This window comes from Tachypleus tridentatus, chromosome 7 (genome assembly GCF_004210375.1).
Source record: "Tachypleus tridentatus isolate NWPU-2018 chromosome 7, ASM421037v1, whole genome shotgun sequence".
Classification (NCBI taxonomy): Eukaryota; Metazoa; Arthropoda; class Merostomata; order Xiphosura; family Limulidae; genus Tachypleus; species Tachypleus tridentatus.
Window position 1 is genome coordinate 48932353 of NC_134831.1, and position 102956 is coordinate 49035308.

The 102956-nt window shown below is 32.5% G+C and overlaps 3 protein-coding genes across 4 annotated transcripts in view; 2 read left to right on the top strand and 1 right to left on the bottom strand.

The window, feature by feature from the left end:
• The window catches only part of LOC143255611 (homeobox protein HMX3-B-like), a 13984-nt gene extending 13221 nt beyond the window's left edge, over positions 1-763 (top strand). The window contains exon 2 of the mRNA XM_076511512.1: positions 1-763. This exon is cut by the window's left edge and continues 1102 nt beyond it. The gene's annotated coding sequence lies outside the window, so the exon portion shown is untranslated.
• Positions 764-38370: 37607 nt separating this feature from the next.
• On the bottom strand, positions 38371-102704 carry LOC143255613 (sodium/glucose cotransporter 4-like). 2 transcript variants are annotated; one of them, XM_076511513.1, is made up of 16 exons: positions 102589-102704; positions 83385-83542; positions 65448-65519; positions 65142-65246; positions 63596-63655; positions 63268-63372; positions 59772-59877; positions 57872-57952; positions 56916-57136; positions 55696-55831; positions 53828-53935; positions 47492-47642; positions 41436-41604; positions 40946-41167; positions 40238-40445; positions 38371-39170 (listed from the first exon to the last, which is right to left on the bottom strand). In XM_076511513.1, exons 2-16 carry the CDS (start codon positions 83448-83450, stop codon positions 38956-38958), a joined length of 2025 nt encoding a protein of 674 aa, XP_076367628.1. In that variant the 5' UTR covers positions 83451-83542; positions 102589-102704; the 3' UTR covers positions 38371-38955. The 2 variants fall into 2 exon arrangements, with proteins under 2 accessions (XP_076367628.1, XP_076367629.1); XM_076511514.1 differs by lacking the exon at positions 53828-53935.
• LOC143255614 (uncharacterized) lies at positions 41520-46520 on the top strand. The gene is made up of 2 exons (XM_076511515.1): positions 41520-41656; positions 43348-46520. Exons 1-2 carry the CDS (start codon positions 41638-41640, stop codon positions 43731-43733), a joined length of 405 nt encoding a protein of 134 aa, XP_076367630.1. The 5' UTR covers positions 41520-41637; the 3' UTR covers positions 43734-46520.
• Positions 102705-102956: the final 252 nt, after the last annotated feature.

Consider the following 102956-nt stretch of genomic DNA (forward strand, 5'->3'; position numbering starts at 1 on the left):
TAACTTATGGTACTCAGTGGATCAAAGTATGATTATATAAATTTATTCTCAAACAAATGTTTTAATCTAGTCATTTCTCTCTGCTTATTATATGGAACGTATTTCACTAACCAGTTCTTCAGATAGTAGCCTATGAAAACATTGACTTTTAAAAATAAGTAGATTTATTTATCACAAACAAAGAATAAAAATGGTATACTTCATTTGGTTACTCTTCTCGCTGGGCGTAATTTATTACTACAGATTAATTTTCTTAGAGAATTATAGCAAACGTGTGTTTTAGAAGATAATATAAGTATTTTATTGAAATAAGTATATAGAATAATATACTGTTTCAAACTGTGAATAAAACAAAACAACAAGTATTTGTTAACTAAATGCATAATATAAGTATGTTGTCAAAGTAAGTTTGGTTAAGCAAATTATGTTAGCAAAGTAAAATTACTTGAACAAATTACGTTATTAATCCAGTTAAACATATTATTTAACTACACAATAATTTGTTTATTATTGGTAGTCAGGTAATTCAAACAAATTGAGTTATCAAAACCAGGACGATTAAACGCGTGAAGTTATCCAAATCAGATCTGCTAATCATTTTAAGTAATCAAAATCAAGCTTAATAAATATATTAAATTAACAAAGCTGTTTAGATATTTTAAATTCTGAAAACCAGGCCGTAACATGTAGTAAGTTATCAAGTTTAGCATATCAGTGTAAGTTATTTTCTTATTTATAACATTCTGCTACTGTTTGCGATAGTTTAAGAATTTTGAAACGTTTGGAATTTATGCATTGGTTGAATAAATAAACATTGCATTTATTAAGTAGCAGCTCAATGACTGGTGTTCACTGTGTTTCAATCACGATCAGTGTAAATAAAATTAACAGTTCGCTTAGGTGAAATGCTAAATTTCCGGCTTTAACACGAATAGTATGACAACCAAAATATTGAGCTTTGGTGCTATGAATAGAGCACGACGTTATTTTATTACAAAGTGGACCATTTAATTAACTAACTTAAGGAGTACGTCAATCTGAATTTTTCTTTTTTTTTCTGCATCATTCAAAAGAACATAAACAGAAAAATATTTTTATTTTATATTTGGGATCCTGAACTAGACTTTCTTGGCTCCCTGACTAGTCTCCCGCTGGTACAGCGGTAAGTCTACGAATTTACAACGCTAAAATCACGGGTTTGATTCCTCTTGGTGAACTCAGCATATAGCCCCCTGTGGCTTTGCTATGAGAAAACACACACACTCCCTGACTAGACTGTACGCTAGTTAATTGGTTCTCCAACCAGACTGTACACTAATAAATCAACAGTAGAGCAAAAATTATAATTTTTAAAGTTAAGTATTTCTTCGTGAAGTGAGCGTCATATTTTATTTTTAGATAGTATTTATGCTTTAATTAATTTAAACACATTAAAATCATTTTAGCTTATTATGATGAAAACAATCAATACTTGAAATCATTATCTCCTTATTAGTGAATCGATGTTATATCACAGATCAGTGGTTAATCAATGATAATTTTACTTAAATTTGACCAAACATGCTAATAGTTTATCCTTGTTCGTTTAAGTTAAGAGGTACATTTTTTATCCACTTCGAAAATTTAGAAAAACCTTGTGTTATAATAGCATTGTTTTATTAACTGATTTTCAAAGATGCTATAAAACAAATATTTCAACTAGAAATGCGAGTCACACGTGAATTTAAAATTGCTCGCAGACATACTATAGAAACAATAAAGTACACTTCATGAAAAAGAAAATCACATTCATACTGCACATGCATTTTAATTTTTTGCGTAGAAATTGGTGTAATTCTATAGCACTTCACAATTTTTATCCTGGATGTTGACCACTAATTTACAATAAACAAGATAATAGCAAATAAGGCGAACAAAGCTGCTTAATACGTGGTCACAAGAAACAAAATACATTTCTTTGTTATTTGTAATAGGTAAAAACTAAAGCCTATTGTTTATTATCATCACTTTAATATTTGTTTCCTTCACAACGTTGTCAGTTTTGAGAAGTAAACGAAATTAATATTTTTAACAACAGGAGAACAATATTTAAAGGTCAGTTTGAAAACTTGCTGCAAATTATAATTAGGGAATATTTGGTTAGATCGTTAAATTTACCGTAATGTAAAAGATAATTAAATGGTTCAGCTCCAGCCAAACAGCTATCTTTGAGACCTATTATATAAATTTTGTGCACTGATTATACGGCACAGAAATATTTTACAGAAAAACTATTTCATGTTAAAGTCATAACAGGGGAGGAGCTAGAACACATTTCGGCCTCTTTATAAATATTTTATTCGCAAGTTTAGTATTTTCTTCACAGGAATTGCGTTTTTGATCCAATATAATAACTTAGTATGTAGAGATGAATAATCTAAAATTAATTTGATAGAAAACGATTCGAAAAGATGAGATAAATAGATTAAAGTAAATAATAAGTCGGTTATTGAAATCCTTATTTTCATATTAACTTCGCTTGTGTACTTTTGTCACGGTTTCCATCGTATCTAGATCAGGATAGACTACAAATTCCATTTTACTTCAACAAGAAGCGCTTCTAGTAAGTTTTGGTTCAATTTCAACCTTCAACTCCTCACACACATATTTTGCTTCTCTCTCCTACTGCTTGTGTCCTTAAAGGATAGTTTTGAAACTAGCTTACAAGTGAACCATAATTTATATCAAATGTTTTAATATTTTAATCTAAAAGAATTTACTCGTGTGACCTCAAACATCCATAGATATCTTGTTACTTAAGATGTCTCAACATTACGACTAAAACATTCCGCTCTTTTTCAAATTTGTATACTTTTATTTGTTATTTATTTTCTCTCTTCTATAAAATTATCATGGAAAAATCTTTCCTTAATGTGCACATATTAAATTTTTTGACCATTTTATTTTCTACAGAAATCTTTCTTTCCGTCAGGGAACACAAAAATATTTTTCCAACTTTAGACTTTCAAGTGATATTTTGCAACTAATCACACGGGAAATAAGTATAAAATTCTAAGAGCAATAAACGTACTTGGAAAAGAAAACTTTCTTTGATTTGGTTTTACGGATATAAAATAAGACCTTATCTGAAGTTGAATTTTCTTGTATTCTGTGTGATATTAACCTACGTTCTGCACACGAATATAAACTATAAATATACCATTTCTCTTTCCTTGTTAGATTTTACTTTTAACTTTGTACAATTTTTGATGCTTTAAAATTTTGCAGTGGGTTCTTTGAGCTTTTCAAACCTACTAATATTTCATCTAATACAATCTATGTTTTCGTATACAGTGTATGCAATGTAGCGAGTATTCTTTTTAAAATTAAAATGTTAGCAGGCGTCAGCTGTTTAGGAATACATGTTTCACTCCGATGATACATTTTAGATAAAATATAGTTTTAATGGACTCAGTGTTCGTCTATAGAGTTTTGTGCATAGCTTTCGAGGAATATTTGCTCTATCCGTCCGTAACTTAGAAGTGATTGACTAGAGGAAAGACAAACTCTGCTATGCTAAGCTTATTCTAACCACGGTGATCATGCCAGTCTCAAACTGTAATGAAAGAGAAAGGTTGATGTCACCCGAGTGTAAAGATTCTCGGCTGCTACAAAATGTGAATATTCGACTGGTTGGAGATCAGCACGACGTTAGAAACTTCCTTGTAAACGACGCGCAACAACATTTCTTGGTAACTGCGAGAAATGAAGTCTCTGATTCTACGGCGGTGAAGAAGCAAGTGGAAAAAAACATAAAAGGTAGTGTAAAAGCAGACTTGCAACTTGGAATACCAATGACTTGAAAATTAATAATTATAAGACACTATATGGGCTATTTCTGTTATATGTAGCGGATACACGAACATTAAGGAGGAAAGAAGAAAGTTTGCAAGAAAGAATTGAAATGATAATGTTGCGTTGGATTATGGGATATTCTTATGGGATAACATTGTGAGTTGTAATATTAGAAAGTGGATTGATGTGTGTAAGGTAATAGAGATAGTACGAGAAGCTAGACTGGAGTGGTATAGGCACTTGGAACGATCTTGGAAAATATTTGGAACGTCAGTTGAAGGTAGTTGGAGAAGAGAACGTTACAATTGGATAAAGAAAGATAGGATAAATAAAGGCATGAGAAATGAGGGTTTAATACAGAAGGACGTAGAGGATAGAAATTACTGGAGAAGGACTGACTACCCGAGCGACTGACCCCAAAACTAGATAGTATTAAGGTCGAATGAAGAAAAAAGACTAGAGGAAAGACAGTTAGACAATATCGCACATTACAAGCTCTTGGGGTACTTCAAATGAACAGTGGGATTAACCGTCATATTATAACAGCCACGTGGTTCAATGAGGCAGCATATTCGTTGATGGGATTCGGACCCGCGGCCCGCAGATTGAGAGTCGATCATCCTAACCACCACACTAGCTATGAAATACAAAGTTCACTCTTGCTATACTTTCATTTTTTAATCAAATATTCCGCCAATTTTATTGGGTAACAAACGCATTTAATCAAGTTCGACATATAAAACATACTCCTTACTAGTTGGAGTTGTCATAATCTGGTGATAAACATTTCACAAAACCTTGTTCTAAAATCAGGCAAAATTAACAATAAATGAAACAACTAATATGTCGACGTTGTCTTATTTCCCCGTAGAGGGCCATACAGTGTGTGATTTCTTATAGCAAAGCAACATCGGGCTATTTGCTGAGCCCACCGAGGTGAATCGAACCGCTGATTTTAGCGTTATAAATCCGTAGACATACCGCTGTACTAGATGTAGGAAACCAAAGTATTCACTTTATTTTATTAAAGTTGTATATAAATATGGTGCTTATTTCGTGTTCCGAATGTTCGTAAAACTAAAACATACATTTAGAAAATCCTCTTTTAATAACATGTAAATCTATTATATTGTATAATTTTAAGATCGATTCACCTTTGCTATGTACTTGTTGAAACTAATTACCGTATGTATTTTATTTCATTTCCATTAAATTAATATTTTATATATGAAAAAGGCAACATTATCATTACATTAAAAAGACCTAGTATTATCACTATTTGAAGTGAAAGGTAAAATTTCAATGAAAGCATTAAATATATCACTTTTCTAATTTGAAAATTGTTTTCAAAAGAGGGTATGATAGTTTCAGTATGATTAATTGATTGCTAAACTACAGCTGGTTTTAAATTATTTTGGATTCATGTTTTCCACATTGACCGTTCAAGTTTCAGATCATAATACACGTTGTCTTTCTTGCCCAGATATTTGAATTCAGTTGTTTAGTTCACTAATATAGTCTTTTGACTGCAATGAAACAAATTAGCCACAATGAATCAGTTTATTAAAGCAAAAAGGCACAAGCTAATTTCACAATTTATGTATACAGTAGGTCCCATCATGTCACAAGTGACGTAGAAAAGAATTTATTTTTTCAAACCAAACAAATATTGTATCCTAAGTAGGAAAATTTAGTATATCTTTATCCTTATATTGTCTTCAATTTTTCTTCTATAACAGTTACTCTGTTTTTATGGTTGTTCAACACTATCCGGATATTACGAATTTGTGTAGAAGTATTCACGTATAAAACGTTTTTCTCTTAAATAATTTATTTTTCTTAAATATATCGCAGAACCCAATCATTTCCAATCAAACTAATCAAAATCACTAAGTCAGAATTTTTAAAATTAATTATAACCTTTTCTTTTTTTTATGTGGACGTGCAGTCGTTTATTAGTCTTTATTAATCCTAAATTGTTAAAATATTTACAATCACAACATTGATACAAATAATTGAGGGTAATACTCTGACTAAAATAATAATGTCAAGCGTAAAATTATGAAATAACATTTTTTATCATTACTGACTTATACAACTCTGTGTTCGTAACTAGCAGTCTTGTGGCATTCGCCTACAAGGGCCGACCTCCCGTCGGTGACACATCAGTCAAGTAAGGCCCTTGGTTAAGCCTTCTTCAGCGATTCAACTACGTGTTTATTGCGTACTGTTTGTGGCCCGGCATGGCCAAGCGTATTAGGGCGTGCGACTCGTAATCTGAGGGTCGCGGGTTCGCATCCCCGTCGCGCCAAACATGCTCGCCCTCCCAGCCGTGGTGGCATTATAATGTACAGTCTATCCCACTATTCGTTGGTAAAAGAGTAGCCTAAGAGTTGGCGGTGGGTGGTGATGACTAGCTGCCTTTCCTCTAGTCTTACACTGCTAAATTAGGGACGGCTAGCACAGATATCCCTCGAGTAGCTTTGTGCGAAATTCAACAAACAAACAAACAAAGCATACTGTTTCTACAATGTCAGGCGCTTGCCATGAGCATGAAGCATGCACAGACTTCATGAAACTAACGTTAAGTGGGTTCCCGACGTCTTCATTCGCTCAGGAAATTAACGGTTTACAACATTAAAACTTGAAGTTCTAACTGACGATAAATTGGAGAGATCGATATAAGAAAATACCTTTATCAAATAGGGTTCACTAGGATACATAAAACGCATAAAAATACACGAAAGTTAATAAATTAGATACTCTTGCTAAACATTTGAATTTCAAAATACAGAGTACTATAGTACGTATAGTAAAGCGATCTTTTATGGATAATCGAGAGAATTTAAGGTTAAATAAAAATTCACTGTGTAAAATAGACAGGGATAATCATTTAGAGTGTATGCTTTTCCTGGTTTTCCACTAATTAAGTGTGATAAAGCATGTTTGGTTAGTGGCATCACAATATAGATAGCATAACTACTTTATATGAAGATTAACGATTTCAAATATTTTTTTTCTTTTAACCAAAGCTATTTTGAACACTATGGTGCTAATAACAGAAATCAATGTTTCTGTTGTTTTTAATAAAGTGTTTTCATGAAATAACAATAAACTTAACAGAAGTGATAAGACAAATAGTAATACTGATATTAACAATATCATTCTAAAAAATTGAATAATTTCTATTATAATATGAAATAATGGAAATAGTGTCATGAAAATGTTAGTCATCAGTATTTGCTTGTCATTTTCAGATATAAAAAATACATTCTAATATTGCCTTAAACAATTTGTCATTGAGGCCATGAAGTATAGAGAAAGTCAACATAACATCTACTCAAAATCTTTCACTCAGTAATGATGTTGATAACCATTTGTTCACATGGTCGAACAATAAAATTTAATTATATAATAAAATTGTAGTCTGTATTGTTTTCATTCTTTATTTTCCCTTTGAAAAAAAAAATCTTTCTGGGCGCTGTGTGACCCCGACTTTCAGAGAAAACAATTCCTGATTAGCAGTTAACCTCAGTCTGTAAGAATAGAACAAGCACACTTGAGACTTACGTAAAGGGATGAAATTCTGTTAGATGTATAACATTAGCACCAAATATCGCTTAAATCTGTCATCTCTCTTGTTGGAATACATTCCTCATTCTCAAGCGCTTCCTTAAAATGTAGCTCATTTTAGAATCCAATTTACACTTAAACCTGCTCAAGTGAGGACGCTACCTAGGGTATAGAAGCCTGTTTGCATTGCGTATAGAAACAATTCAGTTATTTATACAGGCCTTCTTTTACTAATAACTTTATTCTAGACTCATTTGACATGTTAATAATACTTATGAATAGAAAAAGAGAGAAAATATTGTAACTTATACATATTTATTGAATGGAAGTGTTTAATTTGATACAATAATGTAATTTTTATTTTACGAATTTTGAGATAGTGTTTCTGACCCACAATGAATGCTGTGAGTACATACGTTCAAATTAATTTTTCACATTTAGAAATATTCAGTTTCTTTGTATGTTTTTTTTTTTGGAAGGGCTTAATATACAGTTTAATACTCATATATGCAAAACTGTACTTTGTTTTGCATTTAAAGAGAACCATTTCTTAAATGAAAGGGTCTGTACATTTGCTTCAATCGCTTCATTTTAAATAAAAAACATTATGAATACAATGTTTTAATTTTTTTTTACTGTTTGGTCAATTTCATTAAGAAAGACATATATATAAAATATATAGTTATTATAAATAACTAATCATCGGAGAACGTATGGGATTTTTAACTTGTCAGGTAATTATTTTCAAAGAGCGTAATACATATATACCGAGACGAGTAGGAAATTATTATACATTGTGGAATATTTTTTAGCTATTCCAGCAACTAATTATAAGAAAATGTAAAACATATCAAGCTAGTCATGAAAATAATTATCATACAATGTTGAATATGTTTTAGTTATTCCATTGTACAATTATCAAAGAGTGTGATGCATCTTTAGACAGTCAGTTGACTATTCATGTTACTTTGTAAAATATATTTAGCCTCTTTGTTTTTCTATGATATGTATTTTGGTTTACATTCTCCATCTCACTTTTTAAAGTCAAGAAATAACCAGGATGTCAGAAAGTTTTTATTTTTCATTTTGCTCACGAACTTATTCAGTTGGTCAATTGAATGATATTAAAACTCTGGCTTATTAGAAATTTTAGAATGCTTAATAAAACAAAAACAAAAACTGCCGACGCGTGGGTGTGTCCGAGCGAAGCTAATTTCCGTCTTTGAATCTCTGATGGCAATGGATTCTGTCTCGAATATGTTTCACTAGCCAAATAAATAATATCAGACAGTGTGTATCATCTTTATTTAATTTATAAACTAATTATAAAAAAGTCTATAACTTTTTAGATACTTATTAGGCATTGTTTAACAAATTTCGCTAGACAAGAAAGTGATCAAACTATGTAACAAAATTTTTACTTTTTCTTGTTCCTGGACAGAAAATGTTATTTCCCAATTAATTATGTCTAAAGTAAATAGAAAACACTTATTCTTCTCTTCAAACATTGCTTTTGTGACCTGGGAGCGTATAACAAAAACATGATGGGAGACTATATTTGGGGGCTGATACGTGAAAGTGATTTACATTACAGTCGCAAATCTCAAAACTACTCACTTCTAAACATTTTTGTATAACTTTAGTATAGATATATGTAAATCTTGATTCATATGTTGTTTTATTGAGACCTTATGTAAATGAAAATGTGCAAATTTGCCCGTTTTTACATAGAAAATAGGTTAATTTCTAAATTTCATTATCCAGGTCACAAAAGCAAGGTTTGAAGTGAATAATGGCTATTTTCTGTACTTTTACAACATAAGCAATTAAGAAATAACACACACTATCCAGGAACAAAATTTGTGTTGCATAGTGTTATCAGAGAAAGTGGAACACATTTAGCTTGTCAAGTAACTGATCATAAGAAAATAAAGTTGTTGTTTTTTTTCTAGGCATGTTAATAGTCACATGATACCGTGGAAAATCTATAGCAGACCAAGTGATTAAATATCAAACTAAGTGAATAAGTTTTATGCAGTAAATAAAAACGTGAAGTATTTTTAGCTATACAGACAATCAACAAATAATTTGCTGTAGCGTAAAAAAGTCTGTAGGTAGTCAAATAACTATTTATCAGAGAGCGTGTAACGTCTTTCGCTAGGGTAGAAACTAATCTTCGAACAGCATGTAACAACTTTAGATCGTCTAGCAACAAACCATCTAACAGCATAGTTAACCAATCAACTAATACCAAACTACTTGAAATACCTCTAGTTAGAGAAGCAATTTATAATCATAGATCGTAGAATACTTTTAGCTTTTCAAGCACTTAACCACCAGAAAGTATAGAACATTTTAAGATAGTCTAATGACTAAGAAACAGATGATGTGTGACATTCCTATGTGGAGTAACTTTACATAGTTAATTAATTAATTATGAAACAACATGAATAATCATTTGGTAGGGAATCAGTTATTCATCTTACAGCACGGAACATCTTTTCTTACTGAAGCAAATATTCAGCAGATAACGTAGAATTTCTTTTGCCATTGAAGTGACTAGCCATAAGACAATGTATAACAGTTTTAGGTAATTAAGCAACTAATAATCAGTATTATTTAACATTTTTACCAGTTTACCTATAAATCACTGGAGAGCATAAAAATCCTTAGGTAGTTAAGCAAGTGACATCATATAGTGTGCATCATCTTTAGCTTGTCAAACAACTAATCATAAGGTAGTGTAAAATATATTTAGTAAGACAACCAATTAACCAAGAAACACCGTACAGCATTTTTAGCTTGTTGTATGACTAATCATCAGACGCTGTAAAACATATTCAGATAGAGAAGTAGCTAATTATGCAAACATGTAAAACAAATCAATTAAAAATCTCACGACGAAGAATAGAATAGGTAGCTAAGCACCTAATCACCAGACAGCTTTGATATTTTTTAACTAATCAAGCAATTAATCATAAGATAACGTAAAATATATTTATCTACTCAAGAAACTAATTATTAAACTGCGTGACACAGTGTAGAACATCATTACTTTTTCATGTAATAATCGTAAGATAGTATGAAACATCTTTGACCAGTCAATCGACTAATTTCAATCAATGTGAAGCATCATTAGCTAGTCAAGTAATCAATCATCAAACAGTATAAAACAGTTATAGATAGTTAAGTAACTAATTATTATAAAATGTGCAGCAGCTTCCATACAATCAAGTAATTATCAAACAGTGTGGAGGAAACCTTTATCATGTTAACAGCTAATCATCAGATAGTGTAGAACGCTCTTAACTACAGAAGCAACTAATCAGATAGTGTGGATCTGCTATAACTTGAAAAGCAACTCCGTTGGCGAAGTTGCCTTCTTTCGTCAGCCCATGCACTATGTTCTTCCTTTCTTCACTTGGTATTCGCTGTCTTCTTTCAAATAAAAAAAATCCAGTTTATGTAAGTTACTGCAGACCTTATACAGTATCCAGGTGAATTGAAATGGGCATGCTTCGTTTGATTATTTGTTCCTAGTCCTGTTTGTTAGACTGACTGAACTTGAATACAAACACTGGCAACCATAGGTTGCTTATTTCTAGGCCAGACCTCTGTTTATTGAATATTTTATTTTGTTGATATAGACAGGCTCCTTTATTTTTCTTATTTTCCAAAATTTGGCTGAATCAAAAATTCTAGTTTTACCCCAGACTATTTTGTGTCCAGCTGACAATGTATGTTCGGCATTGGCTACATTATGTGGTTTTATTAGTCTTATGCTGTCTTTATGTTCTATGTTTCTTGTCCCGAAATGTTCTCCCATTCCTCCAATGAACATGAATTTCGTAGATTACATTTTTTGTGTTTTTAGTTGAAGAGTTCCTGTTTAGTTTTGACCAGAATAGATTTTATTGTTTTGTAAGTTTCCAAAAGATGTCTGTGTTGAACTTATTGGCTAAATGTTTGAGTTTGTTTTTTTAATGTTACAAGTAGGAAATTAATTAGTAGTAGCAGTGTTCTATTTATAATTTCTTTTTATTTTAGTCTTTTTTAAGGAATTGTTGAGAAAAACTAGAGTTTTAGTTGTTCTGTATAATACACTTTATAGTTGTTGGTGTTATGTTTTGATGGCCAAACTTTAGGTACACTTGTTACTAATCGCAAAATATTGTGAAACAGTTTAAACAAAATCAGCACATTATTACAAGGCAATACTTTAGCTATTGAAATAGCTGATTATCATACATTGTAGCGTTTCAATGGCTAATCAATCAACTAATCCTAACATCGTAGAAAATCTTTAGTTAGTTGACTAACTAATCATTAGATAGTGTAGGACAGCTTCAGTTAATCAACGAATCAATAATCATATAACTGTTGAACATATTTAGCTAGACAACCAATTAGTCATCAAATAGTTTGGAAGAGTTTCACCTAGCCTACTAACTAATCATCAAATAGCGTGGAAGTTTTAGCTTTTCGCCTAGTTAATAGCAAGATAGCATGGAGGGTTTTTATCTAGTCAAAATATTTACCATGAGATATTGTAGAACATCTTTAGTTGATCAAAAACTAATTATCATAGACTATAGAACAACTTTAGCTAGTCAAGTAACTAGTAATCAGATAATACTGACCAGCATTTGCTAGACAAGCAACTAATTATCAGACACCGTGGAGCTTCTTAAATTGTTCAAAGATTTTAGTCATCAAAGAATATCATAATATATAACAGCTTTATACTTAAGTAATTAATTAAGAAACGAATGAAGAATATCTCTAGTTAATGAAGCAACTAATTAGTAGTCACTATAGAATATTTTAATTAGTTTCAAATATTTCATCTTCATGCAAAGAAGAACGTATTGCGCTAGTCAGTTAACTAAATTTGGGACAAGATAGAACACCAATATAACTGGTGGAGAAGCCAATTATGCACAGTTGTATTATCCTGTTATTTTACGAACTGCATTTTAATTTCCATGAGAGAGAAAACAATGACTAAAACAAATATTTAATTTTAATAATCAGTTTTTAATGTGTCAAGAAATTATCATTTGCAAAACGAATACAAGTGGAAATTAAAATATGATGTTTATGTTCCATTTCTCAAGTTTCTTTTATTCACTTTCAAATTCTCTCATATAACGTTTATATAACATTTTCCACGCCTACAAATACGTTCATATTTTTATGTATTTTTCTGGCATGCAAAAATATGCACATTTGTGTGCCTTAATTCGTTTGATGTTCATATTATTAACACTATTACAGGGTGTTCCTAAAATTACTCCTACTTCCCACTTAAGTATTTGAGCATTGTTAGTGTATGAAGTGTAACACCACAGCCCGTATGTCGTTTGTCGTTCATTATTATATAAACTTCACGTACACTCGAACAAAATCATGAAACAGGAGAAAATTAAAAAGAAATTTGTATACCGTTTGTTTGTTTTTTGAATTTCGCACAAAGCTGCTCGAGGGCTATATGTGCCTATTTGTATACATCTCTCGGTCAAATGTAATACTGAAAAACCACAATGAACTAATTAAGATTGAGCTGTTTTGTTCTGAAAAGGATCATGTTTTCTATATTACATATTATATAATTTATACATTTGTCTAACTACTATTATACTTTGGATTGACTATTTATTGCTATGAATGAATATTTGAATGATAAAAAAAAAACACTTTTTTTTCTTTATTAGGCAAACAAGAGACATTATAAATTGTTCCTTACTTGTGACAAGTTTATTTTTAATAAACCAAACATTATTAACTTTCTTGAGAAGTATTTTAAATATAATGATGGCATTACGTTCTCAGCTTGAAATATTGCTAAGTTTAAAGTAAATAAAGTCGATTTGTTCGTTGAATTTTTCGCGAAACATACTCGAGGACTATTTGCGATAATTGTCACTAATTTGGAACTGACAGACGAGATAGAGACAAGTCAACACCTACATAGAACCGTAGGATTGACTGTCACATTATAATGGTATGGCTGCCAGAGCGCTCGACTAGCAATCTTCTAGATGCGAGCTCGAATCTCGTTATAAAATATGCTGGCCTTTTCAGTCGTAAATTCGTTATAATATCACGATCAATCCAATTTTCGTTGGCAAAATAGTAGTCCAAAAGTTGGACGTGATTGGTATTGACTTGTTGCCTTAGTCTATAATTTCAACATTAGGGATTGATAGTGCAGATAGCCCTTGAATAGGTTTGAGCGGAATTCGAAAACAGATAAATAAAATATAACGCACCCACTGAAAAGACGAGCATTTTTGTTGGTGCAATTTAAATCCCCGATCTATATATAACGATTTTGTTACTTTGCTTTTGAATTTCGCGCAAAGCTACACGAGGACTACCTGCGCTAGCAGTCTCTAATTTATCAGTATAAGACTAGAAGGAAGGCAGCTACATCACCACCCATTTACAACTCTTGGGCTACACTTTTACCAACAAATAGTGGGATTGATCGCACATTATAATGCACCCACGGCTAAAAGGGCAAGCATGTTTGGTGCAACGTGGATTCGAACCCCTGACCTTCAGATGAGTCGAGCGCCTTAACCACTTGGCCTTGCCAGGCCTATATAACGATTTGAGCGTGTTGAGCACCAGGTTAGCTTCACGAGTAGGGCGAAGAAAAGGTGTCTTTTGAGCGCCCTCGATTGCTTTGCACGAAATGCTAAGTGTTAAATCGGAATACCTGCCACGGTTTTTATTATTTTTAAGCACCAGGTCATTTTTATTTCAAGATAATTTCCTAAAACTCTAAAAAACGAGTCTCAAGGACTTAATAAAACTCTAACTTTGGTTACAGTTTATTAATTTGCTTGTGAAGCCTAGATAATACGGTTATAAACTCCATGAAAATCATGGGTGAAAAAATCTTAAATAAAATGACTTTGACAAGAAAATGTTAAAAGGTGAATTTTCGGTGAGTTAGGTTGACACTCATAAGCTCCCTTTCTTCATGATGAAAAGGTTTAAATTTTTTCAAAAGTTTTTTTCGAATTACTCCTATCTGCGCTACCGCCAACTCTTAAGATTAGAAGGAAGGCAGCTTACTCTTGGGTTACTCTTTTACCAACGAATAGTGGGATTAACCGTCACATTATAACGCCCCCACGGCTGAAAGGGCGAGCATGTTTGGCGCGAAGGGGATGCGAACCCGCAACGCTCAGATTACGAGTCACACGCCTTAACACGTTTAGCTATGCCGGGCCTCTAGTGGTAAAATTCATACATTAATGTTCTGTTGTCGAGTACAGAAAATATCTAAAAAGTCTAGAAAATACTCATTAATTAATATTATTTTCTTGTTTTGAAAAAGAGAAAATTTTAAGTCAGTATTTAACAGAATTTAAACATTATTTGCTCACTTGAACTGTAAAAATGAAAAAAAACTCCAAATTGTACGATTAAGCCATAAGATTCAAAAACTTCAAACTTGCCATAAGATAAAAGGCCCCTATGTTATGAAGAAGTAGTTTTAATAACTCATTTAGACATTTCTAGAACTATAAAAGAGTGTGTGACAACTGGTGTACTGAAGTCTATCTCCTGGGTTCTTCTCTTTCCACCTTGTTACTTATAAATGATTAGTGAGAAACGTCACTTTCTGATTGGTCGAGGCATTAAAAACCTTTCACAAACGCTTTCCTTTTGCTGTGTCAGGATCGCCTGTCATCCCATAGGAATTATGATTCATATTCCTTTCCAAGATTTTAAATCAAATTCTAAGCTTCGATTGTATCTATTAGAAAAAAATTTTGCTTGGAAGAGTTCTATCTTCCATGTTACCGATGCTGTTAAAAATTAATATCATCAGCGTATTCTTGTTTAATGCACTAAAATGTTCTTTTAAAATTTTCAAAAGTAGATTAACTATAAAAACGAACTGAATGTCGTCTGCCTCATACACTAGAAGACTGTTAGAGTCAAAATCGCCATTCTTTTCAATGGTTTGGTTGTTGTTATGCACAAAGCAACACACAGGACTATCTGTGCCCTGCCCACCATGGATATTGAGACCCGGCTCCAAGTAGTATATGTCCGTAGACATACCACTGTGCCACTAGGGGCTTTTTACGATGTTATTGTAAGGCAGTTTGTAGGTAAAAGGTTCTTTTCATTCCTCTTTGAAAATGAAAATGAACTACCTACACTTAATTGGTAGGTGATCCCTCAAGTCTTCCACAAGCGTAATAATAATAATAACAAGGTTCAAAAAGTGTAAATTAGCATTTCAGTATTTAGCTACTTTTTATCATAGAGTATTTTAAAACATAAAATATAAACGCCAGTATTCTCTCCTTGTTTGTTTTAAACACATTGCTACACAATGGTCTATAAATGCTTTGTCCACAGCAAGTATCAAAACCCGATTTGTAACGTTACACGCCCCCAGACCTAACGCTAACGGTAAGAGCGTTAAGTACGCAACATGAAATGAAATAATTATTCGTAAATATCGTAAAACATGTAAAATCAACTATTAAACACGAAGCATTTGTGCAACAATAGTCTAATATGTTAAAACACATTTTTCATCATTAAATTTGAAGAAAATTTAAGTCCTTTGGCTTGATTCAATATGTTAGTGGAAACATATTTTGCAGTTGCGATTAAACAGAATTCATTTTAGTTTGCTCAATAATAACTCAGCGTATCAAAAGTATACAATAATGAATAACTTCCGACCACATTCACTATAAACATTCCAACAGAAAGGAAACTATCCTCCATTAATTAAGGTGTGTTTGAAAGTCTAGTTTATATTAACTATGAACCTATACTCATTTTCAATATGAAGCGTCTTTGACTTGTAACAGCTAATGCTGAGCTATTTGTCTTAATTCATCGGTTGGATATTGAAGTCAGCTCACGATCCAACTACCATCATCATGATTTAATCCACGTTTCTCTTTTCAGTTTAGAAATGTGTGTACTGTAAACAGTTTATTTATATACATATAATTTAAAACTTTTGTGGTGACTAGATACAAAAGAAAAATATACGTTCAGTTGTCTATAATGATAATAGTTCAGAGACTTCAAGTTATTAACGTAAAGACTGGAGTTGTTATATGTCAAAAACTGTGACTAATTTTAAGTTTTCTACAATCTAATTAATTAGTCATCAGCGTATATATATCAATAACAAGCAAATTAATTGATAGATACCGTCATGTATACTTGCACACTAGAAAGTTTAATAGTCTAATGGCCAAGAAACAAACAGTACTTAAGAAAATATTTGATGGCTTTTAAGCTTAGCTAGATTCAAAAACTTTATTACTTTACAGAATCAAAATGTGTTCATTCTCTACAAATAAAGTATTTTGTAAATGTCCAAACTGTATTTAAATTATCACTGAATAACTAAAATATCAAGGCATATACAGTGCGGAAAATTAAGCTTTCCTGTCAAAATACTAGCAACTTAGTGGAAGAAAGAGAATTGTAATTACATCACATTAAACCAACAAACGGTATGAAACGGGTTTTTCACATATCATATTACAATAATTTAAGAAGGAATAATAATTACTTTAAAAACATTTAATCTCATCCTGATTTACCTTAGAGTTTAAAAAGCTTATTATTTGTTTAAAAGTAAGGAAACGTGTTCTTTTGTTACAGATACAAATTTATATTAACACCCTAATAACTCCCTTCAAACGTGGTTTAAAAATGTGAAATATATATATACGAGTTACCTCTGAGTAAATACAGTTTTATGGAATATACGGTTGAGAAAAATATGGTTCCTATTCAAACTCTGACAAATTTCTTGAAGAAAGAAGATTGTGAAGTTATTTTTGATAGAGAGATCTACTTTCCTTATTCAGTATGCTATTTACTTTTATTGTTTGGATGTGAATGTGTGTGTTTAAGTGAAAACTACATAATGAACTATCTATGCTGTGTTTACGGTGAGTATCGAATCCCGATATTCATTTTTATAAGTCATAAAGCTTACTGTTGGCCTACTGAGGAGATGGATGGAATTGGAGTGACCACTTATTAAATATAATTCTTTATTGCTATTGTTTGAAATGGATTGAAGTGACGAATAGTTTAACTTACCTTTGTTTATTTCTATTGTTCCGAAGCGGATAAGATGACTTTACAGTTTATATAATGTTTTTCAAACTTCATTATATTAATAGTTATCTTTGTTAAGGTTCTAATGTTACGGTTAATCCCACTATTCGTTGGTAAAAAAGTAACCCAAGAGTTGGCGGTGGGTGGTGATGACTATCTGCCTTCCTTCTAGCCTTACACTGTTAAATTAGGGACGGCTAGCGTAGATAGCCCTCTAATAGCTTTGTGCGAAATTCAAAACAAACCAAACAAATTGACATTCTGAGAAACAGTTATATTTGCAATTTTAACTCAGTTCATTTATTTATTGTAGTATTATTAATATTAAATACGTGTGACAAAAACTGAAAACAAAAATGTAATTAACACGTCTAACTTGTTTTCGCTGCAAACATTATTTTTTTTTGTTTTAAATTGATATTTTTTATCTTTTAGAACGACTGTTGTTAAAATGTAATCTAGGTACATTTGAAAGATTAATGTCTTTCTTCGTTTCTGAAACTTGAGCAATGGACATATACGTTGTGTTTAGCCTATCTGTTTAGCCGTTAACAGCTTTACAATCATCGTCATATCTATAGTTCTGACTACACAAGAGAGATCTTTTCATTCTATACAATTTTCATTATATTACAGAGAGGTGTCCTTGGATAGTGGTTGTCCAGTCCCTTGAGAAACAAACTGCAAATTGATAGTAATGGTTGAATAAAGCTTACTCGGGTACTCTATTAGCTGAACGAATACTTAACGTCCTCGTAGGTCACGTGGCAGCGAGTTACACACCAGCACACTTATTTATAGCAAAGTTAATTGGACTTCAGAGGCTCAAAGGCATCGCATTTGTACTTCTGATTAATGGCCAAAATAACCCAAAAATCTCAGCCTCTCCGGCCTTTGGAAACATGATAGCGCCCTAAGGTATATTATGAGTATGGGTGAGTTTCAGCAAACGAGCTTTCTCCAGCTTTTACTACAGATCGGGAACAATTAGCGTTGTCATGCGAGTCGATTAATGTGATAGCTAGATCCCGGTTTCCGCTTTATTCATTTTTCTTCATACGGCTTAATAAGGAAATATGAGAGACAAGTAAAAAAAACTATATACTTTATATCAGCCACATCGATGTTCTTGTTTTTCTTTTTGTTTGTATGCTGTGCTCAGAATGCTTGTAATATTATAAATGGTGGCCTATGGATAAAGTAATATATATACGAAGTCGTTCCGCAACACCGAAAGTGTATAAATGATCTCTTTATTTCATAGAATATGTTTTAATAACGCAAACAAAAGAACTCATGGGCTGATCGTGTTTATGAAAATGAATGGTTATCGTAAAAAGAAGAAGGAAAAAAAAGGAGAAAGTTAATATTACACTTTTTATATGTTAACATGCAAAATATTTTATCAATTTTCGTCGACTTCTTGACTAAATAAAAAGTCAGTAAACATCTGGGCAGCGTGAAGACAGAGAACATTGTTGTGTTGCTTTGCAAAGTTGTTTAGTTGCATAATTTTTCTACATTTAGTATCACTATATCATTAAAAATACAATTAGAAAATGTGGTTATCATGATATTTATCTATGTAGTTTTGATATTTTATATTCGAAACTCTGTGAAGAGGATATAAAGCAAAACTTGTTTGAAACTGTCTCCAATAAAAAGGTTGAAGTTATTTTTCTTTTGAACAAACCAACGACGAAAATATGTTTATAATATTAAAAGTAACTTACAAGATGAATTGATCTTAACCCTCAGTCTATGATTAAACAGACTCTTTTTTTAAGCGAAGGCTTTGTTCGTTATTTGTCTTTTTTGAGATTTTAAAATGATTTGAATGTACCACTACACTACGTTCCTCCTAAGCCATGTTGAAGTACACTCGACTTGGTTGGCCATCATAAACTGAGATGTTCTTTCATATAGTTTAACAACATACTCTTGCCAACAGCATTAATAAGTAAATTTATAAACTACATTTTGATGGCTTTAAGTTTAATTTGAGAATACGGTCCTTAAATTATAAATAAATACTGGCGACAATTAAGTTTAAAAAAACATTACACTTGTACTAGAGAGTAAATGCTACAAACTACGTTCGTTAGCTGATTATTGAGTAATATAAGAATATTTGTACATATATGCCAAGGTAATATAAGAGGGATATTTCGAAACTTCGTATGCTTATTCAACTGGTTATGAAATACTCCATCAATAGCACAAATAGAGTAGTTGTTTTGAATAAGAACCATTATTTGTTCCTATATTATTGCTAGATATTGTATATGCAAGATGGAAAAATAAATCAAGTTTACTTTAAAAACAGTTGGTATAAAATTTGCGAAATTAAACTTGCAAGAGTGCACAAACTATGTGATGTATAGTCGGTAGGGGCGCACAGGACTATAAAATATATCTGAAAGTACAAATTCAAACATAGAAAAGTTTTAAAAGCTGCCGTACAACTACCAGTAGTATTAAATAATACAGTAGCAACACTTAACATGAGAAAATGGCAGGTTACAATTGCTGTAGAAGAAACAAGTAGAGGTTATTTCTAATATAAAAGATAAATAGAGAGACTAACTACATAGCAGAAACTCTGTGTAGTTCATTGTCTTCTTATTTTTCAGTGTGGTTGTTTCAGGTTTTGGATATTAGTATACATTAATTAATATGTTGTACAAATGGATGAGTGCGTGTTACATATGGACAACAAAAACAACACGAATTCATGTTTCTTTGAATAACCACTCAGTAGTAAAAATAAGCAAAATAATTATTAAACGATGATGGAGCAATCACAAGCTCGCTGTCTGTTTCTACCGCTTCTGTCGATAAACTAAACACTAATTCTAAAACTATAGGAAGATTATTTATATTGTGGTTAATGAAGCAAAATAAACTTATAATGCTTGTTTGTTTTTTTTAATTTCGCGCGAAGTTACATGAGGTCTCTTTGCGTTAGCCGTCCCTAATTTAGCAGTGTGAGAGAAAGCACCTAGTCATCATCACCACCCACCGCCAACTCTTGGGCTACTCTTTTACCAATGAATAGTGAGATTGACCGTAACATTATAAATGCCCCACGACTGAAAGGGCTAGTATGTTTGGTGCAACGGGTATTCGAACCCGCGCCCCTCAGATTATGAGTCAAACGTCTTAACCCACCTAGCCATGCTGGGCTCCCTTACAAGGCATTTGAAATGAAAGGGCAAGCTACTTGCTCTAAAACGGGCCATTGTTCTCAAAGCTAGATTGTAAAAACCACGAAGCTATATTCACAATATAGGGAAGATAGTATGGTGAGGCCTTTAAATATATCTCTTTACCACGTGACACTGTCACGAGTTGTGACACAAGGGGTTGTTTAATAATTCAATTGATAATACGCATCCAGAATTAATTAAACTTTCTTAACAGGTTACATACACATATGTCCCGTTACGTTTTTGAATAAGCGTAGTTGTATCAAACCATTTATATGTGATGTTCTAAAACATGTATGGATAAATATTTTTGATTATAACGAAACAAGGGAGGTGTGTTTTAAAACCATATTATCGCCTGTAATTTATATTTTCCTTTCTTTCTAGACCCCCAGGAAATACAAAGTTTCGATACCTGTTATAGACAGAGCACATATAGCCTACTATGTAGCTTTGTGATTAACTTCAATGAAACAAACTTTCTTTTCAACTTTAAGGACCGTATTCCTGCATTAAAGTCACCAAATATTAGTTATAATTTTTTTTGTTAATGCTGTTAGCAAGGCTATAAGGGGAAGTCTAAAAATTGTTAACCCATGTGAAGACACAAGTAAATATACGATACACGACTAAGTCGAGTATACTTAAGAGAATGTGGCATATTAACACATTCAAAGTATTTTAAGATCTTAGCAAAGGCCAATAATGAACTAAGCTTTTGCTTAAAGGTAAGATTGCAATTGCTTGATTCAGACTGAGACTTCAAATAAATTAAGAAGGCCTAGCTTATAAATTACTTTTTAATGCTATCTCTTTCTTTTTAGCTACAGCGTGTGGGAAAGATTGATATTCCCAAATATTTCTGCCACTGATACTGGAGTTTGCTTAATTATTCTTACAGTGATTCAACTTATTTCCTGTTTCTGTAATGATATTGTTATTTCTATAATGATATTGTTATTTCTTTAATGATATTGTTATTTCTATAATGATATTGTTATTTCTATAATGATATTGTTATTTCTGTAATGATATTGTTATTTCTATAATGATATTGTTATTTCTATAATGATATTGTTATTTCTGTAATGATATTGTTATTTCTATAATGATATTGTTATTTCTATAATGATATTGTTATTTCTATAATGATATTGTTATTTTTATAATGATATTATTATTTCTGTAATGATATTGTTATTTCTATAATGATATTGTTATTTCTATAATGATATTATTATTTCTATAATGATATTGTTATTTCTGTAATGATATTGTTATTTCTATAATGATATTGTTATTTCTATAATGATATTATTATTTCTATAATGATATTGTTATTTCTGTAACGATATTGTTATTTCTATAATGATATTATTATTTCTATAATGATATTATTATTTCTATAATGATATTGTTATTTCTATAATGATATTGTTATTTCGATATGAAAATTTTGAAAACTTTTTTTTCTCGAAAACTTAGAAACCTTTAGCTACGGATAACAATAATATAAATATCTGGAATGTTTATAAATACACATCGAAATGTTATTGACTCATGTCCCTAACACAACATTATACACATATTCCTGCATTCATGTAATGTAGCAGCCTGATTGAACATTAGGCCTACATATGAAGTTGCTTTAAGTTTTAATTTTTGGAATATCAGACTGAACACAGCGTTGTTTACATTTTTTGTTTCACTTTAGGAGTGACAGTTTATTTCAGAGTCTGTGAATTAAACATGGATAGAAGCGAAAAACATTGGTACGGAGGTATTTTATATAAAATCTTTATATATTTTATAATCATCTAGTACAGTGGTTCACGAACATTTTCGTTCATTGACCATAGAAAAATGAACCATCGGTAAAAAAACACAATGTCATTCTCAAATTATGTTGCCATTTTCTTTCCCTTTAACACTCGAAGAGAGTCCCCACACCACATGCTTAGATCCGCAAAACTTTAGGAGTACCTCATATTCCAGAAAAACAATTACACTGCACAACAAAGTATTTGCTTCTTGAACATTGTTAGGCGTTCCTTATAGATTTTTGGCTGCTGATCATGAAAATCACATCCAAATTTGCCCATCACGTACCGTTTCATCGAAATCTTCAGTTTCACCAGGACATTGCTACAATGGAAAAACGATATCAGGGCAACTGGAATCCGTCAATGTTTGCTGACTACTGTTGGACACTGCAATGTGATGCACCAGACATTGAATACAAACGAAAATCAGGAGCAAAACACTTTTAATTATGTTGAACTTAATAGCGTATTAGAAACATAAACGTAATTAAATACGTTATTGCCGGTAAACAGTTCATTGTCTATTCCTCAGAGTTCCTACGTGATGAAACAAAACCAAAACTATATTTGTGCATACCCACCAGACACCTGTCACAATCAGCAAAAACTTTTCAGGAATCAAAACTTTACAAAAAAATTGTTGTGCAGTGTTATTATCTAGTGTTAATTATGACTTACTCCGTTCTTGCTATGATGGCTGACCGTAGATTTGTAATACACTGTAAAATTTTGCCTAAACGAGCAACTTGAAGAAAAGCCAGCAATGAAAAACAATGAAGACAAATCTATTTTAAACCTTCTCTTCTGTACTGTGGGATGCCACATCGTGAAAACGACTCACAACAATTCTTGTAAGACTCGTTCGTAATTCTTCATCGATATACAAGCTTCTGCCTCTACACGATACATCCACTTTCGTGTGAGTGCAGTTACGATAAGTTAAATACACCATGGCGTTACTTTATGTTATATAAATAACAAAACTATGGTGTTGAATTGTTTGACTTGTTTGTATTTAGGCACCGCTTAGCAACAGCTAATGTACATTTTTGGCACTGGCAATGACTTGTAAAACCTGTTTTAAATAGAATATCCTTAGCATAGATAACAGAAAACATTTTCCTGTTATTGAATTTATAATTGGAGTACTTAATTGCCTTTTAATAACCTACATACATATAGTATCAGTAAGTTACTGTTCTCGTATTCTTTTGATAAACAAAATACTATTTTGATAATATTTTAAATTAATCAGCAAAAAAACTATTATTTCCTTTAACTTTGGGGTATATTTTTTCTGATGTAGAATATTCTGAACATCTCTTTCTAAATAAATAAAGCTTGGCTGAAAATGTTAATTTCTTTTGTACTTTGAGTCGTAGAATCAGACAAATCTTTCACGGCAATATATTTTAATATACACACAACAATACAATTTATAATAACGGTTATTACAAATAATGATTTATATACAGAAGTCTTACAAACAATACTGAGTCTTCTATCTAGTCTGGAACTGAATGTTTTATTAACGGTTCACGATAAAGAATTAATCCTGAGTTGGTAATGTTACATTTCGTTTTATAGGTAGCCTTACGCCGTTTAAAAACTACAATGTAACTTTTCTCCTGCGAAGATATGTCCTCGTAGAATGTTTTGTTTGTTTTTTTGAAATTCGCACAAAGCTACTCGAGGGCTATCTGTGCTAGCCGTTCCTAATTTAGCAGTGTAAGACTAGAGGGAAGGCAGCTAGTCATCACCACCCACCGCTAATGCTTGGGCTACTCTTTTACCAACGAATAGTGGGATTGATAGTAACATTATAATGCCCCCACGGCTGAAAGGGCGAGCATGTTCGGTGCGAGGGAGATGCGAACCCGCGACCCTCAGATCACGAGTCACACGCCTTAACGCGCTTGGCCATGTCGGGCCTATCCTCGTAGAAATACTAAAGTCCGCATTCAATTCTCTGAAGTTGAACGATTTGTAATGTTCGAAATCTATAAACGTTCCTGGTCAGCTATCTTTTATCCGATTAATAAGCGTTAATCACAGTTATAGCTTTTATAGGTTTGTAGTATACTAACTGTGGCAAACCAACTGTCTTTTTCCTCGTCGATTTATAAATTTAAAGGGAAGGTTCTCGAAAATTCGGTTGACAATAATACTGACAATCACTAATATTTTACACACACATCATACATTATTGATGGCCCTAGCATGGCCAGATGATTAGGGCGCTCGAATCGCAATTTGAAATTCACGGGTTCGGATCCCCGTCATACCAAACATGCTCGCCCTTTCAGCCGTGGGGGCGTCATAATGTGACGGTCAATCCCATTATTCGTTTGTAAAAGAGTAGCCCAAGAGTTGGCGGTGGGTGGTGATGACTAGCTATTTTTCTTCTAGTCATATGCTGCTAAATTATGGTCGGCTTTGCGCGAAATACAAAAACAAACAAACAAACAAAATACTGATAATTCCTTCGCTAAAGAATTACAAATTTAGATAATAGACGGAACTTTCGCAATACACATTTAAAAATATAAGTTACACATATTTTGGAATATACATCTGACTAAAACAAGCATAGATATTAAAATAAATATATAATAGTAAATTCGTTACGCACGTGTATTTAGAAACATAAAGAAAACATAATATATATGTACGTTTTATAATCCCAATAGTGAAAAGAAACTAACAACAAAACACTATTATCATATCAGATAAATAAATATATTTGAGCAATATTTACACATGCTTTGTTTCGTAAAACACTCAACAATTAACTTTGCTTGATACCAGTAAAGGAACACATCGTATCTATAACGCTAGTTAATATCACAAATACATATATAAGTACCAGTGTCAGAAGAGTAGTAAAATAACTTTGAACTTGATATTCTGAACAACAAGAATTTTCTCTTTAAAATCGTTGTTTAACTGAAAAATGTACTGTTACGCATTATAATTTCTTGCGGACGAAACTTTAAGTTATAATGTTGACCTTACTGGAACAGCGGTAAGTCCTCGGATTTACAATGCTACAATCATCGGTTCAGTTCCCCTCGGTGGATACAGCAGATAGCCCGATGTGACTTTGTTAAAAGAAACACACATAGTTACTACATTACGTTGTTAAGATTTCAAATAGCCGGAAATTTTAATTCAAAAGTTAACTGAATGTCACTGTGTATCAAATTTATATTTGTTAACAACATTAATACACACAATTTTCTTTTTCAGCACAAATATATTTTAATATACAAACTACAAAAAAAAAAAAAACGACAACAATTTACAATAATGGTTATTACAAACAGTTAATACAGATATATGTTTCTATACAAAAATTTTACAAACACAATTCAGTCTTCTATCTGGTCTGGAACTAAATATTTTATCGACGGTCCAGGTCGACAAAGCAAAAATTACTTTCATGTTCATACACAAATACTCTTCATTTGACGGGAATGCTAGCTAGTTCTGCGTAAACGCAGTTTACAAGCTCACTATTTAGCAAGGAAGATAGGTATCTAATGTCTTCGTAAAAATATTAAAGACCGCAGTTAATTCTCTGAAGTTGAACGATTTGTAATGTTCGAAATCTATAAACGTTCCTGGTTAAATTCTGTAGTTTTTCGATTAATAAGCATTAATGTCAATTACAGCTTCAGAGTCTTATACTATACTGACTATAGCTGACAAACTTTATATAAATATTTCTCTTGGTGCTTTGTGATGACTTGTTTTTACATACCAGTCGTGCGACATTCTCGAAAACAGGCTAGTATTTTCGTGAACCACATATTGTTGATTCTTGGTCTCGAGAATTTCCTGAATCAAATGTAGGCATTAAGATAAATGTGTAATAGTAAATGTGTTACAGTACTAATCAATTCTATTTTAAAACTTTTGTACTACTTTTCCGCTTCTCTCCAATGTGCCTATACTTTTATAGTGCTAAATCGTTTCAAGTAATTTCTTCTAAACTCAGATTCACGATTATTACAAAATTTAAAAATATAAGTGTTTAAACAATAAATACTACCAGGGTTGTTTTTACATATTCAGTATCAACTGAATAAAGCCAACAGAGAGTTTGTTTGTTTTGGATTTTGTGCAAAGCTACGCGAGGGCTATCTGCGCTAGCTATCCCTAATTTAGCAGTGGAAGACTAGAGGGAAGGTAGCTAGTCATCACCACCCACCGCCAACTTTTGAGATACACTTTACCAACGAATAGTTGAAAGGGTGAGCATTTTTGGTGTGACAGGAATTCTATCCCGCGGTTCTTAGATTGCGAGTCGAGCGCCCTAACCACCACTTGGCCATGCCGAGCCGACGAAAGACAGATGCATACAATTGTTTGAACTGTATCGATACGTCTAAATACCAGTAAATGTCAGCAGGCAAAAACATAAAAAAATTATAAGTACATAATTTACATAATTACTACTTTACACGACAGAAGAAAGTAAATATCAATTAAACAGAGATATTTCAAAGTTTATGTAAAATTGAGATCCACATAGTTGTTCAAATTTAACATGAGATCCACATAGTTGTTCAAGTTTAACATGAGATCCACCTAGTTGTTCAAGTTTAACATGAGATCCTCCTAGTTGTTCAAGTTTAACATGAGATCCACATAGTTGTTCAAGTTTAACATGAGATCCACCTAGTTGTTCAAGTTTAACATGAGATCCACATAGTTGTTCAAGTTTAACATGAGATTTACTTAGTTGTTCAAGTTTAACATAAACTTTTATTTTAATGTATAACATAAGCAGCGAATTGCTGTGGACATTTCAATAGCAAAAATGATTTCACATAAGCTTACTTGCGAATCATTAAAGTACTAAACTTTGATATTGCAGTGGTTTAATGGCGTGGTTCGTGACAATGTTTTTTTTTTCCCTATCAATACAATGAGGAGTGCTAACGCAACTCAGGACTTTAATCCTCACTAGGATGCTACCTTTTTGTATTTTTAATATTAGCTAATATATCACAAAACCAAGAGGAAATAAAAGCTAATGGCTAAATCCAACTGGAAAACATGGAGATTTTAAACATTCTAATATTCCTAAAGAACATATAAAGTTGGTTGCATGAACATAAGCTGAAATAGATTATGGATAATTCACGTATTTAGAAATGTTAAACAGATATAAGATAAAATAAATGTTTTGGAAACTACTTAAAAGTCGTACAACTCTGGGCTCACGACTTCTATCTCAAAGGAAATGAAATAATGTTGCTCAATAAACAGATTAATACCACTTAGAAGTTACTGTTAAAAGAACTAAATCATATCTTATTATATTTTTGTCTGAAAGATAATATTTAGTTTTAACTCTTAGGTTGTTGTTTTTTTTCGGTTACCTCTACTGCACTTTACTGGCATAATGCAGTAACGAAGAAAATACAAATACAACTACAATCTTGTAGATCTCGAAACACAGAATCTTAGAGGTCTATAGACAGGTGGGAAGTGATGTAAGTTGCTGTCTGAAAACTACTCAATAACACTAATAATCAGAGACAATTGAGTTTGCTTGGAGTCGGATACTATTAACTTTTAGAAACTTTCTAGCCATCGAAACATTTAATTGAGACGATACCCTAACTCGAGCTGCTCTGGTATAGCACGCAATTCCTTATCTATTTTTCTCTCTTCCACTGTGCTTGTTTGCTCGTGCTCGTGATACAAACGTCATGGCGTATTTCACGCGTGACATTTCGTTGAGCATCGCCATCGTAAATCTGAAACCCAACCAACATGAATAGAGCCCGCCCCCTGAGAGTGCGGCTTTAGGTCATCGTATGCCAAGCAGAGCCGCTGTGTGATGCAGCGGAAAATTGAGTGATCTTCAGCGTGATCCAGACGCTGATGAGATCGGCAGGTTCAGGGCTTACAACACGAATAGCTTTAATAAAACGAACCAACACCTCCATGTAAAGACCATAGATCTCGAAGACAAAGTTGCCAACTATTTTGTAGCAGCGAAGCGTAAAGTGAAGATTTCATAGCCTTATTGAGTTCTGCGTTCGCTTGTATTTTTTGTTCATGACCTACATGACAATATTATAAACTCGTATTCCGGTTATCGCTGTGTATAATCAAAGTTCCTTTTCCCCTTCTCGGCTTGTAGATTCGACACCATTCTGCTGTCCCTAAGGCATAAGACAGTGTGCTATATATTCAGCTTAATCATTTCACCGTTACATTACATGTTTGTATAAATATTATCAAACCATCGCAATCGTTGAAAGCATCATAGCGTGAATTATTTAGAGAAGAAGCTACAGAGAATCAAACTATTTTGTAAACCATGAATATTAACATTTCTGGTATTTCTATGTACATTTCTTTGAGATTTGTATGATTTTGTAATTAGCGGTGGATGAACTATTCCTTGGAGGAAATTTGATCATACTTACCATCAGAATGGAATTCATGATACCAATCAAAGATTTCCATTTATTTTAAATCATTTAAACTAAGTAGTGTTTGAAAACTTTAATATATTAATCTTCAGTCTGAGCTTCCGGTTTTCCTTTCATTTGTCGTCCTTTATCGAATGCGAAAACGAAGTTCTTAGAAAATCACGCATCCTGAAAACAAATTAAAACAATTAAAGAGGATATTTATGACTGCTCTAAGAACACGCACTTGTGATCTAGGTATACGTAAAAGTCGTGTTGTTTGAAATTAAGCACAAAGCTATACAAAGGGCTATCTGTGCTCTGCCTCGTTTTAGTGTTGTTAGTCTGAAGACATATCACCGGGCGAGTGAGAGGCCGTAAAAGTAGGAAATAATTTTTAACAAATCCAAATATTTCCATAAAATACTTACGAATTTGGGAATTTATTTTACAGCTTTTCTTACAGAAGGAAGTAAAAATAGAAAGGATTTTTTAAAGAAAAAGTAGATTTGAGGTATTTCATAACATTTCTTATTTGGGGTACACTAAATATTTAATAGAAAGTGAATTTGTTCAAAGATATTAAAATATAAAACAAAAGAATTCTTGTTGGACAAAACCAGATTGAAGATATTATTAAATTAATACAATATCATGAATATTCTTCAATTCTGTTCAGGATCGAATTGTCATGGATTTACAGTTATATATTTAGTTTAATACCTATTTGTGTTTCAGTTTGATGCATGTGACGTATGCTATTGGATATTTATTGCGCAAGTCCCGCTTGTTCTCTAAATTTGTAGAAAATTATTGAAAGTAAGAATCAACAATATTTGTTTTACGAAAACGCTAGCGTGTTTTCGAACATTCTCAAAATTTCGAGAATCTCGCCTCAAGCCATATAGACCAAAGCGCCGAGAGACAGTTATTATTATTGTTTGTCAGTTATAGTCAGTATGCTATAATTATGCCTTGGAAACTGTAACTGTTTGCTTGTTTTTGAATTTCGCACAAAGCTACTCGAGGGCTATCTGAACTAGCGCCCCCACGGCTGAAAGGGCGAGCATGTTTGGCGCGATGGGGATACGAACCCGCGACCCTTAGATTACGAGTCGCACGCCTTAACACGCTTGGCCATTCCGGGCCTAATTCCAATTGTAATTGTGATTAACGCTGATTAACCAGAAAACTACAGAATTTAACGAGTGACGTTTATAGATTTTGAACATAAAGTACTGTTCAACTAAATTGAATTACTGGAGACATTAAATATCTTCATCGGAAAAAGTCAGCTTTTAACATTTTTTTATACCAGCCAAGAAAAGACAGCGCTAGTTTAGGCGAGATGTAACATTATCAACTCAGAATTAATTTGGACATGGACCGTTAATAAAATATTCAGTTCTTGTAAACTTATAAAACTCTTGTACATAAACCAATATTTTTATTAACTATTTACAATAATCATTGATATAAATTTATTATAATTTGCATATTGAAATATTTTTATGTTCAGAAAAAAACTTGTTTGTATCAATCTTGTTGGCATAATCATAATTTGATTCACATCGACATTCGATTAACTTCTAATTTAAAACTGAGATCTCCGGCTGTTTCATATCTTAATAAGTAACGTACGTTACATAATAAATCAGAGACTCGTCCGAGATAAATTTATAATACATAACATAATGTGCTTATAAAAGAAATTTTAAACTATTCTAAAAGCCCTATTTCTATAGCTATGACAAAATAAAATAAATAAATAAAACAGTTTATAAAATCAGACTCACTACAGGCGATAACAAAAACGTATAAAAGTTGGCATTTTAGCCCCTATAATATTAAATTACTTATTTTATTAGTAAAAGGCAACTTCAGGTCTCTAAAAGAATAAATCAATAACATATTTTTTGTTCTAACATGTAGAGATTTAATCCCATTGTAGAAGAATATTTTAAAAATATGACATTTGGAATAACTTCTTCCGCTATCTATCGCGTTCAGTGTGATGATCATTATTACAGGCTATCACGAGTTCTCGCAATTTTACGAACCACATCTCCAGGTCATCTTTGAATACACTGGGTTACAAGTTTAGCCATGCAAATGAATATGTCGCTCTGGGTATGGATTATATACAAAGCGTTTTATTGATCTTTTGGGGAATTTAGAGAAAACATTCAGTTTTATCATTTTCATTAATAGGATTGACTTTTTGAACTAGACATCTTGGGTTTTAGTATGCTATATGTATCTCAATGATTACGATCTCTGCAGTACCACGCAAAGAAAATAGTTCTCTCGATAATCCTCATGATTCATTTTCAATTATTTGTTTTATTTATTTTATTGTGTTTCATTTGGAGCAACTACCTTGACACAACTGAGTGTTTTCGAAGTGTGATGTCTCATGTTTAAGTTCCCATACTTTTTTACTAATATATTTTATTCGTTTTTATTTACATTCATAAGCGATGCATTTCTGTCTTTTAATGTGTTTAACTTCTATAAATGCTTTTCTAAATAAAGTACAATTCCTTTCCCTTTACGTACATGTTCGTGTTGTAGTTTTATTTCAGCTCCTTTTATGCAATTTTTTGGTTATGAAAAGTTCTTTGAAGTGTCATCCAAAGTAAATAGATGTTCCTATTACGCACTTTTGCTTTATATGTTTTCATTAGCATATTACTAGTTTGTTATGTTTATGATCATGTTTCTGTTTGATTAACTCTCATAAGGTGTTGAATTATCATTTTTATTTTTTCACTGTTAACATCTTATATTTTTAGACGTTTTTTACAAGCTATTTAACTTTATAATGAACACGAGCTATTAAGTGAAATAAATTTGTCTTGTGCCATCTATAATATACATTAGCTCTCTAGCTGTGCATTAATTTTCTTGTTAAGAATTATACAACTTAGTCACTAATAAACCCAACAATCATCTTCCTGGTTCTTCGATTCAACACTAGACAATATACACTACATGGCCAAAAGTATGTGGACACCCGACCATTATATCCATATACGCTTGTTGAACATCTCATTCCAAAACCATGGTCATTAATATGGAGTTGGTCTTTGTTGCTATAACAGCTTCCGCTCTTCTGGGAAAGCCTTTCACTAGATTTTGGAACATGGCTTCGGGGATTCGCTGCAATTCAGCCACAAGAGCATTAGTGAGATCGGGCACTGATTCCAAATTAATTAGCTGAAAAATATAATTAGTATAACTAAAGCGTTTGCAACTATCATCTAAGTATTTTACATCTTCATGTTACTATGCAATTCCAAAAACTGTTGGGCGTAGATTCGCTCCATAGTAAAGCTCTGGACTTGGTTTGTGGAAGCTGGGTTTGAATAAAAATAATATTACAAAATATTACCCCCATTTTAACCTTCAGGTGAATTATAAAAACAGTAAATACACCTTTAGCATAGATAGTGGTAGTGGAATGTTGCTCACTGGCTGCCTTTCTTTTCTTTAGTAATTCAAAATTAGGAATGGTAGTAGAAAGCCTCAGTAGCTTTGCCGTAAATAGAAATACCACAATGTGTGAAAAATCAATTTAGGTTTAATAATAATACTGTAAAATACATAAACATTCCATTAAACAAAATTTCTAATTTATCTATAACTACATTATATATGTTGAAAATAATATCGAAAAAATATATTTGTTATTTTAAAAAATGAAACATTTTTACATAAACTATTAACCTTAAAGCAGAAAATAATGTTTCAATACACAGGTTTGAGTCTATAAATCTATATATGTTTGAACGACTTGTTTGAAATTGTCAATATATTGGCCAATTTATTTATTAATAAATATACCACTTAGACTGTCTAATCCTAAAAATTCTTTGTAGTAAAACATAAACCAAATATTTTATTACCTTCTTTATTTATAATACAAAGTTTTTATCCACATGAGTTCTAACGATTCCTCTAAAGTTTCTACAAATATTAGTAGCTATATTGATGACAAAAGCGACGTCAATCTCCGAGAGCATAAGAAGGCGGAACACTTAATTAATCACAACATAAGAGGGCTGTTCAAAAAATACGCGGACTGACGTCATAAAACAAAATGTACTTTATTTAGAAGTTACAGGTCTGGGACCCCATCAAAGTACTCTCCTCCACAACGCACACACTTATCCCAACGGTGTTTCCACTTGTTGAAACAGTCCTGGTACGCTTTTTTTGTAATGTCTTCCAGCTCCTTCGTCGCATTTGCCTTAATCTCGGGAATCGTCTCAAATCTTCTTCCTTTCAAGGGTCTTTTGAGTTTGGGGAACAAGAAAAAATTGCAAGAAGCAAGGTCAGGTGAGTAGGGGGGGTGGGGAAGAACAGTGATCGAGTGTTTGGCCAAAAACTCACGAGTTCTGAAGCACAAATTTCGCAGCAACGCGGTGCATCTTCAATTTTTCGGTCAAATTCTCGTAACAAGATCCAACTGATATCCCACACTCTTCAGCAAGCTCCCTGACAGTCAGACGTCGATTTTCCCGCACCAAGGTGTTGATTTTGTCGACGTGTGGGTCGCCAGTTGACGTGGAAGGACATCCAGGACGATCATCATCTTCAATGGACTGTCGACCATTCTTAAAACGTTCATGCCACTTGAAACATGCCGTACGCTTTATAGCAACATCACCGTAAGCCGTGTTAAGCATTGCAAAAGTTTCAGTCGCAGATTTTCCAAGCTTAACACAAAATTTCACAGCAAGTCGTTGCTCCTTCAGGTCATTCATTCTGAAATCCGCCAAACGAAAAAAATCGCACTTCACTTAAAACCGCGTAGCTAATACACAAATGAAGATATCTGCAATCGGGAAATGGCGTCGTAATTAGCTGATCTGTGCAAACCTAGCGACACTAAGTGGATTTCCCTGGAACCAACTGGAGCCGCGCAATTCAAACAGTCCGCGTATTTTTTGAACAGACCTCGTACAGTTATAGTATAATTATAGTTTAAAATAATAACAAATAATTATAGATCAGAACAGCAATTATTGGCAAAATTGGATATAAATACAGTTTGAAAAAACGTGTTCATAAAATATAATTATAAAGTAAATAAATAACAGTTGTGTATGTAATAACAAAAATGAAAAATAACTAACTACAAAGAGTACAAGTAGAACATGACGTCGTTAACCTCCTGTTTGAAATGTATACAAAGACTTGTATTCTCTCTACAATTAATTCAATAGAGTTAACTTCCTATATCTTGTGCATTATAGAAAACACAAAGATAAAATCAGTCTTTGTTAATAAATATTCTGCTCCTATTACTGTTATTTCTGTTGTTTTATGCGTATTTAATTGACCTTGTCAATAAATAAACATATTAGTTATGGCTAAAACATGTTTCAATCTCACTACTGTTTTCTTTCACAGGCATCTAGTAAACCTCTCCACTCAGACATGAACATGAGTCATCACATATTTTCGGAAGAGCCGAAAAATCAGAATATTCTCACTTGTATCTACTTGGAAATAACCAGTATATTACAATTGTTCAATTTAGAGATTACGTAAATGGCCTATTGAATACCAAGAAGTTAAATAACTGATACCATCGGTGACCATCTGAAATCCATTGAGGACTTTGGTCTGGAATTATTGGGCCCTGGTTAACCCAGAAAACTAAACTGCACTAATTTAAACTGTTTTTATATAAAAGCACACTGCAAATATTTTACCTCCGTAAGATTTAAATAAAAATTGTTATGTATTAAACCTCACATTTAAAACTGTAGCTATTATTATGAAATTCTGTTATGAGTGAATGATCTAGTAGAAATATTCATAAGCCACTAATAGACGGCAGCACTAAACAGATTACTTCAATAATATAGACACCGAATTAAATCAGAAATAATAATTTTGGAAATTAATCATATATTGCCATCTGTTAATAGTTTGGCTACCTCAGGTATCTTATGTGTCAGTCTTTAATACAATCATTTTCTCCATTTTTAAAGTTGAGATCAACAAAACTAGAAGTTTTGTGCTTTACTCAAATATACGTAATTAGACGACTTTTCTTGGCTTGTGTGTTAAAACTCAGTAGTATTTCTATACACATCTTATAGGCACAGAGATCATGAGAGGAAGGCATGAGTTTGACATTCAGATGTACATCAACTTGAGAAAATAGAGAATGAAAAAACAGACTTATCCTTGTCTTTTTTTTTTAACATATATCTCTCCCATCATATTTGACTATCTTTTCCTTCACATGCAAATGTGTCGGTACTAAATAGGTGTGCCTGATAAAATGGCTACTAAGTGTATAATTGTGCTAGATATATGTATTTATCTCTTATATAAAATCTGATTGGTTTACTTTCAGTCAGCTATGACAGAAGATAGCATTCTATCCACTGACCATCCTTAATGACTGCTTGTATAGAAAATAAAGAGAATAAGGCTAATTATGACTTCGTACACTGACTAGACATTTCACGTGACAAGGAAACAATTACTTGACAAACACATCAAGACTTAGTGTTCTCTAGCTGTCACTAATTTAGCAGCGTAAGACTAGAGAGAAGGCAGCTAGTCATCACCACCCACCGCCAACTCTTGGGCTACTCTTTTACCAACGAATACTGAGATTGACCAGCACATTATAACGCCCCCACGGCTGAAAGGACGAACATGTTTGGTGTGACAGGGATTCGAACCCTTGATCCTCAGATTACGAGCCGAATGCCTCAATCACCAGGCCATGCTGGGTCCGAGACTGAAGGGATTGCATAATCCTTTTACTAACCAGTTGTATTCCACTGTAACTATCAATACGATTATAATTCATTGTTACTAGAAAGTAAATTATCTATTTTTAAATAATTAAATTATTCAAAGAATTATTTATAATAAAAAAATGAGGTGAAATAAGTTTGTTGTACATAAAACTGACGGTAAATTGTGATGATTGTAAATGAAAAATACTTTCTTAAGCACTTGTGAATAAAGTATGGTATAATTTATTTTTTTTTTTTGGAATCTCGCACAAAGCTACTCGAGGGCTATCTGGGCTAGCCGTCCCTAATTTAGCAGCGTAAGACTAGAGGGAAGGCAGCTAGTCATCACCACCCACCGCCAACTCTTGGGCTACTCTTTTACCAACGAAAAGTGGGATTGACCGTCACTTTACAACGCCCCCACGGCTGGGAGGGCGAGTATGCTTGGCGCGACGCGGGCGCGAACCCGCGACCCTCGGATTACGAGTCGCGCGCCTTACGCGTTTGGCCATGCCGGGCCAATAGTAAAAATAAATGATATATTTTATGTTTAAAGTCTATTATAAGATTTTGAATATTTGTATTTTGAAAGGTTATTAGATCAATAATTAAATATTTTACATTAATATTATTAAAAGTAAAATTTAACACCTACTTTCAAAAACAATCTAAATTTTGTATTTTTTTTATTTCAAATAACTATTTAGTTATGAATTATATTATCAGATTTATCAAAAGTAGTAATAGACTTTTTACAAAACTTTTCAAAATCAATCCATTTACTGTTGCTTTTACCTTTAGCCCTACACGTTCATTGAGTTTAAAAATTAAAATTTGAAATAACGTTTTTACTTAATGTTTCCATTTTTATTTTGACAAGCCTTTTTTAGTTCATAAGAATATAGGGTTTTATTTTTAAAATATACTCTCCAAAACAAGAAACGCAAAAGGGATATTTTTGTTATTTTAAAGAGAAATATATGTAATAACGTTACAAGCTCAGAGCATGTGATGTTACACGTGCTAAGGCACTGATTGTCAGACCAAAATGACAATAAAAGTTGTGCATTTTGAAAACGGAGGAAAACATCGGATTTTTCGCCAAAACGCATTCGTGTCCAATAAATTTGTTTGAGAGATCTGCATGTTCTGCAAGTGCAACATTCCTATAAAAGTGACAGGTTCCCGGTTTCCATAGTTCAGTTCCAATACAGTTACGCCAAGACTGATGAAAGCACAACGCAACAACGCCATTGGTCACTTGAAAGCAGGCGAATCTCGATCAGATGTTGCCAGAGCTGTGAATGTCCACCCAAGCACCATCACAAGGCTATGGAATCGTCACCAACAACATGGATCAGCTTGTGACTGTCCACGATCTGGCAGACCTCTTATTACCACGCCCGCACAAGATCGCTACATCCGGTTACGTCACCTTCGGGATAGGACCACCACTGCGACGTCTACTGCCTCAACCATACCAGGGCTGCGTAGGATTTCCAATCAGACCGTACGCAACCGTCGACGAGATTCTTGGGCCCCCATGTGCAACCCATCATGATGAGCGTCAACGACGTTTTTCAACATGACAACGCCCGTCCTCACACAGCCCGACTCATCAATGTCTCCTTGAGACACCACAACATCAACGTTCTTCCATGGCCCTCCAGATCACCAGATTTAAACCCCATCAAACACCTTTGGGACGAGTTGGACCGACGTCTGCGACGGCGACAACCTCAACCGCAGACTCTACCTCAGCTTGCAGCAGCTTTGCAGGCTGAGTGGACAGCCATTCCACAGGATGTGATTCGTCATTTCATCGCTTCCATGGGCAGGAGATGCCAAGCAGTTATTGATGCTCACGGGGGGCATACTCGTTATTGACGTTGAGTGACGTTAAACGTCAACTAGTAAGCGTGGACTTCGCCTTTGCAGACTTTGGATGTTCAGCAGTGAATGTGCAAAGTTTCACACATGTCATACAGAACTACCCGGAATAAACTTGTTAACAATATGTCTCAAATTTTGCCTTTTGCGTTTCTTTTTTTGAAGAGTATATATTATTATTCTCTCTCTCATAATAACGATATGAAATGCCTTCTCAAAGATGGTTATTCTAACATTACTGAAAGAGTGTTTATTAAAATAATCTGTTTTTATTGTATGAGGAATACCATTTTTACTTTGTGATCTGTGTAGGTTAACCCTTCAATGTAAAGGATTAGAAGCTTGTCCTACATAGTTAAACCCACACATATACAAGTCAAAAGATAAATAACATCATCCATATCTACAAAGTGATATATCTTGTGCATTTTCAAAATCTTGTGGTTCTTTTACAATTTAAATAACTAAGAATAACTGCCTTCCCACATCAGGATGCAGACAGAAAAAGGTAGTAAAAGGTAAGACATTTTGGGCTTAAGCATTCACCTCCATACCTTTGTTTCTGATTTTCCATTATAGTCAACGTGTCTAATGTAGGGATATCAAGCAAAATCCAAAATGTCAAACACTTTTTGAATGCTATTACAAGCTTCAATCCATTATGACTATAAATGGGAGGAATATATATGTAATAAACATCCAAAACATGTAAAATTAGTTAAACTTTTATTCATGCCATTTGCGAGTAATAGTTTTCCTTTAAAAGGTAATTACTTGAATATCAGTGCTCATAAATGTTTGAAATAGTTGAATAATATATATGTATTGCTATGCTTATAAAGATTACTTTTCTCTGCTCGTTTTGTATATATGGATTTACAACTAAGCTATATATCCCAAATTGGTTAAAACTCAGAGGGCGTTATTGTGGCATTGATAAATCCACGATAGAATTTTGTTTTTTGAACAATAATTTAGGTGAGTAGGAACTCAGATCTGTAAAATGAATAATACACAAGTGACTTAATTTTAGTTCTGATCAATAATGTTAGCATACTTTTGACCAGGAACTACTGATGGCTATATTATATTATCATCATCATAGGTACAGCAACAAGAACATTTCCTTACAAAGCTACTTTGATTAACATTAGTGGAAATTTAGGAACAGCGTACAATGTAAAAGAGAGAACGTTTTATAAAACAAACGATAGCCAAAAACATTTAATAATAGTTGGTATTATATTTACTTTCAACATAAAATCTAATTTAACTTCATTTCACTCTTCAAAAATCAAGCAAAAAATGTATATAGAAATACACCCACACAAAAAAGTACAATTCCGTTAACATTACAAACTTTCTTCCATAGAGGGCGTTCCGATAAGAATTTTTCAGCTTCTACGATTTGCTCTTGAGAAGATAAATGCCAAGATTTTGTTTGAGCAGATTTATGGTTTAGATTGATGCCACAAATGAATACAACACCCCTCTTCCACCAAGGTAAACCTATTAAAACAATACAATATGGATCATGCGTAATACGGTATTATTAGTGCTTTTCTTTTATACAACTGCTGTCAAGTGGTTGGTTTCATTAGAATATTTGTAAGGATGCTACAAGTAAATCATACATAAAATACACTTTAAGTAAAAATTAAGTAACTGTTCTTGTAGTAAAAGTTTAAAGGATACCATAATTCATCAATGAAATATGTAAGGCACTTTAAATTACGCACACAGTACTATAAGAATTATTTGTTTGTTTAAAAAGGTATCTTAACCTTTAATAAAAACAAAGTCATCATTTCTTACTTTTTCAAATTTATTTAAAAAATATATATAAAATATCTATTTGGTACTAATTGTTATTCATTTTCATAACTAATAATCCATATAAAAAAAAGAATACAAATGCACTGAATAAAGTCAAAGAACAGCTTCTGATACTACAAAACAGTTTACTGTAAATGCTTTTGGAAGATGCCCAAAACTTCTAACAAAATAGTGAATCATTCTGTCACTGTGCTAAGTAACATTCGTGAATATAAAATATTTACACGAGTTTTCACCATTTCTCTGTAAAATAAACTCATTTGAAGAAATATCCAAAAATTTAGCCTTGCAATTTGCAATTTAATTTTTAGCAAACATTTAACATAAATATATATTTCTCTACAAATGTTCTGAAAACCAAAACATCATTACTTTTTCTACAAATGAAATTGTGAAGCAACAAGTTAATTTTCGGCAATAAAAATATATAAAAAAAACTTGTACACTTTATTAGGTTGACCCATCTACAGCAAAAGAGTGTGAATTATATCATGGTAAATGTAGTATTTTCAAATAGCCATTATGAACTATCATATTTATGATATAAAAAGTTTTTCTATAGTGAAGTAATTCTTACCTCCACAGAATTAAGCACACAATATAATGGACTTACAATCAGAAAAGTAGAATACATATGTTTAGTGTTAAAACACGTTTCAATTTATATGTTAGTAATGTGGCGTTTTTTTCCTGTTATGTAATTGCATTAATATTGGAGGTATATTTTATGTGCAACTTACGAAATTTTGAAGTTCCTCCTGGCTCACTTCGAGATTTCTTGTGGCTTAAGGATTTCATTTCTGTAGTTTTCAGGCTTGTAGAAGTGTCTTGCTTTTCTTCAGTGATATGGGGACCTTGTAAGACAGACTGAGACAATGTAATGATTGGCAGGTCGATTTCAGCTCGAACTTGAGTGCTATGTCGAGTACTAAATGTCAAACGATACAACTACAAAAAAAGAAAAAAGGTACAACTAAAATCAGTAAGGCCTCCAAAAGTTTTGTGATAATTTAACACTAGTACAACATTCAAAATAAATTTTGAATGATGCAAGTTTTATTGTTAAAATATATTTCACATTCATCCTTGTGTTATTTGTCTGCATTTCAAAAAAAATCAGGCAAATTTAATCTTTTTACTACCTAAAAGTTAATTAATTTATTGATGATAGAGGAAATAGCACCAACTATATGCAGTCAAAATAAATTATTGAAAACCATTAACATTGTCATAGTACTGGCCTTGATTAGATCACTGGCCCCATCATTCAGTCTTCTTATCTATCACAAAATATTTACAAATAACTGAATTTTCATACTATTTCTTCATTACAACTATATGCAATGCATAGTTCATAACTTTACAAAACCTTCTACAAATACATGAATGAATAAACAAGATTGAATGAATACTAGTTGGTAACTAAACACAGTTTCAATACTACTTACATGCTTTTTGTTGATGGGTTTTGTTAAAAGGCTAACAACAGTAGCAGTAATGGCTGTGACTACAAACAAAATGATGGCAAAATGTAGATAATGAATTTTTGAGACAAAGAATGGGCGTAAATCTGGCTTGCCGTCACCACAAGGTGGAGGAATAAAGAAGAAATCCATGATAAAACGAATCATGCCCAAGATAAATCCAGCCATTAACCCAAAGAAAGCTCCCTAAAAATTAAAAACATTATTGGGAATACTTTTATATAATCAAATCAAATTCAATATTTAAATCATAGGTGTTTTTTATTTTCATTATTTAATTCACAGATTTAAGAGCTCTCTGTCATTAACATTATTCAACAGTTTGAAATTTCCTTTGCTTTATCAATGTAATTATAAATATTTATTGATTTATATATATATGTTAGCTACCATATCCAAAAACATAATAAATCAATGTTAATCTATGTGGAAAAGTTATGGAAAAGAAACTTACAATTTCGTTTATCCTTTCCCACAACAAAGCAAGAATGAATATAGCACAGACTGGTGGGGACAAGTAGCTGGAGACACTTTGTGTATAGTGGAATAGCTGACTGCTATGAGCTTGTTTAACTATTGGAATCCAAGCAATGCTGATTGCCATGTGGACAACGATGAAGACTCTCGGAAAATAAAAACATAATACAGAGATAAACATGAGTTGGTTCACATCAGGTAACAAAATGTAAAATAACCGTATACCTAATTTTACTACTATCTACTTAGCACCCAATGAAATGAAACTCACAAAAAATGGCACAAGTAAATGTTCAAGTGACATTTGCACTGACATTTATATATGTGACTATTCACAATGTGAGCATAATATAAAATTGTTTAATGATAGGTTTTCATCTAAAAACTATACAATTACATATTTCTATCCATTAAGCATCATAAGAATGCAACATGCAGCTTACTTTAAAATACAAGATATTACCTAAAGTTATTGTATTTTGTATGCAAGGTAATTTATCAAAAAATGTAGCCACAAAACTTGATTTCCTAAAGTAAAAAATAGATATATACAAAAGTTTGAAATTACTTTCTACACAATGATTGTGGTTTTATTTAATCTTTTCTTTCAATGATCAGTATTTTAAATTTAATTAATTTAATATTTTACTTCTTTATGATGCCAAAATTAGTGGCCATATTTATAAGTTTATACGGTTGAGACATTCAAGGGCTATGCAGTCGTTATGGTGAATTTCTTATAGTATAGTTGGGGATCTTAATATTTATCCCCCAGTTTTCATTTACAATTTTCTCTCCACCTCCCTTTCTGCAATCCTTTTAGTATATGGAAAAAGTATTGAAAGATTTTGATTATGGAAAAGAAGCAAAACCTATTCAAAACATACTAAAAATGTTTCGTATAAATATACAGATTTATACAGATTTTGAAACTGATTCAGTTAATCATCACCTCTATTCATATGTGCTATTAGCATCCATCCAAAACAATTAAAACCTTTCTAACCTTGAAATAGTTTCTCTTATTTAACATGTTAGAGGGAGTTTCTTTTGCAGTACTCAAGAACACTTGTAGGAGTTTTTCTTCACATTATATAACACTAAGTAACAAAATTTTTTTCTTTTTTCTTGTTCCTGGGCAGAAAGTGTTATTTCCTAATTGCTTATGCCTAAAGTAAATGGAAAACACCTATTTTTCTCTTCAAACTTTGCTTTTGTGACCTGGGTATTGACATTTTCATATTTACCCATTTTCCAGAAAATTCAAGGTAGATTCAGTGCTGAGTAGCTGATAGAGAATTTTCTCAAACTTACAAGAATTTTCTAGAATGTTGCACAACTTACAAGAATTTTCAAGAACCTTTTAGAATTTTCAAGAGCTTTCCATAGTAATATATATAGGGGCTCACCACTCATCACTTCAATTTAGTTCTAGCTGCCTAAGTGAACATATAGACCTATCTGATTTCATCAGAGATGGCATCAAGAAGCTGCAAGCATTCTCCAGATGCATTCTGCTATGTATGTGGCCAATTTATCAAGGTAAGAGCAAAAAAGTACTCAGTAGCAGCATCTGCTAAAATGTGTGAAGCCCACAAGGCATATTTTGACATGCCTGTCAGGGATCAAGACAAACCCTGGGCACCTCATTTTACTTCTGAGCACTGCAAAAAAACTCTAAAAGGTAAGATGGACAATTTTTGCTTGCTTGAATAGTATGATTTTATATTATAAAAATTTTAGACCTTTTAAAATTTAAATCTTTTTTTTTTTAATTTCCAATAGTATAGAAAAAATATCAAAATATTTTGCATGAACCTCTTATACATTAGTTGTAGATGAAATAAATTTATTTTTAACAACAACAATTTTATTTTGCTATTTTCCAGGATGTTACAAAGGGGAAAGGACAGCCAAGAAGTTCGCTATTCCAACAATTTGGCATGAACCAACTGACCACTTCAGCAATTGCTACTTCTGCATGGTGGACCCTTTGAAATGTCAGGCTAGCAAGAATGCATCTGCTATCATGTGTCCGTACCTTTCATCATCCATTGCTCCAGTGCCACACTGCCCTGAACTCCCTGTACTCACTCTGCCAGAGAGAAAGCAGTCATCCTCAGAAGAGGAGATAGACATTGAAGATCCAGATTACAATTTCAGATGTGCAGCTGGTGAAAGAAACCCATACTACCCCAACCAAAGAGACCTCAATGACTTGGTCAGAGATATTGGTCAAACAAAGTCAAATGCCAAGACTATATTTGGGGGCTGATATGTGAAAATAATTTACACTACAGTCACAAATCTTGAGAAACTACTTACTTCTAAACATTTTTGTATAACTTTGGTACAAATACATGTAAATCTTGATTCATATGTTGTTTTATTCAGGCCTTATGTAAATGAAAATGTGCAAATTTGCTAATTTTTACATAGAAAATAGGTTAGTTTCTAAATTTCATTATTCAGGTAACAAAAGCAAAGTTTGAAGGGAATAATGGCCATTTTCTGTACTTTTACAACAACATAAGCAACTAAGAAATAACACATACTATCCAGGAACAAAATTTGTGTTACATAGTGTAATTAGGTTATATAATTTGATACTGCATGGGTCCCAACAATAGTTTCTGTCTATATAATTATAAGCTCAGTAAAACTAATCCTGTTAACCCATCATTCAAGAATTACCAAACTCGATGGTAAACAGTCTTTTCCAATACAGCACCATAATATCATTCTCTAGAGCATGGCAGATTAGCTCTAAGTTTAGAAAGCATTTATCATTTATCTTTTCTGGGTGTATATTTTGAATAATTTCAAATGAACATTTGCCTGGTTTTGGGTTGGTAAAGTTTTGTTTGCAACAAGTTCATTATTTTGGGGGAATCCTCTATTTGTAGGATGTTACTTGCAATATATATTTATTCATCTGTTGTACATGATAGTTTAAGATTCATAAACACAAAGCTGGACTTCATTTAAGACACTTATTTTCTAAAGAAGGGGGATAACATTACATTAATAAGAGGTAGTACATTATGGAAAATTGAGCAAGAATTGAACAATTTCATACAGGAATGATTTGAATTTATTTTTTCTTTTAGATGTAGATTTCCAGAGATAGATTTATGTTATCGAATTTTATTATTCAGAATAGTTTTTATAAATGGGTACAGTCACTATTCTGTGATGTTGATGATTAAGTGTATTTGACATAATATTCAGAATTTCAACAAAATACATCAACTACTTCAATTACAGTTACACTTTCAGCACGTTATGATCATCTTGGTTATAATTTATAATGTATTAGATATTCATTTATTATTTATGTATTATATATAAAGACAATAACATCACAAAAATATTATTTAACAGATCATTACAAAGGGGCTTATGCACAAATCATTACAGGTAATGGTTGTCAAACTACCTAGGCATATTTTAAGTGATAAAAAATTGCATAGGAATATGACTTATGCATTTGCTTAATAATTAATTCCATCAAAACCACTTTATGAAAGTTACTTTATTTGGCTAGCCACATGATTGCATTTCATTTCAATGTCTTCAAATGAATATATCAACATCACAAGTTATTTGAAAATACATTTACATGAAATGCAACATCACAGTAATTAGATAAATGTTCATCAATAGTATTGGAAAGATTGTGGTTGCACAAACCCTAGCATGGATCAAAGATCATGTCATTGTGTTTGTTGACTTACATTCAAGATTTTATTAAACTACTATTTTATGAATTTTTGTCAATACGTTTAGTAACAAACTGTAGGTTGTAATTCAAATTTTAGTATTATACATTATTCAGTTTCTTAATTAAAAAGTAAATACTAAAAAAAACACTTAAAATGTTGAGTTGTGTGTTTTGCAGAATGTTCAATATAGCACTGGTTCAAATTAGATGTTTGCAGTATCAAAATACTAAGTTTATAGTTTTGGACAAATTAGGAATTCAGATTACCAGTATTAACAAGCAAGAATATAAAATAAGAACCTCCTGTATTTTCTATTTGCCAAAATATTACTCAGGTACTGAATCAAACAATGGTTTCACTCACCTCTATCAATTTTTAGTAATGGTTCTTTATATACAGTCAGTTATGTATATGAAATGTGAATAACCAATTCAAAAGCTGACCTTTCTCAGCCATTTTCATGCGTTAGAATGCTATCTTGTTCTTTCAAAATAAGATAAAGAAAGTAGGTTGTTACATAGGATTAGACAGTGTTTGGATAAATTCATCTATAAACATATAATTGTCACAGCATATTAAGTATCCAAAACTCTTAAGGTGGATCTCAACAGTGAAATGTGCAAAGATCTTAATTCTGAAAACAAGTAAATTATATATTAGTTTACATAATGTTATTTCTTTGATCCATTTAGTTTAAAAATCAATTCTCCTCTGTTTAACATCAAACATAATGCATCAGTATTATTGTAACTTATGTTTTTAATTTTTAAATTTATTTTTTACTGTTTGCAACAGTGTCTAGAATTTACATGGCATCTGAATTGTCTAAGTTTCAAAAAGAAATTGTAATAATTGAAATGCACAAGTTAGTCATTCACTTAGTTAGTGAGCAAGTCTGTTAGAACGTTATACATTGATTACCAAAACAGTGAACGTTGTACATTTTTCTTCAGTTTGTCCCTCAGATACAAGAGGATGTTAAACAAGTGGATGGCTGCATAGTACTGTTTGTTGGTTAGGACTATCACTTGATTATTATTAGTTTGAGAATCTGTGTAAATTTATAAATCTTTCAGCTGAAGAAATGAAATGTGAACTAGAATTTGCATTATTTCTACAGAACAATCAAGAAAAACGTGCCCAAATGATAGAAACTTGTTTAATTGGTTTTTGATACTGTTGTAATCTAATACAATATAATTTATGCATATACTCTCAAAAGTTATGATGTAATAAAATATAATGTTAATTATTCCTTAAAAATATAATTAACAAGCTGAAATAACCCTTAACTAATGGAGAATGCTTAAAGTTAATTAAAACAATATAAGTTTGAAATATATGATGTTGGTAAAGTAATTATTTGAACATAAACTATCAAAATTATAACAAAGCTTCATAAACAATGTTTAAAGTTTGCTTTCCATCTACCAATAAATAAAGATTTTAAGATGATCTCACCTTTGAACACCCTGCATCTCACTAACCATGAGAAAATCTTATATATTCCTACAGAATTTAACATTATTTAAAGTGTCAACTTGCTAACATTGTTTGAGATTGACTCAATAGGCTGGGAGTAATTAATGAACAAGCTTTACAAAATAGAAATACAATTAAGTTGAATCTTGGTCCCCTTAGAACATTCCACAAAGTACAATCCATAGTGTTTACATACAAATTTTGGTCGAGATTGGCTTAGTAGGGTCAGAATAGTTTGGGTAAAAGAAATGAAATTTCCATGATATATCACACACACATGCATCATGAAAGAATGCAATATTGAAACAACCACTTGCAGCCACAGGCTCAGAAGATTTAGGGTGCAAACAGACACATTTTATCTTTATACATACAAGGTTTATCATAAAATAATGAGATATTATAGCCACTACTTGCAGCAGTTTCCACAACACTAATACTACCAGTCAGCACATACTCAACACATAGGGTTATGTGACTTAGACAATTATTTACATCTTATTACAAATGGATAACAATCTATGTGCATCAAACTAACTTCATAAAGGCAGACTTACTTCTCTTCTGATTATTGGCATATTTATCATATTTCTGCTTGTATTATTCCTTTTTATACTTGCATACTGAGGTACTAACTTCCACTATAAATACACACAAGTACAGATAAACTGCTTCTCACTTCTTTCACCATTATTTGACTGCATATCACAGAAACTGATAAAACAAACTTAAAATGGATATGCTGCCTACAAATGTTGAAAATATATAAATAAAATCATTTCTAAGATAATTCATAAGTTTTAAAATATAGTTTAATACTACCAACCTTCCAACAACCAAGACTTCAATCTCTGTAGCTCGTGGTCTAATCTTATTCCAGATGTCAATTGCAAACAAAGTAGAACTGCTATTAAATACAGAAGTCAGAGAAGTAACCAAAGCTGCCATCATTACAGCTAGCATAAGACCACTTGCTCCTAAAATATAGAACCAACTTAAGTAATTTTTCTTACATATTTGCTTTTATATACTGCATTATTAAATTACTTCATTGATAAATTTCAAAACTGTATAATTGATGGTTTACATTTATATACATATCTTTATAATATGCATTCAATTGCCCTTATTACTACAACATGTACACAATTCAATATGTTTAGTTTTATGAACCACTAAAGCTGTAAACACATTATCTAGTACCTTATATGAGTCACTTATGGGTAGTTGCATTTCAGTTTTCTTAATTTATTACTTAACGATTCATTATACTTTCTTGAATATTGATCTAGTCATCTATACTATTTAACAAACATTTCAGCTAATCATATTTTAATTTTCAGGAATATTTTTCTAACCCTTGTCAAAATCGATTTCCATTTGTATTTTCATCAGTATGAACTTAACAGTTGCAGAGCTTGCTTCTGGTTTGATATCATTAATTAGAACCTGCACATAGATTTCAAACCATGTATATTACAAAAATCCACAAGTTATTTTGGGATTAAGTTTCTTGAACTTAATCATCTTCGAGAATATTTACCACTTTCTTTGGACTTTGTGTCCCAGTTCTTAAAGTATGCATTTCTGTTCATGGCATTTAAAAGTTGTTATAATTTTAACCCTCTTCAACACACCTTTAAAATGTTTTGTTGTGAAACACCTGGGTTCCAATGTGACCCCAGCACAAACTTACCACTACAGTATGCTCTGGATAGAAATTCCTAAAATCAATTGCATAACAAATTTTACTATGGTTGGCATGCAATGTGAACAACATAAAAATACATGTATTCTGATGGAAATCTATTGACAGATCAAGAAATTACATAGTTTCTAGCATAAAAATAAGTAGTATTAAACCATTCATTATACAAAAAGTGTTTCAAAACATGCTAAAGTTTTATTCCACTCCTATATTCATGTAATTATTCAACAATATACAATGAAATTGCAAAATACTGCAAAATTCAACTTAAAGAAAACTGAAAGTTTACATTGTGGGTCACCTTGGGTCCAACAGACCCTAACACAAATGTATCCTTATAGTAGACTATGGACTGAAAATCCAATAAACAAGTTATTTACAAAAATTATCTTGAAAGGTTTCTAAAAGATAGAGCATTATAAACAGTCATCACAAGAAGCATGTGTTGAGGATTGAGATGTACATACATGCTTACCACAATGATGTTATAAACAAAACAGACCACATGATATTGTATTATTTTGATGATTTATCCTCTATAACATTTTACATAGTAAAATAAATCTTTAGAAATTTGTTTGTATGGTATAGGGTGAACTACATGTATAGTGATGGTCAATGATAGTATGCAGTGTGTGGACCCCAAATAAACATTTGATTACAGCTACATGTTCAGTCAGACAGCTGGTTTCAAAAACAAGAATTTTAATAATACAGGGCTTCTGCTTAACAATTATATGAATTATATATATTTATAGTAATTACATTAAAAGTTATACAACTAAGAACATCATTGGTGTCTGTGTGGACCCAAGTTCTGATGAGAGTTAAATCATTGTTTTATATGAATGTAAGAAATATTATGGGTATGACCTTGTCCCCCGCTTTCCATTGTGAAATAAAACAAATTTAAACCTTTGTTGCCCATTGGTCATTGCAAGTTTAACAGTGAGAGTAGAATGTCATTCTTGAAAAAACAAAACAAGTGAAACAAATAAAACAGTTCTGGAATTTACAGTGGTTTCTTGATGTACATAACTCATTTATTGTAATGTTTTAATCTTAGGAATAAGTTAAAATCTTGCTTTTCTGTTAATTTCAGGTTTTGCCAAATAGTAAAAGCACACAGTGATTACCTATTTATTTGCATAGGGTAAAGTCACTTTGTTATATATTGTTATTTATAGCTAAAAAATATATACTAAAATATTTGATAGTGTAAGAAAGGCTAAACAGAGGTTTCCAATGATGTTTTAAAACCACTACCTTTTTAATAACCCATAAATCTTCAGTTCCAAATGGTATATTTTGATTCGAGTAGTTTTAACAGTTCTTTTAATCCCAAACTTTTTATTCATTTACATGAACCACAAGTCATACAGTGAGTGTTACATTTATCCAGTGTACTTGCATTTTATGCCTCTGTGACTGATATGTTGCTTATTAAGGCTAGTTAATTCTCCATGAATGCTAAGGTTATTATGTATATAATAGGATTTAGTTCATGAGATTCAACTAATGAAAAAATAACATAAAACATGTAACATGTATCATTTAAAATACAAGTTCATGTTTGTAAAGATGGTGACTGCTCAGTATTTCAGAGGTCCAATGGTTAGAGTTTCAGTTTTCCGAATATAAGTGAAGATTGACTGAATACACAAACTTATAGGTCAATAATAGATGAATGCAATCTCAAATGAAAAATTTAAAAGAGTACATCATGGTTGTGGTTTGAAAGACCAGCCACCTCTAATGGTATGATCTTGTTTTAAATACAAACAAGATAAATAAACACATTTAAAGCTTCCTGTCAGTAAAATTATCTTAACACCAAGCCAATGCAATGAATGAGTTGTATACTAAAATATCAATTCAGAAGAGTGAGGGATAAATGTTTATCACAGCATTGTGGAATAACAATCTTGAATGTTCATTCTATCAGAAATGTTTAAATTGATATCATTATCAAGTATTTTCATTTCAAGATCTAAATAATGTACTTCTACATTAGAAATTCAAGTTGATAAGTCTTTTAAAAAATAGCTTACATACCTTAATACTAAAATAAAAATATTACTTAAATTACTACAAAGCCAAAAAAAACATTTTCTTACTTTTATGAAAAAAGCTATTTATAAAGGAAAAATTAGTAATATAGTAATCATTACTCAAATTCAAAGAAGCAGAGTTACTAAAACCTTGGTTTAAACCATAATGACACAATGTTATTAATTTCAAAACAGAAAAGTTTTACTCTCTAGTCTTTTTTTTTTTTTTTAATATTATTATTAGCAATTTCCAATACAGATACCTTAACAGAAGTAAATGGATGAATTAAAAAATGTTTTAACTCTATTGAATTCATTAAACTGTTTTTAACTTGAGAAATATGCAAGTTTATATGCATATGTAATGGATTTGAAGATTGACTGCCATACTTCATATTACAAGCTAATATATAAACTACATTAGTTATCTTGCAGAATGAATTTGTATTAGTACTAGAATGAAAAATATTTACAGCTAGATATGTAAAACATCATTTGCTATTACAGTTAATAACATTAGCTGCACTAAACTTACTGTAAACAACTTGCTAGGCTAAATTATTGGTAAATATTTGTCTGTTAGTTATAGCAATGTCGCACTTACTCACATATACTGCATAATGCACAAGAACTCTGGTATGTATGCCTAAGATGCAAGAAATATTGAGAAAGAGAGACAGGGAATAAAAGTCTCACTGAATCAGATATTTCTGATTCAAACATATTCTAGAAAGTAAACATGAGTGACAGTGAAAAGACAAAGTGATAATATACACTTTACAATGCAAAAATGTTAGTTCTTCCAAAGATCACTGCTTTTGGCTTATACCAATGCAGTGCCAAAGTAATTTCTATACATTCACAAGCCTTAAGAAAAGGCAATCCAGATTTGATATAACATATTTTACGATGATATTAAAAAAGAAGCCTGCTTTAAAATGGATAAACCAATATCTGAAGGAAACACAATGAGGGAACCTAAAAGTATTGGACGAAAATTTAAGTATTGATATTAGGATGATTACCATTCTAGCTCAAGGAGGTAGAGTGCAATTCTTGTATGCCAATCAAAATAATTTTATTTAAGCACTGCTAAAATGTTAAATTTTAGATTCTACACCTTTATTTTTGCTGAAAATACTCATATTTAATCCAATGTCCCACTGCTTGGACAATCACAACATTTCTTTTACCTAATAATTACTTACAAAAGAAAGCCTCTCCACTCTTTTACTTTTGTGGGACATTCTAACTATGACTAAATTTGCTCGGCATGGCCAAGTGGTTAAGGCACTCAACTCGTAATCCGAGGGTTGCAGGTTGGAATCTCAGTCCCACCAAACATGTTTGTAATTTCAGCCATAGGGGCATTATATATGTTGGCAGTGGGTGGTAATGACTAGCTGCCTTCCCTCTAAACTTACACTGCTAAATTAAGGACAGTTAGTGCAGATAGGCCCTCATGTAGCTTTGTGCAAAATTCAAAACATTCTATGACTAAATTTCCCAAGTAGAACACGACTATATTACATATTGATGTCATTACAGTATAACGTTACTTTGTAGTCATAGAAAGTATATTTATTTCAAATTAGACAAACCAGTATGGCATGGAAATATTTTGTGGTAATATGCTACAATTTCTTTCATGTTAGTGAAACACTGTATGGCACAATTATCAAGCCAATTTAATACTGTAACTGGAACATGCAGCAACATGAAAGGGGACCAAGATTCTCTTATTTCCTTTTTGTTCATTTCTGCATTACAAAATTACATAGTTTACTTTTTCATATATCTTGAGTCTTTTTGGTTTTTTGATACCATAATTCTATTTGGTTGTCTCATTTATTCTAACTTGATTGACATCAGATCATGATTTAAAATTAACTAACTTATCCAACTAATATCAAAGAGATTATCCAGGTTTTGCTAACTTCTAAGGAAGGTTAAATGTGAAAGTTATCAGTTTGGTGAATGTAAAATGCTCCTCTTCTTCTTTTATTTTCTCATGTCTGGTTCATATTTATTTTTTTATAATCTACATTAACTCACTTTGTACATTTTTGAATTTGTTGGTCTGCAAACTTCTACCTTTTGAGAGCTAGAAAGATCAAACATAGAAAGCAAACTTAGGGTTGTTTTGGGTGTTCTAATTCACATAACAAAATAATGTACCAGAAGGTCTCTTGTTGCTCTTAAATTTTACATGTTGGCTGCTCCAACCATTGAAATAAAGTCAACTTAAAAACAACTTTGACAACAATTATATTAAAATATTGAACAAACCTTCTGTTAAACTACCTTAAATTTCCTGAATCTATTGTATCTAAAGTTAACCCATACCAAAAGGCAACTATTATGTTAGGAAAATAAAGCTGTCTTAGATGAAAATGATTCCTATCCTGCACAAATTTATAGTTGTGTTCCTTAATCTCACTATTCTCCCCCATTAAGCACTAGAAAATATAATGCTTTACACTACAAGTTCTCTTAAAAATTTCAAACGTCTCAATTAGATATTCTGTAACTCTTATTTTATTCAAGAGAAAACAATTTCATAGATCTAAACTTGTCCTCATATGATATCCTTTCCATTCCAGTTATACAGATAGTTATTCTCTGAACCATTTTCATTAACTGATGTTCTTTGTAAGGTAAGGAACCCAAGACAGAACACTACAAGAAACAGAACTCAAAAACCACAGGAGATTAAAGAAAACCCATAGATGTTGCTAAATCCCAAGATTATATATCAAGCCAACTCAATAGTGTCACAATGGATGTCATGGGCTAACTAATTTCAAATATGAACAGAATTTTTAATACCAGATGCTAAAAAAAAAAAAAAAAGATGAGCACTTCATTACAACCTCCTTGATAGTAGGTACTTGGGACATTTGCTAAAGAATATAAATACCTATAACAAGCAAAAAAGAAATTTACATGCTTGAAATGTAAATGTTAAGCAGGTGAATTCTAATCACATCTTGATTTTTTGTAAAGTAAATAAATGGTGTAAACATATAGCATTAATTTTTATTTCAGGTTAGAGCAAAACCACACTGCGTTACATGTTGTGTCCACCACAGGGAATCAAACCCAAAATTCTAGCATAACGAGTTCATAAAATTATAGTTATCTCACTTAGGACATATGGATTATTAGTCTTATCAATTGTGAATTAATAAACTCAAAAATATGAATTTGTAAAGTGTAATGGCTAAAACTAATTATGTGTATACATACACAGTTGTATATAAATCACAGAGAAGTAATGTAGGATGATTATGATTCCCATGAACATCAGCAACAAAACAGTGATGTTAATAACTATTATTGATAAGCTAAAAATAAATATGGTAAAACAATATAACGTATTCTGTATGGAGCTTTAACTTACCAGCTGGCATTAAACGTACAACGAGGAGAGAATATGCTATATTTGTACAGCCATTTCTACTACCACATATTACTTCACACGCTTCAGGGTTTGAACATGCAACTTCATCTAAATAAAGTGAAACAGTTCAACATACTTACCAAGCTGCAATTAAAAATACTGTTTAATGTCACTAATTACATTTCATAAAAAGATAAATTAATAAACACTACTAACATTGTATTGGAAGTTTATTTAAAGTTCTCTAAGTGTTCTAGAATCATATGTGTGAACAGTAGTCCCCCTATAAACAGTTATTTATTGCTTTACTTGATTGTCACAAGGCAATTTTACTCGGTACAAAATAATCTACTGTGTGGAAATGATTAAAGTGCATTCTAATGGATATTAGCTTATTTGATAATAATGAAAACAGTGAATAATTTTAACAATAGCATAAGTATAACACATGCAAATATAGTTTCTGTAAGTATATCAAATAGTAACTCACAATATTAATGGAAGTTTCAATAAGGTATTCATTTTAAAAAAGGTAGAAAAACTGTGATTGAAAATTATACAAATATATATTTTATCAATACTATAATAAAATTATTCTGTATCATAGTAGCTAGTAAGTGAAAACTGATTAACAAAATATCCTGCAAAAATTGATTTTAAACATCTTATATGCTGTCTTTAAGTAATTTGGGAACAAGGTTACAGTAAATAAGATAAGATATAAATCTTTCATAATTTAATTATTAACAGACAAAAAAATAGCACCTTTAAGTATTGTAAGAAACTCTGAACCTGGAGTTTAAAACAAGTAACAAAATATTTGATGAAATGATATTATAATGAATTGTATATACAGCAAATCCAAAACAGAAATATTTTTATGACATGTATTGTTGCTTATCAAAGTTGCCTAAACAGATGTGAAGTTATAAGTATTAGTCAGGCTGAATAATCAATCTAGTTGCCATCAAGAAGAATAATCACTAAATATATATTGTGAACACCAAATACAGGGTGTTCAAAAAGTCACTGTGCAGTTTTGTAATCATATGTCTGTTCAGTCTATTTCAAACCAGCAACTGATAGTGTTTAGAAACAAAACAAGAAGGATCCAAGCCTGTATTGATGCCAACTGGGGTCACTTTCAACATTATTTACAATTGTCATTCATATTTGCCTCCTGTATTCTATATTGAAAAATGTCTGTTAATAAATATATAAGTGCATAGTAACTTTCCGAACACCCTGTATTAACAATCTAAACAACTTTGCAAATATATTTTCCCTATTTCATACTCATTAAGATTACTAAAGATAAGATAATGGAACAAAGAATTGCTTTGATAATAGTTTACTGGAAGAGAAGAATTCAACCAACTCCATGAAATTAGAGAATATAACAGAATAACAAAGGTAGGTTCTTGTTGACATATAGGTTTATATTTCCCTGCAAAAATAAATTGCTTGGGTAAATAACAAAAATATTGAATTTAAAAGAGAGACAGACTTATAGATATTCAAACTATTTATGGAGGATTTGCTGATGTATTATTATTTGTCATTTTTAAAATTTCTGACTGAAATGTTTATGATTTTAATTTATCCTAATGAAGATGCTGAGTTACTTCATCAAAATCTTGTACATCTTAATAAGCCCTGGTTTTGGTTCTTAAGTAGAAACTGCAAATGGATTACTGAAGCTTGCACAGTCTATGCTCTTGTAAAAAATACTCATTGTTCTAAATATCCATCTCCAATATTTTTGTACTATTGCTAGAAAAGTGTTTACATCTACCGTTTACATTAATTATTCTTTCATCTATTAGTAGAAAATTCAAGTACTAGCAGTAGTAGTTTTAGTCACGTACCAGTAAAGAGAATTCTTGCTGCCATTCCTGGAAACACAACTAAGAACATTGGTAGGATCTTCAAGTAACCAGCCACAACACAGCCTGCTTTAGCATGTGATATGTTCTTAGCACACAACAGACGCTGAACGAAAACCTATTGTAAAATTAAAATATGACTGATCTTTCAAATAACAAAACAATGAAAAATTCTTCTTAATCATTGTTCAGGACTTCAGTGGAAAATGCAGAAACAATTTTGTGTAACTTCAACCTTAACTGATAAGGCTCAAACCATACACTCATTAACCATATAAGTAAAGCACATAAAAATCAATGATGTGTTTATATACTATATTGTATGAATAATAAATCTACTTATCTATATAACATGCCTTCAAAAGCTGCATGTGCAGAATTATTAATTACAGGCAATTGAACAAAGTATTCTCAAGATGGCTGGTATGGGTATTAAAACTTGAATTAAAAGTAAAGTACAGAACAATGTTTAGATCAAATTGAACAAAGTGTGCCGAGTTTGGCAAACTGGCTTAAAAAAGAAAACTTATAATAAAACTACATTATAATATCACTTGTTAATTATCTAAAAATATTTTATTTATAATAGATAAGTAGTATTATTATAAAAAGGAAATCCAATTAAAAGAGGGAAAAATATTTCACTACAGTTTCGTGTGAATACAGCATTTATGTCTTTTATAGCTATTATATAATTACTTTTTCATTCTTAAAACGTCGATTTGTTTGATTTCTGAATGTGAAATCAAGTATGCTATAACCTTTTATTTTTCTCCACAAAATTTAAATCTGCAACTATATTCCAAAAAATTACCATTTAAAATTATTTTTTCAGAAACATGACTTTCTCAAACTTTAATGCATTAAGGACTTTCAGGTGCAATAGCACTCCTACAGTGCTACTGGTAGCAAAAATACCAAATAAAATATCCAAATTTACAATGGTGATGTTTACTATCATTCGATGTTTTACTACCACTGAACCAGCTATTTGAAGCTTATTTCTATGCAAAGCTGATGAAGAAAACAAGTAATACACAAAACTCTATCCTTAATCAGAAAATATACTTCACTTCATAGAGTCAAGATGCACTTCTAATTACAAGGTTCAATGAATTTAATTAATCAAGAATTGGTATCTTAAAATAAGTAAATCACAGTCACTGTTAGATAATAAAAGTAATTTTATCAATTCTGATTACCTGATCGAAACACCAGTGCCATACTGAGATAATAGTCAGACCAAAAGTAGTTCCAGGCCAAGGAACTACAGGGTCACTTGGTTCTCGGATAATGTGCATATAATCATCAGATACTTTGCTGCAGGATTCATTATTTATATCATATCCTACGTAGGACTTGTTTGGGTGCGTTTCTTTATATTTTTGAATTAGTTGACTGTAACCTCCAACCTTTTCAAAACCTGGAGTGAAAAGAAATAAGGTATTATAACAAACAGTTATTCTTTAACAGTGACAATAAACATATCAATCATATTCATTAATGGATTAAAGTTGTTGCATTATGAAATATATTACGAAATCCGAATTTGTACAATATAATTTTATAATGTTTAATACTAGATTGTAATTTAATGCACCTGTACATTGATGTCTTTGATCTCTAAGTAGTACATAATTTGATAAAATAACAAAGCAATGTTATTTTAAGGATTGACTGTACATTCATGTGACTTAAATGATTACAGCATTCCCTGATATCAAACGCACGACCTATATAGGAAAAGTGCTAGAAGTTGTCATTCAACATAAAACAAAATAGGTATTTGAAAACGGAGACTAATATATTACTGCCTTATTTTGTTTTTAAAATATTATTAGTAAGAATACATATCTAATTCCATTTGAAGTAAAATGTTTCTACATATAAAAATGTTGTTTCATTCTGTATTCAATAACTACATTTTGGCCCCTAGTACAGTGGTATGTCTACGTATTTACAACGCTAAAATAAGGGGTTCGATTCCCCTCGGTGGGCTCAGCTGATAGCCTGATGTGGCTTTGCTATAATAAAACACACACACACACACACAACTACATTTTAAATAGATTAAAGGTTAACAAAATTGAATTATTTGAAAAGTTAGTTAATACGTTTCCTGAACGGCAATGATATACTAGTATATAAATAAACTTACTAAGAATCATTAGTCCTGTAGCACCTCCTACAATCAGTATAGTCTGAACGAAGTCTGTCATGATAACAGCATTAAGTCCACCTGAAATACAATGACAAGAAGAATGTATAAAATGTGGATTTTTTCTACCTATCCTTCGAGTTTCTTCAGTTACAGATATTGTATTCACTTTTACCCACACATTTTGTAAACCATAGGAATTATCAGAAACTTGCCTATAATATAGTTTAGTTCTTACTCATGATAATGTCAAGGTCATCTTATTCTCTGAATTAAAGTATTCATATTCTAATTTTAGCATCGCTCGAACCACCAGAAGGGAATATAATGACTGTTGTAGCATCTTTGAACGCTTTTTTATGGAAATCAGTGCTTATAAATCTGTTTTTAGTACCATTTTTATACACAGCACTATACTATTCTTGCATTTGAGACACTAACGGTCATGCTAAATACAAAATAAAAAAGAATCCATGCTTAAAACACAGCAAGATCAGATATTTGCATGAAAAAGGCAGTCTGTTTTATTGTTGCTGCACACTTCAGACACTATCTAAAGAAGTGTTTCTGTATGTATGAAACTGCATGCTTCAACTGGCACAACTATGAAAAGTCCAAACCTGCATTACCTGCTTCAGTATTTTCACATCGACCTTTTTTGTGATAAACCAGTTGGTCCAAACTATTTCACCGTTTCTTCTTCAGAGTATGCTGATAGCCATTGCAAAGATTACAAACAATTCTTAGATAATCTCCTATGAAAACATTCTTCAAAGTTGGCAAATTCTATGTCTGGTAAGTTTTACCATTTTATGCAACCACATATTGATTCTGCTACCCAACGTACTTTTGTGACAATTCTTTAAAAACTCAATTTCTAAGTAATGTACTTGTAATCCATTATAACAATTTTACAAAAAAGAAAATTTAAAAAATGGATTTTCATATGAAATCGTTAAAGACGTAATGTATCTATAAAACTCTCATCCACAACAGCTAAGTCATATGATTTTATGTAGATGCAAATGTTGAAAACAATCTTAAAATAGGTATGAGTAATTGAACACAATGAGACTGCTGGGAAACAAAGTACCCTCTATGATTCATAAGACTGGTTAGTTGGTTGCTTGGCATTTACTGGCTAAAGCAACTAGGCTATCAGCTCAAACAACCAGTAAAAATTCAAAAATAAAATTATTAAAATACATAAAAAGGAATCATGTTAAAACAAAACAGAGTCCAATTTTCGAATTAAAATTTTAAATAAATTGAAAAAGCAAATGGCCCTTAAAAATTTAAAAACACAACCGAGATGGATAGTGTCGCCATCGCCAATGACACTGTCTAATGTCAAGGGTGAACCCATGGTAAAAATATGTCTAAAATATTGCTGACGCTCACAGTTGTAAAGACTGCACGATAGTAAAATGTTGGCTACTGTGACTTGAGTGTCACACAGATTACACATTGATGCTTCAATCTCAGATAAAAGAAAATGATGAATTAAAACATTGTGATCAATGTGTAGCCTAACCAAGACAAGTTCCTCCTTCCGATCCTTACAGAAGAATGTTTCCTCCATGGATTCTGTCTTGGTTCGAGTAAGCAGGTCTCTGTCAGAAGAAGTAGTATCCAAGGGCTGAGGTCGAGAAGGAATAATTGTTTAACATCTTGGAACCGAGCATATACCAGAAGCTGGAGTTAAAGGAAGTTGACCCGAGTAGTCACAGGAAGGATTGGTAGCTACAGAGATTAGAGTAGACATTGCACAGGGAAGGTCACCTAGTATTCAGATCAACATGGAATACATATTGCCACTTCAAAGTAAATGTATTTATTAATATTCAATTAAAATTTAATTATAAAGAAGAACTATAGACCAATACATACAACTGTATACCTGTAATTGTGAAGATTGCAGAAATAAGAAGAAGGGCCACCACTGAAATGTAAAGGTCCCAGTCAAATGCCTGCTTGATAAAAACAGCACCAGCGTAAAGATCTGCCTGAAAAATTTAAATCGAATATAAAACCTCAAGGCTAAAATTGCATAATATGCTTGACCATCTGCTTAATTGAATGTACTTATGGTATTCTGAATATTTTATACCAAACTTATGATTATATTAACATAGTTATAAAACAACAAAAAAATGTGAAAGATATTAAGTAAAGAAATCCCAGATATTTACACAGTAGGTCGCAGTTAATAGTAATTTTCAATTATTTTATGAGTACCCACTTCTGCAAATGTATTTTTTTTTTTACTTTAAGCAAATACCAAAACATTTTATTTAAAAGTACATATATCAATTTTAAAACTAAAAACCTCTTATTTTATCACAAGTGCCATGCACAAATATTATTTCTTTGAAATTAACATTTAATTAAGATTGTGTTCTGTTTAAAAAGGAGATTCAAAGATCAAGTTTACGTGAAAAAAATGTTTGGGAAGTTTGCAACTATAAATCCATTTCCAACGTCATTTTATAAGTGTTTAAGATTAAGAGATCGAGATAATTATCATATGGATATACACTACATGGCCAAACGTGGACATCCCTTCTATTAGTGGGTTCGGCTATTCCAGCCACACCCATTACTAACAAGTGCATAAAATCAAGCATACAGCCATGCAATCTCAATAAAACAAAGATTGGCAGTAGAACGGGTTGTACTGAAGAGCTCAGTGACTTTAAACATGGTATTGTAATAGAATTCGTCAAATTTCTGCCCTGCTAGAGCTGCTCTGGTCAACTGTAACTACTGTTATTGTGAAGTGGAAACGTCTAGGAGCAACAACAGCTCAGCCACGACGCAATAAGCCACACAAGCTCGCAGAGCGGGACCGATGAATGCTAACGCCCGTAAAACTCGTCTGTTCACAGTTGCAACACTCATTACCAAGTTAAGACTGCCCCTGAAAGCAACGTAAGCACAATAACTGTTTGCTTGGAGCTTCATGAAATGGGTTTCTATAGCAGAGCACACCGCCATTGGACTCTGTAGCAGTGAAAACGCGTTCTCTGGAGTGTTGAATCATGCTTCACTATCTGGCAGTCTGATGGACGAACCTGGGTTTGGCGGATACCAGGAGAACGCTATCTGCCTGAATGCATAGTGCCAACTATAAAGTTTTGTGGAGGAGGAACCATGGTTTGGCTGTGCTCTTTAGTTCCAGTGAAGGGAAATCTTAATGCTACTGCATACAACGACATTCTAGAGAATTGTGTGCTTCCAAATTTGGGGCAACGGTTTGGGGAAGACCCTTTTTTGTTTCAGCATGGCAATGGCCCCTGTGCACAAAGCGAGGTCTATAAAGACATGGTTTGCTGAAGTTGGTGTGGAAAAGCTTGACTAACCTGCACAGAGCCCTGACACCTCAACCCCATCGAACATCTGGGATGAATTGGAACGCCGACTGCGAGCCAGGCCTTCTCACCCGACATCAATGCCTGACCTCACTAATTCTCTTGTGGCTGAATAAGAGTGAATCCCCATAGCCATGTTTCGAAATCTAGTAAAAAGCCTTCCCAGAAGAGTGGAGGCTGTTCAGGTAGGAAGGGGCGCGACTCCATATTAATGCCCATGGTTTTGGAATGAGATGCTCAACAAACACATATGGGTATGATGGTTGGGTGTCCCCACACTTTTGGCCATGTAGTGTTTGTTTGTTTGTTTGTTTTTTTTTTAGAATTTCGCGCAAAGCTACACGCGGGCTATTCGAGTTAGCCGTCCCTAATTTAGCGGTAAGACTAGAGGAAAGGCAGCTAGTCATCACTACCCACCGCTAACTCTTGGGCTACGATTTTACCAAAGCATAGTGGGATTGACCGTCACATTATAACGCCCCCACGGCTGAAAGGGCGAGCATATTTGGTGCGACGGGGATTCGAATCCGCGACACTCGGATTACAAGTCGAGTGCCTTAACCACCTGGCCATGCTGGGCCATCCATATAGTATAGCTCATAATATATTTCCAACACATTATTATCGCTCTTTACAATAAAGATTTTAAAATAGATATATTGTTAAAATTACATGGAGATGCTTTACGACTGTAATCCCAAAGACACTTCCAGTGATATAATACACATTATTAGAAAATGAATAAAAATTATTTAATGCAGAATTACAACAGCAGTTTAACATTATTTAAAGATACACGGTTATTAAAAATTTCAAGGAACTCATTGTTTAGATATCTCTCACAGAATGTAGAATAAATGTCAGATTATGATTACGTAATATAACAAAGACTACAGAACTGATTCATTGTCATCATGTATAGATGAGGGTATCTGATATGTTTTGGAAATAAGTTTAACTCGTTCACCATCATACAGAATTTTTCTCTGTGGTAATTTACAAATCTTTAGTGGATATTTCTAACCAACCATTAGTTAAAATGATTTAAGAATATAAATGTATAATTTTCCTCAAGAAATTTACAAATTGCTGACAGCTTTACAACCAAATATGATTATATATACATTTCATTATCTGATTTTATCTTACTTAATTGGGAAAATTTAATATTTAGTTAACAAAATGTGAGAGCCTCCTTGTTATGTACTAGAATAATTTTATTTTTAAAGATAATAAAGAAATAAAACCAATACATTATTATTATTTTAATAGAATTGTTATAGCATTAATATTTGAGTCTACTTGGAAAATTTCGTTCGTCATTTTACAATGATGTAAAAACTAAGGTATTATGATTTTAGTTTCCTGCTTAAATTAATTTCCGAATTTCGAAATTCTGAGAACGGAAAAATACCATATTTAGTCAACCACAAAATTGTCTATACTATTTACATTTTTTTTTTTTTTTTATATACCAGTCACATATAATGGAGGTAATTAGAAAGCTATTTATTCAATAGAAACTATACAGTGTGCCATTTTGTTTTAGTCTTTGAATTTTCTGTTCTGTGCTTAACAATATCCAACCCTGTTACAAAGTTCCAAATTGTACAGCAGCAGTTTTAAACTTATCTGATGTAATATCGAAATTAGAGAGATACAAATAAGATACTAAAAAAAAAGTCAACGAACTTCTCGTTTATCTTATTTACAAGAGCACACGATGTCACCTATAAATATATAAGAAACAATTAGCATTGGAAATCTTGAGTGGTTTTAACTAGCTCTCAAAACACAAGTTAATTATATTGTTGACTGAATATATATACATATATTCCTCTAAGTTAGAATTTTGAACTTAAACTGATCTCATCTGGCATACTTCGAAAGTGACTACAATTTAGCTTAACACAAACAAAATATTAACAAGTAATTTATTTTGGCCTAAAATCTTGAAGTATTATAATGTGAGTTGTTTTTAAAACATTGAATAAAATTTAAAGTAGAGTTTAAAATGTTTCTTACGGATATCTTGGTAAAGATGCAGAGAAATAAATACAAAATAGACAGATAAATGCGAATTCTTTGTCCTCCGAATCTTTTTTGCATATATTCCGGCATAGTGAACACCTATAATATAGAAATTAGAAGAAAAGGTGAAAAATCTAAATAATTTAATAGCTATGTAGGTGTAGCGCCAAGTTAGAAAACATAATATAAAATATATATTACACACATACATACTTCATTTCATTAGCCAATAACTAAAATAATAACCGTGATATTAATTATTTATTGAAACATATTGAAATATTTATGAAATAAATAATTTATTCATGAATATGAAACTTACCCCTGCCGCCATAAAAACAGGTAAACAAATCCAGCCCATTAACAACAGGACAAAGATTGCCTACGAGATAAAATATATAAATATATTTCTTTAAAAAACATATTTAAAATGGAATCTAAAAGTGGATTACTTTTACTTTCTCTTGGATATTGTTGTGGGAAAGAAGACCCGTTTCTAAATATAACTTGATTGATAATACGATTTTAAAGGTTGTAAAACGATTTTTGATTCACTTTACACTCAAATTACTCAGTATTTAAAATCAAAACCAAAAAACTTGTACCCCCAAGTTATATGAACACAGTATGTTTTGTCATTTAACTCTACGACTCGGTCATTATGAAGTCTTATTACTTTTAAGTTATATTTTACGAAACAAATTTATCAGTGCATAATAATGTTCCGAATCCAAGAAGTTGTCTTATCGCGCTTTATTAGACAGCTTTATTTCAGTGGAGTTCAGATGCACGTTTAGATGTATTCGCAGTGGTCGGTGGATCAGTTTACTAAGCTCCAAGTTAAAGTTATTTAGCTAAGTAGTTGACATATTAAAGTTAATAACCTAGTAGTTTAATTGTTTGAACGAGCTTTATGGCATGAATGGGTAGGTGTTAATAAGATTCTTTACAATACGTAGGACCTGTATGGTTAAAACCTAAGATTTCTCATTGCAATTTAAGTATTTATTTGGGATTTATGCAAATGAAAGTAAGTTGTAATGCAGCACTTAAGTTTGAAAAAATACTTGAGTAACAATGTTAAAAAAAAAGATGATGAAAGGAATATGGGAGGCGACTAGGGTTTTTGGAAGTGTACGTGGAAGTTTGCATTCCTAAAAAAAATATAACTTTTTATTACAATTTAGATTAAAAGTAGGTGTTTTTAATCACTCCCAACTTCACATTTGATATAGCTGATGCTTTTCAGACCTGACAATGGCTTGCCCATGAATTATTTATTACTGCTACTAAAATAATAAATCAAGTGAGCTTAACGTATTTACTAATCACTGAAATAACGCCTACCGCTCTGTACATTTTACTACTTATTAATAGACAATTTGCGATAAGCGAGAGAAAATGTGAGGCAAGAAAAAACAATCTGGGACACGTTTCAGTTATGAAGAAAATACATGGAAAATTCCAAGCCCGACTGCAGCCCTATAAAAGTTGTAATTGAGTATCATTTTAACTTGTTATTGAGTTTAATGTCTTTATATAAGTATAATATATATACACATATCACATTAATAGAAAACGTTTAGGTCTAAAAATGAAAGTTAAATGATACAGGAGTAATAAAATATAATTACGAAACGAGAAGATAACATAATGGTTTTTAGCGCAAACTTAAATACCGGGGTCACTGGATGAATGCTTTTTTTAAATAAATATAGTGGTAAGAAGGATATTGGTAAAACTGTGTCTTTGGTATGGGATCATAATATACAATGGAACACAAAACTGATAAAGTACGTATTTCACTTTGATTGAAAATTTTCAGTTTACCAAAAGCAAGTTATCATTCGTGTTTCTGAAATACTTACATTAAATTCGAATACAGCCATTCCTATGCCAGAGCTGGCTCCAGCTCCTGCTAATCCTATAAACATACTGCTTCCTACATTACTAGCAAACAGCGAAAACGCTACCTATAACAGATGTAAAGTATAAAAAGTCTTGAAGTGAATAAATAACTGTATTAATTGGTTATACATGTACACAGAACATCATGCACTGAAAACTTTTAATGAGTCACTTTTTCAACAAACAAGTCATAAGGTACCGAAACATTAAGCTTATAGTTTTATACACATTCAAAGAAGGTTAATTAGGTATCAAATGTCACATACCAGAACCCAAGGCATGTTTCTGCTGGCCAAGAAAAATCCAGAGACACTGTCTCGTTTGGCCTTCACGGAGGACTTGCAAAAAAAAAACATATTAATTTCGGTATAAAATGATGTTTACCACGAACGCAATACAATCATATTATTATTGGAAAACTAGAGTTTTAATTAGCGACCTTCTCAAAAAAATAATTATGAAAATTTTATAGAAATATAGTATGAAAGACCAAGACAGAAATTATCGCCCCTCAATGGCACAAAGCTATGTCTGTGGACTCACACCGCTATAAAACGGATTTCGATACCCGTGGTGGGTAAAGCACAAATAGCCCATTGTGTAGCTTTGTACTTAATTTCAAATACGACAACAATAAAAACAAAAATTATTATTCTTTGCAATCACCGATTTTAATGTTAACTCAAGACCTTTATGTTGAAATAAAATACAACTGATATCACACAATGCTACATGTATGACACAACTAACTCTAGCCGCTAAATTAAAACTGACAAGTTAAATCCCCCAAATCTTAAAATATGTTTTCATAGAAGAAGGTTTGATTAATCTAAAAATCAGGCAAAACTATCACTCATAACGTAAAATATAATATTAATGATAAACATTCCTGAACAATGTGCAATAAACTGTGATAAAATATGCCGTTTGAGGCTAATAACATCCTTTACGCAAGTACATCATGATCGTCGTCAACTACACCCATTACATTAATATACATTGCCTAACGCAATGTTTTTAAGTTAACAATTATTCCCGAAAGACCGTAATAAAGTATATAAATATTTGGAATATAAAATAGCCTTTCGAAGCAAATAAACAGAAATTTTATAGTGGTCCATTTACGCCATGCTCATGCAAAGTGAATAGACATCAGCAGGATAATTTGACATCATGTTTTTCATTTCTTTAAAGTCTTACTTTTACTCTATTTGTTATTTAGATAGTCTGTTGAAACTTTAAAGCATATTTATTAATTAAGCATTTACATTCTTGTCTAGAAGCAAAGGTGAAAAATTAAAAACACTTTTCATATTTAAATACAATCATTGTAGTAAAGTCTTATTAGTATAATTTGGTTTACATTAAAAAAGTATAAAAATTTAGTAGTGATTGTTTATATATTAAATATATGTTGGAAAGAAATTCTAGCTTTATGGTTTCTTCTAGCCCAGTTATCTATACTGTTTAAATTTCATCCTATTGCGAGTATTATCATAAGATCAATTATTAAACACTGTACAAATCCATTATACCCTTTACACTGTCCCTATCGCAATGTTTTTTCAGTGTAAATCTTTTTACACAATGTACGTATTATCCGAATATCATTCTTCTAGTTCAACCTTATACTATTTTACTGTTTTTTCACATAGGCCCAGGTTAATCAAAAATTAAGTATCAAATTTCTAGGTAATATGTATTTATACTGACAAAATCTCTTCACTACAAATACTGTTATACTGTTTATATATTCTCCCTTACTGTTTGCTTTTTTGAAGAGCTTAAATTCCCCATTTATATTTTAAATATGGAAGTACTTAATGGTATGGATAGATAAAGATTCCAAATAAGTCACGCACTGAAAAACCACTTTACATAAGCCCCAAGCGAAAAATCAACCATTCAAATTATTCATTAACGTATATCCCTTTCAACGTCGATTAGGTCCTATTGAACGATCTCGTAATCATTTTGTGCTTCTTACAGTTTTTATGCTGTAACTTAAATTATTAAGCGTATCTCCCTAAAATTTTGTATTTTATCAGTAAACATTGCACAGCTTTAGTATGCAAAATACCACGTCTTTTATAGAGATTTATTGAATAATGCTTTTCTTATATATTTTTTCTTTTCGAACGTTAATTAGCCAACATGCAAAGTAATATTCATTGGAATATAAAAATACTCTTATAAATAAAAATTTTTTACATTTTTCAAACTATCGTGTGTCTATCCATCGATATGTAATGCTAATCATTGGATTGAACTGGGTTGAAAAGACATTAAAGTGCGTGCATAACATGTTTACCGCTTGTGACATATTTATTATAATATCAAAAGCAGACACTCACAAATCTGCAAGTAAGGTGGAAAAATCTTTTACTGGTTATTTGATCCATCCAGGTGCTAGACCTGATTATGTGATCAGGTAGGTAGGTAATAGACGAAAAAGTCGTTTTAGAACGTTTTGAATATTTATACTGGAAACGTTAGTGACGTTTTTAACGTATTAGTAGTATAACAACATACGAGTTAAATTTATTAGAATGAAACATTATTATTTAATAAATGAAAAAGTTAGAAAAAAAGCCACCTAAAAAACTCGTATATACCTAAATATTATTACAGAATGATTAAGCAGGTTAATATGAAATTTCAAATTTGATGATATGAGCTTTCTGATTATTTCTATAGTTTGCCATTCCCTTATAAACAAAGTTAAATATTTTATTTCATTCATTATTTCAATACCTTTCTCAATTAACGTTTTATTAAATCAATGAGATAAATATATTTTGAATTCGTTTCAGCTTTCATCCATTTACGCAGCTAAATTCTACCACTAATCCGAATTTTACTTAATTATTTATCAATTCAGAGACATGGAATTTATCTCCTGAGTTTACTTCTCTCAGTTTACAAGTTTAAGCATACTGGAGTGTTTAAAAAGCATTAAAGTTTTTTTCCTGCTTTAATTTATGTGAGAGAAAATGATCTCATGCTAAATTATTTAATGCCATCTGATATTTTTTATCATTCGAGTTTAGTCCATTCCAGTTAATTTAAGTAAAATATATTTCATGTTTTATGTTTCTTATTAGATGCATTGTATAATATGTTCCATTTTTATTAAATAAACATTCTTAACATTCATCAAATGAAATTCTATTTTAATATCTCTAACACGTTCACGCTTCTCACAAGTTTTGTAATTTCAAATTATACATCTTACACTTAAACCCTACAAATTCAGTTATTATTTTTCCATTGTTTTCATTTTTCATTTTACCCAAATCTTTTTAACTAAAGGAACACTATAAGAATCGTCTTTTAGATTGGTCTAAAGTATAAAATAATGTCTTCTTTTATATTCTTAGATAGGTCATCCGTTCTTAGATCGTAAGCATAAGAATCAGTATCTTGGTATAATAATTTTATATCATCACAATACTTTGCTCTCATGTATCTATAGAAGAAATCATACACCACTGTTTTTATAAGATCTGGATTGTCCATATTAACATAAGTTTCTTCATTGAATATTATTATTTTATTTATAGGAATAGTGGATGTTGCTACAAATATTGCTCTCTCCTTGAAGTTTGTTTTAGCTATTGATTTTTCAACTTTGCGTGAGAACACAAAAATTTTCATATATTCCATGAACTTTCCAAATACAAAGTTACCTGCAAATTTATAGAACCTCTTAAAAATCATAAGTAACTTTAGTTCTCAGTTGCGTAATTAGGTATAGATATATAAATTTGTCATTAATTACATTTCTTTAATCGCTATTCTGTTTCCTTGGTGATAGCGTAGATCTGAATAACAGTCAAGTAGTTCTCTTGAAAGTCTAAATTTACTTCAAAAATGCAACCTTTTCAAAGTCTTTACGTTCTTTAATTGTAACAATATTTGTATCACTCCAATTAAATTCTCCATAGGATAAATCGTGATTAATTTTCTACCTATATAAGTTATTAGCATTTAGGTAAATCAAACAAGTATATTCTTTATTACGATTCTAATCATCGATATATTTACTATTTGCTTTATTTATGTATTACATCACGAGAAATAACACAAAGCATACCTATCTCAAGTACTAAAATCATATCATATTTAGTAAATAATCCTAATTCAACATCATTTTTAACACTGCATCCCTTGTCTATTTTAACGATATGATCATTACATTCTCATTGAACTTTCTTGTAATTCAATTTTAGTTTTATTATAATAATTAATAACCACTTTTACACCAAAATACAAGTTCACATTCGGTTTTAGTATTATTTTTATTAAATATCTTTAGAGGTTTCAGCTCCACAAAGAACATACTTTTGTTAATAAAAAAAATTAAAAAAACAAACAAGTATCAAAAACAATATTGAAGATTTCGACCAACTTTCTGAATAACTGAAAGTAATGATGCAACATCAGAAAAACAGAGAAGAGGAAAGAGAAAAGAATATACCACAGTTCTATGGTGTATGTGTAACCATGTCAGTTTTCGTATATATACAATGTTATTGTAATAACCTCAGCAAGAAATCTTAAAGTAAAATATAGAATGAAATACTGATAGGTTAATAAAAGGTGCTGTCGATAACAAAATTTTCATTTTCAAATCTTTTACAATTTTTTTTCAAACCTTATAATATCATACATATTTCTTCTGCAAGATTTTTACAAATATGTTTTTTCGAACGTTTTTATATCTTGAAATTCTAATCCTATCACCAACTATATATTCAGCAATAGGAATAATTGTTACATTACATTGATTATTAAATACTTTGCATTCATTTTCTTTTTGACTTGCTTCAATTGAAGTTATCTTAAGGTATTTGACCACCGCTAGTACAGTGGTATGTTTATGGATTTACAACGCTAAAATCAGGGGTTCGATTCTCCTCAGTAGCTCAATGTGACTTTGTTATAAAAAAGCACACACACTTAAGGGATCTATGATATGAATTAAGATACTTTAATTTGTTTACAAGAATTAATTTCCTTGTATTATAAGATATTTCCATATTTTACTTTTCAAAATTCTATTAAATTTTTCAACTATCGAGCTTTAACTTTGTTTTAATTTGTAAGCCAATGAAAATTCCGATTGTTAAATACTTTGAGTTTTATTATCAATGAATTTTATTCCTTTATTAGTTTGAATAGTTTATTGTCTTCTTTCTTTAAATATTTCTTTTAATACTAAATACATCTCCGAATGTGAAATAGGAGTTTGTTTTATAAAATTAGAATTGTTTCATGTTAGTTATATATGCTTAACATTAATCATTAGTTTACTTTTCTCTTAAATTTAATGCCTCATTGGTTTGAGTTTAGTACATTTATTTTAAGGAACTAAAAATTATATCTTTTGAAGGGTTTGGTTAGAGGGAAGGCAGCTAGTCATCACCACCCACCGCCAACTCTTGGACTACTCTTTTACCAACGAATAGTAGGATTGACTGCCATATTATAACGTCCCCACGGCTAAAAGGGCGAGCTTGGTGTGACTGGAATTCAAACCCGCGAACCTCGGATTACGAATCGATTGCCTTAACCACCTAGCCATGCCAAGCCCTTTTGAAGGGAACAGAATTTGTTTTCTTCTTAATTCTAGTCTTCTGTTAATACCTTTCTCTGGACCATAATGTATTTCTTTCATTTTTTTTTCAAAGAGTTTTTTACTACAAGAGTTACACATTATTTTAACCATAGGTCTTTCATTTTTTGAGGTAGCTTTTTGAACACTGACTGATTCACTCTTTCTTTCACACTTTAAATAGTACATAATAGATTTTAGATTCAAATCTTCTTTCAGTTCGTGGTCTGCAATGTGTCTATCAGATGAATGCGATATTTACTATAAACACAATCTTGTTTGTTACATGTTTTAGTTACTATTAAATCACTTAAAACTAGATGCTTTTGAAGTTTGATAAAAAGTCCATTATATTAAAATTAAATTTAATGCAACACAGGATAATTAAACGTTTTGATCCAGCTAACTAGATAACCTACTTTTTTGTTTTTTCTCACTTATGTTCAGTTAATTTTGCATGCTTTGTGTAATTTTCTCTCGGAAATTACTTTAAGGTTTGTAAAAAATTTTCTTCCTTGAGATAATTTGTTCTTCTAAAATTTCAATGATTAAACAAATTTAGGATTTATTTGTATAAGTTAGACCTTTTATATTATTCTTTTCTAAAAAATATACGGCCAGGTGGGTTAAGCGTGCGACTCGTAATCCGAGGGTTGCGGTTTCGCATCCCTGTCGCGCCAGACATGCCGTTGGGGCGTTATAATGTGACGGTCAATCCCACTATTCGTTGGTAAAAGAATAGCTCAAGAGTTGGCGGTGGGTGGTGATGACTAGCTGCCTTCCCTCTAGTCTTACACTGCAAAATTAGGGACGGCTAGCACAGATAGCCCTCGAGCAGCTTTGTGCGAAATTCCAAAAAACAAACAATACTGTAACTAGTAAATATTTATTATCAGAATATAAATTTATAATTTTTTCAAAATACAAATATTTTGTTCACTAAATATTTTTTCATTACTTTAATAGATTAAAATTCTCTCTAACTCATTTCAGGAGATTTAAGAATTAATAATAAAAAATAATATTCTTTAATAGTTTGCTTAAACTTAGATTTACCAGTTACGATATTTTTTCTGTCTTGATGTTTATTCTGATGTTAGAGTGGAATAATAAGACTGCACTATACAAATCACTGATGTATTTTTCTTTCTTCTTTAAAAACGTCACTTACTTTGTTTTCTAAGTTGTGAACTGATCAAGATTTTTTTTGTTTGCTCAATCTAAGCTAATAACATTTATATCTTTTAAAATATTAAATAATATTTCTTTTAACGTTTTCATATAAATCATAAAAATTCTTATTTTTAATCGCAGATACAGTGTAATAAAAATTGTATAGTTTTCTCCTAATTTTACTGAACTAGGTTGTTCTAAATCTTTTGCTCTTAAATATAGATTATCGTGGTTTCATTAATCGTAAATTTGTTTTTCACTAACAACAAGAATGACATCAATATAAAGTTTAAATAAATATTTAAGTGATAAAGAATTTTCATTTGGATCTTTAAACTCTTTTGGTTCTGATATAATTTCAGATTTCTCTCTTTTGTTTAAAATAAGTTAGAAAGCTTCAATTAAAAATTAAACTACACATTAAACATAAATAAATAATCCGTGATGAAGCTAAAAAGTATAGAAATTCATTGAAAAGGCTATTAAAACTGAACAAAGAAGAAAGCACAAGGTATGAAGAAGAACGAGTGAAGTTTCAACAACCAAAACAGGAATCAAACTATTCCTCTAGAAATATTCAAGAAATGAGACAAAACTGAAGGAATTACAAACCAGGATTCACAACATTACAATATCATAATTAAAATAGCACTTGGTATTAACAGCTATTAAAGAAGCAAGTGTACAAATGATTGATTTAGATGAAAGATAAGATGTTCCATATTCAAAGCATAAGAATTTGTATTACCGTCCGAATTAACAAAACCTGACTTAAGTGAAGAAAAGTGAAAAAGAAGGAAGAGTAAATAATCTTTGGAAGTTGAAACAAATACTAAAATTAAGTATCTAGAATACTAAATAAATATTTAGAAAGAAAACCATCGGAAAGAGAAACATACTAGAAGAATTTATAAATTTGTATTAAGGGGCAATAAATCACATCAAATTATATTTTGATATATAAAACATTTTTCGATGTATGTTTAAAGCTATAACAATAAATTATGGAATAATCAATGAATTAGAGACACTGGCTGATAAGTTAGTAGTAGGGAACAACTAAAAATCCATATGATAAAATTGTTGACCTGTGTGACGTTACTTAATGAATAAGAAATAAATAATGAAGTCGGAGAATATTACAAAAGAGCTTTTAACATATAATGAGTTATGTTATAGCAAGTGTGCAAGTGATGATCGAAAAGAAAAATATAAAACAACATTTCACTTGAAATAGATTAAATCTAAAAAGCTTAATGAAATGATTTTAACGAAAACCCAAATAATCAGATGGAAAAGGGACCACAATATAAAAAGATAAAAAAATGATGAAGAGACCATTTTTATCCTTTTTATATTGGCAGTAGCACTGTCTAAGTAGGGATTTATCAGAGGTTATTCTTGAAATGGTATAACACTTCAATAGATCATCAGAATTTTACAAAAGTATGAAATGTTTCCATTTGTAACAATATAATAACCAAGTAATAATAAGTTCTGGAAATATATGTAAGTATCACAGGAAAAAGTTTGAATTTCTTGTTCTTTCTTCTTCATTGTTTCATGATAACTGAAGAACCAAAGCAATGACATCGAACAATTTAACTGAGGTTACAATTAGAGTATCTATTTTTATAATTATTATTAATTAAACAATAATAAATGATTTATAATAAGCATCGTTTGTTTGTGAAAAGTCAGAATAATTTTACTGATGTTTTAAATAAAACAAAGGAAATTTCTGAAGATTCTAGGGAAGAAAGCAAAAGATTATTGTAGATAAATACACTGGAAGTAAACTGAGTAACAGATTCAAGAAATATAAATGCCATTTTAAACAAGGAACTCCAAACACAATTTAAAATATTTTAATTTTAAATAGATAGATCTTATATATTTTCTAACTAGTGTACTTAGTTATTATTAAATTAATTCAACATTAAACATATAAGTGATAAAAATATATTCTATGCATTATATTTGTCCAGAATTAAAATTTCCGAAACTAGGTGGTTTCTCAATTGAAAACACATTATGTAATACTTGGCAATAGAGAAGATACGTTTTTAAGAATTCAATTTCATTTTAGTAAAATATGGACTGGATACTTTCTTTTAACCTGCCTCATCTTATACAAGTATTAAAGTTTTCAGACAGTTACAGCACAAGCAAAGCATTTAATATATTCTTCTATACCAATGCTTCAGAAAATCGGGGTAAATATCGAACAAAAAATAGGAATAAAGTTATGGATACTGATTAAACAATTCTTTGTATTCTTTTAAATAATATCACAAAACGTTTACATATGTGAAATTTGTTCTCTTGAGAAATAGAAGTAATAACACGAGTTATCTTGCTGTGGATAAAAGTATACTTTGTTATAAATGATACTTCGTTATGATTACATGCTGTTAAACTCTATCATAAACAAGCTGGATATAGTAGTTTACCTTAAATACTTAACCTGATGTTGAAATCAATTGGAGTGGTTTAAAAGTTAATATAAGTAATGTTCCGAATGGATAAAGTGATGCACATAAAGAAAAGGTGAAATATGAAAACATATGTTGTTCCTCAGTTACAAGGTAAGGAAAATAATCAAAACAAAAATTATAATTATTCTATACTGATAGTGTATTTCTGGTAGTTACTTACCCCCTTTAACATAAATAGATATTATTTTACAGTGTTGCTTCTATATGCTAAAATTATTTTGCATGCCACAGGCCTTGAGCTCCCACGTACCCCACAATCAATGTGGTTTAATTGCATCTCGTTTGCAATTCGTCACACAACAAACTTCCAGCAAAAGGAGTGTGACACACCATCGAGACGCATGCGACTTCCCTTTATTCGATTCTACTGAACTACCACTTCAAGTTTCAGAAGAAAATGAAGGACCAGTGTTCAGTTGAGATAAAGGGTAGAAATTGTGAGAGAAGTAAGTACATATGTGAAATATAATACATTTTCGTTATAGGAAAATAAATTGTGACATTTAATATGATGCATTACTTTCACTCATATAACCAAATAGAATCTCAGATTGAATAAGTGGAGAAACTGGTACGAGGAAAAGAAAATATTATTATTCAAAAACATCTGAAGAATCCTCTAAAAGAGGAGATCCTTGCATTAGAAGAACACAAGTGAAAGACCACACCACTTTTGCACTAGTGTAGAAATAAAGTGACACAAATACGAGTGGAAATTAGAGAAGCACATCAAATAGGAAAAGACCTATTGTTGGATGGGAGTCTAAACTGACTGATTTTAAATTTAAATTCCTTAGATGATCATACTGTGAGTGGCTATTGCATGATGGACTGTACACGGCACGTCAACTGCATCCAAAATTCAGCTAACAGGAATTGACATTCGTATGGAGAGTAAGATTAGGATCAAACCATTGGTAAGTAAACTACAAACCCAAACCCCTCCATTGGGAACAGACGTTCTTGTGGGGTTAGGGAAAAAATCATACCGGCAGCAAGTCAACTGAAACCAAGTGGGAATAGGAAAGAGGATCATGTCGTTTTCATTACAAGTTCAGCAGATCAGAAATGGGTATATCATGGTCACCTCTTTGCAAACAGGACACATGATATATATAACAAAGTCAGATAATTAAAAATAAATGTAATATCCTGCAACTTCTTTCACCATGACCCACAACATAGTAGTAATGAATAAGAGACCAATTGAGTGAGAGGACAGAAACATTTGTAACACATGCATGACGTTTTTATCAATTAATCCTGTTCTAAATCCAAAACCCAATCACTGGAAGACAACAACCATGTTGGGGTTGGATAAGGGTACCCAATTAAAGTGGTGAATTACAATGTTGATGGTTTACTCCAAAGCTTCAACATATCCACGTATAAATTTGTTCAGAATGGAAGCGTTAAATTAGAGAACATATAATCCTAACCCACAGAGCATCACTACCCTACTACTCTCAACTGACTAAATTCATTGGGTATCATATATCATTAGCACATTCAGACAGATATTTTAATAGTCCACAACCCCAGTGGCTTGGAACTGGAAGATGGTAAGGACTTCCTCACTCCACTGGTAGAAAAAGTGGGAGGAATAAAATGTGGTAGAGAATCTTATAAAATGTCAAGTTATCATGACATGAATGCAGATTTGACTAGTTCAAAATATTTGCATTTTATGTTGTTAGATTCAATCATTTATTTGAGTAGAGCTTTCAAAGATGAAAATAAGAAAAGGGAAAATAAAAAACCTTTTAGCATTTAATAGGGAAAATGTGAACACTATGAAATTAGCCTAAATAGTAGCTGGTGAAAAGTTTAACACCATACCAAAAAAAAGTCCTAAACAGGGTAGAAAATGCCCAACAAGAGGTCTCAGTAGTGAGTTGCACGGTCGTCATTGCGAATAACTGCAAACATTCGCTTTAGCATGGTCGACATAAGCGTTTGCAAAAGGCTGGCTGGAATGTTATTCCAAATGGTGAAGATGGTTTCACGAAGACCATGCACTGTTTGAAATTGACGCCCATTTTTATAGACTTCCCTTGCCATCCACCCCAAACATTTTCAATGGGGTTCAGTTTGGGCGAGCACGCTGGATGGTACAAAAGAATCACGTTATTCACCATGAAAAAGCCTTTGTCCTGCGGGTATTGTGGATTGCAGCGTTGTCCTGCTGAAAGATCCAGTCATTTCTATACAAGCGAGGGCCTTCGGTCAATGAGAATGCTCTCTCCAACATGCCAATGTAGCCAGCTGCTGTTTGACGCCCCAGCATAACCTGAAGCTCCATTGTTTCATGGAAGAAGAAAGCACCCTAGATCATGACGGAACCTCCTCCACTGTGTGGTGTAGAAAATGTCTCCGTTGGGACATTCTTATGGTGCCAGTAATGTTGAAAGCCATCTAAACCATCCAGGTTAAAGCTTTCACCTGGAGTATCGGCGACGCTCCGGGTATCAGCTACTTCCTGGCCATCAAAGACCAAGATCGAGAGGGGGACAGAATTATATTGCTCACTGATCTATGAGAAGTATCCCAGGTCAGTTTTTCAGCCTTCGTTGTCATGTGGCAGGCAGGATTCCACCACGGACGAGGATATCGTGGAAAACTTGTCGAGGTTTTAGGAATACACTGAGCAGCTTACAGATGGCAGGATCAAGTTACGCGAGAGCAGTGAAAGAGGGCCAGTTGGCTTGATCCAGTTTCAACAGGGGCACGCAGGTCTGGTAGCATCGACCACAGCAAGTCTGTCAAAATTACAGGAAAACGATCACTATCTCGTGGGTTATTGTCAACCTTCCATGAAAAGTGGGAGAATAGTGAAGGGGAGGAAGCTGAGAGATTAAAAGCATAAAGGATTGATTAGGCGCATGAAAATAAGTAAGTGTATATGAATCATTATTGAAATGAGAAAGGTTGGGATCTATGGAGCGACCCCTCCCATCAATATCAGTACCTTCCCAAAGGGGATTATGTCCATTAAAGTCTCACAGGATTAAAAAGGGATATAACAACTGTTAAACGAGAGCATCAAGGTCTGATTGATCATGGGTCTCCTCAGGAGACAAGTAGAGAGATGGTATGACCATAGGAAACACGGTGGGCTAAGGCCTCCAAGGGTGTGTCGAGTGACAAAGACAGGGTGAGCACATGCTGATCAACCCACAGTGCCACCCCTCCATGCACTCGTCCATCATACAGCCTGTCATCTGTGTACAAAAAACTACCTAAAGGTAATTGCATCAGCAGGTTTCAGAAATGTTTCCTGTGAGAATAGACAGAGGATGGCAGGAGGCAATCAGTGCCTTTATGTCATCCAGATTAGAACGTAAACCTCGACAGTTCCATGGTATGAAGGTGACCATTTGTATCTATATGTAGGCGAATTGGGTGGCGAGCCCTTCTATTTTTGACCACGTCTTTTTTCTTTATTTTTCTTCCAACCATTTAGGGTAAGAACGAAAGTAGGACGGGTGAGAACCATTATAATTGACGCAATGAGGGTAAATTTCACACTCAAAGGCATCGTGGTCTTTGCTATCGCAACAAGAACATGTCAAGAAGCCACGACACGATGTCTTCGAGTGATCAAGCTACTAACACAGAAAACATCTGAGAGGATTTGGAATGTATGACCATACCTTGCAATTATGATAACCTCTCTTGATAGTGACAGGTGTATGCAGTAATGTAAAAGTTAAAATGAGGACTTTTGTCATCATCATAACCCATCTTTGCAAGTGGAGATATGCCTCACTGCAAAAACTCCTTGAGTGAAAAAACTAGCAAGAATCTCCGACTTGAGGATGTTCTTTACATCACTTTCAACAATAACTTCTCGTGACGAATTCAAAATAGCATGAGGCATAAACTCAATAGGTATATTCCCAATCATCTTTGAATGCAAGAGGAATTCACTGTGTTGAGATATGAATGTTTCCACCAATATGTCACCAGAGCAAAGCTTTTTGACTGACTTCTGAGAGCCAGAAGACCTTCTAATCCCTTCTAAATACAAAAGGGAGACATTTGCTTTAAAGGTTTGTCTGAAAGAGAACGTAACATAAGAAAATGAGGTACAGGTGTTACAGATGAAGATTGTCGCTCAGTATCTTCAATACGTCGTAGTTCATCTATGGACTGTTTTTAACTATTTTAATAAAGTTTTTATTTGGAGAATCCATAACACAAAAAGAATGTTCTGGTGCCTACCGACTCCACCCACCATGGAGCTCTATGAGGAGATGCATTACAATGCCAGACAGGAACACTGCAGCAACACCAGGGTTTCGTGAGCACTCTACCCAAACACCAGCATTAGATACAATGCCCACAACACCTGCTGAGAACATACAATACTAGTACTTAGTTGATCCTAACCCAAGTGGACCAGCTGATTAACCCTAGGGGAACACACCAAGGTTACCCGTCTACAAGAATTCAAAACCAAAATTGTGTGTTATGGTTGGACCCTTCAACTACAAGGATCCTCTTTTCCCCTTCTCGGGTCACAACGCCGGCAAACACGTGTGTGGATGTTTAAATCTCAAAGGAGGTAAGCTGAAAGAAAAGAACTTTCCCTGGGAAGGTCTTTCACCATGTATAGGAATCTACACCAAGGAGCAGATGAAGCAACCACTGAGGATCTCTGATTCGGGGATGTTCTTCAAATCCCCCTCAACAATAAACTATTTTAATGAAATTATAGTAGCATAGGGAATAACCTCAATGGGTATAGCTTATAGCTTTCGAATGCAGAGGCGTTCACTGTGTTTTGGAGTGAATGTTTCCACCAAGATTTTCCCAAAACGTAACTTTCTGATTGATTTAGAAAATTCATCAAGCCCCTGTAATCCCTTCTGAATAAAAAAGGAAGACATCTGCCCTAAATATTTGTGTTATAAAAAGTAATATCAGAAAATTAGGTAGAGATGTTAAAGTAGTTAAAGATTGCTGTTCAGAATTTTAGGGCATAATTGTTTACTTATGATCTGTTTTTACCATTTTATTTTTATTTGGGTATTCCATAATAAAAAGAAATTTCAGAAATTTCCTACGAGGAGATGCACTGCAATGCCAGGGTTTCATGAGCACTATACCCAAACACCAGCATCAAACAGATTGTCCACAACACTGATACTCAGTTAACTGCTGCCAAAGTGGACCACACAAATTATCCTGGGGACCACCCCAAGGCTGCACGTTTACAGGAATTCAAGGCCAAAGGGTTAGGGTTGGACCCCTCAACCACCAGAATTCTCTTCTTCCCTTCACAGGTCGCCACCCACGGGAAATACGTGGGTGGATGTTTAGATTTCAAAGGAGGTAAGGTGAAAGTACAGAACCTTCTCTGGGATGGTCCCCATCATATACAGTAATCCACACCATGGGCAGACTATTCTCTAAAACCTATCTGGGGTCCTAAATTCTGAGGTACAATTAAGTGAGCTTTTAGACTTGGATAAACATTAGATCCCTGCTTCACAATTGAAGACTGGAGTGTTACTGGAGTTAGTTCAGGAATCAACTCTTTATGACCCAATGCCTCTAAGAATTTTGATTGCCCTGCAAGTTCAGGTCCTCAACACTGTACTGTATCATTACCTCCCCCAGTCCATATCCAATGGATCACTTTCTGTCAAAACAGCACCTGCTGGATGATACTTATTCTTTCAGCAGCATCTCCTTTGTCAGTCACTTAGAAGTAAAATTAAATATAATTATGGTTATACTACTACAGCTGGTAAATGCCTGGGAGTGCACCAACTGAGCTTTCTGAGTACACCAGATTGTAGCATTTCTTGGTCTGTGAACACATTATGAAAGGTAAAGGATCTTGATAGCTTCAACAAAGTCTGATCTCCAGGACAGGAATTCTTTTAAACCAAACATCTTTTTTGACACACTTCACTCTTCAATACCAAACTTCCTCTTGCTTATAAATCTTTCAACTCGTAGAAAATGTCGTTTTTGTACACTCGAAACTTCAACACAATAAACACAAGAGATAAAAAGTGCAAGGCAAATACAGTTTTCAACATAAACACAGGCACTCTGCAAATACTGGTCAATGCACGCAATTTTCTCATTACCTACTCTGTTATATTCTTAAATTCAGTGATTTCTCTTTCAAATTATGAAGTAGCAGCTACAGAATAACAGAAAAATCGCCTAAAACGTTTTATGGGGCAAAAAACGAATTATCTCGACCTTGGATAAGTTTGAAGCAATTAAAGAATATTCATTATTTTATGACCATTGAAACAATCATAACTTATATGCTACAACAACCAAAATAAAAAGTGTATTTTGTGCATCCCTACTAGAGAGTTCTCAAGTATGGTGAAAAGCATATTACGGATAACCAAATTAAATTAATAACCTTATTTCATATTGCATTATGTACTTATAACAAAACTGTCACTTTTCTCACTACAAAATAAGTGATGTGTTCCTGGGGCACTACCTGACTTGCCATTAAATAGCAAGAAAGTTCATGTAACACCATAAGATGACCTAGTTCCATGAGTAACTTGGGTGAGGGGAACTTACTGGCTCCAAGTACTCAAATTCTGTATTAAGAATATTGTTAATTAACGTGCACAGAAATTTTGAAATTAAATACTACGGAAGTGGGAAACATTGTATGCCTGCAATATTACCTATGTCAACAACTATTTTAAATTGTATGTTCAAGAGACAGAATCGTCAACTTACATGAATTTGTACAAGAAACTCTTACATCACGAGATGATCATTTCCTGTTTCAGCAATACCCAGCTGAAAAGCAGGGCAAAAATGGTACCAGCTCATGAGATAGTCATTGTCGCATGAAATTTTTCCGAAGCAAAATGATTAGTACACATTTACCAACTTTTGGCAAGAATGTCAACTATTTGCAGAATATCCGCGTGACAATTTTGAATAATTACTGTACAATACACCATACCATAAATATATTCTAATCTAATTATAGAATGACGAAACTAGTTATTTAAAATTTCCAATTGTGATACGTTAAATCATTTCAACTAATAGGTAAGCTAACATTTAGAGCGCATGATCTAACGTTAAACACAAAACACACGATTCTTTTGAATTTTAAACTCTTCTCTTTATATCCTATTATTATCTAATGTTTATTATATGATTTAGATGTAAACAACAATCCTGGGTTTTCTGTATTCTATCAGAATTACACATTCATGTTGCATGTTACTCATTTAATATCAATATATATATATATAAAATAATAAATATTCTAAATCTGATTACTTCTACTTACCGAAGAAAAAGAAATTAATTGTTTTTTTTCCCCCAAAAGTAGCCTTTACGAAGTTCACGTTTACAAACTTGATAAACCGAATAAAATAAAAATTAAACAGGTAAATGAAAAATAGAGGTTAGTGAACTAAGATTGTTTTAGCATTATCTTATATAAACGTAAAATTAAAATAGGAATGACAACTAGAAGAAACTATTCAGCACACATTACGTGACCTAAAACTAGTGCTGTTTAAACTATCAGCAGTCAAATAATATAGGTATCTATCCAATTAGTAAAAAAATTATAAAAAATAGACGTTACAAGGAAGTTAACAGAGTGGTAATTTGTCTCGAACACGCTGTTTAAAAATACATTACTGCTCTCATCTCTAACTCCTAGGTGGATACTTTAGTTCAAAATAAGTTACGAAAATAAAATATACGACAACAAAATAACGTTACTCATGTAAATATTAGGTTGAGGAATAATTCGTGAGCGTTTTTAAATAATTTCATTCAAGCATTACATGCAAGACTATACAATACTTCAATGCATGAACACATTACACCCAAAACATTTATTATGATACTTTATTTCATGTAATACCTAGGTATATAGTATGCATTGTTTTAAACGAAATTGCAAGAAATTAAATGCGAAAAGCAGATGGTGTCGAAAATGCTCGATTTTGTCCACTTGACATTCCATTTAATGAGCTGAAAATGAAAGCAAAAATTAAAGACATATGAAAATCAAACACACCATCTATTAGAGCAAAAAATTATCTATCAAATGACATGAAATATTTTGCGAAAGCGTTTCATTTATGAATATATATTTTTATCTTGAAAAAACGCTCACGAATTATTCCTCAACCCAATATATATTATAACCGATATTTCTAACAAACTCACAAGGTGACTCAAAGGTCCTGATTTACTCTGTTGTTCTGACTTAATTGTGGAATATTGAAATTGCTGACTGTAGGTGCCTACAACTTTTGAATTGGCACATCTTTACTTCACAATAATAGCTTCAGAGGTATCTCCTTGTTCTTGTTTTGACCTTTACATTATGACATTGTACCACGTATAACAAATGGTCCTCAATATCCTATGTCAGCGGATTTTAGATATTCCACGCCTACTTAAACCACTTTACATTAGCAGTGATAATTTAAACTTTTAGCTCATCCTACGCTTCTAGTTGAAGCAGTATGCATTACACGTCAACCGTCTAGCATTAATGTTATCTTTACTTCGGTTTTCCTTTGTAACAACTAACAATTAAAATACTTTAATACAGTCTGGGGCATTGGTTTTATTTAGAAATGATTGCATTGTGTTCACACATGATATAACTATACTGCAGTATTATCTTATTCTAGAAGATAATTTAAAATGATAATTTTCCAGTATAAGACTACATAGCACATGATAAATATATTAGATAAATCAGCGAACAGTGAAAAGAAATTATACCAAAGACAGACAAATAACAACAAACAGTTATAAGTGTAAAAACGAACGTTGGATGAACTTTATTATACTTCAAGATGTTTCTCTTTCGATCAATAGCTGATAATTACTAATATACATATTTACTCAACACATTTATAGCTGAACGACTTACTTACCCATACTCCCACTGCTAATACAGCAAAAAAGTAAATAGCAATCACCAGAATATCTTCCCAATACATCCTGCTCGCTGAACGGACTACAGTGTTATTCAGTACGTAATAATATTCGCAAGTGTACAAATTGTTACGAAGAGTATCGTTATATAGAAAACCTGAAACACATAAAAGAGAAGGACATTTTCAAATTGAATAGTATTTATTGAAATAATAATAATGCTGGTATTTAAAAGTATAAATATATTTTTGCATCAACGACCAAATCTTTTTTCATGTTTAGAGTAGCTGGTTACACATAATTAATGTTATTGAATATAAGTAAAATAATTCCTGAAAAATATTACTGTGTAGTTCACAAAACATTTTTTTTTTTAATATTCTAAACGCACCCTAGTGGCACAGCAGCACTTGCGCGGATTAGTAAAGGCGTGTTTTCAATCGGCCCCCATTTACGCTTTTTGTTGTTTTCTTTCGCGGGATACAAACCGTTATTTTATGTTGTTGTTTTTTTCTATTTTGACTGTAGAGGTTCCTGGACCTAGTTATTTACGTTACTGATGTTAGAGCTGAACAGTCCGACTCTTCAGATGTAATGAAAAGACGTCTCGTGATTAATCGAGGTGAGGTAATACAAGCTATTATTACTTAATTTGGTGTTTATTTCATTTATTCTCACCATTCTCCCGTGGTTATGGCGTTACATTTGTTTTAACCGAAGACATTGAACTTGTGGTAGAATCTGGATTGAATATTCATGTCGAGAACTGTGCAGCTCAAGAGGTTGCCAGTGGTACGTTGACTGATTAAGTTTTTTGAAAGGAAATAAAGTTACAGAAAAAAAAAATCCACAATTTTGGATACGAAAAAAGTTAATTTTATTTCAATACCATAAATAATTAAAATAATAAAACATTCGTTTGTTCGTTTCGAATTAAGCGCAAAGTTACACAGTGTGTCATCTGTATTCAGCCCATTATATCGAAGCCCAGTTTTTAGCGGTGCGAGAACGCAGATGTTCCACGTGCCACTAGGGGGCAGTAATAAAAAATCCACCTTATGTAATCTTCTCGCGTTACATGCATATTTAGTGTTTTTTAATGGTGACGATTAAGATGAATATTCTATTTGACAGCAAGAAGAAAGTGTGCCACAGTCTTACAGGACCCGGCATGGCCAGGTGGTTAAGGCACTCGACTCGTAATACGAGGATTGCGAGTTGAATCCCCGTCACACCAAACATGTTAGCCCTTTCAGTCGTGAGGGCATTATAATGTTACGGTCAATCCCACTATTCGTTGGTAAAAGAGTAGCCCAAGAGTTGGCGGTGATGACTAGCTGCCTTCCCTCTAGTCTTACACTGCAAAATTAGGGACGGCTAACGCAGATAATTCTCATGTAGCTTTGCGCGAAATTCAAAACAAACAAACAGTCTTGCGGTTCTCTTAATTATTTATGGTAGTTTTTGTTTTATTAGCTTAATTATTCATAGTATTTAAATAAAATGTGACTAGCCAACATTGTAACTTTTTTTATCCTGTGACTTTATTTCCTGAATTCTTAATTTTTCAGTGTACATGAGTATGTTACTGTTAACGGCCGTATTTGTAAGTTAAACGACTTTGGGTGTTAACAATGCTATCGTGGAAACGAGACTAGAGAATTATAAAGGTATTCGATTTGTAGGTGTGTCTTTTTCTGATTCCCGTACAGATTTGTGTTATATGATCAAAGTATTGGATCCTTTAGGTGAAAGTTTCTTATTAAAAAAGCATGACCATAAACGACGTATGTGTTTCGTTGGAGATATCTATCCAAGGATTGTCTCTAGCTAATTTGTCGTTGCGTTGCACGACGTTGTCGGGGGGTTGAGGAAGAACCTCTAATCAATGCACAATTAGATTCCGAATTTGTATGAGAGACCAAACGAATGTGAATGTGGACCGTGAAGCTAGTGGTATTAATGGACCTACTGCCATTGATATTGGGTTAATTCAACCATGTTTTTCATCTATTGAACGTGATGAAGTACATTCTACGGAGGTTCAGGAACAATCTGGAAACTTGCATGCTGATTTTGTTGCAACATCCCTACCGTTGAAGGAGAAAGTAGAAGGTCAGTCGGTTTCTGCATTGCTGGACTATGTTAAACATGTCGCCCCTGCCCCACGGAATTGGAAATATGCTGAAGTGGTTAGTATGGAGGTGGAATGTTCACATAGCGGCAGAAACAAGATGTGGAGCTTCCTGATACTTCATGATAAAGAACTCGCTCATCTTGTGTTAAAAACACTACTGATAAACTGTAACTTTAAGTCTTTTCCATTTAAAATAGGTGTGGTGAATACTAATTGGTTGAGGATGCTTGGAATATTGAAAAGATATTCAATATAGTTTAGTTCATTCTATTCCATATTTTGTTTTCAAGAAACATTTTTAGAAATGACTTTACAGTTGGTCAGCAAGTTTTGGTTAGGGTCTTAACTTAGCAATGTAAAACCAGAGGGAAGGCAGTTAGTCATCACCATCAACCGCCAACTCTTGGGCTACGTTTTTACCAACGAATAGTGGGATTGGACGTACATTATAACGCCCCCACGGCTGAAAGGGCGAGCATGTTTGGTGTAACGGGGATTCGAACCCGCGACCCTCAGATTACGAGTCGAGTGTCTTAACCACTGGCCATGCCGGGCCGAGCTACTTTGACCACGGAAAATTGATTTCTTTACAGGAGTGATTTGTTTCAACTACGATTATTTTTTAATTTGCAGAACACATGTAAGAGATAAAAATATCACACTATTTAGAACTGTATTAATTATATTAACCTGTTCAGTGCCGTAGACGAGATAACTCGTCAAAGCCTATCGCTAATACAGTGCCACGGACGAATTAATTCGTTCTCAATAATACCTAACTTCAACGCTAGATGTCAGCACCATACATACATTTGACCTACTTACAAAGTGTTTTACTTTCGATCTAAAATTGCGTCACGAAAAACGTTACAAAATGAAGATGCATTAGAGTTGTATTTTTAACTTGGTTCAGACTTTGAAGATAACAGTGGCGATTCAGAAGATTTGGATTTTGAAGATTCTTTGAAAAATACAAGGCTCAGATGTTAGTGAAGATGATGATAACTGGCCATCAACCAGCATTGGTAAACGGGAGATAACACCATGGCGTAAAATTGCAAGTCGTGGTAAGAACAATTCCAAGAAAAAGTGCCCTAATGACAAGATCGGAATGCTGAATCCTTTGCTGCTCGTTATAAACCCCTTCTCAGGAAATCATGGTGTCCAGTACTATGATTTGAGCCAAGACTCAAAGCCCTTTCATTGTTTTCAAAAGTTCTTCCTTCCCACAATTGTCAACCATATTGTAACAGAGACCAATAAATATGCAGAAACTATGATGGCCCGCGCTGATTTGAAGGAACATTCTATAGTAAAATCATGGAAGCCAACTAATGAGAAGGAAATGTATGAATTTATGGGTCTAATAATGCTGATGGGCATAGAAAGAAAACCAACTATTTCCATGTACTTCAGTACTGATCCTTTGCTTGCCACACCAATTTTGGTCAGTGCATGTTAAAAAACCGGTTTCTTTTGCTGCTATCGATGCTACACTTTGCTGACAATACCCAGAAAAATATTGTTCACCAACGACAGCACAAGATACAGCCCATTATTGACCATTTACGAGAAAACTTTAAAACCTCATATGTACCAAACGAACATGCTTGTATTGACGGATCCTTGATACTATGGAAAGGTCGACTGGGATTTCGACAGTACATTCCATCTAAAAGAGCTAGGTTTGGAGTGAAAAGTTATGAGCTATGTGAAAGTGTAACAGGTTATGTTTGGGACTTTTTCATCTATGCTGGTACTACTACACAGTACAATACTAAAGAGGTCGGACAAGAAAACGTGTTGTACGCACATTGATGGAACCATTGTTTGGACAAAATTATAAACTCTATTTGAATCGTTTTTTTACAAGTCCCACTTTAGCGAAGTCATTGCTTGATCGTCACAGCTATTTGTGTGGGGCAGTAATGAAAAATCGAATTGAAATGCCGAATTGTTTCACAAATATCCAAAGGGGAGAAATGAAAGTGGCACAAAAAGACAGCATTGGTTTTTCACTGGAAGAATAAGAGGGACATTTTCATGTTGAGTACAATACATGTCAATACCATGCAAAACACTGGAAAGATCAACCGTGCTACTGGTGCAGCTATTGTAAAACCAAAATATGTCATTGATTACAATCGTTATATGGGAGGGTTTGACTTATGTGTGTTGCATGCTTATCCGAGTATGCGCAAGGCTGTCAAGTGGTACAAAAAAGTATTTTTTCACATGATGGATATAGCAGTGTACAATGCTTTGGTAGTTTACAAATCACTGGGAAACAACCTGTCTCTCCTGGAGTTTAGACTCGGTGTTATCCGTACCCTGATTGAAGATTACCACACCCAGCGCCCAAAATCCACCGGAGGCTGGCCTTCCTTGGAGAACCCCCTTCGCCTCACAGGACGTCACTTCCCAACACTTATTCCCCAAACAGATGAGAAAAAGTACCCCACTAGAAAGTGTGAAGTGTGTTCTGACAAATCCAGGAGGAGGGAAAGCAGATATCAATGTACTGATTGCAAAGTGGCTCTTTGTGTTGACCCTTGCTTCAAAACATTTCACACGAAAGTGTATTATTAAATGTGTCATGTATTTCAATACCCAAAAATGACATTTTGTGCATTATTGTTTCATGTTTTGTACATATTTCTTCATTTTGTGTACTATAATAAGTTTGGCTTAGTTGTTGTTTTGAATGAAGCACAAAGCTACGCAATGGGCTATCTGTGCTCTGCCCATCACAAGTATCGAAACCCGGTTTATAGCGTTATAAGTCCGCAACATACCGCTGAGCCACTAGGGAGCGTTTGGCTTAGAGAAAAATAGTATTTGTTGCTTATTTCCTTTGTTTTAAAAATTACTCAATTTTGCTGAAAAAACCGGCATAGGAGCTGCCGTAGCAGCTGATATACTTGGCAGTCAACAGGTTAAGGTTACACTCCAAATTAATGCTCATTTTATCTGCCATCAGGTTAGCCTTATGTGATCCCCAAGAGATAATTACTAAAGATTTGAAACCTTAGATTAGAAAGATTTAAGAGTAGTGTAAAATTACGTTACAAATATTAAATAAGCTCTTATAGGAGTATATTTCCAGACTGTAGGAACGAGCTAGAATATTTGGAAACGAAAAATACGTACGACAGAAATGCATACATAGGGAATTAACCTGTTCTTTAACGTGATGTATACTTTATTCTTATATGTTGTTTAAATCGTGTTTGTTTTTCTTGAAGACGCATTATTTTACTTACCTAGAAAAGTAAGTCAAATCCTGCACTTTTTAAGCAAAAATGTAGTGTATCGCAAAAAAATGAAAACTTCACTATGGACATATGAAACACAGCAGTAACTATAAGTTACAAAAATCAATTAAGTACACCAAAAATTTCATCCTTCGGTAGAAATGGTGCCTTTCACGTATTAATAAATGTGTTTCGAATTCATATCCATCTAGTGACAAGTTATTCACGATCATTGATGAATCGTAATAACAAAATGTTTCAACTCCCTAGTGACATAGCGATATGTCTGTGTACTTAACAGCGCTAAACATCGGGTTTCGAGACCAGTGGTGGTAAGAGTTAGATAACCTATTATGCAGCTATGTGTTTAGCTATAAACAAAAAAAAAATATTTGTAGAACACAAGGATGAAACTTCAGAAGTTACTATGCAAGCATGACAGCGTGAAACGATTGTAACGTTAATTCTTGATTTGTTACTGTTAAGTGCAAATCTTTCTGTACTGTGTCCTATTTTGTCATTGCAGGCATGCAAACTATTTAAGGAGCGAAAACTCATTGTCCTAAAGATAATCATATTAAGTATACGTCTTCGACAAGGCAGCAGCACATGGGGGTGGGTATTTGTACACCGACCAAAAATTCCATTGTATTTATTTTATTTATAAGTAGGCACTGTGAGATAGTAAACATGAATATTATTTTCGGAAGTTTTTGAGAACATGATAGTTACGGCAACAGATAACTAAATATAGATGCAGCATTTAAAACAAACCGCTTTGAGTGGGAACAAAGGTTTTAGTGTATCAATTGTCAATAACACATGAGTGACAGAAAACTGTCCTTGAAAGTTTCTGAGATAGAACTACTTTATCTTTTACGTCAAGTACTTGTTACCGAACTTTGTAAAATTCACCACTAATAAAAAATGAATATTTTTTTCTGTTTTATATGCATTTTTCATTATGAAAATAAATGCCTGAAAAAATCATAATTATTAAATAATTCACAAAAGTTTTAAATAATTTTAAAATGTGAATGTGCTTGGAAAGATCATTATCCAGGTAAAGGTCGAATAACATAGCAACTTGTGTAGTTTATCTGTATAGCTGAGTACTTCACTGTAGACAAACTTGTAAGACCTGTAAGGGGAAAACATTCGCCATGAAATAATATTATCTTTTTTTATTATCTGGAACTAGTGTAGAGGAGACGAAATTATCAGAGTATCAATTCACTGACTTAAATTATAATCAAGAAATGTAAGTTTGAAAGAATAGGCTCAAACAGAAGACTGCGTTTTTTTCGTGTAAAAAAAGGCCTGGCGTAATATTTGGTAGTTAAGGCACTCGACTTACAATTTGTGGATCGCAGGTTTAAATCGCGCCACTGAAACATGATCGTCTTTCCCGCCATTTATGCGTTATTATGTGACGGTTTATTTCACTATTCAACTGCAGTGGCCCACAAACTGCTGGTTGGTGACTACTTTCTCCCTAGTCTGTTACTCATAAGTCAGACTAGCGCAGATAGCTCTGTGAGAAATACGACAAAAACTGTCAAAAGCTGTAAATACAACAAACGGGTTTAAGTTTCACTTTTTTTTTTTTTTTTTTTAGTATTCTGCACAAACACAGTCACACTTTTGATCTAAACGTACTCGTGGTACAGAATCTGATCAAAATAATTTAAATATATTTTGCTAACAGAAGTGGTTGGCCTTGGTTCTCGTCATTCGAGAAGATGCTGTTTCAGCTTATTACAAGGAATTCGTGGGAAAACGTGATGTTGTTAGGTGAACTGGTGCGTGATGCATGAAGTAATTAGGAAAAGCAGCTGTGCATTCCTATTAAGGAACAACTTGTTCTTGCGTGTTATACTGAAGCTTGGAAATTAGATGCAATGGTAGGTATAAGAAGAAAATAATTTTTGATAAGAAAAACTGCGAAATGTATACTTCATTGGAAATTAAAATGTGTTTGGGATAAAAAATGTGAAGTGTCTCACTCCCGTCATTCACTTGCACACACTTTTTATTTTGTTGTTTTAGATACACTGATGAATGATAACAATTATATTTCATCCATAAAATATGAATGTTATGAGGAACATTCGCTAACTAACTATACAAGTGATGTTTAAAATTTTAAAAGTATTCATCACAGAGAAGAACAGTTATTACAATGTTAATGACAATTTTAATATGATATCCAATGTTTTTGTTGTTGATATTTGTTGTTAAGCATGAAGTTTCACATAGAACAGTTTGATAGCAGTATAATTCGCAGACATGCCGCTGTTCCATTGAGAAACAACCTTCAATGGAATCAGTGAATGTTTCAAAAAACGAACTAAAAATACTATTTTGCAAGAAATGCTTTGTGAATTTAAATGTTTTATGTTAGGCTTATCCGTATAGAAACGTTTCAAACTATAATTACATTAATGAAGTATTTAATATTTTGAAACTGAATAGATAACTAAGTAAGTCTGTGAACTTATACCACTGAAAACCAGGTTTCGATACCCTTGGGGGGGGGGGCAGAGTACAAATAGCACCTTGTATAGTTTTTGCTTAACTAAAAATAAAAAGTGTTTCCAGTTTCTTTTATGAAATGTAAACGGGTGTTTATAAGCAGGTATTTCTTGTCTAGCAGGAACATGCGCTGGTAACCAGTAAGATCAGTAACTTTCGTTGATATGTTTTTTTTTGTTTGACAAAATTTGCAATACGCCTTCTGCTAGCACATTTTTAGTTTGAGTCAAACACACTTCAAATAGTATATGATGATTTTTGGTCAGAACTTCTCAAATAACATTACCACATAATATCACGAAACTACAGCACACTTCAAAGAGCTACTAAGATTTATGTTTTATAGTGTAACCAAATTAACTTTTTTCCATAGTAATCTTATAAAGCCTTTCTTATACTTGATAATATCGTAAAACGTAGTTATTAGTTGGATTTGTGATTGAGTTACACTAGTTTTATAACTGTTATGTATCGTACACTATTTTTAAAGCTTACGCTGTGTTAATAGTTAGTTATGGAGGAGGCAGTGTGGCATCATATGCAATTAATATGCCAATACAAATAATGTACCAATTCATAATTAGTCATTTATTATTTAAAGGTTGATCTATTCAATGCAAATGATATGCAAATCAATAATTAACTGTTTATTAATTAATGGTGCTGTAACAGGTTAAAATTATTTGGATATGCTGCGTAGTGATACTGTTCTCGCCATAAGACATCTGTATGGAGGCACCAAGGTTTACTTCCAGCATGATGGTGCATTACCATATTGTCACAGAAATGTTCGAGCTTTTTTTGATAAGGATTTTAACTGATGTATTAATAGATTTTCATAGAACACCTCATGAATATCCCTTAAGGTCACCTGATCTTACACTACTGGACTTCTTTCTACCTGTGGATGTGAGTTGACCATTGACATTGTTGCAATACAATAATACATTGATAAATTAAAATATTGATATTCACGAGTAAAAAACGTTCGTTTTTTTCCACTTTTTTTCATGACATCATCAACGGTAAAATATTTGCTTTATCAGATAATAAATATTCACAAATTCTTTGACAGATTAAATGTTAGGAACATTTTACCGAACATGAAATTTAATGTAAAACCCCAAAACAGATAACATCACAATGATAAGTCAAAACCGGAGATGCAATGAAAAAAAGTAAAACAGAGCTCGCGATATACAAATCTTGTTGAACCTGTACATAGATTTTTAAAATAATAAACTGTAAATTCAAGCATACTACGTGCAAACGGAAATTTAAATGATATACATATGTCATATAGAATTTAGTACAAACAGAATTGAAGTGTGTATATGTGTATGTATATATATATATATACACGTGTTTTGTGCTATTAATGTTAACAAAAAACAATAATTTATTGTCATTTAAATTTATTGTTTGGTAAGTATTTACAATTGCATTGTTTATGATGCCACCATTTCGTGAATTAAATCTTCAAATTTCCTACTTTGATTTGTGAATGAATTACCGTCATTTGAAGAAAGTTTGTGTATAATGTTTTGCAGTTCAAAGTGAATATTCTATAGAAAATTGATTTGCATATCATTTACATTTATCTAACTGTTTAACTATATAACATTAACCTTTTAATAATGTTTTTGTTTAATTGTCATCGAAATCCTTACCAATGGCAAGTGAATCAATGTCGACCTACAAATAATTGTGGATTTTTTACAGGATAATAATTTACAAATTCTGTTCCAGAAACACAGATAATTAATACAGAATAACTTAAAAGCTTAGAATACTGTTACTTACCTTGTTAACAATGATCGAACAAAATCTAAAGCTTTGAGGACGAAGAACCAAAAGATATAGATATTTTCAGTCCCGCTTAGTAGCTTAGATCTAGTCATATTTTAGACACGAGGGAGAACCTTGACCAAAATTATCACGTAAATATGGAGTAAAAAGATTTTGATTGGTAAAGGCCTATATTTGATTAGCATGATTAGGTCTAGCCTCACTTAGACCTACCATATTTGCATTGCAAACGGTATGCAAATAAGCTATGTTAGAATGGAATACATCTAGTAACGTAATATGGAGACAGCCAAACACAATTTTGTACTCTACATCGCACTATAGACTTCTCCACATCATACAAATAATTTTAACTCTTTTCTATTCAAAAGTAACCACACATGATTAAATTATTTTTATTAATATTTTTATGAAAATAAGAGTGTTATAATATGACAGTTAATCCCACTATTCACTTGTAAAAAAGTAGCCCAAAAGTTGGTGGTGGGTGGTGTAGATTATCTAATTTCCTTCTAGTTTATCACTGCTCAATTAAGGACATCTAGTGCAGATAGTCCTCATTTAGTAGCTTTGCGCAAAATTCAAAACAAACAGACCGTATGGAGTTAGAGTAGAGAAAATAACAGATAAAATATAGTTTTACTACAAAACGTCTCATATTTAATTAGGGATTTTAAAGGTTATACAAATGAAAGTTGTGAGATGGGGTAAATTATTTTTAATCTTACCCTGAAAAAGCACTTTGCACTCATAGAGTTCAACACTCTTACTTTATTCGTTCATGGACAAATCTTAATTGAAATTTGTAATTGCTTGTGTACAATATTTAATATTAAAGTTATAATACAGAAACTACGACAATTACTTGATACAATGTCTTGTATATCAGGTGGACTTATTTGTTGTGTCGTGCTTCTTCTCGTTCTTATTCCAATACGTGGGTTTGCTCTTATTAAGAAGTTATTTTATTCTGAAGGGTTTACAGCGTTTTAACTGCATTACAAACTATTTGGGCTTATTTAAGGAAAATGTTTGGTTGAAACTGCTAGAAACATTTCGTTATGCAGACACATTTAGGAGTGTAATATTGGAATAGCACTTTGCTCCAGTAGGGATTTGATCAATCGCTGCTTTATAAAAATTATCCATTCTACTGAATAGATTACTTTTGTCAAGTTTCATGATTTTTTCACAAATCCATGTTATTTTCCATTCGACTGTATTCCTATTGATCTTAAAAACTCTTTGTTGTGCACATTTGTAGCAGACAGCATTACAAATCTGGGAGATGTCAAGAGCGATATGAAATGAACCCTTAACTAAAGCCATCTAGTGGCTCAGCAGTAGGTATAAAGACTTATGAGGCAATAAAATGAGTTAAAATCATTGATGGCGAAAAGAGCACAATTGGCCCATTGTGCAATGTTGTGCTTAAAAATAACAAATTTTTAATAAATACTCATTTACTTGAGATGGGACGTAAAACATTGCGAGTTTGCAAACATAGAATCAACGTTGGACATAGTGGATTTGGCAGGTATTTTAAAGAACTTTGGGTAAAATATACTTTAAACTAGGGTGGAAATTAGAAGATAAAACTTTTCAAACATATCAGTGTAAAATTGTTTGTTTTGTGTTTTTTTAATTTCCTAAACTACTCTCAATGATTTGCTCAATAACAAGCAAGCATTTAGAAGTTAAAATAATCTATTTTGTCCTGTAATGAAAAAACACACGATATTATGTACGACAAACAACAGTGGCATTTTCCTCATAATACAGATGCGATTGCTCTCAGGGATATTGTATCCCCGAGTCATTATCTGAACAGTAGACATTTTTTTGTCTATTACCATACAGTATGCTTTATGACACAGCAATTTCTCACGAGAAAGAGCATATGATACCATTAATTAATTTACCTAGTTTCATAGGTAGATATGCAAATAACACGTAATCAATATCTTGATCAACTTTCCACATTAAGTATAGTTGTACAATATGCACAAGTATGTTGAAAATTATATATATTAAAACTTTGGAATTCAGCTTCTAATATTTTTAGAAGGTAACATCGATCTCGTTATAGTTCGTTCCAAAAATAAAACATTCTTAAAAGTATATACGTTTAGAAAAATAAAATATTTAATTTTTACTTTTTCTACTATCTCCACTTTAAAAAATCGTAATTAAATGCATTTTTCAGACTCTGAATAATTCACTTGCAAGGTGATTTTTCTATGAAATATAAAAATACCATTTATTATATTACAGTCTCATATTTTATTTGCACAATCCTTAGAATTTTCTACATGAAAACCAGTTTTTAAAGATAAATGTTTGTATTTTGTTGTCCACTTTCTCTATTATGTTGTTCAGAAATAACTGTCGGAATTCTCACGATGGCATTGAAAAGCTGAATATTGAGTAACTTATCGTTGGTTGGTTTAATCCAACGTTTATCGCTTACAAGGTGTCTTAATTATCTACTGTTTTAACTCTACTCAGAGTAAGTTTCGCAGCTCCCAAAGCAGTATGGACAAGAAGGACTTTCGTCTGATTTTCCTCTATGACTTAAAACATGGACGAAAAGCTACCGAAACTACACGGAACATCAATCAGGCATTCAATCATGGATTTGTTACTGAACGTATAGTTCAGCGTTGATTCCAAAGGTTTCAATATGTAGATGAAAGTCTTGAAGACCACAAAGATCATGGAAGGAAGCCATCCTTAGATGTAAACACATTAAGGGAAGCAGTTGAGACAGATCCTCGCATAACAGTACGTGAGCTTCCAGAAAAGCTTGGCACAAGCAAATTGAGCATTACCAACCACCTGAGTGAGATTGGAAAGACAAAAAGTTGGATACTTGGATTCCGCATGAGCTGACCGAAAATCAATCAAATCGGTGTTATGAGACCTATCAAGGATGACACTCAAGTTGAACGAATTAGGAATCGAGTTTCTGCTTCATCCACCTTATTCCTCAAACCTTTCCCCTACAGATTTTCATTTTTTTAAGCACTTTTACAACATTTTGACAATAAACGCTTTCAAAACCAGGCAGCTGCAGAAGAAGCTTTCAGGAAATTCATTGACCATAGAAACTCTTATTTCTACAGCAGGGACATAAACAGTATCGTTACACGTTGGTAAAAGTGTGTTGGAACAAATGGTGCTTACTTTGACTGAAACGTATTTTAGAACACTGGTTTATACTTTTCCAAACTTCGCAGTTCAAAAACGACATTTATTTCTGGACAACCTAATACTATATTACTAATCATCTCTTGCCATCAATGTGCACATCAGTGAAATGCTTAAAATTAAGAAATGTAAATATGTACATACCTTTTAGCAGAAGTCTTTGAAACGTATTTTTTAAATATTCATACGTTCACATCTTTAACGTTTCACTCATTGTTTACTTTTAATTTTCCTTTCCAGTGATTTTCTTTTATTATTCATGCAGACATGTCAGTTAGTATTTGAAGTAGTTATTATTATACAGCAACTCCCGTACAAAGACTCATTTCAGGAATGCTTTGCACGAGTAAATGACGCCGTCCTGTTTGAGCACTTTCGTAATCCAAGTATTTGTTTGTTTGTTTGTTTTGGAATTTCGCACAAAGCTTCTCGAGGGCTATCTGTGCTAGCCGTTCATAATTTAGCAGTGTAAGACTAGAGGGAAGGCAGCTAGTCATCACCACCCACCGCCAACTCTTGGGCTACTCTTTTACCAATAAATAGTGGGATTGACGGTCACATTATAACACCCCCACGGCTGAGAGGGCGAGCATGTTTGGCGCGACGGGGATGCGAACCCGCGACCCTCAGATTACGAGTCGCACGCCTTAACACGCTTGGCCATGCCGGGCCCGTAATCCAAGTAACAACACGTAAAAATGATAAAAATCATTAAAACTTTCAAATATGAATTTTGAAACACAAATAACACATAATTAACTAAAATATAAAAGTAAGATCTAAATACAATTTAACACCCTCTCTAGATATAGCATATTTAGGTAAGAAGTGTAAATACTATAGTCGATCAAGTTGACAACAGTACTAACAGCAGTTACATGTTCACCATTACGAAAACTGTGTGCCAATTTCAATTAACTGTTGGTAGAATATACTGTAACCGTTTAAATGAAATTAAAAGTAAAGTCTGGCGATAAACCAAATATGCTAGGAATCTAACTGGTAAAAACAGTGGAGCATCAACACACAATATACTTAAAACTTACAAAACATATATGAGATCAGTAATTGACTATTCAGCTCCAGCTTGGATTACTGTAAGTGACAAAATAATCAAAACCGAGCTGCAAACAATACAAAACATACTCCTCACAACAACATACAGAGTCCCCAGAACCACATCATCTAATTTCACACACAAATATTTAAACATATCAACCAAAGTAGGTAGACTTTTACACAGTAAAATAACGTATTTTTATAAAAATTGGATGAAAAATGAATTATTATGCGAACTAGACAGGTACCTCATACATAATGAAGGTAGTCCCAAAATCCTCTCCCCGATCAATATATATTTGAAACACAAAAATAAATAAATAAAATAATAATAAATAAAATTATATATATAAGGCAGAAGAAAAAGATGTCACCATCAAACTAGACTTCCTACCGATAGGGCAAATAATATCTATAAATGTATGAATCCAGTGCATGGACATTGCCCCGAAAAGGATTGAAGTAAACTCAGACCACTCTGACTCTAAAGCAGGCCCCCCCGCTAGTACAGCGGTATGTCTCCGGATTTACAACGCTAAAATCAGGGGTTCGATTCCCCTCGGTGGGCTGAGCAGATAGCCTTTGTGGCTTTGCTAAAAAACACACTCTGAAGCAGTAGCCATACCAACTTTCAATGCATGATCATGCGAGTTACAGAAGGAGGAAGAGGTCAAAGTGCACATGACCCTCCAGGAGCCCCTCGCTAGTACAGCGGTATGTCTTCGGATTTACAACGCCTAATCAGGGGTTCGATTCCCCGCGGTGGGCTGAGCAGATAGCTCTTTGTGGCTTTGCTATAAAAAAAACACAAACACACCCTCCAGGGTACGTATGATAACCCAAATCCCGAGAGAGAGCTGTAAACTCAACTCTTTCTAACGACTATAAAACACTTGTATATATAACACTTGTATAAAATAACTATATATACATTATTGGACTGGTTGAAAAAATGTATTTCTATTTTCCAATGAATACAGCTGTAAAATTTTATATCTTACGTGACAATAGTAGAAACACACGTTCATTAGTCATAACACTCATCTACATTGTCAACTTATATGGCTAAGAGTGAAACACTGTTGAAGTTCACATTTTTCATAGTACATTAATGACATGACAAGAAAACTACAATTTAAATATTCTTTTTTAAAACATTTTTAAACAAATGAATTATAACTTATATAAGATAAGAATTATATAATGTTAATTTCATTGATGTATATTGACAGCAAAGTGGTTAAAATTAAAGTTTAAAGATTCAACAATACCATTTGCAGATAGGAATTATAAAATGACGTCGAAAGGTAAGGAGTTAAAAAACACAGTATACACTCATAGGGAACACTTCTTTTCACCCCTTGACTTTTAGGCTGATCCTAACTTTAAGCTTTAAAAAGATGGCTGTTTCATAAGTATAAATAAATGGAAGTTAAACCTGTCATCAGTAATTTAAAATATGAAAAGAAATAAACCCTTTGATGGAACATACAAGCATACATAAACAAATACAAAATATAATCCTTTATGAAAATAGTAAATTAAAGCAACACAGCACAAAGTAAAAACAAAAAGACCTCTTCAAATCAGTTTAGAAACGTAAAATATATGATGCAAAATAGTTATTATTTATTTACATGCGGCTTTAGTACAATACAATACGTCGTTATAAATTCAATGTTCATTTTCTCATATTATTACGTAAACGAAAACAAAGAGTAATTGAAATACTGATATAAACATAATGGTTGTAAAGGCGGAACGATCCCTCCGAAAGGAAGCCGCCTTACGCTGACTGGCTGCCTCAGTGAAAGGTAAGTGGATGAGGTAATGAAAAATAAAAACGTCATTGTTCCAAGTCATGCTACATAACAGTACCATAAAGTTTTCTCCTGAAGAAGAAAGGTCCGCCTTTCAAAAGCGCTCTGGTTATAGGGTTGTTATTTCATTTTTATAAAGTAGAGAACGTATTTCTAATATTCCGTGATGACGAGAAAACCAACTTGTAGAGAAAACTATATATTTAAAAACGGCTGGTATGGATAGAGAAAGCTCTATATAGAGGAGCGAACGACGTTTCGACCTTCATCGGTCATCGTCAGGTTCACAAAGAAAGAAAGGGTTACTGGCCTGTAGCTGACCACATGTTTTGAAGTTTTGAAGGCGGCTGTTTAATCGAGGGCAGGAACGTACAGGGCGTGCTTAGATGTTGGATATATACTCTTCAAAAAAAGAAACGCAAAAGGCAAAATATGAAACAAATTGTTAACAAGTTTATTCCGGGTAGTTCTGTATGACATGTGTGAAACTTTGCACATTCACTGCTGAACATCCAAAGTCTGCAAAGGCGAAATCCACGCTCACTAGGTGAAGTTTAACGTCACTCAACGTCAATAACGAGTATGCCTCCCGTGAGCATCAATAACTGCTTGGCATCTCCTACCCATGGAAGCGATGAGATGACGAATCACATTCTGTGGAATGGCTGTCCATTCAGCCTGCAAAGCTGCTGCAAGCTGAGGTAGAGTCTGCGGTTGAGATTGTCGCCGTCGCAGACGTCGGTCCAACTCGTCCCAAAGATGTTCGATGGGGTTTAAATCTGGTGATCTGGAGGACCAGGGAAGAACGTTGATGTTGTGGTGTCTCAAGAAGACAGTGTTGAGTTGGGCTGTGTGAGGACGGGAGTTGTCATGTTGAAAAACGTCGTTGACGTTCATCATGATGGGTTGCACATGGGGCCCAAGAATCTCGTCGACGGTTGCGTACGGTCTGATCGGAAATCCTACGCAGCCCTGGTATGGTTGAGGCAGTAGACGTCGCAGTGGTGGTCTTATCCCGAAGGTGATGTAACCGGATGTTGCGATCTTGTGCGGGCGTGGTCACACGAGATCTGCCAGATCGTGGACGGTCACGAGTTGATCCATGTTGTTGGTGACAATTCCATAGCCTTGTGATGGTGCTTGGGTGGACATTCACAGCTCTGGCAACATCTGATCGAGATTCGCCTGCTTCCAAGTGACCAATGGCGTTGTTGCGTTGTGCTTCATTCAGTCTTGGCGTAACTGTATTGCGTGTCGGTGGCTTAACACTGAGCTATGGAAACCGAGAACCTGTCACTTTTATAGGGATGTTGCACATGTTGCACTTGCAGAACATGCAGATCTCTCAAACAAATTTATTGGACACGAATGCGTTTTGGCGAAAGATCCGATGTTTTCCTCCGTTTTAAAAGTGCACAACTTTTATTGTCATTTTGGTCTGACAATCAGTGCCTTAACACATGTAACATCACATGCTCTGAGCTTGTAACGTTATTACATATATTTCTCTTTAAAATAACAAAAATATCCCTTTTGCGTTTCTTGTTTTGAAGAGTATATTTATTAGTATAGGTATAAAAATGTTCCTTTGTATTGGATTATTTTGAGCATGAGCTGTTGTATAAGTAAGGTTTCTTTAATTTTGCGTTTGTTTATGTTTGTTTCTTTATTTAGGATTTAGGTGTTTTCTGTTGTAATGTATTTATTTGATTTGCATTGTTCGAAAACGTGTGAAGGTGACAGCCATAAATCTATACTCACCAGATAAAATTAACGACGAATTAGACAAAATAAAACAATACTCCATCAACATCAACAAGCTTCCTCCACAAACCGTAGAAAACATTGTACGCACACACCTAAACAAAAAACAAAATCAACTAACAAAAGTAAATATACCCCACGATTTAAAAAAATCACGAGATCATGTAGTGCTGCATACCATATATTCCCGACATCGGCAGAAAAATAACCAACATTTGACAAAAACTAATAACAAAATATGACATTCCAGTTAATATCAAATTTATTCAAAAACCAGGTGCAAAACTAAGGTCCATATTATGTAAAACTACACTGACAAACACAACATCAACATTATTTATAAAATACAATGTGATAACTGCCACGACTTCTATGTTGGAGAAACAAGTAGAAAAATAAAACCAGATTTAAAGAACATAAAAAGTAACCTTCACACGTTTTTGAACACTGCAAATCAAATAAACACAACATAACCATAGAAAACACCCAAATACTAAAAAAAAGAAACAAACTTAAACAAACACAAAATTAAAGAAGCCTTATTTATGAAACAACTCAAGCCCAAAATAAACCAATACAAAGGAACACCTTTATACCTATATTAATAAATATAATCAAACATCTAAGAACACCCTATATATTCCTACGTTTAATTACACAACCGCCTTCAAACATGTGGTCAGCGACCAGTCAGTAACCCTTTCTTTGTGAACCTGACGATGACCAAAGAAAGTCGAAACGTTGTTCTCTCCTCTACTAGTGCTTTCTCTACACATACCACCCGTTTTTAGATATATATATAATGTATCTATTATGTGTCATGGCTCATACATGTCCAGTCATGTCGATATTTAATCACCAATTAAATCATTCGTATAAGGAAGCTTAAGACTGATTCAATAAATCATTTGTAATTAAATCACCCTGAAAAGGATGCTTAACACTAATTAGTTATTTAATTCTAAAGAGAACAGGAAATGCTATTTAATTATTTAATTGATAAATCATCCTAACACAAAGTAGAAAACATGTTTCTAAGCAACCATGACTCATTCAGTACATGTTTCAACAAGAATATAATCAATATTTTGATAGTTAATTAACTCATATATAATTAAATCGTCATAAAAAAGGACAGTCAATGCTTTGTTGTTGTTTTTCATTTCACGCAAAGCTACTCGAGGGCTATCAGCGCTAGCCGTCCCTAATTTAGCAGTGTAAGACTAACGGGAAGGCAGCTAGTCATCACCATCAACCACCAACTCTTGGACTACTCTTTTACCAACGAATAGTGGGATTGATCGTTACTTATAACGCTCCCACTGCTGAAAGGGCGAGCATGTTTGGTGCGACGGGAATTCAAACCCATTTAATATATAACACGCAAGTCTGGTATAGAGTCTTGAAGGTGTAATAATCTAAATACATAAAGATACACAGATATCATCCATCTTACAATATGGACAATTTTTATCTGACACTGAAAGTTTAAAACACATAACTTCTTCTTTCAGTTTGAATATTTTACAAATTTTTAATATTATTTGAGTGAGATAGATACTGTAATATAACCAATATCTGTCCTACAACTAAATATAATAAACAAGCTACTTACTAGTTACTATTATTTAAGGCATCAGAACTTTCAGAATGTCTAAGGCACTTTAAGACACTTATAACAAATCACACACATACAATCTGGAAACAAACGTTTGAGAATTACGAAGGTCAGACACAGTGTGAGTTGTGACGTCAAAACAGGTTTGTTTGAAGAGTTTCACGTGGTTACACATACACTGTAGAGGTATGAGAATTTCCAAATTAACCAATCGGAGACCTTTTCTCATTAGTCACAATGAAAGAAAAATTACATGTTCCTATCTACACCATTCAAAACCTTATGTACATTTAAACTTAGTTGTTTTTCAAATATATGAAAGAATATCACTGGTATTATAATTATTTGATTATTTTACTTTGAGA

Excerpts from the sequence above, each read along its gene's own strand:
- LOC143255613 (XM_076511513.1), bottom strand. The coding sequence starts at position 83,450 with ATGTATTGGGAAGATATTCTGGTGATTGCTATTTACTTTTTTGCTGTA. Across the intron at positions 63,373-63,595 it reads CTGTTTTTATGGCGGCAGGG|GTGTTCACTATGCCGGAATA; the intron begins GTAAGTTTCATA and ends TCTATATTATAG. Across the intron at positions 39,171-40,237 it reads AGGAGGAACTTCAAAATTTC|GTTTACCTTGGTGGAAGAGG; the intron begins GTAAGTTGCACA and ends TTGTTTTAATAG.